Source organism: Scyliorhinus torazame, chromosome 14 (genome assembly GCF_047496885.1).
Source record: "Scyliorhinus torazame isolate Kashiwa2021f chromosome 14, sScyTor2.1, whole genome shotgun sequence".
Lineage (NCBI taxonomy): Eukaryota > Metazoa > Chordata > Chondrichthyes > Carcharhiniformes > Scyliorhinidae > Scyliorhinus > Scyliorhinus torazame.
Window position 1 is genome coordinate 209,236,405 of NC_092720.1, and position 144,179 is coordinate 209,380,583.

General features: G+C 47.3%; 2 protein-coding genes across 2 annotated transcripts; both read left to right on the forward strand.

Annotated features, from left to right (window-relative positions):
• Nucleotides 1-1,190: 1,190 nt before the first annotated feature.
• On the forward strand, nt 1,191-53,183 carry LOC140389148 (uncharacterized). Its single transcript, XM_072473306.1, has 13 exons — nt 1,191-1,856; nt 1,948-2,043; nt 2,137-2,370; nt 3,331-3,353; nt 4,410-4,525; nt 11,850-12,383; nt 29,574-29,708; nt 31,844-32,292; nt 32,383-32,478; nt 32,572-32,805; nt 33,733-33,755; nt 43,044-43,159; nt 50,071-53,183. The coding sequence occupies exons 1-13, from the start codon at nt 1,401-1,403 to the stop codon at nt 50,616-50,618; spliced, it is 3,060 nt and encodes a 1,019-aa protein (XP_072329407.1). The 5' UTR covers nt 1,191-1,400; the 3' UTR covers nt 50,619-53,183.
• Nucleotides 53,184-86,951: 33,768 nt separating this feature from the next.
• Nucleotides 86,952-116,946, forward strand: LOC140390433 (zinc-binding protein A33-like). The gene is made up of 6 exons (XM_072475578.1): nt 86,952-87,448; nt 87,539-87,634; nt 87,728-87,961; nt 90,214-90,236; nt 91,699-91,814; nt 115,317-116,946. Exons 1-6 carry the CDS (start codon nt 87,038-87,040, stop codon nt 115,865-115,867), a joined length of 1,431 nt encoding a protein of 476 aa, XP_072331679.1. The 5' UTR covers nt 86,952-87,037; the 3' UTR covers nt 115,868-116,946.
• The last annotated feature ends 27,233 nt before the right edge of the window (nt 116,947-144,179 follow it).

Here is a 144,179-nt window from a genome sequence, read left to right on the forward strand (position 1 = left end):
TTACAAACACATTTAAATAGGTTCAGTGCGTGGACCAAAATTTGGCATATGGAGCTTAACGTCGATAATAATAATCTTTACTGTCACAAGTAGGCTTACATTAACACTGCAATGAAGTTACTGTGAAAAGCCCCGAGTTGACACATTCCGGCGCCTGTTGGTGTACATGGAGAGAGAATTCAGAATGTCCAAATTACCTAACAGCATGTCTTTCGGGACTTGTGGGCGGAAATCGGAGCACACGGAGGAAACCAATGCAGACATGGAAAGAACATGAAGACTCCGCACAGACAGTGGCCCAAGCCGGGAATCAAATCTGGGACTCTGGTGCTTTGAAGCCACAGTGCTACTGTGCTGCTAAGTGAGATGTTATCCATTTTGGATGGAAAAATGGAAAGGCAACTTGTTATCAATATGGAGAGAAACTTCGGAGTGCTTCGGAGCAGAAGGATCTGGTGTCCTCGTGCATGAATCATAGAAAACTAGCAGTTACAGGGGCAATATGGAAGGCAAGCTGAATTTTGGCCTTTATAGCTAAGGGAATCGAGTATAAAAGTAGGGAAGTGTTGCTGCAACTTTCCAAGGCATTGGTGGGAGCGTTTCTGAAGTATTGTGTCCAGTTTTGGTCCTCTTATTTGAGGAGGGATATAGTTGCATTCGAGGCAGTTCAGAGGAGGTTTACTAGATTGATTCCATAGAGGGGTTTGTCTTATGAAGAGAGATTGAGGAGTTTCGGCCTATACTCTCTCGAGTTTAGAATAATGAGAGATCTAATTGAGCTACATAAGATGATAAAAGGTATTGGCAAAGTAGACATTGGGCAGATGCTCCATCTTGTGGGACAATCTAGAATGAGGGGTCATAGTTTAAGAATAAGGGTGTTAAAATAGAGATGAGGAAAATATGCTTCTCTCAAAGAGCCGTGAATCTGTGGAATTCACTGCCCCAGAGTGCGGTGGATGCCCGGACATTGAGTAAATTTAAGGAGAATATAGACAGATTTTTAATCAGTAATGGGGTGAAGGGTTCTGGAGAATGGGCAGGGGAGTGGAGCTGAGGCCGAGTTGAGATCTGCCATGATCCTGTCGAATGGCGGAGCAGGTTCTCGGGGCTGAATTGCCGACTCCTCCTATTTTTTATCAAGGTATCTTGTCTCATCGATCCCGCCCAACTCCTCCTCTTTCTCTCTCCCTCGACTGACAACATTTTCTAGAGACCAACATGCCCAAACTGGGTTCACTTATTCCCCTCTGTACTCGAAAGCTGTTCATCCTTCATTCTGAGCAAGTTTTTATCAAACCGTCTGAAGGTTGAGCGGACATAGCTTAGTTTATATTCATGCTTCTCGGAGTATTGCAGTGAACCTCACCAGGAAATAAATTGAAGATTAACGCAGTAAAATGCAGAGTGAAACCGTGTTGAATCAGGAAGTGCTGAGGGTGAACATGGTTTCCAGACAGCAGCTTCAGAGTTTGAGCGAAGAGGCAATTTGTCCAATTTGTCTTGATTTCTTCATCGAGCCGGTAACACTGGATTGTGGACACAACTTCTGCCGCTCCTGTATCACCCAGTGTTGGGGAAAGAAGGAGATAAACTCCTGCCCGGAATGTAGAGGGGAGTTTCCGGAAAGAAACCTCAGGATAAATCGGGCCTTAGCGAATCTGGCCGAGAAAGCTCGAGAATTAAAGTTGAATCCGAAGGAGAAGGGAAGTAAACTTTACTGTGAGAAACATCAGGAAGAACTAAAGCTGTTTTGTGAAACTGACAGGAGATTGATCTGTTTCTCTTGTAGAGATTCGCGGGAACACAAATCTCACAACTTTCTGCCGATTACAGAAGCTTTTGAAATCTACAAGGTAAAGGGGAAAATATTAAAATGCTGATATACTTACCACATTTTTACGGCACAAAGCTAACTTATTCTGTGATTTTCTCTCCTAATATCAGCAACAACTAGAATGTTCCTTAAAATCTCTCACAAAGAAGCAATCTGTCATGATACAAAAAGAATTGAAACAGAAAGTGAACATGTCCGAAGTTAAGGTGAGGTCTCCCTGTGCTGATTTTCTGGGATCTCGGTTCGTTTTGTTCCCTTTATCGCGGGACATTAATAATGTTTCACATTTCATTTGGTAGGAACAGTCGAGCAGTCTGCAGACCCACATCACATCCGAGTTCAGTAAAATGCACCAGATTCTCACTGAGAAAGAGCAGCGTTTACTCAGAGATCTCAGAGAAGAAGAGGAGAGGATTCTAGAAACAATGGAGAAAAACCTTCGAGAGATTCAGGAGAATTTAAATTCTATTGAGGAGAAGATGTCAAAGGTGCAGGAAGCGATGGAGCAAAAAGACGAGCTGATATTTCTGAAGGTGAGGGAATATATTGCAGGTCAGTTGAGTGAAACCTCGGAAATGATAACTTTGAAATACGTTCAGGGTTTGCAAAAGTGACACAAATTGAATTAAATCAATTATGTTGTTTGTTTTGTGAGGTTTTTGGGGTGTTTTTTAGTTCTCTTGTTCTGTCTGCAGAATCCCGGGATTAAAAGCCAGCATTCTCCTGTCATGGAGTTTTAATCTTGTTACAAAACTTGTAAATGTATATGTGTTGCAGAAGTTTAATATTTTCGCGGAAATTGATTCCAAATCACATTGCTAATATGTGATTGGAATATGTGGGTCTGTTTGATACACTGGGTGTGAGGGGTAAATCTCACGGGGAAATGGGAGGATCCCAGAACCAATGGGAAAAAACATTCGTGAGATTCAGGAGAATTTAAATTCCATTGAGGAGAAACTCTCAACGTTGCACAGATAGAGAAAAAAGACGAGTTAACATTTCTGAAGGTGAGGGAATATCTTTGAGAGAATCTTTCATAGAATCATCAAATCCCCTCAGTGCAGAACGAGGCTATTCGGCCGATGATGTCTGCGCCGACCCTCCAATAGATTGCGGGTGTGTGAGAGTCACTGTGTTTGTGAGCGGGGCTGATGCTCAGTTCCAGTTCCATGTTGTGAGTGTGTGTGTGTGTCTGGTACGGTGTGTGAGAGTCACTGTGTCTGTGAGCGGGACTGATGCTCAGTTCCAGTTCCATGTTGTGAGTGTGTGGGTGTGTCTGGTACGGTGTGTGAGAGTCACTGTGTCTGTGAGCGGGGCAGACGCTCAGTTCCACTTTATTTGACTCTCCACAATCTTCCTTCCAAAATCCATCACTTTACACCTCCGTGTGAAATCTCATCTGCTCTGAGTCTGCTCATTTCACCAGCCTGTCTAACTCCTCCTGAAATCTGTTACTGACATCCTCACTGTTCCTCATTCATTTCTTTCAGGAGGAAGCTTGTCGGAAGAGAAGGTAGGACACGTTCTTTACTGAAACACTGCAGAGTTAGATTTTTCAAATTGTGTTCTTGTTATTGTCAGCCGATTTCTCTGCTGCTGACATTTCCAGAATTATATTTTAAAAGCATTATTAGTTGCGTGACGATAATTGCGCCAATGATTCCCACACGAGTGTTTTCTTCATAATAACATGTTTTAACACAATGATTAATAACTGTTCTCTAATATAGCATTAATTGACACGGCGACATGAAAATATCAGGACTATGTTCCAGGATTCGCAGTGATGATTTACAAGCTGCAGTCTGCCTGTGAGGTAGTGACCTCCGGCTGACCCTGAGAGAGACGCACCGTCCATGTTCCCAGCTGTGGGTCATTCAAACACCTGCACAGCACCTGGTGAACCCGAGAGAACCTCACCTTAAAGGAGAACAGGGTTCTATTTTTATACTATAACCTTACTCTGTCCCGGTAACAACCACCACAACAATTTGTAATTAATCTATTATCAGACTTTGCGCCTTTTTCCTTGACACGTTGTTTTAATTCTCTGCCCTTGAATTTCCAAGGTATATTTTCTCAGTCGTAGAAAGAAGATTAACATTTTACTTACTTTTTAAAAAATTGAGTATACCCAATTCATTTTTTTCTAATTAAGGGGCAATTTGGCGTGGCTAATCCACCTACCCTGCACATCTTTGGGTTGTGGGGGCAAAACCCACGCAAACACGGGGAGAATGTGCAAACATTTCACTTACGATCTCTCGAATAGAAAACGTTCTGGAAGTTGTGAATATTGGGATAGCTTCAACGGTGTTGGGCGGCACAGTGGTTAGCACTGCTGCCTCGCGGCCCGGCTCACTATCGGTGTGCAGTTTGCACACTCTGTGTCGTCTCAGCCCCATGACCCAAAGGTGTGCAGAGTAGGTGGATTTGGCCACGTTAAATTGCCCCTTCATTGGAAAGAATTGTGAATTGAGTACTTTAAATTTATTTTTTTTAATGCATGAGCGTTTCTTATCTATTCAAAAAAGACCGAGCCATAACATCAGCTGTTCATTATTTACAGGATTAGTGATGATGCTTCAATGCTCTCAGTATCTGCTGTCGCCCTGTCTATCGGAAAGTTCAAAGGCCCTTTACAGTACACAGCGTGGAGAGAAATGATAAACTCCATTAACCCCGGTAAAAATCTTCTCTTCATTGATGACTCGAAATCCAATTGTGAAAGGATTAATTTAGCTCCAGGACCCCAGGTTAAATACTAACGTTGCCCGGTTGTTAATATCTAGAGACTTCTCATTCTCATATTTGACTCTCTGTGGGTTCTTCTGCGTGAGTGTCTGAAGCCATCAGCACCGTGTGTCAAAGCAGTGAAGGGGGAGGAATTTGAGCACGAGTCCCGCAATGTGATCGCTGATTTGAGAAGAAGCTGGTCTGGCACCGTGTGAGTTCTGCTGAACATTTTATTGACATTTTATTTGGAAGGTGGAGGCAGTGGAGAGATTGTGTGAAATATAACTCATTTGATGGATGGAATTAGAGTTCGGTCAAGAGAATGAGTTGCAAACACTGCGGCTCCGTAATTTCAGGGCAGATTATGCGGTAATCTTATTATTGAGCAAGGTTCAAAATACCGCAGACAAGATGACCATGCGCAAGTTTAACACGAGTCTAGAAAAAAGTGGCGATGGTGGTAAACGTGTGCGTGTGTTTGTGGGATGGAGGTGTGTGTTTGGGGGATGAGGGTGTGTGTTTGGAAGATGAGGGTGTGTGTGTTTGGGGGATGAGGGTGTGTGTTTGGGGAATGAGGTTGAGTGTTGGGGATGAGGGTGTGTGTTTGGGGGATGATGGTGTGTGTTTGGAAGATGAGGCTGAGTGTTGGTGGATTAGGGTGTGTGTTTGGAAGATGAGGCTGAGTGTTGGGGGATGAGGGTATGTGTTTGGGGGATAAGGGTGTGTGTTTGGGAGATGAGGGGGTGTGTTTGGGGGATGAGGGTGTGTATTTGGGGGATGAGGGAGTGTGTTTGGGGAATGTGTTTGAGTGTTGGGGATGAGGGTGTGTGCTTGGGGGATGATGGTGTGTGTTTGGAAGATGAGGCTGAGTGTTGGTGGATGAGGGTGTGTGTTTGGAAGATGAGGCTGAGTGTTGGGGGATGAGGGTATGTGTTTGGGGGATAAGAGTGTGTGTTTGGGAGATGAGGGGTGTGTTTGGTGGATGAGGGTGAGGTTTTGGGGGATTAAGGTGTGTGTTTGGGGAATGAGGGTGAGTGTTGGGGATGAGGGTGTGTGTTTGGGGGATGAGGGTGTGTGTTTGGGGGATGAGGGTGTGTGTTTGGGGGATGAGGGTGTGTGTTTGGTGGATGAGGGTGTGTGTTTGGGGGATGAGGGTGTGTGTTTGATGGACGAGGGTGTGTGTTTTGGGGACGAGGGTGTGTGTTTTGGGGACGAGGGTGTGCGTTTGGGGAATGAGGGAGAGTGTTTGGGGATGGGGGGGTGTTTGGGGGATGAGGGTGTGCATTTGGGGGATGAGGGTGTGTGTTTGGGGGATAAGGGTGTGTGTTTGGGAGATGAGGGGGTGTGTTTGGGGGATGAGGGTGTGTGTTTGGGGGATGAGGGAGTGTGTTTGGGGAATGTGTTTGAGTGTTGGGGATGAGGGTGTGTGCTTGGGGGATGATGGTGTGTGTTTGGAAGATGAGGCTGAGTGTTGGTGGATGAGGGTGTGTGTTTGGAAGATGAGGCTGAGTGTTGGGGGATGAGGGTATGCGTTTGGGGGATAAGAGTGTGTGTTTGGGAGATGAGGGGTGTGTTTGGTGGATGAGGGTGAGGTTTTGGGGGATTAAGGTGTGTGTTTGGGGAATGAGGGTGAGTGTTGGGGATGAGGGTGTGTGTTTGGGGGATGAGGGTGTGTGTTTGGGGGATGAGGGTGTGTGTTTGGTGGATGAGGGTGTGTGTTTGGGGGATGAGGGTGTGTGTTTGATGGACGAGGGTGTGTGTTTTGGGGACGAGGGTGTGTGTTTTGGGGACGAGGGTGTGCGTTTGGGGAATGAGGGAGAGTGTTTGGGGATGGGGGGGTGTTTGGGGGATGAGGGTGTGCATTTGGGGGATGAGGGTGTGTGTTTGTGGGATGAGGGTGTGTGTTTGATGGATGAGGGTGTGTGTTTGGGGGATGAGGGTGTGTGTTTGATGGATGAGGGTGTGTGTTTGGGGGACGAGGGTGTGTGTTTTGGGGACCAGGGTGTGTGTTTGGGGAATGAGGGTGAGTGTTGGGGGATGAGGGTGTGTGTTTGGTGGATGAGGGTGTGTTTGGTGGATGAGGGTGTGTTTGGGGGATGAGGGTGTGTGTTTGGGGGATGAGGGTGTGTTTGGGAGGATGAGGGTGTGTGTTTGGAAGATGAGGGTGTGTGTGTTTGGGGGATGAGGGTGTGTTTGGGGGATGAGAGTGTGTGTTAGGGGGATGAGGGTGTGTGTTTGGGGAATGAGGTTGAGTGTTGAGGATGAGGGGGTGTGTTTGGGGGATGATGGTATGTGTTTGGAAGATGAGGGTGAGTGTTGGTGGATGAGAGTGTGTGTTTGGAAGATGAGGCTGAGTGTTGGGGGATGAGGGTATGTGTTTGGGGGATAAGGATGTGTGTTTGGGAGATGAGGGGGTGTGTTTGGTGGATGAGGGTGAGGTTTTGGGGGAGTAAGGTGTGTTTTTAGGGTTGGCGGTGTGTGTTTAGGGGATGAGGGTGTGTGTTTGGGAGATGAGGGTGTGCGTTTGGGTGATGAGGGTGTATGTTTGGGGATGAGGGTGTGTGTTTGGGGGATGAGGTTGCGTGTTTGGGGGATGAGGGTGTGTGTTTGGGGGATGAGGCTGTGTGTTTGGGAGATGAGGGTGTGTGTTTAGGGGATGAGGGGGTAGTTTGAGGGATGAGGGTGTGTGTTTGGGGGATGAGGGTGTGTGTTTGGGGAGCAGTGTGTGTGTTTGGGGGATGAGGGGGTGTTTGTGGATGAGGGGGTGTGGTTTTGGAATGAGAAGGTGTGTTTGGGGGATGAGGGTGTGTATTTGGAGGATGGTGGTGTGTGTTGGGGATGGCTTCTGTGTTCGGGAGAGGGGTGTGGTGTTGTGGGGTGTGTAATGTGGGTGTTTGGTGTAATTGTATGTGGGTGGTTGTTGTGTTGTTGTGTGTGTTGTGTGTGGGGTGTTGTGTTTGTGTGATGTGTAGGTGTTGTGATGTATTTGTTGGTGGTTGTGTTGTGTGTTGTGTGAATGTGTAATTGTTTTGCTGTGTGTGTGTGGTAGTGTTGTGTGTTGTGTGTGAGTGGTGTATTGGTATTGTGTGTGGTTTGTGGTCGAGTGGGTGTGTATTGTGGTGATGTAGTGTGTGTGGTTTGTGGATGAGGGGGTTGTTTTGGGGATGAGGGTGTGTGTTTGGGGATGAGGGTGTGTTTTGGGGTGATGAGGATGTATATTTGGGGGATGAGGGTGTGTTTTGGGGATGATGGCGTGTTTTGGGGGGATGAGGGGGTGTTTTGGGGGGATGAAGTTGTGTGTTTGAGGTTTGAGGGTGTGTTTTGGGGGGACAAGGGGGTGTTTTGGGGACCAGTGTGTGTGTTTGGGGAATGAGGGTGAGTGTTGGGGGATGGGGGTGTGTGTTTGGTGGATGAGGGTGTGTGTTTGGGGGATGAGGGTGTGTGTTTGGGGGATGAGGGTGTGTTTGGGAGGATGAGGGTGTGTGTTTGGAAGATGAGGGTGTGTGTGTTTGGGGGATGAGGGTGTGTTTGGGGGATGAGAGTGTGTGTTTGGGGGATGAGGGTGTGTGTTTGGGGAATGAGGTTGAGTGTTAGGGATGAGGGGGTGTGTTTGGGGGATGATGGTATGTGTTTGGAAGATGAGGGTGAGTGTTGGTGGATGAGGGTGTGTGTTTGGAAGATGAGGCTGAGTGTTGGGGGATGAGGGTATGTGTTTGGGGGATAAGGGTGTGTGTTTGGGAGATGAGGGGGTGTGTTTGGTGGATGAGGGTGAGGTTTTGGGGGAGTAAGGTGTGTGTTTAGGGTTGGCGGTGTGTGTTTAGGGGATGAGGGTGTGTGTTTGGGAGATGAGGGTGTGCGTTTGGGTGATGAGGGTGTATGTTTGGGGATGAGGCTGTGTGTTTGGGAGATGAGGGTGTGTGTTTAGGGGATGAGGGGGTAGTTTGAGGGATGAGGGTGTGTGTTTGGGGGATGAGGGTGTGTGTTTGGGGAGCAGTGTGTGTGTTTGGGGGATGAGGGGGTGTTTGTGGATGAGGGGGTGTGGTTTTGGAATGAGAAGGTGTGTTTGGTGGATGAGGGTGTGTATTTGGGAGGATGGTGGTGTGTGTTTGGGGATGAGCTTCTGTGTTCGGGAGATGAGGGTGGGTGTTTTGGGGATGAGGGTGTGTGTTTGTGGATGAGGGGGTTGTTTTGGGGATGAGGGTGTGTGTTTTGGGGATGAGGGTGTGTTTTGGGGTGATGAGGATGTATATTTGGGGGATGAGGGTGTGTTTTGGGGATGATGGCGTGTTTTGGGGGGATGAGGGGGTGTTTTGGGGGGATGAAGTTGTGTGTTTGGGGGTTGAGGGTGTGTTTTGGGGGGACGAGGGGGTGTTTTGGGGATGAGGGGGTGTGTTTGGGGGATGAGGGTGTGTGTTAGGGGGATGAGGGGATGTGTTTTGAGGGTGAGGGTGTGTGTTTGGGGGATATGGGGATGTGTTTTGGGGATGAGGGGATGTGTTTTGGGATGGCAGTGTGTGTTTGGGGGATGAGGGTGTGCATTTGGGAGATGAGCTTGTGTGCTTGGTGATGGTGGTGTGAGTTTGGGGGATGGTGGTGTGTGTTTGTGGAGGTGGGAATTGGCAATGGGATAGGGAGGGTGTTTGTGAGTGAGTGGGCAAAGGTGGTGAAAGTAGTTCAGACTGAGCGAGGTTGACTTTGAGTGGGATTCACTGGACCGATGAATTCAGTCAAAGGACACAATCGATTTTGGGGAACGTCAGTATAATCTTACTCACCAGCTCTTCCCTAGTTTGCAGTCTGGGAACGGGCTGGTTGTTGCTTGAGGAGGGCATTGGAGACTGGTGGAGGAGATGGGGGCACATCAACTGGAGAGTGTGAAAGGAAAACAAGATGTGGCGAGCAGCTGTAAGGACGATTTGTGCATCTGATGGCCGGAAAATAATTGTTACAAAACATTTCAAAGGTCCTTGGTGCCCACAGCGGGGTCCAGACACTTCACAGCAAATCAAGTAATTTTGAGGAATATTCACTGTTGGAACGCTGGAAATTAGTCAATAAAATTCACAACAGCAAAGTAGTTAAGACTATATTGTGAAACTTGTGAAGTCACCCATTTGGTGATGGTAGTTGCGAGATGAATATTGACCAGTACATTGAGATCACCAATTCATTATTTCTGATGGGGACCCCTTCAGCCCACCTCACTGGATATTTTAAAGTCTGTTTCATTGGGTGGGATTTACTCAGCTCGTGCATCACTCAATAGAAGGCCAACATTGTATTGAGTCCCCGTGAAAATTAAAGGTATAAATAATAAGTATTTTCCTAAATTTAGCACGGGAACACTGGATATCTATTTAGCAGCTGCGATTCCATTTCTAGCCGGACTTGGCCGGAACCAAATAATAGTTACTGCGTTTGATTTTGATCTCATTACTATTCCAGTTATGGTATAAATTCAAGACGTGGTAAGGATAAATTACTGCCAGTTACGTTTTGCAGAGTGTATGGAGTGTAAGGGAGACAGAGTTCTTACTATCCCAGCTGGTGTTAGGACTGAACGGGAAGATCCCGGAATGGAACCATGGCTCAAAGATCGTAACTTTTAATTTACAAAACATGGAGGGAACGAGTCACAGGACTGCTAATTATTTATTAACAACAACAGAAAAGTTATTAAACATGCAACGTTTAATTGTAATACTATACTCCTTCACACATGTGTACAGTTTTATAAATTAACACCCCACTCTGTACTGATTGGTCGAAGCCACTCAAAAGATCTTCCCTGGATTTTACAATCCCCAGATGATTGCTAAATGAGATTTTCCAAACTCCACTTCCAAAAATACAGGCTTTAAAACCTGCTTTCAACAATGCTTTCCATCAGCTATTTCTGTCAGTAATCCACTGGCGGTTTTTAAACTATCCTTTCAAACCAAGCTTCCTCTCTACTTTTAACAAGAAGTCCAGCACGAGAGTTTCCAGCTCTCCTTTCAGATTTCCTTTATCTTGAATTGCAACACGCAGGAAAATTCGACATGAACTCGGGTTCTCAGTCCCCAACAGAATACTTTTTCTTCAAAAACAGGAAATACAAACACCAAATCTTATGATTGCTTCAGATGTGTGGTTTGTCTGGAGGAAACCGCAAAGCTCTTGTCTTCCCAGCTTCGCCTTTACGGTCCATAAGAAGTATCCTATCCACAGGCAGTTCCTCTTTGATCCTTTTTACTTCAATATTCCTTGGCTTGTGGAACTTTAGATCCACAGAGTTTGCTTTTGTGCTGTACTCCATTATCTGGCTTTTCTACGTCCAGCAGAGCTCAGAGCTGTTCGCCCCCTCGCTCCACAGCCCCAAATGTTATAACTACAGCTAAGAGTGGCACGGCGGTGCAGTGATTAGCACTGCTGCCTCACGGCGCTGAGGTCCCGGGTTCGATCCTGGCCACGGGTTACTGTCCATGTGGAATTTGCACATTCTCCCCACGTCTGCGTTGGTCTCACCCCCACAATCCAAGATGTGCAGGGCAGATGGATTGGCCACACTAAATTGCCCTTTAATTGGAAAACAATAATTGGCCACTCTAAATTTATAAATAAATAAATACAGCTGAAACCAAACTCAAAAAGACATTCTTACCCTAAAGGTTCCCCTGGTTACCAAGTAATGAGTTTATGCTTCACCAAGCTTGTTTATTTTATGTAGTAGCCCCCTCTAAGCACAAAAGGAGCACAATTGGGCTGATCAAACCACCATATATATAAACACCTTTCCATAGCGTGACTCGAACGATAGATTTACCCTCCCTTACACAGAAAAACTAACTTAGCCACAGTTTAATCTATACCTAATTTCTAAAATTCAACAATACAAGTATGAATCCCGTAAAACTAGCTGTGTTTTCCTGACACAGTCAGCTCAAATTATCAACAACTTTAAGAGAGAGTTTGATGGGGATGTCTCATCTTATATACCCAAAATAGTCTGAATAGTTTGGGCTTAGTGAGTGCAATTATGTGAGCTGAGAGGAGAGATCTAAGTTGGAAATCCTCCTCTGTCCGTCACCATTTCTTCAGTAATGGGATGTGGCCACTGCTTGCACGTCCAGAATGTGCTGCTGATAACTAATTGCTCCTCTAAATGTGGCATCTTCAGAAACGCCCTCCAACTGCCTTCTCTCAGTTTCTTTCTCTCTCCCTCCTATGCCTTTGCCTACATTCTCTCCTCTCTGTCTAAATCACTGACTGTGTTATTTTAACTTTACCCCAGCTCCAGCCTCTCTGACTCTGGACCCGAGCACAGCGAATTCCCGGCTCATCCTGTCTGAGGACCGGACCAGTGTGAGACTCGGAGAAGCACGGCAGCAGCTCTCGAACAATCCACATCAGTTTGATACTTGGGTCTCTGTTATGGGATCAGAGGGATTCACATCAGGGAGACATTACTGGGAGGTGGAGGTGGGAAACAAGATTGAGTGGGTTGTGGGCGTAGCCAAAGAATCTGTCAAGAGGAAAGGGGATCTCGACCCGAAACCTGAGACCGGATACTGGGTTTTGTGGCGTGAGCACGGGAAAGACTGTTTTACCTTCACAACCCTCCCCTCGAGTCTGAAAATCCAGAAGGTCGGGGTTTACCTGGACTTCGAGGGTGGACAGGTGTCATTTTACAATGCGGACAACATGTCCCATCTCCACACTTTCACCCACACGTTCACTGAGAGAATCTTTCCTTACTTCGATACGGGACGGTGTCTCAATGGGGAAAATTCAGGATCGCTGACAATCTGCAGGATTAAAGGTCATTAACATATCCATCCATCCCATAATTTCACACCGGTTTCCTGTCTCCTGCCAGCTATAAACTGGGTTTTAGGCTCAGATGGAGAGAGAAACCAGGTTAACATTCCAGGTATAAACCCTGTATGGGAACTGGGAACTGAAGATCAGCAAGGACCTCTGTAGGGCTGGGGGGAAGGAGGAGGGCGAGAGAAGAAATAAATAGAAGCTGAATTGTAGATAGGAATTTACTGGGTAGAATGAGCTGTGAACTGCAGGAAGCCGGTGACCTTCCTGCCTGTAATGTTGCTCCACAGGCGGAATGTGGGGGTCATCGTGTTTGAGATGAATCAGTGAAACACCTCATCTGCCAAAAGCTGTCATTAAACTAGACAAACAAACAATTTATTTGAAAGCATGACAATTATTTTCTTTATTAGATCACAGAAGCTTAAAACCATGTGTGTGTTTCGTTTTCTGTTGCTCCATACTCTGGGTTCTTACAAATCCACCCACAAATTCATCGACCCTGATTATAAAATCCCTTCCAGGTCGTTGCCACCTTGAAATGGCGCGGAAGTTTCCACTGACTCGTCACCCCTCAGCACCGTGGGCACGGGTCTGATTAGGCAGCGGGATCTCCCTCTGGCTTCAGATTGGAAGTCTTGTTGAAGGTCACACTGCTTCTCCTGTCCAGCTGTTCCTGCAATGTTAACCTTCAAATATTATTTCAATTCCCTTTTAAACTTTGCTATTGAAACTACTTACTCCACCCTTCAGACAGATTTATCCAGTTCATATCATGTTCCATAAAACACAGTTCTCGTAACTCCTCTGGTTCTTTTGCCAACACTGAAACCCATCTCTGCACCTCCACTGCCTCTCTCTGCTTCTGATAGTCTGCCTCGGCAGCAACCTAGGCCAGACCTGCCTGGTTTGGATTTCTCAGTCAGCACACCAAGCAGTACTCGGTCATTCTGATTTAGGCACAGCAGCTCGATGAACCAGCCATTTCTGTTTCTGTGTGCAGGGTGTTTGGGTATCAGGAGTCCTCTAATCTGTTCAATCTGGTCGCTTATTGAGGTAGGAGTTTAGTTAGAAAATGCATATCTTCAGATAAAGTTACATTGTAATCCAAGGAGGACCTAGCCACACACATGATTTAACCTATTGTCTTACTTGCAGTTCAGTGACATGTTTTGTTTTATAATCCTCATATGAAGCATTGAGACTTTATATGTTAATTGCACCAGATAATGACTTGTTTTGTTTTACGATGCTACTGTTTTACTTTTGTAATAAGCAAATAGACCACTGTGCCTTTCACATTCCTGTAACCAAAGCAAAGTGGGCGTAGCAGGGGTAGGGGGAGAATTAAAAATAGTCCTGGATAATATACCCAATAAAGTGAAAAGATAGCCCACCTTAGAATATTCAATTTGTTTCTGGTCATGATACTGTAGAAGCATGTTAGCACAGTGGTTAGCACAACTGCCTCAGTGCGCCTTGCTCTTTGTGGAGCTTGCACATTCTCTTCATGATCTGCGTGGGCTTCCTCCGACTGCTCCGGGTTCCTCCCACAGTCCAAAGGTGTGCAGTTTAAGTGGCAAAGATTGTATAAACAGTATAACATAATTCTCATTTGTACAATGTAACTGCTGTTCAAACACTGTAATGTAACACTTATGCTGAATAAAGTTTAAAAGTTGTCAGCATTATCTACCAATGTTGAATCAAAGGTTTATGAAACAGAAAACTTAATAACCAACCAAGAATACATAGATTAGCATATCAAATTTTATTGGGCATTTTAACATTTGGTTAGAAGAATATACTTAATTTCCGATTAAACAACATTTAAAGTAAAACTCTGAATAAAAGTTACATAGACTTAGTTCCCCTGCTCATGTTTAGGACAACAGGCAGCAAGACTCCACAACCAGCTATAGATCATCACAACCTCTTTCATTATCTCCTGCTCTTGCATGTCCTCCTTCAATGCACTTCACCAGGTCTTCCGTGGCTGGGCCCATCTCCCTTTCCAGGCACCAGAAATGACAATGGCACACCCAGCACTGTCGACCCTGCAAAGTCCTCATTCTAACATCTGGGGGTTTGTGCCAAAGTTGGGAGAGATATCTCACAGACTAGCGGCACAGTGGTATACAGTCGGGAGGGAGCCCTGGGAGTCCTCAATATCGACTCTGAACCCCATGAAGTCTCATGGTTTCAGGTTAAACATGGGCAAGGAAGCCTCCTGCAGATTACCAGGTATCAACCACCATCATCTGATGGATATGTACTCTGTGTTGAACATCACTTGGAGGAAGCACCGAGGGTGGCAAGAGTGCAAAATATGCTCTGGGTGGGGGTCTTCAATGTCCATCACCAAGGGTGTCTCGGTATTACCACCACAGACCGAGCTTGCTGGGTCCTAAAGGACATAGCTGCTAGACCTGGACTGCAGCAGGCGGTGAGGAAACCAACAAGAGGGGAAAATATACTTGACCTCATCCTCACCAATCTGTCTGCTGCAGAGGCATCTGTCCATGACAGTATTGGTAGAAGTGACCACCACATAGTTCTTGTGGCGACAAAGTCCAGTCTTTTCATTGAGGATACCCTCCATCGTGTTGTGTGACACTACCACCGTGCTAAATGGGATAGACTTCGAACAGATCTCGCAACTCAAGAGGGGTTGTGGGCCATCAGCTGCAGCAGAATGGTATTCAACCACAAACCACAAAAATTTCCATCCTTAATGATGGAGGAGTCGAGCACATATGTACAAAAGACAAGGCTGAGGCATTCGCAACAACCTTCAGCTCGAAGTGCCGAGTGGATGATCCATCTTAGTCTCCTCCAGAAGTCCCCAGCAACACAGATGTCAGTCTTCAGCCAATACGATTCACTCCATGTGATATCGGGAAACAGCTGGAGGCACTGGACACTGCAAAGGCTATGGGTCCTGATAATATTCCAGTATTAGTACTGAAGACGTGCTCCAGAACTTGCCTCACCCCTAGCCAAGCTGTTCCAGTACAGCTACAACACTGGCAGCTATCCGGCACTGTGGAAAATTGCCCAGGTGTGTCCTGTACAAAAGAAACAGGACTAATCCAACCCACCCTATCAGTCTACTCTCCATCATCAGCAAAGTGATGGAAGGAGTCATCAACAGTGCTATCAAGTGGCACTTACTCGGCAATAACCTACTCACGGACGCTCAGTTTGGGTTTCGCTCAGCTCCTGACCTCATTACAGCCTTGGTTCAAACATGGACGAAGAGCTGAATGCCAGAGGTGAGGTGAGAGTGACTGCCCTTGACATCAAGGCAGCATTTGATCAACAATTTACGCCCACACCCCGTAAATGGATAAAAAAAGTTCTATTTAATCTGGTTAAGACAACTGTTTCAAAGTATTTTTCAATGGAATATGTGTTGATGCTTTGTTAATTTGAAATGTCACATTCGACTGGCCACATTGATCACTTCATGTAGTTTTTCTCTGCCAGGTAGCTGAGCAGGTCTGGAACCTGTTCTTCTACATTGCCAAAGCATTTTCTCATGTTACTTAACACGTAACAGATCAAATCTTCAGACACCCCATTGTCCAAATATCATGCCACACATGCCGTTCAATGAAAACCATGATGGGGCTTTTTGGTAATTTTACTAAAAGGTCACAGGAGTATCTGAATATCTTTGCTTTTATCTCGCTGCATGTTTCAAATTCCTCAGATCATAGCCAGAACATTAACTGCAGTTATATCACAATGTTAATAGGCAAGGATGCATCCATCTCCTGTACGTCGCTATCAATTTACACATCTCATCCACACTTTCCAGATTTCAGTTTAATGGAACTGAACACCAGGTCGATGTATTCATTGAATGACACCAAGGGTGGCTTATTCCAATTTCCATGTCGTGGTGTAACTTTCCTCTCTCTATCTTCTGTTCGAAGTGGGGCTTTCCAATGATTGCTATTCTATTCTTATTCATGAACTCTGAACACTTTTATAGACGGTTCAATATTCTCACAATTCGGCGCTTTAACATCAGCCACAGAAGGGTTTGTAATCAATTCTGAACTTCATGTTGTTCTGCTCACAAGTATTTTGTCTCAAAAGATAACAAATAAAGTCGTATATTTGAACAAACACAGACTTGAGACAAAATCTTTAGCGTGGAAAGCATTAGTTTCACTGTGTTCTTGCAAAAGGGTGGAGCAAGCATGCGCAATTCTGTCAAGTTGACATTTTTTGTCAAATGTTTTTCAATGGAAAAAGGACAGACCCCAGTTTAACCTGTTTCCCCCAGTTAATTTTTTTATTAACGCTGCTCAATTTTTTTTTCTTCCGGTGCCTATACAACTGACTTTTATAAAATTGAAGAAAAGTTAAATGAAAGAAAAAGTAAACTTTCATAATTAGACAAATGGGTGGATTTCCTCCGGGTGCTCCGGTTTCCCCCCACAGTCGAAAGATGTGCAGGTGAGGTGGATTTTGGCCAGGCTAAATTACCCTTAATTTCCAAAATGTTAGATGGGGCTACTGGGTTACGGAGATGAGGTGGACGCGTGGGTTTAAGTGGGATACTCTTTCAAAAAAACAGGATGGTGCAGACTCGATGGGCCAAATGGCCTCCTTCTGCAGTGTAAATTCTACAATTCTATGATTCTAAATTTTTCAAACTTTTTGGACTAAGGGTAATTAATGAAGGTGGAGCGTCCCACAGTTTGTAGCTCCAAAACAGAACTTCAAAGCTTCAACACTGAAGTTTATCTTTTGTGAAGCACATGCTGTCCTGCCTTTAACAATTGTTTCAGTACATTCTCATTCACAGGTGTTGGGTGTCTTAAAAAATATTAAGTTAGATAAGTCCCCAGGGCCTGATGGGATCTACTCCAGAATACTGAAGGAGGCTGGAGAGGAAATTGCTGAGGCCTTGACAGAAATCTTTGGATCCTCGCTGTCTTCAGGGGATGTCCCGGAGGACTGGAGAATAGCCAATGTTGTTCCTCTGTTTAAGAAGGGTAGCAAGGATAATCCCGGGAACTACAGGCCGGTGAGCCTTACTTCAGTGGTAGGGAAATTACTGGAGAGAATTCTTCGAGACAGGATCTACTCCCATTTGGAAGCAAATGGACGTATTAGTGAGAGGCAGCTCGGTTTTGTGAAGGGGAGGTCGTGTCTCACTAACGTGATAGAGATTTTCAAGGAGGTCACTAAGATGATTGATGCAGGTAGGGCAGTAGATGTTGTCTATATGGACTTCAGTAAGGCCTTTGACAAGGTCCCTCATGGTAGACTATTACAAAAGGTGAAGTCACACGGGATCAAGGGTGAGCTGGCAAGGTGGACACAGAACTGGCTAGGCCATAGAAGGCAGAGAGTAGCAATGGAGGGATGCTTTTCTAATTGGAGGACTGTGACCAGTGGTGTTCCACAGGGATCAGTGCTGGGACCTTTGCTCTTTGTAGTATATATAAATGATTTGGAGGAAAATGTAACCGGTCTGATTAGTAAGTTTGCAGACGACACAAAGGTTGGTGGAATTGCGGATAGCGATGAGGACTGTCGGAGGATACAGCAGGATTTAGATTGTCTGGAGACTTGGGCGGAGAGATGGCAGATGGAGTTTAATCCGGACAAATGTGAGGTAATGCATTTTGGAAGGTCTAATGCAGGTAGGGAATATACAGTGAATGGTAGAACCCTCAAGAGTATTGAAAGTCAAAGAGATCTAGGAGTACAGGTCCACAGGTCATTGAAAGGGGCAACACAGGTGCAGAAGGTAGTCAAGAAGGCATACGGCATGCTTGCCTTCATTGGCCGGGGCATTGAGTATAAGAATTGGCAAGTCATGTTGCAGCTGTATAGAACCTTAGTTAGGCCACACTTGGAGTACAGTCTTCAATTCTGGTCGCCACACTACCAGAAGGATGTGTGAGGCTTTAGAGAGGGTGCAGAAGAGATTTACCAGAATGTTGCCTGGTATGGAGGGCATTAGCTATGAGGAGCGGTTGAATAAACTCGGTTTGTTCTCACTGGAATGAAGGAGGTTGAGGGGAGACCTGATAGAGGTATACAAAATTATGAGGGGCATAGACAGATTGGATAGTCAGAGGCTTTTCCCCAGGGTAGAGGGGTCAATTACTAGGGGGCACAGGTTTAAGGTGAGAGGGGCAAGGTTTAGAGTAGATGTACGAGGCAAGTTTTTTACGCAGAGGGTAGTGGGTGCCTGGAACTCGCTACCGGAGGAGGTAGTGGAAGCAGGGACGATAGGGACATTTAAGGGGCATCTTGACAAATATATGAATAGGATGGGAATAGAAGGATACGGACCCAGGAAGTGTAGAAGATTGTAGTTTAGTCGGGCAGCATGGTCGGCACGGGCTTGGAGGGCCGAAGGGCCTGTTCCTGTGCTGTACATTTCTTTGTTCTTTGTTCACACATAAAGGTTTTCTTTCACTCTGCAACTTCAAAGTTTCATTGACTTTTTGAGCACAGGAGGTGTCACCATTTCAGACAACCCAAAGATGTACAGGGTAGGTGACTTGGCCATGCAAAACTGCCCCTTAATTGGAAACAAAATAAAAAGGAGAAAAGATGTTTAAATTAACACAAATGATTAATAAAGCTTCTTCCACTTGCATTTTTTAAATACTCCTGATCTTTGTGAGTGATTTACTTTTTTCACAAAGGTTTGACAGTGCGCCCAAATTTCTCTGAAATGGATAGAGATAATCCTTCATGGGAGCATCGACTGGGCTCCTAATATTTTCAAGTTTGGCCATTTTCCACACTTATTTTTATAGATTGTGAATACACCTGACACAGTCTCAGAAATTGCTTGGTATTTCATGGTCATCAGAGTTGGATGGTTCATACTCCTCTCAAGAGCCAGAAAACAAACTTAGGCACGGTCCGTGATAGGGCCATGACATGGATAATGGTAAGAAGTCTTACAACACCAGGTTAAAGTCCAACAGGTTTGTTTCGATGTCACTAGCTTTCTGAGCGCTGCTCCTTCCTCAGGTGAATGAAGAGGTATGTTCCAGAAACATATATATAGTCAGATTCCAAGATGCCAGACACTGCCTGGAATGCGAGCATTAGCAGGTGATTAAATCTTTACAGATCCAGAGATGGGGTAACCCCAGGTTAAAGAGGTGTGAATTGTGTGTAGCCAGGACAGTTGGTAGATTTCGCAGGCCAGATGGTGGGGGATGAATGAAATGCGACATGAATCACCGGTCCCGGTTGAGGCGACACTCATGTATGCGGAACCTGGCTATAAGCTTCTGCTCGGCGATTCTGCGTTGTCGCGCGTCCTGAAGGCCGCCTTGGAAAACGCTTACCCGGAGATCAGAGGCTGAATGCCCTTGACTGCTGAAGTGTTCCCTGACTGGAAGGGAACATTCCCGCCTGGTGATTGTCGCGCGATGTCCGTTCATTCGTTGTCGCAGCGTCTGCATGGTCTCGCCAACGTACCACGCTTCGGGACATTCTTTCCTGCAGCGTATGAGGTAGACAACATTGGCCCTTGCCCCTCCTGCCCCTTGTCCACTTCTGCCCCATGCCCCCTCCATGAAAGTTGCCCACCCCTCGCCTACCGTTCCTGCGCTCCTGCCCCCACGGCTCCGTCAGGCCCGACAAGTACGTGGCCCTGGAGTGTGAGATGGTGGGCACGGGGCAGGGGGCAGGAGGAGCGAGTTGGTCCGGTGCAGCATCACTGGCTACGATGGAGACCTGCTCTACATCCTCCCGCTGAAGCCGATCGCCAGAGCCGCCAGAGTGGGATTCGCCAGCAGCACATACGAAAGGCCACGCCCTTCAAGCCGGCACAGAAAGAGATATTAAACCAAAGAGAAAATACTGGAAAATCACAGCAGGTCTGGCATTATAGGGAGAGAAAAGAGCTAACGTTTCGAGTCCAGATGTCCCTTTGTCAAGAGATATTAACGGTCCTTTGTGACAAGAGTTTGCTTGGTCACGCAGTGCACAATTATTTCCACCCGCAGTTGATGACCGGGGACACCTCGAGAATCCCATTCTTGAACCGAAAGGCAGGATTTCCCCCAGGATGAAGTAGTCTCACTGAAAAGACTGACAAAGGCCCTGCTTCAGCGAGACATCCAGGTGGGGAAACATGGCCACTCGTCGCTCCAAGACGCCCGGGCCACAATGGAGCTGTCCAACCTGGCTCAGTTGGGGCGTGAGGCCGCCCCACTGCCCAGCCAGAAGAAACCGGCGAGGGAGGGTGGGATGCCGGAGAGGAGAATATGAAAGGACAGTGGCCGGTAAAATAAAGGAAAATCCTTAGTTGCTTTACAAGTCCATTTAAGGGTAAAAGGGTAACTAGGGATGATAAGGGCCCATTAAGGACCAGAATGGTAATTTGTGTGTGGAGCGGGAGGACATAGGTAGGGTTCTAAATTAATACTTTGTGTCAGTGTTCGCTAGTGAGAGGGACGGTGTGGGTACAGAAATCAGATAGAACGACTGTGATAAAATTAGCGAAGTTGACATCGATTTTGAGTGCTCTGGCAGGCTTATAAATTGGCAAATCTCCAGAGGCAGATGAAATGTATCCCAGATTGTTGAGTGGGGCAAGGGAGGGAATAGGGGTGCTGGCAATCATTTTCAATTCCGCTCTGGCAACAGGAGAGGTGCCAGAGGACTGGAGGATAGTCAGTGTGGTACCATGAAGGAATAAACCAGGAAACTACAGACCAGCCAGTCTAACATATTGGATGTAATTCTGAGCGACAGAATTAATCTGTATTTGGAGAGGTAGGAATGAATCAAAAAAGTCAGCATGGTTTTGTAAAGGGGAGGTCATGTCTGACCAACTTGACAGAATTTTTCGAAGGGGGCAATACATCTGACATAATCTACTTGGACTTCAGCAAGGATTTTGATAAGATTCCACATGGGAGACTGATAACGAAGGTAAGAACCCATGGGATCCAAGGAAATTTGGCAAATTTAATCTGGAATTTGCTGAGTGGCAGGAAGCAGAGGATGATGTCTGAGGTGTACTTTTCTGACTTGAAGCCCGTGTCAAGTAGGGTCCCGAAGGGATCAGTGTTGGGGCCCTTGCTGTTTGTGGTTTATATATAGATTTAGACTTGAATGTGGGAGGGTTGATCAGTAAGTTTGCGGATGATACGGAAATTAGTGGGGCGGTAATTAGAGAGGAGGACAGCCTTAGATTACAGGAGGATATAGATGGACTGGGCAGTGGCAAAGGGAGTTCAATCTAGATAAGTGTGAGGTGATGCACTTCGGCAGGACAAACAAGGCAACGGAATACAGGATGAATGGCAGGACCCTGGGACGTACTGAGGATCAGAGGGACCTTGTTGTGCATGTACACCAGTTCCTTAAGGTAGGAGGGCAGGTGTATACAGTGGTTAAGAATGCATATGGTATATTTGCCTTTATTAGCCAAGGCTTAGAGTTTAAGAGCAGGGAGGTTATGCTGGAACTGTATAAAATGTTGATTAGGCCGCAGTTACAGCATTGTGTGCAGTTCTGCAATCCACATTGTAGAAGGGATGCAATAGCCCTGGAAAGGGTGCAGAGGAGATTTACCAGCATGTTGCTTGGACTGGAGAGTTTTAGCTGTAAAGGGACATTGGATAGACTGGGGTTGTTTTCCTTGGAGTACAGGAGACTGAGCAGGAACATGATTGAAATATATAAAATTATGAAGAGGATGGGTGGAGTGGACAAGGAGCAACGTTTTTCCTTGGTTGAGGGATCGATGACCAGGGGGCATCGATTTAAGGTAATTGGCAGAAGGTTTAGAGGGGATGTGAGGAAAACCTTTCCACCTAGAGGGTGGTGCGAGTCTGGAAGTCACTGCCTGAAAACGTTGAAGGCAGAGACCCTCATAACATTGAAAAAGTATTTAGATGTGCAGTTGTGATGCCAACAGCAATGTCGACACAAGGAGAACACTCGGGACCCTATTAACCGTGTTGACGTCAGTGGTGAGCTATTAACGGAGCTTCTTGAAGTTGTAGCTTATAAATTTTATCAGTGGTCGAATATGGGAAAGGACAGGCTATCTTCACTTATCATGCTGTCTGTCGAAAATGATGTGACTCCTTATCTTGGTGAACAATGTTTTATTTTCATCATTATCGTTATTTATTAGTTCAGTGTTTACTGTTTAGATTATTTGCCAGTTAGCTGCAAAGTTATTCTTATGATTCTTTATAATTTAAATAATAAACTTCTGAGATTAGTTTTATTTCTGAAACTTTTACTAAATATTCCTACAAACAACTCAAAGGGCATCAAAATACAAATTTCTCCTGAAAGAGCATAACCCTCAAACCTGTTTAACTCTCAAACCTGTTTAACCCTCAAACCTATTTAACCCTCAAACCTGTTCTGTCTTTCAGTGAGACATTGGCTGAGCTATGATCTAACTCCAGATACTCGCCTTTCCCATTTACCTTTGCTTGACAAACTTCTCCCTATCTCGGATTTGAAACTCCATTCGATCCAGCATCAGTTGCCATCTGGGGAAGGGAGTTGCAGACTTCTATCATCCTCTTTAACTTGAAATATTTCCTCATTTCACTCCTGTAAGGTCTGGCTCTCATTTCCTGAATAATCTTCATCTTTTCTTACTTTGTCATTTACTCCTTCCGGCTCCTCCAGTACCTTTTGTCATTTATCTTCAATGTGCACAGACCTGTCTTCAGGTAACTAACTCCATCATCATTCCCACACTCATCACTACCCACAGGCAGAATCTCCGTGCACCTTCCCAACTCCATCTTTATCCTAACCACGTTCTCTAGGATCTGAACTACCACCTTCTCCATGACTGGGTCTCTGTATTGGGTGTCAGTGCTTGAATTAATGGAATTATGGGACAGGCTCAGGGGGCTGAATGGCCTCCTCCTGTTCCTGTAGTTTCACATTGTTGTGCCTGTCTCACTGTCTTTACAAGTGTTCTTCCTGGTGTCGATACATCCTCTATTATTTTCTGTGTTTGGTTTTCCCCAGCACTTATTCCTGTTTCTTGCTGACCCTGTGCCTATCGGTACAAATTCCTGCCACAGCTCTCCAGTGATTCACCCTCAATATTGAGCACCAGCCCATCCACTTCACTGAACCTTTACTCGATTATTCCTGTATTATTCACTCACCTTTTCGAATTCGTTTTATAATCGCTTCCTTCCATTAATTCACATCCACTCCTGTCCAAGACCCAAAACTTTCCCTTCAGCTTCTTGGCAGCTGAGATCAGCAATTTGCTGAACATTTTACTATTGACTCTCGTCCTCCTTCACGCTGCAAAGTCGAGGATTTTTTACTCTATTTGTGGACGGCCATCAGTTTACTGTGTGTTAACATTTGTGTTTTTGTTTATTTCAGGAGAGTACATCCGACGGCACCGTTTCCAAAAATAACTGAGCAACATTATAAAATAACAGATTGAAGTGTTTGTTTTATTTTCTGTTATTAAATATTTCATATTTACATAATTAGTGAAGCAGACTATCAGCCAATCCCAGCAGAAGGCAGTCTGTCTCTGGGAGCGTTTACAGGATGCACCAAGTATGGAGAATGGAGACGTGTCATAGACCTTCTCAAACCTGGTACCGAGATCTTTTCCTGTTTTCTTATTTACCCCAGAAACTCCTCAAGTGTCCTCATCTACTGAATTTAAGACAAGAATGTAAATATTATTCATACTGACTTAAAATGAGAAATAAATGAAATGGTGGCTTTTATTTCATGGATTTGAATGTAAATAATAATGAAAAATGTTTCAGAAAGAAAAGAGGAAAGAAACATTTTGCTCTCCGATCGAGCAATCAGCACAGTGAAGGTTCACTCGATTGGTTCCTGCTCTGAAACGGTTGTTCTGTGATAATAGGCTGAGTAAATTGGGCCAAAACTCTCTGGAGTTTAGACGAATGAGAGATGATCTCACTGAAACATACAGTATTCGGGGCTGGGAATCTCGATCATTGGGAAACAGTTTCAGGATAAGGGGAAAGTCATTTAGGACTGAGAACATTCAAATTAGGAGTCGGCCATTCAGCCCTGTTCTGTCATTGGATGGGATTGTGACTGATCTGATTGTGACCTTAACTCCACATTCCTGTCTATGTCCGATTATCCTTTCACTCCCTCGTCTATCTATTTCTACCTTTAAAATATTCAATGACTCTGCTTCCACTGCTGTCGGGGAAAGGCGGTTTCAAAGACGAGCGACCCTCTGAGAAAATGTTTCTCCTCGTCTCAGTCCTAAATGGAAGACCCCTTATTTTTAAAATGTGCCCCGAGTGCAAGTCGCTCCCCGGAGTGTAAACATCTTTTCACCATCCTCGTCATGTCCCCTCAGGATCTTATATTATTCAATAGGTTCACCTCTCAATCTTCAAATCTTCAGTGGGTACAGGTCAAAACTCCACAGAATCCCTGTAGTGCACAAGGAGGCCATTTGGCCCAGCGAGCTTGCACCGAACCTCCGAAGGAGTAACTTACCCAGGCCCATTCCCCTGCCCTAGCCCTGTAACCCCACCTAACCTGCACATCGTCAGACACTTAGCATGGCAAATCCACCTAACCTGCACATCTTTGAACTGTGGCAGGAAACTGGAGCACCCGGGGGAAACCCCCGCAGACACAGGGAGAAAGTGCAAGCTCCACACACAGTCACCAAAGGCTGGAATGGAACCTGGGTCCCTGGTGCTGTGAGGCAGCAGTGCTAACCACTATGCCAAGATGCCGCCTTGTTTAACCTTTCCTCCCAAGATATCACAACTACCCCAATCCCACGTAGCCGTCCACTACGACAGATTTGTATTACTAAAGAGGAAAAAATGGATTTGAAGGGTGTGGAACATGAGGAAAATTGAAAACATTAGATAACTAATTGAAGTAAATTAGACAGTAATGATGCACATATGGAATGTGTTCAGAAAACCACCAGGAGTGAGAGATGTGAGGCCAGAATTTCTCCATCAATGTGATGTCAGTGGTTGATTGATACATTTTCACCAAAAGGAAGGATTACGGTGTTGAGTGCTCAGTGGTGGAGTTTCCCCACCGCCTGTCCTTTACCACCGTGCTGCCCTGGTGAGATTTCTGGGATGTAATTACTCATCAAACCCTCTTTTCAGAGTAACTGCTGCTTCTGTTTTATACTTTAATAACAGGGCTCGGCAGTAAAGGTGTTTGCACTGATTCATCTCAAACACTGTGATTATCCACCACCTTCCGACTGTGCAACAACATTACAGGACCCTTTGTACATCAATGTTTCCCAATCTGTCACCATTGCAATAATTATCTGCCATCTGTTTTTCCTACTGAAGTGGTGAGCTTCACACTTATCCACGTTATACTGCAGCTGCCATGTATTTGCCCACTCACTCAACTTGTCCAAATCGCCTTGAAGCCTCTTTTTAAAAAAAAAGTATTTTTATTAAGATTTTGCAGAATTTTTCAAGATAAAACAGGAGTAACAATAATCACAAAACAAACTAGAGTGAACATTAACATAGTGCAAAGAGAGAATAGAGAGAATATACAACAACAATTAAATAGACATTCCCCTACGTGACTCAGTCTTCCCACACCATCCCAATGAATCACTCCCCCCGCCCCCACACACACACAGATTGCTGCTGCTGACATTTTAATTTTCCCTGAGAAAGTCGACGAATGGCTGCCACCTCCGAGAGAACCCTAGCGTAGACCCTCTTAAGGCCAACTTTATTTTCTGGAGGCTGAGAAACCCAGCCATGTTGTTAACCCAAGTCTCTACACTCGGGGGCTTCGAGTCCCTCCACATTAATAAAATCCATCTCCGGGCTTCTGGGGAGGCAAAGGCCAAGACGTTGGCCTCTTTCGCCCCCTGATCTCCCGGGTCTTCAGATACACCAAAGATCGCTGTCTCTGGACTTGGCACCACCTGTGTGTTAGGCACCTTGGACATTGCCCTCGTGAACCCTTGCCAGAACTCTCTAAGCTCCAAACATCCCCAAAACATGTGGACATGGTTTGCAGGGCTGCCCTTGCACCTCACACAACTGTCTTCTACCCCAAAAAACTTGCTCATTCTCACTGCCATCATGTGTGCCCAGTGGACCCTGGTATATTGTAGTCTACACCCCCCCCCCCCCCCCCCGCGGGACTACCCACCCACCCACCGCCGACGAGCCACCGCCCTTTTTTGGCCAACCTCGAGTCCGCGCCCTTCGCTTCATCCATCTGGTGACCTGATCTATTATCACTAAACATGGAACATTCAGTGCAGAAGGAGGCCATTCGGCCCATCAGAGTCTTCACCGACCCACGTAAGCCCTCACTTCCACCCTATCCCCGTAACACAATAACCCCTCCTAATCTTTTTGGTCACTGAGGGCAAATTTTTTATCATGTCCAATCCACCTAACCTGCACGTCTTTGGACTGTGGGAGGAAACCGGAGCACCCGGAGGGAACGCACGCACACACGGGGAGAACTCCGCACAGGCAGCGGCCCAGCGGGGAATCGAACCTGGGACCCTGGCGCTGTGAAGCCACAGTGCTAACCACTGTGCTACCGTGCTGCCCAATCCCTCTTTCACTCTGATGGAGATAATGAACCGGTGAGATCGGTTTGTGTGTGTTCCCAGGGTCCCTAGGACGGGGTTGGTGGTGAATTTTTATTGCCGTTGCTTTTCCAGGGTTATATTGGGCACAGGTAATAACTGGGCTGTGTCCCTTCCTAACCCCTCCCACCACCAGCACCGGCCCATCAGGCCCAACAAGTTATTCCGGCCGTTGTGTTGTTTCCCGTGGGAAACTCCCAGTAACAGTTTCTGATACTTTTCGGGGCAACTACCTTTCCTTCTTCCCTCCAGACCCCATCACTATCTGGGATTGCTCCCCATTCCCCCACTCTGCCTTTGAACTATTGTGTCCATTCAGTATATTCACTTCTGTCAGGCTGGAGACAGCTACACTGTCCTCTCCCTCCGCTTCTTCCTGTGCCGCTGTCTCTGTGGCTGCTCTGTCTGTCTGATCATTTCCTGTCTGTTCAGGGCTTTGCATTCTCCTGTGGCCTTTGATTTTAATAACTGCCGCCTCCTCTGTCTCTTGAATGTTTGGGTAAGTTCTCGATCAGTGTTTCCTGTGGGAGCGGCTGCCCACCAGAGCTGACGTCCCCTCGCCCACTCCGGGCTCCCGCACAGTCATGTCCTGCACCAAAGGCACAGCGGCTCTCGGTGCAGACATTGACTCGCCTGCCCCTGGATAGTCTCAATGCTTCTATCAGGACCGCTAACTCTGCTCCTTGGGCTGATTTATTGGCCGCTAACCGGCCGCTTGCCTTCAGGAACCCACCTTGGGCTACTGCCCATCCTGTTCCCGGGTCCCCGGCTGTTATTTTCCGGGATCCATCCACAAATAACGTTATCTCCGCCCCTTCCAGGAGTCCCTGCCTCACTCTGTCCACTTCCTCATCCCCTGTCTCTGTATCGCAAACATGATCCTCGCCTTCAACATTCAGATATCCTGGGGGTGATTCCCATCATCCCTGACTGTGGTCATCCGGCCATTGGGGGGCAGTAGCAGACTCGCCCATTGAGCTCTTCTGACATCAGACCCGGGCTTCAGCCTCCCCAGATTGACCATTTGCACGATGCCATGTCCCGTGTGTCAGACTATTTCCGCCAGCACCGTGAGCGGTTCCCTCCCTTTCACTGGGCAGGCTGCACAGTCCATTGCTGGAATGGATCTGCTCAGCCCCACAGCGACTGCCGATCGCGGGTTCGAGTAATAAGCTGCAGCTCGCTCCCAGTGTCCGTGTTGCTGCCTCACTACAGCAATGTAGTCATTCCTGTTGTTGGGACAGTATCAATGGAATGGGCCACTCAAATCTGGCAGCACTAACGCTGGAGCTGTTGCCATTCGCTGTTTAAGAGGGTAAATGTCCCCTCACACTCCTCTGTCCATTCTGCCCTTTGTCATTCCTCACTTGAAGCTCGGCACCAAATTGAAGAGGGAAAACATTGACTAGGTATTTGACTGTAGTGTGCTTCATCCTCACTCTCTTGGGAGACCAGACGAAGACTTTTAGAGTTACCAAAACTAGTTTTTTATTTCTCAAGCTATTGCGAGGACTTTCGACATTCCCATTCGGACATTAAAACTCCCGATTTAATGATAATACAGATAGTTATACCTCAATATATGATTGAGAAATTAGCACATACCAATCATTTATGACTAGTTATCTATGTCCAACTATGACTATCGATTGAAGTTACATCATGCATAGTATATAAAAATAATTAACCAATCATATTAAAGGTCCATTAATTAAACTATCCAATCATTACAAATGTTTCTCGAAATTAGAAAATATCGGTAATCCATTATGAAAATGGCTTATTGTCACAAGTCGGCTTCAAATGAAGTTCCTGTGAAAAGCCCCTCGTCACCACCTTCCGGCGCCTGTTCAGGGAGGCTGGTACGGGAATCGAACCGTGCTGCTAGCCTGCCTTGGTGTGCTTTAAAAGCCAGCGATTTAGCCCAGTGTGCTAAACCAGCTGGGGTGTAGCCATCATTCATGTTTTCTCCCTATTGCTCTCAGCAGACATACTGTGCCATCACAATGGTACCTTGTTACACATTGCCGAATAGAGCTTGAATTGTAACTGGCCTCTCAATGCTACATTGTGGGCTGGATTCTCCGTTGGCAGATCCTCCCTTTTGCCGGCAGCGCAATCACGCCCGTGCATTTCCCAACAGCGTGGGGGTGCCCACAATGGGAAACCCCATTGGCTGGCTGCTGGGACTGAGACTCCCACTACCGGCGGGGCGCGCCGCACCAGTAAACGGGTGCCTCAGGACAGAGGATCCCGCCTCTTTGTAATATCTGATACACTTGTTAGAAGAAATCAGCTTCCTCAGTAAAATGGGGAAAGTGTAGGTTTTAAAATGGTTGCAGTATAATAATATCTAAGGATGTCCAAAATGTTGGTTTAGCACAGTGGGCTACAGAGCTGGCATGTAATGCAGAACAAGGCCAGGAGCACGGGTGCAATTCCCGTACTGGCCTCCCCGAATAAGAGCCAGAATGTGGCGACTAGGGGCTTTTCACAGTAACTTCTTTGAAGCCGACTTGTGACAATAAACGATTATTATTACGATTATTAAATTGTCCTCTTCACTCTGAATAACAGCTGCTCTGGTCATGTGTTTCTTTGCTGTGTTCAAATTGACTGATGTTCTTCCCAACAGTAGCTTGTACCAACTTACTGATAATGGTTCTATGTTACCGGTATTAGCTAAGGTGGTTCCATTATTCAAGAAGCGAAGTAGGGATAAACCAGGGGATTGCAGGCCAGTGAGTCTAACATCAGTGATTGGAAAATATTCTGAGGGACAGAATTAATCTCCATTTGGAGAAGCAAGGATTAATCAAGGATAGTCAGCACGGCTTTGTCAGGGGGATCATGTCAAACAAATTTGATTGTATATTTTGCGGAGACGTCTCAGTGTGTAGGTGAGGGCAGTGTAGTTGATGTAATCTACATGGATTTCAGTGAGGCTTTTGACAAGTTCTCACATGAGAGACTGATCAAGAAGATAAGAGCCAATGGGATCCAGAGCAATTTGGTAAAATGAATTTAAAGATTGGGTTATTGGGAAGAAGGTAGAGGGTGATGGTCAAACATTGTTTATGTGACCCAGGCTTCCTGGGTCCACCTGTGTTCCACAGGGATAAATGATGGATCCCTTCCTGCTTGTAGTATAAATGAACGATCTAGATTTGAATGTGGAGGGTTTGATCCGTAAGTTTGAAGCTGACACAAAAAGTGATGGTGTGGTATGTTTCTATGAAGGCCCTATGGTGCTGAAGACTCGGGTTCGATCCGGACCCTGGGTCACTATCTGTGTGAAGTTTGCACATTCTTCCCTTGTCTGCATGGGCCTCACTCCCACAACCCAAAAGATGTGGCGTTTAGGTGGATTGGATACACTAAATTATCCCTTAAATGGAAAAAAAAATAATTGGGTACTCTAAATTTTTTTTAACGTTTCTATGAAGGTGTTAGCAAAGGTCTTGGTGAAGCCAATGTCTGGTGGGTTGTATTCTGGAGGCGGTCTCTAAGGATCAGACTGGCTTTGTTAAGGGGCGGCAGTTGTCGACTAATATTAGGCGACTGTTGAAAGTGGTCAGACCTCACTGAGGGGGAAGGTGTTTAAAGTTATCATTTCTATGGACACAGTGGAGACTTTCAATTGGGTGGAATGGAGATAACTTTTTGAGGACCTTGACGATTTGGGTCTGGGCCAATGCTTATATCCTGGGTGAAGTTGTTATATACTGCCCCCATGGTGAATGTTAGGACTAATGCAGTGAGCTCAGGATATTCCCGGCAGTACAGGGGCATGAGGCAGAGAGGTCCGTTGTCCCCATTGTTGTTTGTGCTTGCTATTGAGCCCCTGGCCATCGTACTTAGGTCATCGAATAAGTGAAAGTGGAGGGGAAGAGCATAGGATGTCCCTTTGTGCGGATGACCTGTTGCTGTACATCTCGGACCGTTCATTTTGTATGGGGAAGATTATGGGGCTGCTAAGAAAGTATGGATCCTTCTCCGGGTACAAACGTAACGTGCCCAAGAGCGAGGTACTTCCGGTAATCTCCCTGTGGAAGAGTGGACTTGGGAAGCTGCCGTTCAAGCTGCCCAGATGAAATTCAGATTCTCGGTATTCAGGTGGCTCATGATTGGGCTTTGACGCACAAACTGAACTTGTCCAGTATGGTGGAGAGGGGTCAAAGGGGACTTGAAGAGGTGGGCTGCTCTCCCGCTCTCCTTGGTGGGTAGAGTACAGATGAACTGGCTGGTGTTACCAAATTTAATGCATTACTGCCGGGCGTCGAATATAGAAAATATGCGGCTCGGATTGGGATGGGGACAAATTGAGGAGGCTTCATCTGTTGGGTCATGTTTAAAGGTATTGGTCACTGCCCCCGGGGGCGGCCGAGCTGCCCAAACGATAGATTTGCACCGTCAGGAATAGATGCAACATACAGAGGGAGGATGTCGAGAGGATTAGGGATTTGTGGAGGGTAGGTTCATGGGATTGGAGAAGTTGAAGGAAAAATGCAAACTCCCGAGGGAGGAGTGAGTTTCGGTGTATGTAGGTGTGGGTCTTTGCTCACAAAGGACCCCCTTCGTTCCCACAGTCTGGAGCAGAGGACAATGCAATATCAGTCCCCGCCCATCTCCGTCTCCTCCCTCCGACGCTGCTAAACACCGTGGAATTGAAACTCGCAGCCAGGGTTCAATCCCCTCTCCGTGTTCTAAACACGTTTGTCTTTCAAAGTATGAACGTTTTATTTCTGTCCGTGAAAAAGTCGACAGGACCGTAACTAGCTTTTAATAATAATTATCGGAGTATTGTAGTAAACCGCATCGAGAAATGCGGAACTGAATGTGTTCAGGAATAACCGGTTTAAATCAGGAAGTGCCGAGTGTGAACATGGCTTCCAAACAGCTGCTCCAGAATTTGTCCGAGGAGACAATTTGTCCCATTTGTCTTGATTTCTTCACTGAGCCAGTTTCACTGGATTGTGGGCACAACTTCTGCCGCTCCTGTATCTCCCAGTGTTGGGAAAAGAAGGAGATAAAATCCTGTCCGGAATGTAGAGAGGAGTTTCCGGAAAGAAACTTCAGGATAAATCGGGCCTTAGCGAATCTTGTCGAGGAAACTCGAAAATTAAAGCTGATTCCGAAAAAGAAGGAAAGTAAACTTCACTGTGAGGAACATCAGGAAGAACTGAAGCTGTTTTGTGAAACTGACAAGAAATTGATCTGTGTGAATTGTAGAGATTCGCGGGAACACAGAGAGCACCGCTTCCTGCCGATTAAAGAAGCTGCTGAAATCTACAAGGTAAAAGGGGAAATATCTTGTAAACTGATAGTTTCATCACATTTTCCGGCTCCAACATTTTCATTCTGTGATTTTCTCTCCCAATCCCAGGAGCAGCTGAAATTTTCCTTAGATTCTCTCACAGTGAAGAAATCGGTGATTCGAGAAACAGAGCTGAAACAGAAAGGGAAGATTTCTGAAGTTAGGGTAAGGTCTCCCTGTGCTGATTTTCTGGGATCTCGGTTAGTTTTGTTCCCTTTATCGCGGGACATTAATTATGCTTCACATTTCATTTGGCAGGAACAGTCGAGCAGTCTGCAGACCCACATCACATCCGAGTTCAGTAAAATGCACCAGATTCTCACTGAGAAAGAGCAGCGTTTACTCAGAGATCTCAGGGAAGAAGAGGAGAGGATTCTAGAACCAATGGAGGAAAACCTTCGAGAGATTCAGCAGAAATTAAATTCTATTGAAGAGAAACTCTCCAAGTTGCAGCAACAGGTGGAGCAAAAAGACAAGCTGATATTTCTGAAGGTGAGGGAATATGTTGTGAGTGTGTGGATGTGTCTTAATACGGTGTGTGAGTCTCTGTCTGTGAGCGGGATTGATGTTGAGTTCCAGTATCTTGACACAAAGATCATCTCCATATTATCATCAATACTACAGCACAGGGGAAACAATTCTCCCCATTTTGTCTGTACCAGGTCAGTGATAGAGATCTCCAATTAGTTCCACTGCCCCAGCTCTTTACCCTGATTGGGGGCAATTGTACCCTTCACAAATATATCTCCAAATCCCTTCTGAAAATTAGCATTCAATCTGGTTTCTCCACCATGTCAGTCAGCTCATTCCAGTGAATCACAATTCATTGGCAAAATACATTTCCTTATCTCTTATTCACAATTATTTTGAAGATTTGTGTATTTGTCCCTGTTATTTTCTCTGTTGCTGTATTCCTTTTAAATTATAATTTGGATTATTTAGGGATGGCATGGTAGCACAGTGGTTAGCACAGCTCAAGGGTCCCAGGTTCAATTCGCGGCTTGGGTCACTGTCTGTGCGGAGTCTGCACGTTCCCCCCCGTGCCTGCATGGGTTTCCTCCGGGTGCTTCCGTTTCCTCCCACAGTTCAAAGATGTGTCGGTTAGGTGGATTGACCATGCTAAATTTCCCTTTGTGTCCAAAAAAGGATACTGGGTTACGGGGATAGGCTGGACCTGTGGGCTTAAGTAGGGTGCTCTTTCCAAGGACCAGTGTAGGCTCAATGGACCAAATGGCTTTCTTCTGCACTGTAAATGCTATGATCCATGATTACCTTTCTTCATTCTTTCTTTCAAAATATTACTTTACATTTCCGTGTTAAATCATATCTGTCCCTGTGTCTGCTCATTTCACCATCCTGTCTATCTCATCCTGAAATCTGTTACTGTCATCCTCACTGTTTGTGATTTATTTATTTCAGGAGGAAGCTTGTCGGGAGAGAAGGTAGGACATGTTCTTCACTGGACGTTTGCACAGTCTGTTTGTAAAACATCTCAATTATGTTGTTCTAATTGTTAGCGGATTTCTTTCCTACTTCGAGTACCAACATTCGGGTTCCAAATTAGATGACAATAACTCAGTTGGTGATAAATGCGCCAGTGTTTTATTTAGGTCAGATAGGCCACCAGTGGTGGCAGCTTGGCTGGGGGACTTGTACCACTTTCTCTGCCTGGAGAAGATTAAGTTCACTCGAAGGGGGTCAGAAGAGGGCTTGGGAGTACCGTAGAAGGCGTTCATGACTTTATTGGATGGGCTGTTCTTTGTGGAGGGTGGGGGGAGGGGAGGCATTAAAAGGGGGAAAATTGTACAAACTGTTACTTGTGTTTTCTTGGACTGGTGTTGTTCATATTGTTATGTTTGGAATAAAATATCTTTTTTTTAAAAAGCTGCCTGGTTTAAATTTCAAACCATTCTTGGCAGTTAACTGTCACGATATTCTTGTGAAATGTCCTGATGAGTACAAGATGAAACATTTCAACAAGAATATAAGAAATAGGAGCAGGAAGAGGCAATACAGTCCCTCAAGCCTGCTCCGTCATTCAATGTTTCTTGAAATTAAATGAAATTTTTGTCCATTTCAAAAGATTTTGTTTTTAAAATATATATTTTTATTCAAATTTTCACATATTTACAACAAATAAACACAACCCCAACACCACCTGCCACAACCCCGCCGAACCCCCCCCCCCCCCCCCTTTATGGCACCCAGAAGCCCAAAGTGTAATACAAACCCCCTATATCTTGTGGAACCTCTCAACGATCCCTCTCAGAGCAAATTTCACCGTTGCTAAATACAGGTACTCTATTAGATCCCCGCCCCCTCCCACCACACTGAGGCACAGGGGGGAGAAGCTGACCTCCCACCCAACAGGACTCATCTGTGAGTGATCAACGAGGTGAATGCAAAGACATCTGAAACTCCGGCAGGTCTGACACCCCGAATATGGCCTCCAGGGGACCCAGCTCCAAATCTATGTGTGGAACCTCTGACACGGTGCTGAATAACAACCCCCAAAAATTTTCCAACTTCGGGCAGGACCAGAACATATAAACATGATTAGCTGTGCCCCTCCCACGCCGCTCACAGCTGTCCTCAACCCCCTCAAACAGCCAGCTCATCCTCGCCTTTGTTAAGTGCATCACCTATAATTGAATCAACCCCAGCCTGGTGCACGAGGTTGAGGAGTTGACCCTTCACAGCACCTCGCACCATAATCCCTCCTCTAATGCCATCCCCGGCTCCTCCGCCCACTTGGCCTTAATCCCTTCCACGGACAGCTTATCCTCCTCCATAATTCTGATGTACATCACTGAAACAAGCCCACCCTCCAAACCCACCACCTAGAACAACACCTCCAGCAATGAATAGGAGGGTGCCACTGGAAAGGTCGGAAACACCTTTCCCGCGAAGTTCCACACCTGCGTATAACTGAAGCCCTCCTCTGCTGGAGCCCAAACTTCATCCCCAACTCCTCCAAGCTTGCGAACCACCCCTCCAAAAACAGATCCTTCATCTCCTTCAACCTCCTCTCCTCCCAGCCCTGGAACCTCGCATCCATCCTCCCTGGCTCAAATCCGTGGTTCCCTCTTATCGGCATCACCCTTGACCCTGCCCTCAACTTAAATGCTGCCGGTATTGCCTCCAAATCTCCAGCGTGTCTGCCACCAGCAGACTACCCGAGTACTTTCCTGAGGCGAACGGTAGTGGTGCCATTCCTAGTGCCCGCAGCCCCGACCCTTTACAGGAACCCGCCTCCATCCCTCCCCCCTCCCCCCATAAAGCCTCTGTCTCCCTACACCAGCCTTGTATAACAACTTCACCCATGTCACAAACCTGGGCCCAATCGCAGATTTCTCCAACACTGCAAACAGATAGCTCCACTCCACTTTGTCAAATGCTTTCTCCACATCCAAAGCCACCACCACCTCAAGCTCCCTTCCCTCTGCCGGAAAAAGCACCACATTTAGCAGCAGCTGCACATTTGACGACAGCTGCCTGCCCTTAACAAATACCATCTGATCATCCTCCTCCACCTTCGGAAGACACTCATCCAACCTCAGCGGCAGCATCCTCGCCAGTATCTTCATATCCATGTTCAGTAGAGACATGGGTCTGTACGATCCACACTCGACTGGATCCTTATCTTTTTCAAGTAATAGTGAGATGGATACCTGCCCCATCGTCTCCGACAATACTCCCCTGACCATCGCATCCTCAAACATTTCTACCATCAGCAGTGCCAGTTTGTCCTTGAATTTCTTTATAAAGTTCAACGTTATAAAGTCCGGCACTAGCGCCTTACCCGACTGCATCTTCCCTATCTCTGCCTGCACCTCTTACACCCCCAAAGGCTCCTCCAGTCCTGACCTCTCCACCTCCCCACCACCGGGCACTCCAGTCGCTCCAGAAATTCCTCATATCTGACTCCTCCTCCACCAGCTCCGACATATACAAGTCCCTATAAAAGTCTTCAAATGTCGAATTCACCTGTTGGTTGTGCAATTACCATCCCACTCACCCCATCCCTAATCCATCCAATCCTCCCTCGCTGTAGCCTGCTGACTGAGTTGGCCTGCCAACAATCGACTGGTACACAACCCCCGTTCTCGCCCCAACTGCCGAACCGTCCTCCCCGTGGATAGAAGATCAAACTTCACCTGCAACTCCTTCCTCTTCACTAAAAGTTCAAAAAAAGTTAAATAAAAGATGTAAAACCAAATTTAAAACTGATTAAATAAAATAGAGATGGAGGGGCAGGTGATGTATTGTTCATGCATGATGTGGGAGCTGGTGAATCCCATTGTGGTTCTCAGTGAGCACGTCTGTAGAAAGTGTTGGTTGCTTGAGGAACTAGGGCTCAGAGTTGATGAGCTGGAATCTGAGCTTCGGATGCTGCAACACATCAGGGAGGGGGAGAGATACCTGGACACTGTGTTCCAGGAAGCAGTCACACCCCTTAGATTAAATACCTTGAATTCGGTCAGGGACAGGAGGGTGTGGCTGCGAGTGAGGCAGGTAGACGGATCCAGGAGGTAGGATTACAGGAGCCTCAGTCCCTGAACTTGTTCAACAGGTTCAAGATCTTGCTCCATGTGTGGACGGGAATGGGGACTGCAGGGAGCATGAGCAAACTGACCACATTCAAGTGGGGAAGATAAAAGAAATGTAGTCGTAATCGAGGAGAGTATAGTTAGGGGCGTTGACACTGTTCTCTGTGACCAGTATCGAGAATCCAGAAAGTTGTGTTGCTTACCTGGTGCTCAGGTTCAAGATCTCTCATCCGTGTTGCAGAGGAACTTCAAGTGGGAGGGTAAAGATTCAGTTGTCATAATCCACTTTGGTACCAACGACATAGATAGAACAAGGACAGAGGTTCTGCTAAGGGAGTATGAACAGTTTAGGAGCTACATTAAAAAGTAGAACCAAAAACATAATAATCTCTGGATTATTACCTGAGCCATGAGCGAATTGGCACAGGGTCAAATAAGATTAAGGAGGAAACTGCGTGGCTCAAAGATTGGTGTGGGAGAAATAGGTTTGAATTCAGGGGACATTGGCACCAGTGCTGGGGAAGAGGGGACCTGTTCTGAACGGATGGTCTTCATCTGAATCATGCTGGGACCAGAATCCTAGCAAATTGGGTAACCTGGGCTGCAGATAGTGCTTTAAATTAAATAGGGATATGGAAGGGTTCAGATGTAGGGAAACTAGAAAACCCAATTTAAAGGAGGAGGTAAGAGTGCAGGTTAGCAATGTGGTGGATGGTTTCCAGAAAATAAAAGTGAGGGACAGAACAGGTTACTGTCTTTTTGCACCAAGGAATTATAGAGGAGTAAGGAAATCTAACATTAAAACAAATTGAAAAGCTTTGTATCAAAATGCAAGAAGCAATCGTAACAAACTTAATGAGCTAACGGCGCAAGTAGAAACAAAAGGTGATGACTTGTTGGGGATAACTGAAACGTGGTTACAGGGAGACCAGGTCTGGGAATTGAATATCCAAGAGCACGCAGTATTTCAGAAAGATAGGGCCAAAGGAAAAGGTGAGGAAAGGGATCAGTGCTGTAATGACAAATGACATGAGCACTGGAGATCAAGATGTCGAATCAGTCTGGTTAGAAATAAGAAGTAACAAAGGGAAGAAATTCTTGGTAGATGTAATCTACAGGTCCCCAAACAGTAGTTCTACAGTGGGGCATAGTATGAACCAGGAAATACTGATGGCTTTCAAGAAAGGTACAGCAAAAATAATGAGTGATATTAATAATGCACATTGACTGGAGGAATCAAATTGGCAAGGGGAGCCTGGAGGCAGAGTTCATTGAATGCATTAGAGATTGTTTCCTGGAACAGTATGTTGGGCAACCGACCAGGGAGGAGGTTATTCTCGATTTGGTATTTTGTAATGAGGAAGGATTAATTAATGACCTTTTATAGTTAAGGATCCACTTGGGAGTAGTGGCGATAGTATGGTAGAACTGAAGATTCAGTTTGGGGCAAGAAAGTGGAGTCCCACACAAGCTTCCTGGAATTAAACAAAGGTAATTACAAAGACATGAGGACAGATTTGGTCCATATAGACTGGGCAGGAAGGCTAATGGGTAGGACAGATGAAAATGAAAATCGCTTATTGTCACAAATAGGCTTCAAACGAAGTTACTGTGAAAAGCCCCTAGTCGCCACATTCCAGCACCTGTTCGGGGAGGCTGGTACGGGAATTGAACCGTGCTGCTGGCCTGTCCCTTGGTCTGCTTTTAAAGCCAACGATTTAGCCCTGTGCTAAACCAGCCCCTATGTGACTGTTGTTTAAGGAGATACTCAATTCCTCATAACTAAAATATATTCCAGTGAGGAAGAAAGAGAGGAAGAGGGGTAAAAAACATCCATGGCTAAATAAAGAGGTCAAGGACAATATAAACACAAAATCTAAGTTATATTATATTGCAAGACTGGAAGATTGGCAAACTTTCAAACATAAACAAAGGGATACTAAAAAGTAATTTAAAAAGCTAAGGTAAATGCGAAAAAAAACGAGCACAGAATATCAAAAAGGATAGCAAAAGCTTCGACAGATGCATAAAAGGGAAACGAGTCGCTCAGGTGAATGTTGGCCCCTTGGAAGATGAAACTGTTGAGTTAATAATGGAGAACACAGAAAAATGGCAGAGATGCAAAATCAATATTTTGCCTCAGTTTTCATGGCAGAGGACACGAGTATCATTCCTATAGGAGTGGGCAATTCAGAGGTAATAGAAAGGGTGGAACTTGGAACAATCAGCATCAATAGGGAATCGGTACTCAACAAATTATTGGGGTTGAGGGCAGACAAGTCCCAGGGTCTGATGGCCATCATCCTAGGGCGTGAAAGGAAGGGGCAGCAGAGACGGTGGATCCATTGGTTATGATATTCCAAAATTCCATGGGCACAGGCAAAGTTAGCACTGCTGCCTCACGGCGCTGAGGTCCCAGGTTCGATCATGGCTCTGGGTCACTGTCCGTGTGGAGTTTGCACATTCCCCCCGTGTCTGCGTGGGTTTCACCCCCACAACCCAAAGATGTGCAGGGTTGGTGGATTGGTCACGCTAAATTGCCCCTTAATTGGAAAAAATGAATTGGGTACTCTAAATTTATTTTTTAAAAAGAGTCCAGATGTTCATGAGTTCAGGATTCTCTTTTAAAAAAAAAAAAATATTCATTAAAGTTTTTTAACACAATTTTTCTCCCTTACAAACAATAACCGCCCCCCCTCGTAACAAAAAAAACGAGAAATCGCGCAGAGCAAGATATATACATGGCAAAATGATATATTTACACAGCTTTGTACACTGGCCCTCACCCATACGTGCCAGTTTCCCCAACCCTTCATGTTATCTCTTGCTCATCCACCCTCTCAGGCAGTCCCCCCTTTCCCCCCCTCCCCCCTCCCAGGACGTCCCCTCCACCCCCCCCCCCCTCCCAAGGTTGCTGCTGCTGCTGGCCGACCTTCCTCTAACACTCCGCGTGATAGTCTAGGAACGGTTGCCACCACCTGTAGAACCCCTGCGCAGACCCTCTCGAGGTGAACTTAATCCTCTCCAACTTTATGAACCCAGCCATATAATTTATCCAGGCCTCCAGGCTGGGGGGCTTCGCCTCCTTCCACATTAGCAAGATCCTTCGCCGGGCTACTAGGGACGCAAAGGCCAGAATGCCAGCTTCTTTCGCCTCCTGCACTCCTGGTTCGTCCACTACTCCAAATATTGCTAGCCCCCAGCTTGGCTTGACCCGGACTTTCACCACCTGAGATATTGCTCCCACCACTCCTCTCCAGAACCCCTCCAGTGCCGGGCATGACCAAAATATATGGACATGGTTCGCCGGGCTCCCTGAGCACCTTCCACATCTGTCCTCTAGCCCAAAGAATCTACTCCACCTCGCCCCCGCCAAGTGCGCTCTGTGGACCACCTTAAATTGTATCAGGCTGCGCCTGGCACACGAGGAGGAGGAATTAACCCTACCTAGGGCATCAGCCCACAGACCTTCCTCGATCTCCACCCCAGCTCCTCCTCCCATTTACCCTTCAACTCTTCTACCAGCGCTTCCCCCTCTTCTTTCAACTCCTGGTGTATTTCCGACACCTTGCCCTCCCCGACCCATACACCCAAGATCACCATATCTTGAACTTCTTGTGCCGGGAGCAACGGGAATTCCCTCACCTGTCGCTCACAAAAGCCCTCACCTGCATATATCTAAAGGCATTTCCCAGGGGTAACTCGAACTTCTCCTCCAGTGCCCCTAGGCTCGCAAACGTCCCGTCGATGAACAGGTCCCCCATTCTTCCAATCCCTGCCTGATGCCAGCTCTGGAACCCCCCCCCCATCTTCCCCGGGACAAACCGGTGGTTACCCCTGATCGGGGACCACACCGATGCTCCCATTGCACCCCGGTGCCATCTCCACTGGCCCCAGATCCTTAGCGTTGCGGCCACCACCGGGCTTGTGTTATACTTTGTCGGCGAGAGAGGCAGCGGTGCCATCACCAACGCCCCCAGGCTCGTTCCTTTACAGGACGCCATCTCCATCCTCTTCCATGCCGCCCCCTCTCCCTCCATAACCCACTTGCGGATCATCACCACATTTGCTGCCCAGAAGTAGCTCCCCAGGTTTGGCAGCGCCAACCCTCCTCGGTCCCTACTGCGTTCCAGGAACCCTCTCCTTACTCTCGGGGTCTTATTCGCCCACACAAACCCCATAATACTCCTGCCTACTCTCTTAAAAAAGGCCTTAGTGATCACGATGGGAAGGCACTGAAACACAAACAGAAACCTCGGAAGGACAACCATTTTGACCGACTGCACTCTACCCGCCAGCGAGAGCGGTAACATGTCCCATCTTTTGAAATCCTCCTCCATTTGCTCCACCAACCTCGTCAGATTCAGTTTATGTAGGGTCCCCCAACTCCTGGCTATCTGGATCCCCAGATACCGAAAGCTCCCCTCCGCCCTCCTCAGCGGTAGGTCCCCTATCCCTCTTTCTTGGTCCCCCGCCTGTATTACAAAGAGCTCACTCTTCCCTACATTGAGCTTATAGCCCAAAAACTCCCCAAACTCCCTTAGAGTCTGCATGACCTCCACCATCCCCTCCATTGGATCCGCCACGTATAGCAACAGGTCATCCGCATGTAGTGACACCCGATGCTCTTCTCCCCCTCGGACCACCCCCTCCATTTATTAGACTCCCTCAATGACATGGCCAATGGTTCGATCGCCAATGAGAACAACAGGGGGGACGGGGCACCCCTGCCTCGTCCCTCGGTACAGTCAAAAGTACTCCGGCCCCCGCCGGTTCGTCACTACACTCGCCATCGGGGCTCTGTAAAGGAGCTTAACCCAATTGATAAACCCTACCCCGAACCCAAACCTACACAGCACCTCCCAGAGGTACTCCCACTCTACACGGTCAAAGGCCTTCTCCGCGTTCATAGCCGTCACTATCTCCGCCTCTCCCTCCTCCGATGGCATCATTATCACGTTTAAGAGCCGCCGCACATTGGTGTTTAGTTGCCTGCCCTTTACAAATCCCGTCTGGTCCTCGTGGATTACCCCCGGGACACAGTCCTCGATCCTCGTGGCCAGCACTTTTGCCAGCACTTTGCATCCACATTGAGGAGCGAGATTGGCCTGTGCGATCCACATTGCAGTGGGTCCTTGTCCCGCTTTAGGATCAAAGAAATTGTCGCTTCCGACATTGTCGGGGGCAGGGTCCCCTCCTCTCTTGCCTCATTAAAGGTCCTCACCAGTAGCGGGGCCAACAGGTCTGCGTACTTCCTGTAGAACTCCACCGGGAATCCGTCCGGTCCTGGGGCCTTCCCCGCCTGCAGAGGCCAGGATTCTCGGAGTGTTTTGGGATCACATGTTACATAATGGACGAATAAGCTGATGCTGAATTTTTTAATGTTTACACAGCTTCTAATATTTCAAGCCTTTGTCTCAGCTTTACAAACTTTGATTATAAAGTAGCAAGTGTGCATATCTTCTCCTGTTATATGTAGCATCTTCTTGAGTTCTCGACACAAAGGCAGATCCAACCCACTGCACCACAGACCCACCAAGGGAAAAGATGCAGGTCCCAAATCCATACCAGCCAGACACGGATCCAGCCCAATGGTGTTGGCACCAGTCAGATACACATCTGCCATGCAGCAAACTGGTTCAACAAGCAGTCCAAGTTGCCATCGCAACATGTACGTTACATTCAAGTTATAGGCAGGAGCTTTCAACAAAGACAGCTGAGGCACAATTTTCTTTTGATCCCCTGGTGGACCAGGAACGTCTCCCAGTCTTGCTGCCTGCCATTGATGTGTATTGGACAGATTGACAGGCAGGATTATGAACACACTTTCCTTGGTCAGAACAACCTCGAGTGGGAGTTGAACCTGGGTTTCCGGCTCAGAGGCAGAGACGCTACTCACTGCACCAGGAAACCTCCCCAATATGTAACATCTTATTAACGACTGTGTTACCAGGCTACGGAATGCTTTATTCACCAGGTGTTTCCATTTTTTGTCATTGAACTTCTAAGTTATCTTTCACTCATTTATAGGAACAAGATTACCATTTCATTTTCATCACTTTCTCTCAAATACAAAAAGTGCTGAAAGATGGGAATGTTGGGATAACGTGACCATTCATAGCATGTTCACAATATTTTAACAAAGTTGAATTTATAACCTAAACTGTTACATGTTTACAGGATCAGTGATGAGATTAACAAACTCTCAGGAACTGATGTCTACCTGTCTATCGGAAAGTTCAAAGGCCCCTTACAGTACACAGCGTGGAGAGAAATGATAAACTCCATTAACCCCGGTAAAACTCTTACGATATGTCCAGTTTTTGAAAAATATTGTTTTTGAAGGCATGTTTCATAGATACAAAATTACAAAAGCCAACCTTGGCAACCGGGTAACCAACAACCCACCCACCACACGTCTCCCCCCCCCCACCCCCCAATCCTCCAAACCTCCACCCACCTGCCAACCCCAGACCTGCCTCCTTTTTTCCACGTACCCCCTCCCCTCCCAGCAAAACACCTTGCCCACATACACAAAAAGAAAGGATCCACACCCTGGCCCAAGACAGAAACAAACCACAGTCCTGAGGAAGAACAACCTACAGGACGGCACTCTGGGGAGGGAGGACCCTCCCCCCACCATGCCCCCCACCCCCCCGATATACAGGAGCTCCCATCCACTCACCAGGACAGCCAGAACTAGCACCATGCCCACCCAGATGAGAAAAGAGAAGAGAGTAAAACCCCCAGGGAGAGAACATCCAACCGGATAAGGGAAACCACCGTCCAACAAAGGACACTGGAGGCTTCCCTCATCCTCAATTCGTCCAATAGCAGAAAAACAGTTGAAGGGATGTCTGGTAGTGGCGCCTAGTGAGTAATCGCACACGCGGTGGCTCCCACCAGGGTACTTTGTTTTTGGCTCTTTTCACCCAGTTTTTGGGGGTGTTTGGGTGAAACTTTAGTAGTTCAACGGGATAATGCGCGCCCCCCCAAAAGTTCTGTCCAAAAAGTATAAAACAAAGCAGCAGATAGGCAAAGGATCGTTGTCAGACTCGGCAGTCCCTCGAGCTTCATCAGTGGAGAAAATGGCGGCGGGTGGCGGCGGCTACTGCTGCGACTCTGGTCACTCTGTGGACGGCCGAGTTGCTTGCAAGCTTCTCGGGAGAGAAATTTAAGAAGCAACGGCAGCAAGTCTCTGAGGATCTCAATAAAGCAGCGGAAGGGGCCCTGGACTCCATTCGTGCAGCCTTGGAGAAGAGAGACTAGACTGTAAAGGCATCGCTTCTTGGCCTTTTGGCTAAGATTGAGCGTGAGGTCAGGTGCAATGCCTGGATCTGGAATGTCTCTCTTGTGGGGCAATGAATTGGATTCAATTTGAATTGTTTTATGGAGCAGGCACAGAGCTAGATTAGGGGTTTGCCCTGTCCACACTGAGCTTTGGCTTTGTAACCCTGATAAAGGAATTTTAAAAAAAGACTGTGAAGGCACAAGGTGTGTTTATACAGGGCATGGAGATGGCTCTGTCAAAGCAGAGTGACCGGATTGCCTCCTTCGATGTGTCGATGGCACTGTTGGCCGGTGATACCAAAGCGCTGAGGGCCAAGGTTGACAATCTGGAAAATCGCTCCAGAAGGCAAAATCTGGAAGGAAAAATAGGGGCTGGTTTAGCACACTGGGCTAAATCACTGGCTTTTAAAGCAGGCCAAGGCAGGCCAGCAGCACGGTTCAATTCCTGTACCAGCCTCCCCGAACAGGCGCTGGAATGTGGCGACTAGGGGCTTTTCACAGTAACTTCATTGAAGCCTACTTGTGACAAGCGATTTTCATTTTAATTTAATTTTTCATCTGCGAACTGTTGGGCTGCTGGAGGGCCTGGAGGACCCAAATCCTACAGGCTATATGTCCAAAATGTTTGGGAGGATCCCGAATTAGATTGGTCCCACTGGTCACTCAAGCAGAAGCCTCATTCTGGGGATATTTTCACTCAGGTTTGGGGGGGGTTGTGGGAAACTATAGTAGTTCCTTTAGGAACGGGCAATTCAGAGGTAATAGAAAGGGTGGAACTTGGAACAATCAGCTTGGAGATGGCTCCCACCCAAAAGTAATGTCCAAAAAGTATAAAACAAAGCAGCAGATGGGCAAAGGATCGTTGTCGGACTCGGAAACCTCTCAAGCTTTGTCTGTCCTTTGTTGGACGGTGGCTTCCCTTATCCGGTTCGATGTTCTCTCCCTGAGGGTTTTACTTTACTTTTCTTCTCTTTTCTCATCTGGGTAGGCGTGGTGCTGCTTCTGGCTGTTCGGGCAATCATTGTCAAGTTCCACAGTTACTAGGAGAAGGAACGAGTCCTGAGGTGGGCAAATTTGTTGCAGTGCATTTGTTGATGGAACACATTGCTGCTACTCTATCATTGAGGGAGGGAGGTACATTGGGTTACGATCAAGCAGTGTACTTTGTCCTGGATAGTGTAGTGTTTTTTGAGTGGAACATAGGAATTAGGAGCAGAAGTAGGCAATTCAGCCCTTCATGTCCGCCCTTCCGTTCAATCCGATCATGGCTGATCTCTTCCTGGTCTCCAATCTACCTCTCTACCTGTTCCCCATATCCCTTTAACCTGTGTTTTATCAGAGTGCTATTCAAGCTGCTCTAATCCAGGCAAGTGGAGTCGATCCCATCGCACTCCTGATTTGTAGACAGGCTTTGGGGAGTCAGGAATTACTCACCACCGAGCTTCCAATCTCTGACCTGCTTTTTAGGTACATTATTTAACGGTTGGTATGGTTAAGTTTCTGGTCAATGGTAAGTCCCAGGTTCTTGATTGAAATGGATTGAGCGATGATGATGCCACTGAATTTTAAGAGAAGGTATTTAGATTCTTTGTTGCTGGAGATGGCCGATGCCTGGTGCTTAAATCGTAGAATTTACAGTGCAGAAGGAGGCCATTCGGCCCATCAAATGCAACTTAATCAGCCCAAATCAGAATGCTGTTGAGATTTTACATACAGCTTACACAAAAAATGTGATTTAGAGTCTCTGGGTTTAGGAATAGTACTGAACATTGTGTGATTGTCAGCAAATGTCCCTAATTCTGTCCTCGTGCAGGAAAGAATGTCATTGATGAACCAGCTGAAGAAAATTGTGCCGAGGATGTCATCCTGAGAAACTCCTGCCATCTTCTATATTTAGTTATGTCTCTAATCAATGAAAAGATTCTCCATGGTTGTCATTGACAACCATTTACTAGTGCTGCTTTGTGGTACATTTTGATCAAAATGTGGCTTTGATGTCAAGGACACTTGAAATGAAATGAAATGAAAATCGCTTATTGTCACAAGTAGGCTTCAATGAAGTTACTGTGAAAAGCCCCTAGTCGCCACATTCCGGCACCTGTTCGGGGAGGCTGTTACGGGAATTGAACCGTGCTGCTGGTCTGCCTTGGTCTGCTTTAAAAGCCAGCGATTTAGCCCAGTGAGTTAAACCAGCCCAGTGAGCTAAACCAGACACCTGACCTCAGAATTCAGAACTTCAGTTAATTTTCAGACCAAGGTTGTAATGAGGACTGACAAATGGCCCTGGAGGAACCCAAATTTAACAACAGTGAACAGATTATTGCTGAAGAAGGTGATGCCTGAGAGAAGACGGGTGGGGTGGTAATTGGCTGGATTGGATATGTCCTGATTTTTGTGGGCAGCACATAGCTGGGCAATTTTCCACATTGTTTGGTAGATGCTATTTCTGTAGTGGAACCACATGGCTATCCATCCAGCTTGTTCTGACCAAACCCACAGGGCTTAATGCCTTTTCCACATCCAATGTGTTTATGTTTATTAATATCCTGTGGAATAAATTAATTTGGTTAAAGACTGGAACCTGTGATTTTCTTTTTCTTTTCACGTGATGAGGGTGTTGATAGCTAGACCAACATTTATTGCCTATCACTAATTCCCCTTGAGAAGGTGGTGGTGAGCAGCCTTCTTGAAGCCTGCAGTCCCTGAGGTGTAGGTGCACCCACAGTGCTGTTAGGGAGGGAGTTCCAGGATTTTCATCCAGTGACAGTGAAGGAACGACAATATATTTCCAAGAGAGGATGGTGAGTGAGGCTTGGAGAGAAACTTCCAGTTGGTGACGTTCCCATCTGTCTGCTGACCTTGTACTAACAGAGGTTGCAGATTTGGAAGTCAAAGGAGGCTTGGTGAGTTTCTGCTTCGCATCTTGTAGATGGTACACACAGCTGCAGTGGTGAAGGGAGTGAATGTTTGAGGAAGGGGAAACAATAAAGTGGGTTGCGTTGTCCTGGGTGGTGTTGAGCTGCTTGAGCATTGTTGGAGCGATATTCATACAGGCAAGTGGAGTCTGTCGACATGTACCTTGTGGATGGCTCCAGCTTCTGACCTGCTCTTATAGTCACAGACCAAGGCCAGCAGCGTGGGTTCAATTCCTGTACCAGCCTCCCCGAACAGGCACTGGAATGTGGCAACTAGGGGTTTTCACAGTAATTTCATTTGAAGCCTACTTGTGACAAGCAATTTTCATTTCACACTATTTATGTGGTTAGACAGTTTTAAATTATTTCGGGACGATGGATGTTGTTACTGGGGGATTTAGCAATGGGAATGCCATTCAATATCATGGGGTGGTGGTTCGATTGTCTCTTCTTGGAGATGGTTATTGCCCCACACGTTTGTGTGGGACGAATATTACTTACCACTTGTCAACCCAAGATTTAATGTTGGTCCAGATCTTGCTGCATATGAATTGGGACTGCTTCAAAATCTGAGGAGTTGTACGTTGTACTAAAAATTGTGTAATATTCAGCAAACATTGCCATTTCTAATCTTATGATGGAAGGAAGGTCATTGACGAGGCAACTGAAGATGGCTGAAGCTAGGACATTACCTTGAGGAGCTCTTCCATATCTGTCCTGGGGCTGAGATGATTGTCTTCCTTTGTTTTCAGCCCGAGTCCGACCAATGGAGAGATTTCCCAAATTTCAATTTACTTCAAATCTATCAGGGCTCCTTGATGCCACACTGGTCAAATTATACCTTGATATAAAAGGCAGTGATTCTCACATCAATTCTTGTTTCCAGCTCTTTTACCCCTCTCTCCTTTCATTTCCCTTCATCCCTCTTCTCCTCCCTTTTTTCTCTCTTTCTCCTCAATAATAGGGGCTGGTTTAGCACACTGGGCTAAATCGCTGGCTTTTAAAGCAGACCAAGGCAGGCCAGCAGCATGGTTCGATTCCTGTACAGCCTCCCCGAACAGGCGCCGGAATGTGGCGACTAGGGGCTTTTCACAGTAACTTCATTTGAAGCCTACTTGTGACAATAAGCGATTTTCATTTCATTTAATGCAGTTCATTCTCTCCCCTCACTATTCTCCACATTCGGTGCTCCTTCCGCTGACTATTTCTCCCTTTCTCACCCTGCACGCGCTTTACCCTCTTCCTCATCCTCCCATTCTCCTGCCCTGTCCTAAGCTCCCTCAACCCCTGACTAGTGCTCCTTCCTTCTCAACCTTCTCAAGATTGTCACTCTCCTCCCATATCTACTCCCTCTCTTCCATCTTTTCCATCTCTTTCCTTGTCCTCTCACTCTCTCCTCCACACCTCCGTTCTCCCGTGCCCTTCCTGCTTCCCCTCTCTCCTCCCCATTCTGCTATTCCCCTCCACTTCCCAAGATGCCCTTTCCACTCTCCTCCTGAATTCTCTCCCTCTTCTCCAAAACCTCACACTCTCCATCCCACTCTCGTGCTGTCTCTCCCCTTCCCAAGATCTGTCACCTCATCCTTCTCTCACGCTCTCCCCGTTCTAACCCGCCCTCTCCTCCCTCCATCGCACTCTTCCCCCATTCAACCTGCACTAGTCCCCCACCTCCTTTCCTCTCTTGCCTCTACCTCCCATGCTCTCTTCCACACTCTTGTTCCCTCTCTCCCCTTCTGCTCTGCCCTTTGCCCTATACTTCCACCTTCCCCCCTCCCATCTTCATACTCCCTCTCACTCCACACTCACACCTTCTATTTTCCCTCTCTCCCACCTCCTACCCTCTCTCCTCTCACCCCACACTCACTCTCTCCCTCCTCAACCTCGCTTTTTCCGTACCCTCTTACTTCTTCCACATTCTGCACACACTGTCCTCTCCATTCCTGCTCCACTTCTTCTATGGTCCACCAAGCTTTCTACATCTGTTTGTCCTCCTACTCTCTCAATATTCTCCTCCTTCGAGTATACTCTCACCTACCTGCATCCCCACACCCCAAACTCTGTCTCCCTTTGACGTCGCTCTTCCCACCCCCCCCCACCCTCCCCCACACCTCCGCCACCCTCTGACCCTGGGTCATTCTAACCCTCTCACCTTCTCACTCTTCCCCCTCCCCTCCTGTCTCTCCCTTCCAGCTCTTTCACATACTCTTCTGCTCTTTCACTCCTTCTCCTCCCATTCTCAAACACTCTCAATATTATTGTCTCTCACTCCTTGTTCCCTTCCTGTGCTCTCTCCCCACTCCGTCGAACCACTTATCCCTCACTAGCTGCTGTCTCCTTCCAGCTCCATCCCTCCACTTGCACTCACACTCATTCTCAATCTCTGTGGCTATTCTTTTCCCTTGTCCAGACTCTAATAATAATAATCTTTATTAGTGTCACAAGTAGGCTTACATTAACACTGCAATGAAGTTATTGTGAAAATCCCCTAGTCGCCACATTCCGGCGCCTGTTCGGGTTCACCGAGGGAGAATTCAGAATGTCCAAATTACCTAACAGCACATCTTTCGGGACTTGTGGGAGGAAACTGGAGCACCCGGAGGAAACCCACGCAGACACAGGGAGAACGTGCAGACACCACACAGACAGTGATACAAGCTGGGAATCGAACCTGGGACCCTGGCGCTCTGAAGCAACGGTGCTAACCACTGTGATAAACATGGGCTGGATTCTCTGCTGTCAGTGCTAACTAGTGCTATTGGTGCTCCTCTGATTCATTCTCCCTCCCCTCCATGATTCCTCTGACCCACTATTGCCCCTGCACCACCCTCTCTCTTTACCCTTCGGGCTCTTTCCTGCTCCACCTCTCCCTCTCATCGCTTCTTCTTCCTCCCTCAATTCTCTCTTCCTCATATTCTTGCTCTCTCTGCCACCCTCTCCCATCAACCCATGCGATTCGCAGCTGTCCCTAAATCACTGACTGTGTTATTTTAACTTCCCTCCAGCTCCAGCCTCTCTGACTCTGGATCCGAACACAGCGAATCCCTGGCTCATCCTGTCTGAGGACCGGACCAGTGTGAGACTCGGAGACAAACAGCAGCCGCTCCCGGACACCCCGGAGAGGTTTGATTACTGGTGCAGTGTCCTGGGATCAGAGGGATTTTCATCAGGGAGACATTACTGGGAGGTGGAGGTGGGGAAAAAGACTGGATGGGAGATCGGAGTGGCCCGAGAGTCTGTGAGGAGAAAGGGGAAAATCAATACCATCCCTGAGAGTGGATACTGGATTTTGTGGATCAGAACTGAAAGTTTATATGTTTCCACCTCCCGCTCTGATATCCTCCACATCTCAAGTGTGAATCCCCGGAAGATCGGAGTTTTCCTGGACTATGAGGGGGGACAGGTGTCATTTTACAATGCGGACAGCATGTCCCATCTCCACACTTTCACCCACACTTTCACTGAGAGAATCTTTCCCTACTTCTGTCCAGGAGTGAACAACAGTGCGAAAAACTGCCCCCCGCTGACAATTTGCGGGATTAAAGGTCACTAACAGACCCATCCCATAATTTCTCCCTGCCTCATGGTGACGGTCTCAGATAATAGAAGCAACTCATTTTTTTGAAATGCAATTCATTCCTTATTCGATCCCTGTCCCAGAAGGCAAAAGTATTTCCTTTAATTTGGCTTTGCTCTCGATTCTGGATTCTTATAAAATCCATTTCCAAATGAATTGACCCTGATTATAAATTTGCATCCAGTGTAACCTTTAAAAACTTATTTACGGGATGTGGGCCTCGCTGGTTAGGCCAGCATTATTGCCCGTACCTAACTGCCCATCAGAAGGTGATGGTGCGCTGCGTTCTTGAACTGCTGCAGTTCCTGAGGTGTAGGTGCACCCACTGTGCTGTTAGGGAGGGAATTCCAGGATTTTGACCCAGCGATATTGAAGGAACGGCGATATATTTCCATGTCAGGATGGTGTGTTAATTGGAGAGGAACCTCCAAGTGGTGGTGTTCCCAGCTATCTGCTGCTCTTGTCCTCCTAGATGGTAGCAGTCATGGTTTTGCAAGGTGCTGTCTCAGGAACCGTGGTGAGTTTCTGCCATGAGTGGTGGAGGGGCTGAATGTTTGTGGAAGGGGTTCCAATCAAGAGTGGTTGCTTTGTCCTGAATGGTGATGAGCTTCTTGAGTGTTGTTGGAGCTGCACTCATCCAGGCAAGTGGAGAGTATTCCATCCTGACTTGTGCCTTGTAGAAGGTGGACAGGCTTTGGGGAGTCAGGAGGTGAGTTACTCGCCACAGGATTCCTCACCTTTGACCTACGATTGTAGCCACAGTATTTATATGGCTCGTCCAGTTCAGTTTCTGGTCAAAGGTGACCCCCAGGATGTTGATAAACTGAGCGGCAGACATTAGAAATGGCGCTAATGTTTACAGCGGCATTGCAGCCATCACCGCATTGGGGGCTGTGGGAAAGGCCCCTCTTTCAGATAGGATGGCTTGCACAACCATCCAATCATCGGTTGGCAATAGCTTTGACCGTAACATTGTTATTCAATTCCCCTTTGAAAGTTACTGTTAAAACTACTTATCCCACCCTTTAGATAGTGTTTTCCAGATAACTTGCTGTGTAAAACACCCTCCTCAATGTAAAACACCCTCCTCAAATGTTCTTTGGTTCCTTTGCCAAAGTGTTCTGCACCTCCCCTGTCCCCCTGCTGCAGATAGTGTGTCTCAGCAACAATCCAGGCCAGGCTGGTCTGTATGTCTCAGTAACCTCACCAAACAGTGCTCGACCATTCTGACACCACCTTTATTTTTCATTCAATTTTGGGGGATTTGGGCTTCGCTGGCTCGGCCAGCATTTGTTACCCATCCCTAATAATTACCCTTGAGAAGGTGGTGGTGAGCTGCCTTCTTGAACCAGCTGCCGTCCCTGAGGTGTAGATACACCCACTGTGCTGCTAGGCAGGGAGTTCCAGGATTTTGACCCAGTGACAGTGAAGGAACGGCCGATATATTTCCAAGTCAGGATGGTGAGACCTGGAGGGGAACCTCCAGGTGGTGGTGTCTGCATGCATCTGCTCTGCTCGTCCTTGCAGGTGGTTCTGATTGTGGGGTTGGAAGATGCAGTGCATCTTGTAAACGGTGCACACGGCTTCTACTGGGCATCAGTGGTGGAGGGAGTGGACGTTTGTTGAAGAGGTTCCTCTTGATGAAGACACAGACAATTCAGACACGTGAACAATACGGCAGGACAGTGGTTAGCACAATTGGTTCACAGCGTCAAGGTCCCAGGTTCGATTCCCAGCTTGGGTCGCTGCCTGTGTGGAGTCTGCACGTTCTCCCCATGTCTGCGTGGGTTTCGTCCGGTTGCTCCGGTGTCCTCCCACAAGTCCCAAAGGATGTGCAGGTTAGGTGGATTGGCCATACGAAGTTGCCCCTTAGTGTCCAAACAAAAAGGTTAGGTGGGGTTACTGGATTGCGGGGATAGGGTGGAGGCATGGGCTTAAGTGGGATGCTCTTTCCAAGAGCCGCTGCAGACACGATGGGCTGAATGGCACTGTAAATTCTATGAATGCATTTTTTTCTGTAGTGTTTCTGGGATTCTTCCCAGATATTCACTGTGGTTGCTTATTGGGATAAACGCTTAATTAGAAAAGTTACCTGTTAAACTAATCCGAAGATTGTCTGAACATATCGATGATTTTTAACCTGAAAGTTCATTATCAATGTCATGTTTTGTTCTATAATGTTCCAGTAAAGCACTTTGGAACATTTTGCTACTTTAACTGTGCTATACAAATATTAGTTGCTGCTGTTTTCCCCAGTTGTATTATTTTTGTTGTATTAACCTAATGGACTTTTATGCTATAAATCAATGAAATTGTTCTGAGTTATAGAAATTGTTCTGAAAAGAGTGCAGACTCCGTCTTGCACCAGGGAAGAAAACCTTAAGAGATTTTTGGAGAATGTGCCGGAGGTTTAGGCCAGAGGTTCAGCCACATGTGAACATGAATTTTAGTCGAAGCATAAATGGTGTAATCTGAATGTAAACGAATTATCAGCTACTGTTTCAAATCTCACTGATACTGAATAAAGTTTCATAATAGTCACCAATATTGTTGAATCATACTTCTTGTTTAAAAAAACTTTATAGCCAACATTTTAAAATGGAAACAGCGGGAGCAATTCAGCGGACTCAAGTTAAAGTCCACTGAACGGGGTGTTTCGCAGGGTGTTTCTCGGCATTGAGGCCATTCTTTAAGTCATTTCCTACGCTGTGCAATCGGGCACCATTTGGAAAGTCAGCCCCAATATTTTGATTCCCCGCCCCCCCCCCCTCCCCCTGCCAACCTCCCCTCACGCCCCCACCGGGGCTTCACGATCCGTCACTTCACCCAACTTACCTTTTCCAGAGTCCTTGAGCCCCCCTCACCCCACCCCTTGTACGCAGGCACCTCCGGGCCTGACCCGTGGAACAGATAACCTGGGCACCATGGCACTGCCAACCTGGCACTCTGGCAGTGCCTCTGCTAGCACCCCCTGGGCACCATGACATTGCTAGGTTTGTACTGCCAGGGTGCCAGACTGGCAATGCCAACTGGCAGTGCCAAGGAGCCCAGGTGCCAGCAGGAGTGCCAACGTGCTACCCTGCCCTTTTGCCAGCCACCCAAGAGCCTCCACTCACTAGCAAACCCCCGACGAGACATCACAACTTTGTGAACCAGTACCAAATGGAACCCGGATGAGGTCTTGCTAGCGAGGCAGGTAAATCCCAGGCCCCTGATGAATTGGGCAAGCCCATATTTAAATGGGCCTAATGGATTGTCCAGCGAGAAACAGATTGTGATGTTGTGAGGTTCTGTTGAATCTTGCAAGACTTTGTCACAAATCCCGATCCTGGCCTCGCTGGAGATTCAACGGCCACGACCTAACACCAAGTCACAGAATCCCTGCAGTGCAGGCGAAGGCCATTTGGCCCATTGAGTCTGCACAGACGCTGATACTAATTGGCAATTTAGCAGGGCCAATTCACCCAACCTGTACATCTTTGGACTGTGGGAGGAAACCCACACAGACACTGGGAGAACGTGCAGGCTCCACACAGACAGTCATCCAAGGCCAGAATTGAACCCAGGTCCCAGATGCTGTGAGGCGGCAGTGCTAACCACTGTGCCACCGTGCAACCCCGGTTGCGGCAAGGCCAATAAATCGCACGCAGCACCTCAAAAGGTTAATCAACAGTTTCAATAGGTGATTACAATGATACACTTTGTTTCCTGTTAAACTGATCACGATTCAACATGTAACCAAACTCTGGAATACAATTACAGCTTTGAAATATGAGGCGTGTAAAGATCCTCCTGTTTCACATCTATCTGTTCCCCTTTCCTCCTTTTAATTTCCATTAACCTGTTCGCTAATACTATATTTTGTCCATGGATGGTTAATGTGTTTATGACCAAGCAGCTTATGTTTAATTTTAAACATGGAACTCCAGAATGTGTTGTTTGGTCTGGCATTAGTGACGACCCGCACTATTGGCCGGTCTGGTGGCCAATGAGCTTTTCCCAAGATCTGGGTTCTTCTCAAAGACAAAGCATGATTGGTTCTGCTGTCACTGGAATCTTCCTGAGGGAGACCAGGCTTTACTTTTGTTTTAGTCAGAAGGTGGAGGGTCACAGCCCTGATCTCTCTCTCTCATCTAATGGATTATTTCTGAAGATCTAAATTAAAGATCTTTCTCTCTATCGACAGCCAGATTGAACTGCAGGGAGATTCAGCCCAGCTGCAGGTAGGGTCAGTTGTTTAAAAACACTTCTAAAAATCTTGTCTGGGGAACTCTGTTCTTATCTCAGTCAGGCTATTGATCATTCTGGTGGAGGTGGAAACAAGTAAGAATTAAACAGGCCTGAGGCGGATCCTCTGAGTGAAGGCCCAGACTTTAAAAAGTTAGTGACTTCCCAGAGGGAATCTGCAGCCTGGGAGTTCTAACTGTAAGCTACTGCCAGAACATCCCCATTAGCAATCCAACCAGTGGTTTCAATCACTCAGCATCTTGGGAGGACTGCCTGCTGCAATGACCTCACCATCAGAAACAAGGACACTCATCTCCCTCATTTCATCTTAATCCCGCTTATTTTACCCCTCTCCCCCCCTCTTTGTTTATCCGTCTTGTGTGTGTTTGGGGGAGGGGGGGGGAGTTAAAAGGGGGTAGAAATATTGCATATTTCACCTTTGTTCCTGTTATAAATAAACAGTTATTGTGTTCAACCTACAAATCTGATGGTTATTACTTATTGAGCAATCAAGGGGCCAAAGATTCTGCAAACTTTATACAAATTATTGGTTAATTCACTTGTGTTGGGACTCCGGGGTCTGTGGGGCTGGAATTGACTGCATACTCACCCAGGGTGTCTTAACAGGCTAATCTGAATCAAAATTAACATAAAAAAGAACAACAAACAAAGAACAGTATGGCACGGGAACAGGCCCTTCGGCCCTCCAAGCATGCGCCGATCACGAGTCCTATCTAAACCAACCACCTGTATCCTTCTCTCTCCTGTCTGTTCATGTGCCTATCCAGATAAGTCTTAAAGGTCGCTAAGGTATCTGCCTCAACCACCTCACTTGGCAGTGCATTCCAGGCCACCATCACCCTCTGTGTAAAAAAACTTCCCCCGCACATTTCCACTGAACCTATCACCCCCTCACCTTGAACATGTGCCCCCTTGTAATTATCATTTCCACCCTGGGAAAAAGCCTCCAACCGTTCACCCTATCCATACCCCTCATAATTATATAAACTTCTGTCAGGTCATCCCTCAGCCTTCGTCTCCTGGGAGAACAATCCCAGTTTATTCAGACTCTCCTCATAGCTAATACCTTCCATACCAGGCAACATCCTGGTAACCTTTTCTGTACTCTCTCCAATGCCTCCACTTCCTTCTGGTAGTGTGGTGAATGAATTGGACACAGTATTCTATGTGTGGCCTAACCAGCGTTCTATATAACTAACATAATTTGCGAGCCTTTGTACTCAATATCCCGTCCAATGAAGGCAAGCATGCCATAGGCTTTCTTTACCACCATTTCCACCTGTGCTGCCACTTTTAACGAACTGTGGACCTGCACGCCCAGAACTTATAATAATATCCAGAATCTTTTACGATCTCCAGAATCTTTAACAACCTCCTGTCCCTCAGGGTTTTACAGCGAATGAAGCACTTTTGAAGTCGAATAATTGTTGAAATGTAGAAAACCGCAATGTGATGATGACCAAATAACATGTTTGAGTGATGCTTATTGAAGGATACATGTTGGCCAGGACTCTGAGGATGCCCAAAGATGACAACAACTAGACCAGATGTTGGTCATTGTTGCACCTGTTTGACCCACAAAGCGGGTAAAATGAAGCACAGATTGTACCCCATTATCCAGAAGGACAATGTTAATGTCCACATTAAACATCCAAAACCCTTTCACTAACTCCACCCTTCAGACAGATTTATCCAGTTCATATCATGTTCCATAAAACACAGTTCTCGTATCTCCTCTGGTTCTTTTGCCAACACTGAAACCCATCTCTGCACCTCCACTGCCTCTCTCTGCTTCTGATAGTCTGCCTCGGCAGCAACCTAGGCCAGACCTGCCTGGTTTGGATTTCTCAGTCAGCACACCAAGCAGTACTCGGTCATTCTGATTTAGGCACAGCAGCTCGATGAACCAGCCATTTCTGTTTCTGTGTGTAGGGTGTTCGGGTATCAGGAGTCCTCTAATCTGTTCAATATGGTCGCTTATTGAGGTAGGAGTTTAATTAGAAAATGCATATCTTCAGATAATTGTAATCCAGGGAGGACCTAGCCACACACATGATTTAACCTATTGTCTTACTTGCAGTTCAGTGACATGTTTTGTTTTATAATCCTCATATGAAGCACGTTAATTGCACCAGATAATGACTTGTTGTTTTGTTTTACGATGCTACTGTTTTACTTTTGTAATAAGCAAATAGACCATTGTGCCTTTCACATTCCTGTAACTAAAGCAAAGTGGGAGTAGCAGGGGTAGGGGGAGAATTAAAAATAGTCCTGGATAATATACCCAATAAAGTGAAAAGATAGCCCACCTTAGAATATTCAATTTGTTTCTGGGCATGATACTGTAGAAGCATGTTAGCACAGTGGTTAGCACAACTGCCTCAGTGCGCCTTGCTCTTTGTGGAGCTTGCACATTCTCTTCTTGATCTGCGTAGGCTTCCTCTGACTGCTCCGGGTTCCTCCCACAGTCCAAAGGTGTGCAGTTTAAATGGCAAAGATTGTACAAACAGTATAACATAATTCTCATTTGTACAATGTAACTGCTGTTCAAACACTGTCATGTAACACTTATGCTGAATAAAGTTTAAAAGTTGTCAGCATTATCTGCCAATGTTGAATCAAAGGTTTATGAAACAGAAAACTTAATAACCAACCAAGAATACATAGATTAGCATATCAAATTTTATTGGGCATTTTAACATTTGGTTACAAGAATATACTTAATTTCCGATTAAACTCTGCAGTATCCAACATTTAAAGTAAAACTCTGAATAAAAGTTACATAGACTTAGTTCCCCTGCTCATGTTTAGGACAACAGGCAGCAAGACTCCACAACCAGCTATAGATCATCACAACCTCTTTCATTATCTCCTGCTCTTGCATGTCCTCCTTCAATGCATTTCACCAGGTCTTCCGTGGCTGGGCCCATCTCCCTTTCCAGGCACCAGAAATGACAATGGCACACCCAGCACTGTCAACCCTGCAAAGTCCTCATTCTAACATCTGGGGGTTTGTGCCAAAGCTGGGAGAGATATCTCACAGACTAGCGGCACAGTGGTATACAGTCGGGAGGGAGCCCTGGGAGTCCTCAATATCGACTCTGAACCCCATGAAGTCTCATGGTTTCAGGTTAAACATGGGCAAGGAAGCCTCCTGCAGATTACCACATATCAACCACCATCATCTGATGGATATGTACTCTGTTGAACATCACTTGGAGGAAGCACCGAGGGTGGCAAGAGTGCAAAATATGCTCTGGGTGGGGGTCTTCAATGTCCATCACCAAGGGTGTCTCGGTATTACCACCACAGACCGAGCTTGCTGGGTCCTAAAGGACATAGCTGCTAGACCTGGACTGCAGCAGGCGGTGAGGAAACGAACAAGAGGGGAAAATATACTTGACCTCATCCTCACCAATCTGTCTGCTGCAGAGGCATCTGTCCATGACAGTATTGGTAGAAGTGACCACCACATAGTTCTTGTGGAGACAAAGTCCAGTCTTTTCATTGAGGATACCCTCCATCGTGTTGTATGACACTACCACCGTGCTAAATGGGATAGACTTCGAACAGATCTCGCAACTCAAGAGGGGTTGTGGGCCATCAGCTGCAGCAGAATTGTATTCAACCACAAACCACAAAAATTCCCATCCTTAATGATGGAGGAGTCGAGCACATATGTACAAAAGACAAGGCTGAGGCATTCGCAACAATCTTCAACTCGAAGTGCCGAGTGGATGATCCATCTTAATCTCCTCCAGAAGTCCCCAGCAACACAGATGTCAGTCTTCAGCCAATACGATTCACTCCATGTGATATCGGGAAACAGCTGAAGGCACTGGACACTGCAAAGGCTATGGGTCCTGATAATATTCCAGTATTAGTTCTGAAGACGTGCTCCAGAACTTGCCTCACCCCTAGCCAAGCTGTTCCAGTACAGCTACAACACTGGCAGCTATCCGGCACTGTGGAAAATTGCCCAGGTGTGTCCTGTACAAAAGAAACAGGACTAATCCAACCCACCCTATCAGTCTACTCTCCATCATCAGCAAAGTGATGGAAGGAGTCATCAACAGTGCTATCAAGTGGCACTTACTCGGCAATAACCTACTCACGGACACTCAGTTTGGGTTTCGCTCAGCTCCTGACCTCATTACAGCCTTGGTTCAAACATGGACGAAGAGCTGAATGCCAGAGGTGAGGTGAGAGTGACTGCCCTTGACATCAAGGCAGCATTTGATCAACAATTTACGCCCACATCCCGTAAATGGATAAAAAAAGTTCTATTTAATCTGGTTAAGACAACTGTTTCAAAGTATTTTTCAATGGAATATGTGTTGATGCTTTGATAATTTGAAATGTCACATTCGACTGGCCACATTGATCACTTCATGTAGTTTTTCTCTGCCAGGTTGCTGAGCAGGTCTGGAACCTGTTCTTCAACATTGCCAAAGCATTTTCTCATGTTACTTAACACGTAACAGATCAAATCTTCACACACCCCATTGTCCAAATATCATGCCACACATGCCGTTCAATGAAAACCATGATGGGGCTTTTTGGTAATTTTACTAAAAGGTCACAGCAGTATCTGAATATCTTTGCTTTTATCTCGCTGCATGTTTCAAATTCCTCAGATCATAGCCAGAACATTAACTGCAGTTATATCACAATGTTAATAGGCAAGGATGCATCCATCTCCTGTACGTCGCTATCAATTTATACATCTCATCCACACTTTCCAGATTTCAGTTTAATGGAACTGAACACCAGGTCGATGTATTCATTGAACGACACCAAGGGTGGCTTATTCCAATTTCCATGTCATGGTGTAACTTTCCTCTCTCTATCTTCTGTTCGAAGTGGGGCTTTCCATTGATTGCTATTCTATTCTTATTCATGAACTCTGAACACTTTTATAGACGGTTCAATATTCTCACAATTCGGCGCTTTAACGTCAGCCACAGAAGGGTTTGTAATCAATTCTGAACTTCATGTTGTTCTGCTCACAAGTATTTTGTCTCAAAAGATAACAAATAAAGTCGTATATTTGAACAAACACAGACTTGAGACAAAATCTTTAGCGTGGAAAGCATTAGTTTCACTGTGTTCTTGCAAAAGGGTGGAGCAAGCATGCGCAATTCTGTCAAGTTGACATTTTTTGTCAAATGTTTTTCAATGGAAAAAGGACAGACCCCAGTTTAACTTGTTTCCCCCAGTTAATTTTTTTATTAACGCTGCTCAATTTTTTTTTCTTCCGGTGCCTATACAACTGACTTTTATAAAATTGAAGAAAAGTTAAATGAAAGGAAAAGTAAACTTTCATAATTAGACAAATGGGTGGATTTCCTCCGGGTGCTCCGGTTTCCCCCCACAGTCGAAAGATGTGCAGGTGAGGTGGATTTTGGCCAGGCTAAATTACCCTTAATTTCCAAAATGTTAGATGGGGCTACTGGGTTACGGAGATGAGGTGGACGCGTGGGTTTAAGTGGGATACTCTTTCAAAAAAACAGGATGGTGCAGACTCGATGGGCCAAATGGCCTCCTTTTGCAGTGTAAATTCTACAATTCTACAATTCTAAATTTTTCAAACTTATTGGACTCAGGGTAATTAATGAAGGTGGAGCGCCCCACAGTTTGTAGGTCCAAAACAGAACTTCAAAGCTTCAACACTGAAGTTTATCTTTTGTGAAGCACATGTTGTCCTGCCTTTAACAATTGTTTCAGTACATTTTCATTCACAGGTGTTGGGTGTCTTAAAAAATATTAAGGTAGATAAGTCCCCAGGGCCTGATGGGATCTACCCCAGAATACTGAAGGAGGCTGGAGAGGAAATTGCTGAGGCCTTGACAGAAATCTTTGGATCCTCGCTGTCTTCAGGGGATGTCCCGGAGGACTGGAGAATAGCCAATGTTGTTCCTCTGTTTAAGAAGGGTAGCAAGGATAATCCCGGGAACTACAGGCCGGTGAGCCTTACTTCAGTGGTAGGGAAATTACTGGAGAGAATTCTTCGAGACAGGATCTACTCCCATTTGGAAGCAAATGGACGTATTAGTGAGAGGCAGCACGGTTTTGTGAAGGGGAGGTCGTGTCTCACTAACTTGATAGAGTTTTTCGAGGAGGTCACTAAGATGATTGATGCAGGTAGGGCAAACAAAGAACAAAGAACAAAGAAATGTACAGCACAGGAACAGGCCCTTCGGCCCTCCAAGGCCGTGCCGACCATACTGCCCGACTAAACTACAATCTTCTACACTTCCTGGGTCCGTATCCTTCTATTCCCATCCTATTCATATATTTGTCAAGATGCCCCTTAAATGTCCCTATCGTCCCTGCTTCCACTACCTCCTCCGGTAGCGAGTTCCAGGCACCCACTACCCTATGCGTAAAAAAACTTGCCTCGTACATCTACTCTAAACCTTGCCCCTCTCACCTTAAACCTATGCCCCCTAGTAATTGACCCCTCTACCCTGGGAAAAGCCTCTGACTATCCACTCTGTCTATGCCCCTCATAATTTTGTATACCTCTATCAGGTCGCCCCTCAACCTCCTTCGTTCCAGTGAGAACAAACCGAGTTTATTCAATCGCTCCTCATAGCTTATGCCCTCCATACGAGGCAACATTCTGGTAAATCTCTTCTGCACCCTCTCTAAAGCCTCCACATCCTTCTGGTAGTGTGGCGACCAGAATTGAACACTATACTCCAAGTGTGGCCTAACTAAGGTTCTATACAGCTGCAACATGACTTGCCAATTCTTATACTCAATGCCCCGGCCAATGAAGGCAAGCATGCCGTATGCCTTCTTGACTACCTTCTCCACCTGTGTTGCCCCTTTCAATGACCTGTGGACCTGTACTGCTAGATCTCTTTGACTTTCAATACTCTTGAGGGTTCTACCATTCACTGTATATTCCCTAACTGCATTAGACCTTCCAAAATGCATTGCCTCACATTTGTCCGGATTAAACGCCATCTGCCATCTCTCCGCCCAAGTCTCCAGACAATCTAATCCTGCTGTATCCTCAGACAGTCCTCATCGCTATCCGCAATTCCACCAACCTTTGTGTCGTCTGCAAACTTACTAATCAGACCGGTTACATTTTCCTCCAAATCATTTATATATACTACAAACAGCAAAGGTCCCAACACTGATCCCTGTGGAACACCACTGGTCACAGCCCTCCAATTAGAAAAGCATCCCTCCATTGCTACCCTCTGCCTTCTATGGCCTAGCCAGTTCTGTATCCACCTTGCCAGTTCACCCCTGATCCCGTGTGACTTCACCTTTTGTACTAGTCTACCATGAGGGACCTTGTCAAAGGCCTTCCTGAAGTCCATATAGACAACATCTACTGCCCTACCTGCATCAATCATCTTAGTGACCTCCTCGAAAAACTCTATCAAGTTAGTGAGACACGACCTCCCCTTCACAAAACCGTGCTGCCTCTCACTAATACGTCCATTTGCTTCCAAATGGGAGTAGATCCTGTCTCGAAGAATTCTCTCCAGTAATTTCCCTACCACTGAAGTAAGGCTCACCGGCCTGTAGTTCCCGGGATTATCCTTGCTACCCTTCTTAAACAGAGGAACAACATTGGCTATTCTCCAGTCCTCCGGGACATCCCCTGAAGACAGCGAGGATCCAAAGATTTCTGTCAAGGCCACAGCAATTTCCTCTCCAGCCTCCTTCAGTATTCTGGGGTAGATCCCATCAGGCCCTGGGGACTTATTTACCTTAATATTTTTTAAGACACCCAACACCTCGTCTTTTTGGATCACAATGTGACCCAGGCTATCTACACCCCCTTCTCCAGACTCAACATCTACCAATTCCTTCTCTTTGGTGAATACTGATGCAAAGTATATGTCATAGATTATCATAGAATTTACAGTGCAGAAGGAGGCTATTCGGCACATCGAGTCTGCACCGGCTCTTGGAAAGAGCACCCTACCCAAGGTCAACACCGCCACCATATCCCCATAACCCAGTAACCCCACCCAACACTGAGGGCAATTTTTGGACACTAAGGGCAATTTATCACGGCCAATCCACCTAACCCGCACATCTTTGGACTGTGGGAGGAAACCGGAGCACCCGGAGGAAACCCACGCACACACGGGGAGGATGTGCAGACTCCGCACAGGCAGTGACCCAAGCCAGAATCGAACCTGGGACCCTGGAGCTGTGAAGCAATTGCGCTATCCACAAGGCTACCGTGCTGCCCATGTTGTCTATATAGACTTCAGTAAGGCCTTTGACAAGGTCCCTCATGGTAGACTATTACAAAAGGTGAAGTCACACGGGATCAGGGGTGAGCTGGCAAGGTGGATACAGAACTGGCTAGGCCATAGAAGGCAGAGAGTAGCAATGGAGGGATGCTTTTCTAATTGGAGGGCTGTGACCAGTGGTGTTCCACAGGGATCAGTGCAGGGACCTTTGCTCTTTGTAGTATATATAAATGATTTGGAGGAAAATGTAACCGGTCTGATTAGTAAGTTTGCAGACGACACAAAGGTTGGTGGAATTGCGGATAGCGATGAGGACTGTCGGAGGATACAGCAGGATTTAGATTGTCTGGAGACTTGGGCGGAGAGATGGCAGATGGAGTTTAATCCGGACAAATGTGAGGTAATGCATTTTGGAAGGTCTAATGCAGGTAGGGAATATACAGTGAATGGTAGAACCCTCAAGAGTATTGAAAGTCAAAGAGATCTAGGAGTACAGGTCTACAGGTCATTGAAAGGGGCAACACAGGTGGAGAAGGTAGTCAAGAAGACATACGGCATGCTTGCCTTCATTGGCCGGGGCATTGAGTATAAGAATTGGCAAGTCATGTTGCAGCTGTATAGAACCTTAGTTAGGCCACACTTGGAGTATAGTGTTCAATTCTGGTCGCCACACTACCAGAAGGATGTGGAGGCTTTAGAGAGGATGCAGAAGAGATTTACCAGAATGTTGCCTCGTATGGAGGGCATTAGCTATGAGGAGCGGTTGAATAAACTCGGTTTGTTCTCACTGGAACGAAGGAGGTTGAGGGGAGACCTGATAGAGGTATACAAAATTATGAGGGGCATAGACAGAGTGGATAGTCAGAGGCTTTTCCCCAGGGTAGAGGGGTCAATTACTCGGGGGCACAGGTTTAAGGTGAGAGGGGCAAGGTTTAGAGTAGATGTACGAGGCAAGTTTTTTACGCAGAGGGTAGTGGGTGCCTGGAACTCGCTACCGCAGGAGGTAGTGGAAGCAGGGACGATAGGGACATTTAAGCGGCATCTTGACAAATATATGAATAGGATGGGAATAGAAAGATACGGACCCAGGAAGTGTAGAAGATTGTAGTTTAGTCGGGCAGCATGGTCGGCACGGGCTTGGAGGGCCGAAGGGCCTGTTCCTGTGCTGTACATTTCTTTGTTCTTTGTTCTTTGTTCACACATAAAGGTTTTCTTTCACTCTGCAACTTCAAAGTTTCATTGACTTTTTGAGCACAGGAGGTGTCACCATTTCAGACAACCCAAAGATGTACAGGGTAGGTGACTTGACCATGCAAAACTGCCCCTTAATTGGAAACAAAATAAAAAGGAGAAAAGATGTTTAAATTAACACAAATGATTAATAAAGCTTCTTCCACTTCCATTTTTTTAATACTCCTGATCTTTGTGAGTGATTTACTTTTTTCACAAAGGTTTGACAGTGCGCCCAAATTACTCTGAAATGGATAGAGATAATCCTTCATTGGAGCATCGACTGGGCTCCTAATATCTTCAGGTTTGGCCATTTTCCACACTTATTTTTATAGATTGTGAATACACCTGACACAGTCTCAGAAATTGCTTGGTATTTCATGGTCATCAGAGTTGGATGGTTCATACTCCTCTGAAGAGCCAGAAAAAAAACTTAGGCACGGTCCGTTATAGGGCCATGACATGGATAATGGTAAGAAGTCTTACAACACCAGGTTAAAGTCCAACAGGTTTGTTTCGATGTCACTAGCTTTCGGAGTGCTGCTCCTTCCTCAGGTGAATGAAGAGGCATGTTCCAGAAACATATATATAGACAGATTCAAAGATGCCAGACAATGCCTGGAATGCGAGCATTAGCAGGTGATTAAATCTTTACAGATCCAGAGATGGGGTAACCCCAGGTTAAAGAGGTGTGAATTGCGTGAAGCCACGACAGTTGGTAGATTTCGCAGGCCAGATGGTGGGGGATGAATGTAATGCGACATGAATCCCAGGTCCCGGTTGAGGCCGCACTCATGTGTGTGGAACTTGGCTATAAGTTTCTGCTCGGCGATTCTGCGTTGTCGCGGGTCCTGAAGGCCGCCTTGGAGAACGCTTACCCGGAGATCAGAGGCTGAATGCCCTTGACTGCTGAAGTGTTCCCCGACTGGAAGGGAACATTCCCGCCTGGTGATTGTCGCGCGATGTCCGTTCATTCGTTGTCGCAGCGTCTGCATGGTCTCACCAACGTACCACGCTTCGGGACATTCTTTCCTGCAGCGTATGAGGTAGACAACGTTGGCCCTTGCCCCTCCTGCCCCTTGTCCACTCCTGCCCCATGCCCCCTCCATGAAAGGTGCCCACCCCTCGCCTACCGGCAGCGCTCCTGCCCCCACGGCTCCGTCAGGCCCGACAAGTACGTGGCCCTGGAGTGTGAGATGGTGGGCACGGGACAGGGGGCTGGAGGAGCGAGTTGGTCCGGTGCACCATCACTGGCTACGACGGAGACCTGCTCTACATCCTCCCGCTGAAGCCGATCGCCAGAGCCGCCAGAGTGGGATTCGCCAGCAGCACATGAGAAAGGCCACGCCCTTCAAGCCGGCACAGAAAGAGATATTAAACCAAAGAGAAAATACTGGAAAATCTCAGCAGGTCTGGCATTATAGGGAGAGAAAAGAGCTACCGTTTCTAGTCCGGATGTCCCTTTGTCAAGAGATATTAACGGTCCTTTGTGACAAGAGTTTGCTTGGTCACACAGTGCACAATTATTTCCACCCACAATTGATGACCGGGGACACCTCGAGAATCCCATTCTTGAACCGAAAGGCAGGATTTCCCCCAGGATGAAGCAGTCTCACTGAAAAGACTGACAAAGGCGCTGCTTCAGCGAGACATCCAGGTGGGGAAACATGGCCACTTGTCGCTCCAAGACGCCCGGGCCACAATGGAGCTGTCCAACCTGGCTCAGTTGGAGCGTGAGGCCGCCCCACTGCCCAGCCAGAAGAAACCGGCGAGGGGAGGGTGGGATGCCAGAGAGGGGCAGAGCTACCCATCCCCCACCCGCCAGCCCGCACCTCCTGGACACCGGTCCGACTGTGAGGAACCAGAATGCGCCCTCCCCTCTGAGACTGGGAACAGGCCAGTATTTCCAGAAGATAGCATCTCAGGGGTGGGATTTATATACACGAAGAATGGCGAAGGATTATAAAATACTGAACTTGTGTTTTTGTATATATATTTTAAAAAAACATTAGTACACACAGAAATGATTTGATCAGAGTGGACTTAGACTGGACACGTTTAGATTAATCTGTGACTGAACAGGGGGACACATTGAAGAAGGAAATAGGGAGAGTGCAGGGCCAACATGTTCCAACAAAGAAAAAAGGATGGAACCAACAAATCCAGTGAATAATTGGACCACATTGACAAACCCAGGAAATTTGGCAAATTTAATCTGGAATTTGCTGAGTGGCAGGAAGCAGAGGATGATGTCTGAGGTGTACTTTTCTGACTTGAAGCCCGTGTCAAGTAGGGTCCCGAAGGGATCAGTGTTGGGGCCCTTGCTGTTTGTGGTTTATATATAGATTTAGACTTGAATGTGGGAGGGTTGATCAGTAAGTTTGCGGATGATACGAAAATTAGTGGGGCGGTAATTAGAGAGGAGGACAGCCTTAGATTACAGGAGGATATAGATGGACTGGGCAGTGGCAAATGGAGTTCAATCTAGATAAGTGTGAGGTGATGCACTTCGGCAGGACAAACAAGGCAACGGAATACAGGATGAATGGCAGGACCCTGGGAAGCATGAGGATCAGAGGGACCTTGTTGTGCATGTACACCAGTTCCTTAAGGTAGGAGGGCAGGTGTATACAGTGGTTAAGAATGCACATGGTATATTTGCCTTTATTAGCCAAGGCTTAGAGTTTAAGAGCAGGGAGGTTATGCTGGAACTGTATAAAATGTTGATTAGGCCGCAGTTACAGTATTGTGTGCAGTTCTGCAATCCACATTGTAGAAGGGATGCAATAGCCCTGGAAAGGGTGCAGAGGAGATTTACCAGCATGTTGCCGGGACTGGAGAGTTTTAGCTGTAAAGAGACATTGGATAGACTGGGGTTGTTTTCCTTGGAGTACAGGAGACTGAGCAGGAACATGATTGAAATATATAAAATTATGAAGAGGATGGGTGGAGTGGACAAGAAGCAACATTTTTCCTTGGTTGAGGGATCGATGACCAGGGGGCATCGATTTAAGGTAATTGGCAGAAGGTTTAGAGGGGATGTGAGGAAAACCTTTCCACCCAGAGGGTGGTGCGAGTCTGGAAGTCACTGCCTGAAAACGTTGAAGGCAGAGACCCTCATAACATTGAAAAAGTATTTAGATGTGCAGTTGTGATGCCAACAGCAATGTCGACACAAAGCGAACACTCGGGACCCTGTTAACCGTGTTGATGTCAGTGGTGAGCTGTTAACGGAGCTTCTTGAAGTTGTAGCTTATAAACTTTATCAGTGGTCGAATATGGGAAAGGACAGGCTATCTTCACTTATCATGCTGTCTGTCGAAAATGGTGACTCCTTATCTTGGTGAACAATGTTTTATTTTCATCATTATCTTTATTTATTAGTTCAGTGTTTACTGTTTAGATTATTTGCCAGTTAGCTGCAAAGTTATTCTTATGATTCTTTATAATTTAAATAATAAACTTCTGAGATTAGTTTTATTTCTGAAACTTTTACTAAATATTCCTACAAACAACTCAAAGGGCATCAAAATACAAATTTCTCCTGAAAGAACATAACCCTCAAACCTATTTAACCCTCAAACCTGTTCTGTCTTTCAGTGAGACATTGGCTGAGCTACGATCGAACTCCAGATACTCGCCTTTCCCATTAACCTTTGCTTGACAAACTTCTCCCTATCTCGGATTTGAAACTCCATTCGATCCAGCATCAGTTGCCATCTGGGGAAGGGAGTTGCAGACTTCTATCATCCTCTTTAACTTGAAATATTTCCTCATTTCACTCCTGTGAGGTCTGGCTCTCATTTCCTGAATAATCTTCATCTTTTCTTACTTTGTCATTTACTCCTTCCGGCTCCTCCAGTACCTTTTGTCATTTATCTTCAATGTGCACAGACCTGTCTTCAGGTAACTAACTGCATCATCATTCCCACACTCATCACTACCCACAGGCAGGATCTCCCTGCACCTTCCCAACTCCATCTTTATCCTAACCACGTTCTCTGGGTTCTGAACTACCACCTTCTCCATGACTGGGTCTCTGTATTGGGCGTCAATGCTTCAATTAATGGAATTATGGGACAGGCTCAGGGGGCTGAATGGCCTCCTCCTGTTCCTGTAGTTTCACATTGTTGTGCCTGTCTCACTGTCTTTACAAGTGTTCTTCCTGGTGTCAGTACATCCTCTATTATTTTCTGTGTTTGGTTTTCCCCAGCACTTATTCCTGTTTCTTGCTGACCCTGTGCCTGTCGGTACAAATTCCTGCCACAGCTCTCCAGTGATTCACCCTCAATATTGAGCACCAGCCCATCCACTTCACTGAACCTTTACTCGATTATTCCTGTATTATTCACTCACCTTTTCTTATTCGTTTTATAATCGCTTCCTTCCATTAATTCACATCCACTCCTGTCCAAGACCCAAACCTTTCCCTGCAGCTTCTTGGCAGCTGAGATCAGCAATTTGCTGAACATTTTACTCTCGTCCTCCTTCACGCTCCTTTAGGACTGAGAACATTCAAATTAGGAGTCGGTCATTCAGCCCTGTTCTGTCATTGGATGAGATTGTGACTGATCTGATTGTGGCCTTAACTCCACATTCCTGTCTATGTCCGATTATCCTTTCACTCCCTCGTCTATCTATTTCTACCTTTAAAATATTCAATGACTCTGCTTCCACTGCTGTCGGGGCAAGGCGGTTTCAAAGACGAGCGACCCTCTGAGAAAATGTTTCTCCTCGTCTCAGTCCTAAATGGAAGACCCCTTATTTTTAAACTGTGCCCCGAGTGCAAGTCGCTCCCAGGAGTGTAAACATCTTTTCACCATCCTCGTCATGTCCCCTCAGGATCTTATATTATTCAATAGGTTCACCTCTCAATCTTCAAATCTTCAGTGGGTACAGGTCAAAACTCCACAGAATCCATGTAGTGCACAAGGAGGCCATTTGGCCCAGCGAGCTTGCACTGAACCTCCGAAGGAGTAACTTACCCAGGCCCATTCCCCTGCCCTAGCCCTGTAACCCCACCTAACCTGCACATCGTCAGACACTTATCATAGCAAATCCACCTAACCTGCACATCTTTGAACTGTGGCAGGAAACTGGAGCACCCGGGGGAAACCCCCGCAGACACAGGGAGAAAGTGCAAGCTCCACACACAGTCACCAAAGGCTGGAATGGAACCTGGGTCCCTGGTGCTGTGAGGCAGCAGTGCTAACCACTATGCCAAGATGCCGCCTTGTTTAACCTTTCCTCCCAAGATATCACAACTACCCCAATCCCACGTAGCCATCCACCACAACAGATTTGTATTACTAAAGAGGAAGAAATGGATTTGAAGGGTGTGGATCATGAGGAAAATTGAAAACATTTGATAACTAATTGAAGTAAATTAGACAATAATGATGCACGTATGGAATGTGTTCAGAAAACCTACAGGTGTGAGAGATGTGAGGCCAGAATGTCTCCATCAATGTGATGTCAGTGGTTGACTGATACATTTTCACCAAAAGGAAGGATTATGGTGTTGAGTGCTCAGTGGTGGAGTTTCCCCACCGCCTGTCCTTTACCACCGTGCTGCCCTGGTGAGACTTCTGGGATGTAATTACTCATCAAACCCTCTTTTCAGAGTAAATGCTGCTTCTGTTTTATACTTTAATAACAGGGCTCGGCAGTAAAGGTGTTTGCACTGATTCATCTCAAACACTGTGATTATCCACCACCTTCCGACTGTGCAACAACATTACAGGACCCTTTGTACATCAATGTTTCCCAATCTGTCACCATTGCAATAATTAGCTGCCATTCTGTTTTTCCTACTGAAGTGGAGAGCTTCACACTGATCCACGTTATACTGCAGCTGCCATGTATTTGCCCACTCACTCAACTTGTCCAAATCGCCTTGAAGCCTCTTTTTTTTTTAAAGTACTTTTATTCAGGTTTTGCAGAATTTTTCAAGATAAAACAGTAGTAACAATAATAACAAAACAAACTAGAGTGAACATTAACATAGTGCAAAGAGAGAATAGAGAGAATATACAACAACAATTAAATAGACATTACCCCAAGTGACTCAGTCTTCCCACACCATCCCAATGAAGCACCCCCCCTCCCCACACACACACACACACACACGCACACAGATTGCTGCTGCTGACATTTTAATTTTCCCAGAGAAAGTCGACGAACGGCTGCCACCTCCGAGAGAACCCTAGCGTAGATCCTCTTAAGGCCAACTTTATTTTCTCGAGGCTGAGAAACCCAGTCATGTCGTTAACCCAGGGCTCTACACTCGGGGGCTTTGAGTCCCTCCACATTAATAAAATCCGTCTCCGGGCTCCAAGACGTTGGCCTCTTTCGCCCCTGATCTCCCGGGTCTTCTGATACACCAAAGATCGCTATCTCTGGACTGCACCACCTGTGTGTTAAGCACCTTGGACATTGCCCTCGTGAACCCTTGCCAGAACTCTGTAAGCTCCAAACATCCCCAAAACATGTGGACATGGTTTGCAGGGCTGCCCTTGCACCTCACACAACTGTCTTCTACCCAAAAAAACTTGCTCATTCTCACTGCCGTCATGTGTACCCAGTGGACCACCTTAAATTAAATTAGACTGAGCCTGGCACATGAGGAGGAATTAATCCTTCCCAGAACCTCTGCCCACAGACCCGCTTCCATCTCCTCCCCTAGCTCCTCCTCCCATTTGCCCTGGAGCTCCTCCACCGGGGTTTCCTCCACCTCCTGTAGTTCCTGGTAGATATCCGACACCTTCCCCTCTCCCACCCAGGTGCCGGAGACCACCCTGTCCTGTATCCTCAGTGGCGGCAGCATTGGAAAGGCCACTACTTGTTTTTTCAGGAAGGCTGGTACTTGCAGATATTTAAAGGCGTTTCCTGGTGGCAGATTCAATTTGTCCTCTAGCGCCTTCAAACTGGGAAAGCTTCCGTCTATGAACAGATCTCCCATCCTTCTGATGCCTGCCCTCTGCCAGCTCTGGAACCCACCATCCTTCCTACCCAGGACAAACCTATGGTTGTTACATATCGTGTCCAGACCGACGCTCCCTCCACCTTCTTATACCTCCTCCACTGTCCCCAGATCCGCAATGTTGGCAGCACCACCGGACTTGTGGAGTAATGGGTCGCCGAGAACGGCAAAGGAACCGTTATCAAAGTACCCAGATTAGTACCTTTACATGACGCCGTCTCCAGCTGCTCCCACGCCCCTGCCCCCCTCCATCGCCCACTTGAAAGTTCAGCAGCGCCAACCCCCCCCCCCCGACTGCGCACCAACAGTGATCTCCTTACTTGCGGGTCTTATTCGCCCACACAAAGCCCGTAATGATCCTACTCACCGGCTTAAAAAAGGCCTTTGGGATGAAAATGCGGAGGCACTGAAAGACGAACAAAAATCTGGGGAGGACAGTCATTTTCACAATCTGCACCCTCCCTGCCAGTGACAGCGGGAGCATGTCCCACCTTTTAATGTCCCTTTCCATTTGCTCCACCAATTGGGTCAGGTTGAGCCTGTACAGGGCATCCCATTTCCTGGCCACCTGTATACCCAGGTAACAAAAACTTTTCTCTACCATCCTGAGCGGCAGCTCTTTCAGTCTCTCTTCCTGCCCCTTGGCCTGGATCACAAACAACTCGCTCTTTCCCATGTTCAGTTTGTACCCTGAATACTACCAAAATCCCTCAGGATCTGCAGAACCTCCCCCATCCCCTCCACAGGGTCCGAAATGTGCAGGAACAAATCATCCGCGTATAGCGAGACCAGATGTTCCCCCCCCGCCGAACCAGTCCCCGCCAGTTCCTTGAGGCTCTCAGTGCCATAGCTAGCGGTTCTATAGCTAAGCCAAATAGTCATGGGGAGAGGGGACACCCCTGCCTCATTCCCCAGTGAAGCTCGAAGTACCCCGATCTCAGCCGGTTTGTACATACACTTGCTACAGGCTCCTGGTACAGCAATTTCACCCAGCCAATAAAGTCCTCACCAAACCCGAACCTCCCCAGCCATTCCCACAGGTACTCCCACTCCACCAGGTCAAAGGCTTTCTCTGCGTCCATCGCTGTTACCACTTCCACCTCCCCTCCCTCTGAGGGCATCATAATATTCAAAAGTCTGCGGACATTGGTATTGAGTTGTCTGCCTTTAACAAACCAAGTCTGGTCTTCCTCTATCACTCCTGGGACGCAATCCTCAATTCTTGTAGCCAGAATCTTAGCTAGCAATTTGGCATTCACGTTTAAAAGTGAAATCGGCCTGTATGACCCGCAATGTTCTGGGTCCTTCCCTCGTTCAAGAATGAGTGAGATCAAGGCCTGTGACATTGTTGGGGGGAGGGCTCCTTTCTCTCTAGCCTCATTGAAGGTCCTCATCAGGAGTGGGCTCAATATTTCTGAACATTTCTTCTAGAATTCTACCTTAACCGTCCAGCCCTGGGGCTTTACCCGATTGCATGCCCTTGACAATCTCCTCCAATTCAATCGGGGCCCCCAGCCCCTCCACCAGGTCCTCTTCCACCTTTGGAAACCTCAACTGGTCCAAAACGTGCCTCATCCCTTCCGCTCCCGTCGGGGGCTCAGACTCGTATAGTTTACTGTAGAACTCCTGAAAGACTTTGTTCACCACCCCCCCCCCCCCCACCCAGATCCAAGACCGTGTTGCCCTCCTTATTCTTTACTCCCCCGATTTCCCTGGCCGCCTGCCTCCCCATCCCTTTATGACTCTCGTGTAATCTGCAAGCTTTAAATGTGTCTCCTGAAGCATTGCTACGTCTGCCTTTAACCCCTTTAGATGCACAAACATTCGCCCTCTTTTGACTGGCCCATCCAACCCCTCACATTCCACGTGATCAGCCTAGACGGGGGACTACCCTCCCCCCCCACCACACTCCACCCCCGCCCACCACCGACGAGCCACCGCCCTGTTTGGCCAACCTCGAGTCCGCGCCCTTCACTTCATCCATCTGGTGACCTGATCTATTATCACTAAACATGGAACATTCAGTGCAGAAGGAGGCCATTCGGCCCATCAGAGTCTTCACCGACCCACGTAAGGCCTCACTTCCACCCTATCCCCGTAACACAATAACCCCTCCTAACCTTTTTGGTCACTGAGGGTAAATTTTTTATCATGGCCAATCCACCTAACCTGCACGTCTTTGGACTGTGGGAGGAAACCGGAGCACACGGTGGAAACCCACGCGCACACGGGGAGAACTCCGCACAGGCAGCGGCCCAGCGGGGAATCGAACCTGGGACCCTGGCGCTGTGAAGCCACAGTGCTAACCACTGTGCTACCGTGCTGCCCAATCCCTCTTTCACTCTGATGGAGATAATGAACCGGTGAGATCGGTTTGTGTTTGTTCCCTGGGTCCCTGGACAGGGTTAGTGGTGAAGTTTTATTCCCGTTGCTTTTCCAGGGTTATATTGGGCACAGTTAATAACTGGGCTGTGTCCCTTCCTAGCCCCTCCCACCACCAGCACCGGCCCATCAGGCCCAACATGTTATTCCGGACGGTGTGTTGTTTCCCGTGGGAAACTCCCAGTAACAGTTTCTGATACTTTTCGGGGCAACTACCTTTCCTTCTTCCCTCCAGACCCCATCACTATCTGGGATTGTTCCCCATTCCCCCCACTCTGCCTTTGAACATAGACTATTGTGTCCATTCAGTATATTCACTTCTGTCAGGCTGGAGACAGCTACACTGTCCTCTCCCTCCGCTTCTTCCTGTGCCGCTGTCTCTGTGGCTGCTCTGTCTGTCTGATCATCTCCTGTCTGTTCAGGGCTTTGCATTCTCCTGTGGCCTTTGATTTTAATAACTGCCGCCTCCTCAGTCTCTTGAATGTTTGGGTAAGTTCTGGATCAGTGTTTCCTGTGGGAGCGGCTGCCCACCAGAGCTGACGTCTCCTCGCCCACTCCGGGCTCCCGCACAGTCATGTCCTGCACCAAAGGCACAGCGGCTCTCGGTGGAGATATTGACTCGCCTGCCCCTGGATAGTCTCAATGCTTCTATCAGGGCCGCTAACTCTGCTCCTTGGGCTGATTTACTGGCCGCTACCCGGCCGCTTGCCTTCAGGAACCCGCCTTGGGCCACTGCCCATCCTGTTCCCGGGTCCCCGGCTGTTATTTTCCGGGATCCATCCACAAATAACGTTATCTCCGCCCCTTCCAGGAGTCCCTGCCTCACTCTGTCCACTTCCTCATCCCCTGTCTCTATATCGCAAACATGATCCTCGCCTTCAACATTCAGATATCCTGGGGGTTATTCCCATCATCCCTGACTGTGGTCATCCAGCCATTGGGGGGCAGTAGCAGACTCGCCCATTGAGCTCTTCTGACATCAGACCCGGGCTTCAGCCTCCCCAGATTGACCATTTGCACGATGCCATGTCCCGTGTGTCAGACTATTTCCCCCAGCACCATGAGCGGTTCCCTCCCTTTCACTGGGCAGGCTGCACAGTCCATTGCTGGAATGGATCTGCTCAGCCCCACAGCGACTGCTGATCGCGGGTTAGAGTAATCAGCTGCAGCTCGCTCCCAGTGTCCGTGTTGCTGCCTCACTACAGCAGTGTAGTCATTGCTGTTGGGACAGTATCAATGGAATGGGCCACTCAAATCTGGCAGCACTAACGCTGGAGCTGTTGCCATTCGCTGTTTAATGGGGTAAATGTCCCCTCACACTCCTCTGTCCATTCTGCCCTTTGTCATTCCTCACTTGAAGCTCGGCCCCCTTTCCCCAGATTGGGAATGGGGCTGACTATTCCCGCACAGTTGTCTATAAAGTTCGGGCAATAGTTAAACATTCCCAGTATCTGCCGGAGCCCTCGGACAGTCCGGGGATTTGAAAGGGCTGAATGGCCTGTTTCCGTTCAGGGGGCAATGTCTTGGATCCCTGAGAAATGAGCTCACCCGGGTAGGTGACTGTTGCTTGTCCCACTTGAGCCTTTGTCGGGTTAGTTTTTAGTCCTGCTTCCTCGCTGACTCGCAGTAATTGTATTAACTCCAGAGTGTGGCTCCTATGGCCATCGGAGGCCTAAAAGAGAATTCAATCTGGAAGATGGGTTTGTTCCAATTGGATGAATGCGGGGGGACGGGGGGGGGGGGGGGGCGGGGGGACGGGGCGGGGGGGGGGAATGACTACATTCAAAATGGTTTAGTCAATGGTCAGTCTGTCCGACACATCAGCATTTTACCCTGGCCAAATAGGTGGGTTGGTGCAGGAGGCTGTTTCTAAACTATTCCCTGTTCCTCTAAATTCTCTATTATATCCCGACAGCCCTGAGGGATTCTGCAGCAATGGGATATTGTCGCTCAGCCTGATGTAAAGGGCCAGGTATCTTTCTGGGTTGTGCCTTTAAATATCCACAGTCTCTTTTAAGCTCAGCCCAGACCTTCGGGAATAAAGCACAAATCAGCCCCAATTTTCCCTTCTGTTCCCAATTCTACTTGGATAACTTTACTGCTCCCACTAAACACCCTGGGAAACTAATATCTTGTGTCAAGGAGTGAGTCCTCTGACTTTCCCCCCAGACCAGAGTGTTGTCTACTGGGTCTATTACTGCCCCCTACAGGCGAAGAGTCTATTACCAGGATGGTGCCCTCGGGGTTTGAATATTCCCAGAATCGAGCGGGAACCTCCACATCCCCGATTTGAAGTGTGACCTATTCACTTCTTTTCGCTTCTCTTTCCCCTCCTACTCCTTGAATCAATCTGGTTTGTTCGGTTGTTATAACATTCTCGTTTGTACGTGAAATGGATGTCCTTGTGTCTATTAACATTCTGCAATGCCGGCCCCTTCACTCCGCGTCAATAACCATCCCGGGGTCCTTACTGCCCCCAGCACCGGGGGCCGATGCTCCTGTACTTGTGAGTAATTCATTGCGAATGCAGTAAGTTTCTGCGATGTGTTGAGACTCTGTGTGAAGTCAAGTCTTTCATTGTTACAAAGAGCATGGCTGCCACCTGCTGACAGAATGTCGGTGCTGCAGGAAATAATTACCCATTAAAAGCAGCCCGAGAAACCCGGAGCTGTGTGGGTCCTGCAGGTCGATATCCCTGTTGAATGTGGACGCCAAACTGCTGGCTAAAATGTTGTCCTCCCGGATTGAGGATTGGGGAGGACCAGACGGTGTTTGTTAAGGGTAGGCAGTTAGTGGCCAATGCAAGAAGGTTGTTAAAAGTGATCATGATGCCCCTGGAAGGTAGGGAGGTTCAGGTAGTGATCGCAATGGATGCAGAAAATGCTTTTGTTCGGGTAGAATGGGATTGTCTGTGGGAAGTACTGGGGTGGTTCAGGTTCGGGCGGGGCTTTCTTGACTGGGTCAGGTTGCTGTATCAGGCTGCTGGCGCGAGCGTACGGACGAATAGGACAACGTCAGACTATTTTAGACTGCACCGGGGGATGGGGGACGGATGCCCCCTCCCCCCACTGTTGCTCGCACTACCTATAGAACCATTGGCAATTGCTCAGAGAGCCTCAAGGGGCTGGTCGGGGGGGGGGGGGGATGGGGGGGGGGGGAGCACAGAGTCTCGCTCTATGCAGATGACCTACTTCTGTATGTATCGGATGCAATAGAGGGGATGGAAGAAATTTTGAGGATTCTAGGGGCATTTGGCCTTTTCCAGGGCATAAACTAAATATGGGGAAAAGTGAGATGTTTGCGGTCCAGGCGAGGGCACAGGAGAGGTGATCGGGAGAGCTGCCGGTTAGATAAGTATGGGGAAGTTTTAGGTACCGAGGCATTCAAGTGGCACCGGAATGGGACCTGCTGCATAAATTAAATCTGGCCGGACTATCATGGCCGATTTTCGGAGATGGGATGTGCTCCCGTTGTCATTAGCTGGGAGGGTGCTGATAGGGAAAATGATGGCCCTCCCGAGATTCCTGTTTGTGTTTCAATATCTTCCCATCTTTATTCCGCGGTCCTTTTCTAAACGGGTCAACAAAGCGGTCACTGGCTTTGTTTGGGCGTGAGTAAGGAAGGTAATGCTTGAGCGGAGTTGGGGAGATGGCGGGTTGGTGCTGCCAAATTTTAGTAACTATTACTGGGCGGCGAATACAGCCATGATCAGGAAGTGGGTGGTGGGGGAGGGGTAGGCATGGGAGCCTATGGAGGCGGCTTCATGCAAGGGCACGAGTTTGGGAGAGTTGGTATCTGCGCCTCTGCTGTCGGCACGGTACTCCACGAACCCCATGGTGGTGATGGCCCTGAGAGCCTGGGGGTAATGGAGGAGACATGTGGGAGCAGAAGGAACATCGGTCTGGTCCCCAATCTGTAATAATTACCTGTTTGACCCGGAAAGTATGGATAGGGGGTTCCGGATATGGCAAAGAGCAGGGATTGAGAGGATGGGGGATATGTTTATAGAGGGGAGCGTTCCGAGTATGAGGGCGCTGGAGGAGAAGTTTGGGTTGGCGAGGGGAAACAAATTCAGGTATCTGCAGGTGCGGGACTTCCTACGTGAACAGGTGCCAACCTTCCCGCTCCTACCACTAAGGGGGGATTCAGGACAGGGTGGTTTCCAGAGGGTTGGTAGGAAAAGGGAGCATCTCTGACATTTACAAGGAACTTGTGGGGCCAGAGGAGGCACAGACCAAGGAGCTGAAGCGCAAGTGGGAGGAGGAGCTGGGAGGAGAGATCGAGGATGGTCTATGGGCCGATGCATTGAGTGGAGTCAATGTGTCCGCAACATGTGCCATGCTCAGCCTGGTACAATTTAAGGTCGTTCACCGGGCTCACATGACAGAGGCCCGGATGACCAGATTTTCTGGGGTGGAAGACAGGTGTGCAAAATGTGAGGGAGGACCAGCGAACCATGTTCACATGTTCTGGGCATGTCCGAAGCTTAGGGGATTTTGACAGGGGTTAGCAAATATCATGTCCATGGTGTTAAAAACAACAGTGGCACTGAATCCAGAGGTGGCGATTTTCAGGCTGTCGGAAGACCCGGGAATCCAAGAGGAGAAAGAGGCAGACGTTCTGGCCTTTGCTTCCCTGGTAGCACGGAGATGGATACTATTGGCTTGGAGGGAATCAAAGCCCCCGAAGTCGGAGACCTAGCTATCGGCCATGGCTAGCTTTCTCTGGTTGGAGAAAAACAAGTTCGCCTTGAGAGGGTCACTGTTAGGGTTCGCCCGGAGGTGGCAACCTTTCATCGATTTCTTCGCCGAAAAGCAATCATCAGCAGAAGGGGGGGGGGGATTTAGGTTAGAGTAGAGGGTTGATAAAGCTGGGACATGTAAGAGAGGGAGACAGCTTTTGCACTATGTGTATAGTTTCATGTACATTGTTTATTTTGTTGTTATAATACCAAAAATACCTCAATAAAATGTTTATTATGAAATGAAAAATGAAATGAAATGAAAATCGCTTATTGCCTCAAGGGGCTGGTCGGGGGGGGGGGGCGTCGACTGTTCCCACAAAATGAAAGGTGAAACATAATTAAACTAATAAAAACATAATTAAACTAATAGAAACAAAACAAACTTCAAATGAAGTTACTGTGAAAAGCCCTTAGTCGCCACATTCTGGCGCCTGTTCGGGGAGACTGGTACCGGAATTGAACCGTGTTGCTGGCCTGCCTTGGTCTGTTTAAAAGCCAGCTCTTTAGCCCTGTGCTAAAACAGCCCGAGAAATGGGGAGTGTCTTTGAAGGTTCACAGACACGATGGGCCGAATGGGCACTTTCCATTGTGACATCATATTGTGATTGGTGCGTCACTGAGATTCCGATCGGATCAAATCCACATTTTCAAAGTTGATTTCAGCTACAGTGAACAGAGCGCGAGGAGCCCAAGACAGGAAGAAGCGCGGCTCTGACTGGAGTATCAGAGAGCGTCAACGGGAGGAGGGGCTGTCCGCAGCACAGCATAATGTGGTGGGAAGCGCGCGCGCGAGTGGGGGAGGGGAGCGCGGGAAAGGCCTCGGAGCCCCGGGCTTTGGAAAGTGACAATGTCCCAAATTCAGCTGATTCAGGTTTCTCACCACATTCTGTCAGCCTGGGTCCCACTGATTCACCAGCTCCGTATCAGGCAGCCTATTTGACATTTGTGTGCCTTTCAATCTGTGATTCGTTCACCAATAGAATCTCAGTTTTATTTAATTTCCACACAGTTTTCTCCATTGTTTCCAGAATCTCTTCCTCTTCGCTGAGATCTCTGAGTAAACGATGCAGTTTCTCGGTCAGATTCTGGTGCTTTATAGAATCACTGATGTGATGTAGAATGTTCATCAAAATACTCGACTGTTCCCACAAAATGAAAGGTGAAACATAATTAAACTAATAGAAACAAAACCGACCGAGATCCCAAAAAATTAACACGTTGAGTCATTATCCGAACTTCGGAAATCTCACCCGCTTAATTAGTTTACAGGTTTTTTAAAGAAAATCATTTCCGGATGTGGCGCCGTTGGCTAGGTCAGAGTTTATTGACCGTCCCCAGTTGGCCTTGAGAAGGTGTGGTGAGCTGCCTTCTTGAACCACCTGAGGTACACTCACAGTTCTGTTAGGGAGGGATTTCCTGGATTTTGACACAGTGACATTGAAAGAAAGTTGATATATTTCCAAGTCAGGATAGTGAGCGACTTGGGGAGAACCCTCCAGGTGTTCCCAGTTATCTTCTGCTATTGTCCTTCTAGGCGATTATGGTCGTGGGTTTGGAAAGTGCTGCCTAAAAGGAGCTGGTGAGTTCCTGCTGCATCTTGTAGATGGTACACACGGCTGCTACTGTTTGTCGGTGGTGGAAGAAGTGAATGTTTGTGGAAGGGGGAGCAGTATGTCCTGGATGGTGTTGAGCTTCTTGAGTGTTGTTGGAGCTGCTCCCATCCAGGCAAGAGGAGAGTATTCCATTACACTCCTGACTTGTGCCTTTTGGATGATGGGCAGGCTTTCAGGGGAGGGGAGGGCGAGGGGCGGGAGGGGGGGTGGGGGGGGTGGGTGGGTGGGGGGTCAGGAGGTGAGTTACTCACAGCAGGAGTCCGAGTCTTTAACCTGCTTGGTAAACAGTTTTTTAATGGCGAGTCCAGTTCAGTTTCTGATCAATGGTAACACCCAGGATGTTGATTGTAGGAGATTCGTGATGGTAATGCCATTGAATGTCGAGGACGATTGTGAGATCCTCGCTAGTTGCAGATGCTCATTCTCTGTCACTTGTGTGATGCAAATGGTTTACTTACTGCAGAATTTCCAGTCTCTGACCTCGTCTCACAGTTTTTACGTGGTTCTCCCAGCTAGGTTTCTGGTCAGTGACAGCACAAATTGTTGATGGTGAGGGATGAAAAGCTGCTGAATATCAAGGTGAGCTGGTTAGTCTCTCTCTTCTTGAAGATGGTCATGACTTTGGCATTTGCATGATGTGAATGTCACTGGTCACTTATCATCCCGAGTCAGAATGTTGTCTAGGTCTTGCTGCTTGCAAACACAGACTGCTTCAGTATCTGAGGAGTTGTGAATGGCACTGACCACTGTGCAATCATCAGTGAACATTCCCACCTCAATCCCAATGTTGGAGAGAAGCTCAATGAAACTCTCCTCCTGGTGTCTGAAAGCCAAGGGGAGTTTCAGCACTTTCTGATTCAAATTGCTGAGGTGACATTTCTGTGGGTGAATCGCTCCCTGGTTCTCTTCAGCTCCCTGCTGTGTTTCAGTATTCACTCTGCAGTGATTGAAACTTTTATATCAGACATTAACAGACCCAACGCTGAATAAAAACATAAAATAAAGGAAGCACTCAACAGATCAGGCGGAATCAATGGAATTACCTTTTCAAGTCGACGGTTTTTCACTAGAACTGGAATATATTACAGAGTGAACAATTTCTCAGCAAGGACAGTGTCATGGAAAAGCGAGGAGAGGAACAACAGGGAGAGGTCGATGAAATGGTGGAAGACAGGAGAGGTTAAATATCTGTACAAAGCATCAGAGAAGGGGAGTAGAGAAGAAATATACGATGGTTCCAGAGCAGGTGTTAATGGTGACAGCAGAATGGGAATGGTGGTGAGAATCTGAAGACCCTCAATTCAATGCTGAGACCGAAAAACTGGAAAGGGCAGAATGTCAATATTCCTAATTCCTGTCAGGAACAACGAACACTACATTCCTAGAGCTGCGCACAAGCGGCTGTCTGAAAGAGAGATGTGTAGATGTCAGTTTAGACACAAAGACATCAGTTAACACTGAGATAAACCGACAAAGCAGGAGTGTAGCAGATTGGAGTTGACTTGTACAAGCCAGAGTCTCAATAACCAGACTGACAGTGATCCTGTTCAGCCCCTGAGTTCACCAATCACTTGTTCTCCACCATTACTGTTGTTAAATCCTCTGTGAGCACAGCACCGCCGCGATGACAATTATATTGGTTTATGGAGCGGTTGTTAAACCCGCTAAACACTGAACATATTAATGCAGAGTCATATTTCAAATATTTCCGGCATAATTGTTGATATTAATGTGACATTTCCAGATAACCTTCCTCACTAATAGTCAGGGAACATCTCACCAAACAATGGGATTGAATGAATCTGGATCTGATCAGATCCGTATCTAAAAATACAGAACAATCCCAGTCTAACACAACACGAGGGAGGTCACTCAGTCCACCGTGTTTGTGAACCCGTTTCTCGGGCCGTTAGCGGGGGGTGGGTTGACGAAAATGGCAGAAACTTCCCATTGTTTCCTTGTGTTGGACGAACGTCCGTAAATTCCGCTGGGCTGTGTGAGGGGTGTCCATGTCCCCCAGGCCAGATTGCCCTTTCTGTGCTCCACACAGGAGTTGTTTAACGCCCAGGCAGTAACAATGAAACCCAATGTTCAATACTGTCAGATATATCAAACATTGGACTTCCGGTGGCGACCATGGAGGGGTAGGTCGCACATTTGGGTTTTATGGGAAAAATCGGTGAAGAGTCAGACAGTGAGGAGAACTCCCTCTCCGGTGTATGGAGAATTGGACCAGAAGTGGCCGTGTGAGAAGACAAAGTCCGATAAGGAAGTCGCGAGCAGAGATGGCAACGCGGGAAAGCATGGCGGAGAAGCACGGCCGCGGAGAGATGGCACAGTGGTCGACAGAGCTGCTGGTGAAGTTTTTCGAAGATGGCTTCACCAAGCTGAAGAAGGACAGGCTGGACCTGAGTAAGGCTTCAATTGATCAAGTTGTGCAGAATCAAGAGACCCACAGGAGAGCGATCTAGGAAGTGGAGAAAAAGGTGTCCGAGCACGAGGAATACATAACCGTGCTGGAGACCAAGGTGGAGTTGATGAATGACCACCAGAAAAGAATGCAGGAGAAGCTGGAGGACCTGGAGAACAGGTCCAGGAGGCAGAATCTTAGAATTGTCAGCCTCCCTGAAGGCAGTGAGGGATCGGATGCGAGGACATATGTGATGGTGTGCTGGAGAAATTGATGGGGGCTGAGGCGTTCCCTCGGTGCCTGGAAGTGGGTAGAGCGCACAGAGCCCTCGCAAAGAAGCCCCGAGCGAACAAGCTGCCGAGGGCTATGGTGGTAAGCTTTCACCGTTTCCTGGACAAGGAACACATTCTGTGGTGGACCAAGAAGGACGGAGCAGCAAATGGGAGAACTGTGAGCTGCGCATTTATCAGGACCTGGGTGCGGATCTGGCCAAGAGGTGAGCTAGGTTTAATCGGGCAAAAATGACCCTCTTTAAGAAGGGGATGAATTTTGGGATGCTGTACCCAGCCCATCTGTGGGTCATACATGAGGAACGGGATTTCTACTTTCAAATACCAGACAAAGTATGGAATTTTATTAAAGAAAAGAGGCTGGAGGCGAATAAAAAGACACTGAAGCCTTGGAGAAGTACTGTGGCGCCGATGTGTTGTGCTGGGCTGTTTGAATATAAGTAGTGCTATATGTAATAAGGGGCTGTTTGGATGGCTAAAGGTAACTTTGGCTTGCGGGGAGCTGGTTAGAGGGGGGATGGGCTTTGCGGTTGGATCTGTTTTTTGGGTGATTATTTTTCTAAAGTGGCTATTTCTTCCCGGTTTCTTCTTTGTTTACTGGGGAATGTGATGCTTTAAAAATGTTTGTCCATGTGGGTGGGGGGGGGGGGGGGGGGGGGGGTAGCGGTGGAACAGTTGAGGAAGGCAAGGGGGGCGATTTATGAGTACAGGGAAAAAGCAAGCAGGATGTTGGTGCACCAACAAAAGGCAGGCGACCAGGGAGATCTGTAAAGTAAAGTGTAGAAGTGTAGAGCTGGGAATACTGTCCTGGACCCAGCGGGGGTGAACGAGGTGTTTAAGGACTTCTATAGTAAATTATATGAGTTGGAACCCCCCTGGCTGGTGTGGAGGGAATGAGGTAGTTTCTGGATCTGTTGAGGTTCCCGAGGGTAGATGAGGATCTGGTGGAAGGGCTGGGAGCCCCAATTGAGATTGAGGTAATAATCAAGGGGCTGGAGGGCATGCAGTCGGGCAAGGCCCCGGGCCTGATGGCTACCCGGCGGAATTCAATAAGAGATATTGAGCCCACTGCTGGTGAGGACATTTAATGAAGCAAGAGAGAAAGGACTCCTCCACCCAACAATGCTGCAGGCCTCGATTTCTTTGATCCTGAAACGGGAGAAGGATCCAGAGAAATGCGGGTCAGACGCCAAACTGCTGGCTAAGATACTGGCCACAAGGATAGAGGACTGTGTCCTGGGGGTGATAGGGGAATGGCAGACGGGATTTGTAAAGGGCAGGCAACTCAAGGCCAATGTTCGAAGGCTTTTAAATGTTATTATGATGCCCTCAGAAGGAGAGGAGGTGGAGGCGGTGGTAGCGATGGATGCAGAGAAGGCTTTTGATCGGGTGGAGTGGAATTACCTGAGGGAGGCGCTGGGAAGATTTGGCTTTGGTGAGGGCTTCATTGACTGGGTGTGGTTGCTCTATCAGGCACCAGTAGCGAGTGTGTGTACAAACTGGCTTAGGTTGGGGTAATTTAAACTACACTGAGGGATGAAGCAAGGGTGCCCCTCTCCCCGTTACTGTTTGCTCTGGCCATAGAGCCATTGGCCTTGGCGTTAAGAGCCTCTAGGAACTGGAAAGGGCTCGTTCGGGAGGTGGGGTGGAGCACCGGATCTCACTTTACGCAGATGACCTGCACTTGTACATTTTGGACCCGTTGGAGGGGATGGGGGAAGTAATGCGAATTCTGGGAGAATTTGGCAATTTGTTGGGGTATAAATTGAACATGGGGAAAAGCGGGATGTTCGTGATCCAGGCAAGAGGACAGGAGAAGAGGCTGGGAGAGCTGCCGCTTAGAATAGTAGGGAAGAGCTTTTGATGTCTGGGAATCCAGGTGGCCCAGGAATGGGAGGCACTGCACAAGTTAAACCTATCCCGGTTGGTAGAACAAATGGAAGGGGACTTTAAGAAATGTGACATGCTCCCGTTATCACTGGCGGGGATGGTACAGACAGTGAAAATGACGGTTCATCCCAGATTTCTGTTTGTCTTTCAGTGCCTCCCCATCTTCATCCCAAAGGCCTTTTTCAAGCAGGTGAATAAGGTTATTTCGGGTTTTGTGTGGGCAGTAAAACCCCGCGAGTGAAGAAAGTGTTGCTGGAGCGCAGTCGGGGGGAGGGTGGGTTGGCGCTGCCAAACGTCTGCAATTACTACTGGGTGGCTAATATAGCCATGATTAGGAAGGGGATATTGGGGGAGGTGTCGGCATGGGAGCGGATCGAGACAGCGTCATGCAAAGACACCAGTTTGAGAGTACTGATAACGGCACCTCTTCCATTCCCGCTGGCCCGATACTCCACAAGCCCGGTGGTGGTGGCGGCTCTGAGAATCTGGGGACAGTAGAGGAGATATAAGAGAGTGGAGGGAGCATCGGTTTGGACCCCGATTTATAATAATCATAGGTTTGAACCAGGTGGGTTCCTGGAGTTGGCAAAGGGCAGGAATTAGAAGGATGAGAGATCGATTTTTTGCGATGGGAGCTTTCCCAGCTTGAAAGCCTTGGAGAATAAATTTGAATTGCCAGCAGGGAACGGATTTAGATATTTGCAGGTGCAAGACCTCCTGAGAAAACAGGTGCCGGCCTTTCCACTGCTGCCACCACGGGGTTACAGGATCGAGTAGTGTCCAGTACCTGGGTGGGAGAGGGGAAGGTTACAGATATTTACCAGGAGCTTTCGGAGACAGAGGAACTCCGGTGGAGGAGCTTAAGGGCAAGTGGGAGGACAGGCTAGGAGGAGAATTAGAGACAGTTCTATGGGTGGATGCCCTAAACAGGGGTAATACATCTTCATCATGTGCCAGGCTTAGCTGATACAATTTAAGTTAGTCCACTGGGCACACATGACAGCGGCTAGGATGAGCAGGTTTTTCGGGGTAGAAGATAGGTGTGCGAGGTGCGCGGGAAGCCCAGCAAATCATGTGCACATGTTTTGGGCATGCCCGAAGCTGAGAGGATTTTGGCAGGGTTTTGCTAAGGCAATGTCCACGGTGCTAAAAACACGGGTGGTGCCGAGTCCGGAGGTAGCGATCTTTGGAGTGTCGGAAGAGCCGGGAGTTCAGGGGGCAAAAGAGGCTAACATCTTGGCATTTGCCTCCCTGTAGCCGGGAGACGGATCTTGTTAATGTGGAGGGACTTGAAGCCCTCGTGTGTAGAGACCTGGGTTAGTGACATGGCTGGGTTTCTCAGTCTCGAGAAAATAAAGTTCGCCTTAAGAGGGTCAATGGTCGGGTTCACCGGAGGTGGCAGCCGTTCGTCGACTTTCTCGGGGAAAATATTAGCAGAAGCAGAATTCCAAGGGGGGAGGGCCGGATTGTTGTTGTATGGTTTACATTTGTTCCCAGTCAACATTGATCTCTCCTCTTCCCGCTGCCGTCTTCAGCCGGAATGTGGCGACTAGGGGCTTCTCACAGAACTTCATTGCAGTGTTAATGTGAGCCTACTTGTGACAATAAAGATGACTATTATTATTATTTTCCCACCTTCGCTAAAATGTGTGTTTATAAATCTGGTCTCAAAATGTCACAGTCTGTGGGCTTCCTTCATGGATTAGCACGAATGAGTTCCACATTCTCACCGCTCTCTGTGTGAAGAACGTCCGCCGAATATTGGAGAGAGATTCCACTTCAAATCTTCCTTCATCAGTTGATGTTTCTCTGGGTCAGGAGCCCTGATAAATATATATAAATCCGCAAGTTTGTATTGATATAAAATAAAATCAAACTTCACAGGCCGAACCTTCTAAATTTCGTCCTGTATATGTTGTATAAAATCTCTCCTTGACATTTATCATACTTTATGTTTTAACGTGAGCGGCTGCTGTCATGAACATAATTCAGTTTCTGCACCTGGATCTCACTCCAAGTTTCCCAGAGGGTTTGTAATCGGCAGCGAGTTCAGGCTGGAGAAAAATGTAATGGAATCTCGATCCCGCCCATCTCCGCCTCCTCCCTCTCATTCATCTCTCCCTGTCAACATTCCCTGGAGCCCCACCCGCCTCCCACGGGGTTCAATTATTCCCCTCCGGCTCCAACCCTGTTTATCCTTCGAACTGAGCGAGGTTTTATCAACCTGTGTGAAAATCGCGAGAACGTCAACTAGTAGATAATAATAATTCCCTCAGTACTGCAGGGAACTTCACCGGGAAATCTCTGAACTGAAGGTGTTCGACAGCAAGATCCAAACTGAAATCGGTTTGAATCAGGAAGTGCTGAATGTGAACATGGCTTCCAGACAGCAAGCAGAGAACTGGGCAGAGGAGGCTATTTGTCCCATTTGTCTTGATTTCTTCACTGAACCGAGTTCACTGGATTGTGGACACAACTTCTGCCGCTCCTGTATCTCCCAGTTTTGGGACAAGAAGGAGATAAACTCCTGTCCGGAATGTAGAGAGGAGTTTCCGGAAAGAAACCTCAGGATAAATCGAGCCTTAGCGAGTCTGGCCGAGAAAGCTCGAAATTTGAAGCTGAATCCGAAAGAGAAGGAAAGTAAACTTCACTGTGAGGAACATCAGGAAGAACTGAAGCTGTTTTGTGAAACTGACAAGAAATTGATCTGTGTGATTTGTAGAGATTCGCGGGAACACAGAGAGCACCGCTTCCTGCCGGTTAAAGAAGCTGCTGAAATCTACAAGGTAAAAGAGAAAATGTCTTATAAACTGATGGTTTTATTAAATCTTCCTACTCCAAAATTTACATTCTGTGATTTTCTGTCCCAATCTCAGGATCAGCTGAAACCTTCCTTAGATTCTCTCACTGTGAAGAAATCGGCGGTTCTACAAACCGAACAGGAACAGACACTGAAGATTTCTGAAGTTATGGTAAGGTCTCCCTGTGCTGATTTTCTGGGATCTCGGTTAGTTTTGTTCCCTTTATGGCAGGACATTAATTATGTTTCACATTTCATTTGGTAGGAACAGTCGAGCAGTCTGCAGACCCACATCACATCCGAGTTCAGTAAAATGCACCAGATTCTCACTGAGATAGAGCAGCGTTTACTCAGAGATCTCAGGGAAGAAGAGGAGAGGATTCTGGAACCAATGGAGAAAAACCTTCGAGAGATTCAGGAGAATTTAAATTCTATTGAGGAGAAACTCTCCAAGTTGCGGAAACAGATGGAGCAAAAAGACGAGCTGATATTTCTGAAGGTGAGGGAATATATTGCCGGTCAGTTCAGTGAAACTTCACAGTCACAAAGTAACTAATGATAATTGTGAAATAAATATAGAATTTACTGATAAATTAGAAACTGAATTAAATTGAAATAGTTCCCCTTCCTGAACTGTTCTGCTGTTGGGAACGAACGGCTCCCAAACTGTTTGCAGAATCCAGGGACCGAAATGAGTTGCTCTGATCTTCACGATGTGGAGATGCCGGCGTTGGACTGGGGTGAGCACAGTACGAAGTCTTACAACACCAGGTTAAAGTCCAACAGGTTTGTTTCGATGTCACTAGCTTTCGGAGCGCTGCTCCTTCCTCAGGTGAATGAAGAGGTCTGTTCCAGAAACACATATATAGACAAATTCAAAGATGCCAGACAATGTTTGGAATGCGAGCATTAGCAGGTGATTAAATCTTTACAGATCCAGAGATGGGGTAACCCCAGGTTAAAGAGGTGTGAATTGTCTCAAGCCAGGACAGTTGGTAGGATTTCGCAGGCCAGATGGTGGGGGATGAATGTAATGTGACATGAATCCCAGGTCCCGGTTGAGGCCGCACTCATGTGTGCGGAACTTGGCTATAAGTTTCTGTTCGGCGATTCTGCGTTGTCGCGGGTCCTGAAGGCCGCCTTGGAGAACGCTTACCCGGAGATCAGAGGCTGAATGCCCTTGACCGCTGAAGTGTTCCCCGACTGGAAGGGAACATTCCTGCCTGGTGATTGTTGCGCGATGTCCGTTCATTCGTTGTCGCAGCGTCTGCATGGTCTCGCCAATGTACCACGCTTCGGGACATCCTTTCCTGCAGCGTATGAGGTAGACAACGTTGGCCGAGTCGCACGAGTATGTACCGCGTACCTGGTGGGTGGTGTTCTCACGTGTAATAGTGGTATCCATGTCAATGATCTGGCACGTCTTGCAGCGATTACCATGACAGGGTTGTGTGGTGTCATGGTCACTGTTCTGAAGACTGGGTAGTTTGCTGCAATAAATGGTTCGTTTCAGGTTGCGCGGTTGTTTGAAGGCAAGTAGTGGGGGTGTGGGGATGACCTTGGCAAGATGTTCATCGTCATCAATGACGTGTTGAAGGCTGTGAAGAAGATGACGTAGTTTCTCCGCTCCGGGGAAGTACTGGACGACGAAGGGTATTCTGTCGGTTCGTCGTTTATCTTCCTACTCCAAAATTTACATTCTGTGATTTTCTGTCCCAATCTCAGGATCAGCTGAAACCTTCCTTAGATTCTCTCACTGTGAAGAAATCGGATACCACTATTACACATGAGAACACCACCCACCAGGTACGCGGTACATACTCGTGCGACTCGGCCAACGTTGTCTACCTCATACGCTGCAGGAAAGGATGTCCCGAAGCGTGGTACATTGGCGAGACCATGCAGACGCTGCGACAACGAATGAATGGACATCGCGCAACAATCACCAGGCAGGAATGTTCCCTTCCAGTCGGGGAACACTTCAGCAGTCAAGGGCATTCAGCCTCTGATCTCCGGGTAAGCGTTCTCCAAGGCGGCCTTCAGGACCCGCGACAACGCAGAATCGCCGAGCAGAAACTTATAGCCAAGTTCCGCACACATGAGTGTGGCCTCAACCGGGACCTGGGATTCATGTCACATTACATTCATCCCCCACCATCTGGCCTGCGAAATCCTACCAACTGTCCTGGCTTGAGACAATTCACACCTCTTTAACCTGGGGTTACCCCATCTCTGGATCTGTAAAGGTTTAATCACCTGCTAATGCTCGCATTCCTAGCATTGTTTGGCATCTTTGAATTTGTCTATATATGTGTTTCTGGAACAGACCTCTTCATTCACCTGAGGAAGGAGCAGTGCTCCGAAAGCTAGTGACATCGAAACAAACCTGTTGGACTTTAACCTGGTGTTGTAAGACTTCGTACTGATCTTCACAGTCGCTTTGTGATTATTTCCGTGTGTATTTCCAAATGTAATTTTCTCCTGGAACTCCCATTGTAATCCAGTTCCAGTTGCATGTTGTGAGTGTGTGGGTGTGTCTGGTACGGTGTGTGAGAGTCACTGTGTCTGTGAGCGGGACTGATGCTCAGTTCCACTTTATTTGACTCTCCACAATCTTCTTTCCAAAATCCATCACTTTACACCTCCGTGTGAAATCTCATCTGCTCTGAGTCTGCTCATTTCACCAGCCTGCCTAACTCCTCCTGAAATCTGTTACTGACATCCTCACTGTTCCTCATTCATTTCTTTCAGGAGGAAGCTTGTCGAAAGAGAAGGTAGGACATGTTCTTTACTGAAACTCTGCAGTTTGATAAAAGAACTCAGTAAAGTGTTCTTATGGATTGATTTCTCGGTTGTCACAACTTTAAAGGATTGTTCTTCGGGCGCCAACATTTCGTTTATACTTCACACACAGCTGCTTTATAATAACTGTTTTTATGGCCGTGATTAAACGGTATTAGATTTTCTATACCTGTTTTACAATATTGTATAAATGACAATATGTCAGGTAAATAATACAACCAGGTTCCCAGGCTGGAAGTGATCACTTGCCTGATGTTGGCTGTTAGTGTCTGTGACCTTCCGACTGACCCTGAGAGAGCCGTACGGTCCATGTATCCAAGGGGTGGGTCATCCATGTCCCTGCATGGAGCCTGAGCAACCCGAGAAAGTCAGACGTTAAAGGGGAAACGGGTTCTATTTTTATTCTATGATACAAACTGGCTCTGTGTCCTTAATAACCACAACAGCAAAGACATATATTTATACAGCGCCTTGAATGTAATATAAAATCTAAAGGAGTTTCACAGGAGCGTTAAAAATCACAAATTGACACAGAGACACAAAAGGAAATATTAATCCGGATGGCGGAGGTAGAGTTTAGAGAGAGTGATTGAGGAAGACAGAGAAACGGAGAGGACCAGGGAGGGAATTCCAGAGCTCAGGACATCGGCAGCTGAAGGTCCAGCTCCCAATGGGGCAGTGACTAAAATCAGAGATATTCAAGATGCAAGTAGAGGAGAGCATGATTCTCGGTGGGTTGTGGGATCAGTCATTACAGAGTTGAACTTTGGGTGGCACAGTAGCACAGTTGACGCTGTGCCAACACAGCACTGTTGCTTCGCAGTTCCAGGGTCCCAGGCTTTTTACACAAGAGGGTAGTGGGTGCCTGGAGCTCGCTACCAGAGGAGGTGGTGAAAGCAGGGACAATAATGACATTTAAGGGGCATCTTGACAATTACATGACTAGGATGGGATTAGAGGGATACGGACCCAGGAAGTGTAGAAGAGTGTAGTATAGTCGGGCAGCATGGTGGCGTGGGCTTGGAGGGCCGAAGGGCCTGTTCCTGTGCTGTACTTTTCTTTGTTCGATTCGCAGCTTGGGTCACTGTCTGTGCGGAGTCTGTACATCCTCCCCGTGTCTGCTCCGGTTTCCTCTCAAATCCCGAAATCCATGCTGTTAGGTGGAGTGTTTGTAAAACAGCAAGTGGACAGACTAAATGTTTATCTTCTCCTGTGACTTGTGATATCCCGGTAACTAATCTGTTATCAGACTGTGAACCTTTTTCAGGATATGGGGGTTTCCATTCTCTGCCTTTGAATTTCTAAGTTATCCCTTTCTCAGTTATAGAAACGTGATTAATATTTCACTTTGTACATTTTCATTATCATCAAAAACTTGACTATTTACGCACGTTCTAACATAGACAAATTCATTGCATCTTTTTTAACACACAGGATTAGTGAGGACTATCACCAACTCTCAATATCTGCTGCCGGCCTGTCTATCGGAAAGTTCAAAGGCCCTTTACAGTACACAGCGTGGAGAGAAATGATAAACTCCATTAACCCCGGTAAAACTCTTCTATTCATTTTCCTGATTTTAAATCCAGTTGTGAAGGGACTAAAGGGTCTCCAAGGTCCCAGATTAAATATTCACTTTGCCGGTTGTTAATCCTCGGGAGCCTTTCCATTCTCATTTTTACTTTCTGTGGGTTCCTCTGGGTGAGTGTCTGAAGCCCTCAGCACCGTGTGTCAAAGCAGTGAAGGGATCTGTATAACCAGAGGAATAGAGCACCAATCTCAGGATGGGAAACCCAATTTGTAGAGTTGACTGGACTGGTCCCATCTGTCATTCTGGGGAACATTTTTTATCATCGTTTATCGGGAAGACATTCAGACATTAGAGAGCAAGTGTTAAACGGCAGATAATCTGGTTGGTGGAATTGGACACCTTCATCAAGAGGAGGGGCTGCAGAAACTGCGAGTCTGCACTGGATAAGGGACGGAGTGTGGTGATCTTATTGAAATGTTCAAGGTTCAAAACAGAAGGGGGAATGTAAAAATCCACAGGTTTAACACAGTCACAGAGTCCAGATCAAAGTGGGTATAGTTTTAAATCTAGAATAGGGAGTTTGGATTGAGTGACGTTGATGTTTTGAGTGTGTAGAAGGGTGTGTAGATAGCCTGGGTCACATTGAGATCCAAAAAGACGAGGTGTTGGGTGTCTTAAAAAATATTAAGGTAGATAAGTCCCCAGGGCCTGATGGGATCTACCCCAGAATACTGAAGGAGGCTGGAGAGGAAATTGCTGAGGCCTTGACAGAAACCTTTGGATCCTCACTGTCTTCAGGGGATGTCCCGGAGGACTGGAGAATAGCCAATGTTTTTCCTCTGTTTAAGAAGGGTAGCAAGGATAATCCCGGGAACTACAGGCCCGTGAGCCTTACTTCAGTGGTAGGGAAATTACTGGAGAGAATTCTTCGAGACAGGATCTACTCCCATTTGGAAGCAAATGGACGTATTAGTGAGAGGCAGCACGGTTTTGTGAAGGGAAGGTCGTGTCTCACTAACTTGATAGAGTTTTTCGAGGAGGTCACTAAGATGATTGATGCAGGTAGGGCAGTGGATGTTGTCTGTATGGACTTCAGTAAGGCCTTTGACAAGGTCCCTCATGGTAGACTAGTACAAAAGGTGAAGTCACACGGGATCAGGGGTGAGCTGGCAAGGTGGATACAGAACTGGCTAGGTCATAGAAGGCAGAGAGTAACAATGGAAGGATGCTTTTCTAATTGGAGGGCTGTGACCAGTGGTGTTCCACAGGGATCAGTGCTGGGACCTTTGCTCTTTGTAGTATATATAAATGATTTGGAGGAAAATGTAACTGGTCTGATTAGTAAGTTTGCAGACGACACAAAGGTTGGTGGAATTGCGGATAGCGATGGGGACTGTCAGAGGATACAGCAGGATTTAGATTGTTTGGAGACTTGGGCGGAGAGATGGCAGATGGAGTTTAATCCGGACAAATATGAGGTAATGCATTTTGGAAGGTCTAATGCAGGTAGGGAATATACAGTGAATGGTAGAACCTTCAAGAGTATTGAAAGTCAAAGAGATCTAGGAGTACAGGTCCACAGGTCATTGAAAGGGGCAACACAGGTGGAGAAGGTAGTCAAGAAGGCGTACAGCATGCTTGCCTTCATTGGCCAGGGCATTGAGTATAAGAATTGGCAAGTCATGTTGCAGCTGTATAGAATCTTAGTTAGGCCACACTTGGAGTATAGTGTTCAATTCTGGTCGCCACACTACCAGAAGGATGTGGAGGCTTTAGAGAGGGTGCAGAAGAGATTTACCAGAATGTTGCCTGGTATGGAGGGCATTAGCTATGAGGAGCGGTTGAATAAACTCGGTTTGTTCTCACTGGAACGAAGGAGGTTGAGGGGAGACCTGATAGAGGTCTACAAAATTATGAGGGGCATAGACAGAGTGGATAGTCAGAGGCTTTTCCCCAGGGTAGAGGGGTCAATTACTACGGGGCATAGGTTTAAGGTGAGAGGGGCAAGGTTTAGAGTAGATGTACGAGGCAAGTTTTTTACGCAGAGTGTAGTGTGTGCCTGGAAATCGCTACCGGAGGAGGTGGTGGAAGCAGGGACGATAGTGACATTTAAGGGGCACCTTGACAAATACATGAATAGGATGGGAATAGAGGGATACGGACCCAGGAAGTGTAGAAGATTGTAGTTTAGTCGGGCAGCATGGTCGGCACGGGCTTGGAGGGCCGAAGGGCCTGTTCCTGTGCTGTACATTTCTTTGTTCTTTGTTTGTTTGAGTGACTCCATTGATGGAGCAGGTAGTGAACCAGTGAAGCCACTGCTCACTCTGTGAATTTGCTCAGAGGCCCAGTCCATTCTGAGGGCTGATCTTCAGAACAATATCACTGTCCACTTTCCCACGGGTTTGCAGTGTAGGAAGATGTTCTGTGGTTCCTGAGGAGGGGACAGGAGACAGGAAATCCTCCGCTGACTCCGGTGAGGGGGGTGGGGGTGACATGAATATACAGCGGGGGTGAGAGAGGGAAAAGAGTGGCGAGCAGCAGTAAGAAAAATCTCACCTCCTGGTCACAGAGAAATCATTACACAATGCGGAGAAAATAGATATTGAACTGAAAAACTGCCCTCATTCCGGCACTGTGACCCCAAACGCTTCATAACCAGTGGAATATTGTTGAGGAACAGTCACTGTTGTAATGTAGGAAACGAGAAAACCAAGTTGTGAACAGCAAGATCCCAGAAACAGCATTGTGAGAATGATGAAGTTTTCTGTTTGGATGATGTTTGTGATGTAAATATTGAGCAGGAAAGAAAGGGAACAAAATCCTTACATCATTTCCGATGAGGTTTCCAGTGGTCCCTCTTAGACCAGTGATTAGACCATTCCACAGACTGTTCCTCTGGGTGGGGCATCACCATCCAGTGGAAGATTAAGATTGTATTGCGTCTCCAGGTATAGCAAATGTCTTCAGTTTGTGTAGAGAATGAGACTTCTCCTTTTGTTTGTGGGAACACTGGATAGCGATTTTGTTGCTGCTACTTAATTGCAGGGCTCTTGGAAATTCTTCTCTTTCTGTTTCAAAAATATTTTTATACAAACGTTTTCATTATGAACAGAGTAACTTATTCAAGTAAAAAGTTTCATTGTAACAAACAAGCCCCAACAATAAAACCAAATCCTTTGCACTCACCCCATTGCTCCCAAACACCCCCCCTCCCCTTCCCCATACAGAAAACAAAACCTGAATGGCCCTTCACCCAACTAAAAGACAAACCACCCCCTTAACAGCTGACGGTGACCAATTCCCTGAAAAAGATGAACTGCTGCCACCTCCAGTAGAATCCACCCAACAACCCCTTCATAGTCTATTTGATCTTCTCTCAGTGCAGAAATTCCATCAGGTCCCACAACCAAGCCGAGGACTTGGGCAATACCGAGGACCTCCACCCTAACAGAACTCACCTCCGGGCTATCAGTGAGGTGAAGACTTCTGCCTTCATCCCCACATGCAACACCAGCGAGTCCGATACTCCAAAAATGGCCACCAACGGACACGGCTCCAACTGAACACCAAAAATCCCTGACATCGTGACAATCAAGGAATCCCAGAAACTAACCAGCTTGGGGCAAGACCAAAACATGTGCGTCTATTCGCCGGATCCCTGGAGTACCACTCACCCGTATCCTCCACCCCGGGAAGAACCCACTCATACACGCTGTAGTCAGGTACACCTTGTGCACAACCTTGAACTGGATCAGGCTTAACCCCGCACCTGAGGATGTGAAGTTGACCCTATGAAGAGCCTCACTCCTTATTCCCCTTCTCAAAGACCTACCCAGTTCAGCCTGCCACTTCCTCTTTACCTCCTCCAGCGATGCCTGTTTCATCATCAACATCGGCCCATCAACCTCTGAAATGTTACCCTCACCCAACTTAGCTACGGACAGGACCCTGTCCGTTATCAAAGGTGTTGGAACTGTGGAAATTAAGGTAGTTCCGTATGTAACAAATCACAAACCTGAAAGTATCTAAATACATTCCCTCTTGGGAGCTGGAACTTCTCTAACACCTCATCTAGGCCCATGAAGGGGCCCTCCAGAAACACATCTCAAACCGCTCCAACCCTTCCCTCTCCTGTGTCCTGAACAATAGATCTAAGCCAGACAGCACCAACCTCTAGTTTCTGCAAATCAGAGCCGACAGAGACATGAAGCCCAGTTTGAAATGCTGCCTAAACTGATTCCTAATCCTCAAAGTGGCTCTCACCAACGGACTAGGAGAAAATCTAGCAGGGAAGAAGAGGAGTGCTGCTTTAACCAGGGCCCGCAGATCGACCCTATCCACAAAACCTGCTGCATCCATCCCAATATAGAGTCCGGATCCTCGAACCACCCCCAAGCCTTATCAATATTTGCCGCCCAGTAATATGAGAACATAAGAACTAGGAGCAGGAGTAGGTCATCTGGCCCCTCGAGCCTACTCCACCATTCAATTAGATCATGGCTGATCTTTTGTGGACTCAGCTCCACTTTCCCGCCCGAACACCATTACCCTTTTTTCCTTTATTCTATCTATCTTCACCTTGAAAACATTTAATGAAGGAGCCTCAACTGCTTCACTGGGCAGGGAATTCCATAGATTCACAACCATTTGGGTCAGGCAGTTCCGCCTAAACTCAGTCCCAAATCGACTTCCCCTTATTTTGAGGCTATGCCCCCTAGTTTTCCTTTCACCCGGCAGTGGAAACAACCTGCCCGCATCTATCCTATGTATTCCCTTCATAATTTTATATGTTTCTATAAGATCTCCCTCCATCCTTCTAAATTCCATTGAGTACAGTCCCTGTCTACTCAACCTCTCCTCGTAATCCAACCCCCTCAACTCTGGGATTAACCTTGTGAATCTCCTCTGCACGCCCTCCAGCGCCAGTATGTCCTTTCTCAGGTAAGGAGAACAAAACTGAACACAATACTCCAGGTGTGGCCTCACTAACACCTTATACAATTGCAGCATCATCTCTCTCATCTTAAACTTCATCCCTCTAGCAATGAAGCACAAAAGTCTATTTGCCTTCTTAATCACCTGTTGCACCTGTAAACCAACGTTTTGCGACTCATGCACAAGGACACCTAGGTCGGTCAGCACAGGATCATGTTTCAATATTTTATCATTTAAATAATAATCCCTTTTGCTGTTATTCCTATCAAAATGGATAACCTAACAGTTGTGAACATTTTATTCCATATGCCAGACTCTAGCCCATTCACCCAAACTATCCAAATCCCTCTGCAGACTTCCAGTATCCTCTGCACTTTTTTGCTTTACCACTCATCTTAGTGAAGCCTGCAAACTTGGACAAATTGCACTTTGTCCCCAACTCCAAATCATCTATGTAAATTATGAACAATTGTGGGCTTAACACTGATCCCTGAGGGACACCACTAGCTACTGATTGCCAGCCAGAGAAACACCCATTAATCCCCACTCTTTGCTTTCTATTAATTAACCAATCCTCAATACTTGCTACCACTTTACCCTGAACGCCATGCATCATTATATTATGCAGCAACCTCTTGCGTGGCACCTTGTCAAAAGCTTCCTGGAAATCCAGACATACCACACCCATTGGCTCCCCATTGTCTATCGCACTGGTAATGTCCTCAAAAAATTCCACTAAATTAGTTAGGCACGACCTGCCCTTTATGAATCCATGCTGCATCTGTCCAATGTGACAATTTCCATCCAGATGCCTCGCTATTTCTTCCAAGCTGGTAGATTCCAGAATCTTTCCTACTAACAAAGTTAAGCTAAGTGACCTATAATTACCCGCTGTCTGTCTATCTCCTTTTTTTAAACAGTGGTGTCACATTTGCTAATTTCTAATCCGCCGGGATCACCCCAGAGTCTCGTGAATTTTGGTAAATTATCACGAGTGCATTTGTAATTTCCCTAGCCATCTCTTTTCGTACCCTGGGATGCATTCCATCAGGGCCAGGAGACTTATCTACCTTTATCCCCATTAGCTTGCCCATCACTACCTCTTTAGTGACAACAATCGTCTCAAGGTCCTCACCTGTCATAGCCTCATTTCCATCAGTCACTGGCATTTTATTTGTGTCTTCCATTGTGACGACCCACCCAAAAAACCTTTTCAGTTCCTCAGCCATTTCCTCATTTCCCATGATTAAATCTCCCTGCTCATCCTCTAAAGGACCAATATTTACCTTTCGCCACTCTTGTGTGTTTTATACATTTGTAGAAACGTTTACTATCTGTTTTTATATTCTGAGCAAGTTTACTCCCATAATCAATCTTACTCTTCTTTATACCTTTTTTAGTAGCTTTCTATTGCCCCCTAAAGATTTCCCAATCCTCTAGTCTCCCACTAATCCTTGCCACTTTGTATGCTTTTTCTTTCAATTTGATACTCTCGCTTATTTCCTTAGATATCCACGGTCGATTTTCCCAGAACCTGTTCCAATGCCCCAGGAATTTGAATCCCTCCGTCTTTCACCATCTCTCGAGCCACTTATTCATCCTACCTATCCTGACATTCCTACTCTGACTAGCTCGTGGCATTCGTAGAAATCCTGAGATTCCTACCTTTGAGGTTCTACTTTTTAGTTAAAAGGATAAAATGACAGCCTCCCAGATCAACTCCCCTCCCGGGAGGTTCACATACAGAGCTGCTCTTATGCAGATTTTGCTTGTACCCCAAAAATGAGCCAAACTTCTTGAGCAGCTCTATTATCTCCCCCACATTGGAGAGTGGGTCCCCATACACATAGACTTACCCCCTGGAGTGACACAGCTGGGTCACCATCTTACCCGTTGTCAACAACTCAAACTTCACCTGGAACTTCTTTCTGTCGGCCAGTAGCTCCGACATCGGGGCAATCGAGTATTGGCGGTCCACCTCAAGACTGGAGTCCAGCAGTCTCTGCCTCCCCACCTTCCCAGTTTTATCCCTATACTCCTTAATCAAGATTATCTCCCTCCTGACCAGCATCTTCAGGGCCTCCCAGAGTGTGGAACCTCCTCACTTCTATGAGCTCTACATACTCCCGATGGCAGAGGAAATCCACTCACAAAAACTCTTATCCGTGAGCAACGCCATGTCCAGTCTCCACGGGGGGTCTCTGAGAGCATCCCTGCTCTAACATCAGGTCTACAAAATGTGGAGCACGATCCAATATAATGGTAGCCGAGAAACCTCCAACCACCACCCCCCCCCCCCCCCCCTTCACTCTGGGAGAGGAGACCTATGCACCTGTTTGGGAGTAGACTCAGTGGACATGAGATAAAAAGGAAAGCTCTTTCTCCCTCGGAAATTTAAATTCCCACAGGTCTGCACCACCACCCCCCCACCCCCCACCCCCATCTGTTCCATGAACACCAGTTACTCCTCAACACCCCAGATGGATTCGAAACTTGGGACTCGGCCTATCCAAAACACAATTAAAGCCCCCATGCCCCATAATTAGCTGATGAGAATTAAGATCTGGAATAGATGCCAGCACCTTATTAATAAAAGCTGTGTCACCGCAATTTGGTGCATACACATTGACCAGCACCACTGACGTGCCAGCTAATGATCCACTTTCACATACCTCCCTCCTGAGTCAGCCAATATGTTGCCCACAGAAAAAGCCACGCCCCTATTAAGGACCACCCCCCCGCGCCCTGCAATCAAAACCCGAATGGTTTACCTGTCCCACCCAACCCTTCCGCAGCCACCTTTGATCCTTAATTCTCAGATGGGTCTCCTGTAAAGACCACATCTACCGTCAAACTTTTCAAGTGCTCAAAGACCCTCATGCCATTTAACCCCTCACAATCCAGTTACCAATCGGATCGGGGACCTCCAGCACCACCCCCAACCCGGTGAGGCAATCCAGCATTGCCACAACCTGGACCAACTCCAGACCCATTCAAGGTGGGCGCAATGGTTTGCGAATTTGGAGGAGTTGAATGAGAGGTTTGGTCTGGCGCAGGAGCAGAGTATTCGGCACATGCAGGTGCAGGACTTTGTGAAGAAGGTTTTTCCGATCTTTCGGATAGTGCCCACCTCCTCATTGTTGGAACAGGTGCTGTCAGTGGTGGGGCTGGGGAGGGGAGTCATCTCGGGGATTTGTGGGAAGATTCTGGAGGAGGATAAAGTTTCCACGGAGGGGATTAAGGCTAAGTGGGAGGAGGAGTTTGGGGTGGCATTAGAGGAGACATTGGGGTGTGAGGTGCTGCCGAAGGTGAATGCCTCAACCTCATGAGTGAGGCTGGAGCTGATACAGTCGAAAGTGGTGCACAGGGTACACCAGACAAAGCCAAGGATGAGCCGGTTGTTTGAGGGAGTTGGGGATATCTGTGAGTGGTATGGGAGGGGCCCTGCTAATCATGTACATACATTCTGGTCTTGCCTGAATCTGGAAGGGTTCTGAAGGTCAGTTCTTTGCACCAGTCTAGTGGATTTGGACATTGATGTGGAGCCCTGTGCCCTGGAGGCCATATTTGGGGTAGCGGAGTTGCAGGCGGGAGTGGGGGCAGATGTTTTAGCCTTCGCCTGGCTGATTGCTCACAGGCAGATTGTGTTGGAGTGGAGGTCAGCTACCCCCCCCCCCCCCCGGTGCCTCAGTGTGGCGGGGGGGTGGGGGGGCGCGAATGGAGTTCATAACCATGCGAATGGTGAAATTTCCACAAGTGGGGGGGGGGGGGGTGCAAGAGCTAGGTTCCACAAGAGTTGGGGTTCGTGCATTTTACATTTTGGAGTGCTGGTTACTGTGGAATGTTAAGGTGGGATGGGGCGGAGTTTTCTTTTTTGGGGAGGTTAATATGTTGATTGTGTTTTGTGTTATTATGAAATGTAAAATGGTGAAAATTCGAATCAAAATTCTTTTAAATACAAATGGTGCCGCATCCCCAAAACGCCAGTCCCAGAGCTGTGCAATCATCAGTTTTAGCAGTCTCCCCTCGCCCTCCTCAGCTCCCTCCCAGCCCCACCCCACCCTGAACACCATCCAAACGACTAACAGAAAAACAAAATCCAAGCGCCCCATCCTCATCCCCGAGCCCCAAAAAAACAGAAACAAAAGGTCGGAACTCATTACCTTAAAAACAAAAACAACAATCCCATGGTATCAAGCTGCAGACATCCCCCCTTCTCCGCTCCCAGTAACTGGCTATACCATTAGCAGGGCGACCCCCGCACAGGGTAAAGATCAAAATCAACACACAATATCTCAACGATCAGCTCCCGCCCCCCCCCCCACCCCCGCCCAAACTAAACTTTAATACAGAACCCCAGAGGAAAACAAAAAAGACACCCAATTCCCCTGCCCCCAAAATACAACTCAACAGTGCAATATACAAACCTCCGAACATACACTGCACTTAACGTTGGCGACGAGGGTCCAACTTGTGAAAATGAATATTCCGCCGAGGTTCTTGTTTATCTTTCAAACTCTCCCGATCTTGATACCAAAGTCCTTCTTTCGGAAAGTGGACATGAACTTTGTATGGGCGGGAAAGGTACCAAGGGTGGAGAGGACCCTGCTATACAGGCAGAGACAGCGGCGGGGGGGGGTTGGCATTGCGGAACTTGCTTCATTATTACTGGGCGGTGAATGTGGACAAGGTGTAGGAGTGGTGAGAAGGAGAAGTGGTAGAGTGGGTTAGGATGAAGGGGGAATCTTGTGAGGGGTCTAGTTTGAGGGCTATGATGACATCAGAGTTGCCAATGGCCCCGCGTAGGTAGTCAGGGAGCCTGGTGGTGCAGTCCACGGTGAATATATGGAGCTGGACGGAAATGGGGCTGGTCAAGGTGAGGGATCTGTATTTGGAGGAAGCATTTGCCAGTCTGGAGGAGCTAAGGGTAGAGCTGCAGAGGAGGAGTGAGTTCAGGTATCTTTAGGTTAGGGACTTTGCGCGAAAGGTCTGGAGGGGTTCCCGAGATTGCCGGGATACACCCTTCTATAGCAACTGCTGCTTCCGGATGTGGAAGGGGCGGAAGAATTCGGAATATGTACAAGTGGCTGGGGGAAGCGAGTGGGTGGTGAAGATCAAGGAGAAATGGGAAGTGGAGTTGTGAGGGGAGATCAATTGGGGAGTATGGAGTGAGGCACTGCGTAGGGTAAAGGCGACCTCCTCTTGCGCAAGGATGAGCCCGATACAGTTTAAGGTGGTGTACATAGTGCATATGACTCAGGCGAGAATGAGTGGGTTCTGTCAGGGGGTAGCAGATTAGTGTGAGAGGTGTGGGTGGGAGCAAGCGAATCACGCGCACATGTTTTGGGGTTGTGAAAAATTGGGAAGATTCTGGGCGGGAGTGTTCGCGGTCTTAGCCAGGATAGTGGAGGAGGAGGTGGACCCAGATCCTTTGGTGGCGATATTTGGGGTTTCAGAGAAGCCGGAGCTCATGGAGAGGAGGAAGGCTAATGTTGTGGCCTTCGCCCGTCTGATTGCACGGCGACAAATTTTACTGGAGTGGCGGTCGGCATCGCCACCGCGGGTAGTGGCTTGGTTGCGTGACCTGCACCACTTCCTGTGATTAGAGAAGGTAAAGTATGAGTTAAGGGGCTCTTCAGGGGGGATGTTTGTGACCATGTTTGAGGAGCTGTTTGTCGCATGGGGGTGGGGGAGGTGATGGTGAAAAAGGGGAAAAATCTGTACAGACTGAATAGTTGATTCTTGGGAAGTATGTTTCCCGGGGTGTTTATTTGCTGTAACTTGTTTTGATACACTAAAATACATTTTTTAAAAATATACAAACCCCAACTTCACCCATAACAAACACACACCAACAAGCCCAAACACAACCCGAAATCCACCCCCACATGTTGACTGTCCCCCATAAGGTACAGATGAACTCAACAATAATCAAATAACAAACCCCATAGTCCTCAAGCACTTTAGTTCATCCCCAATCCATTCTTCCTGGCAAACACATTCCCATTCTCTGGCCCATCAAAATAATAGCCTCAGTCCTCGAAAGTTACACGAAGACGAGCCGGGTAGACAACATCGGGTACATAGGTGACTGTTAAATAAGGTAAGATCCCATGGTGTTAAAGTTAAGATCTGGCATGGATAGAGGATTGGCTGACTGGCAGAAAGCAGAGAGGGGATAAAGGGGTCTTTTTCAGGATGGCAGCCGATGACTAGTCGTGTGCCCCAGGGGTCGGTGCTGGGACCACAACTTTTCACAATATACATTAATAATCTGGAAGAAGATATGTGGAGGGAAAGGGACAGATCGCATTGAGGAAGCAGGGGGGCTGCAGAAGGACTTGGACAGGCTAGGAGAATGGGCAAAGAAGTGATAGATTGAATACAATGTGGAAAAGTGTGAGGTTATGCATTTTGGAAGGAGAAATGGAGGCATAAACTATTTTCTAAATTAGGAAATCAGAAGCATAAAGGGAATTGGGTATCCGTGTTCAATATTCACTTAAGGTTACCATGCAGGTTAAGTTGGCAGTTAGGAAGGCAAATGCAATGTTATAGAATTGTGGAATTTACAGTGCAGAAGGAGGTCATTCAGCCCATCAAGCCTGCACCAGCTCTTGTAAAGAGCACACACCTTGTTGATCTCCAAATTTCTTTCTCTGTCAGTCTGGCCTCAATAAAAGTTGAGACGGATTCGCACGTAAACAGAAGTTATTTATTTAGCTTGCAAGCTTAATCATCTTACAGAAATGTAAGAGACATCCAGCCTCTTTCATTCCAGAAAACGACTGAACTAACAGACAAAGGGATCTCTGCAAAATCAGTTCAAATGGTATCAAGTTTCACATACTCGACGGACATAGGTCAGCCTATGTCCCTCCTGACCTGTTCGATCTATTCTGATTGGCTCACTTCCAATCCCTTTCTCTGGCCCCTATCAATGAAGCATCACCCTCATAGACACACCTCTTCCTGCTTTTTCCATGCGGTCTCGAATTCCTTTGTCCCTAACTGCAAAAATCAAAGTGGCTTATTTCTACATTACATTAACTAGTAACTCTAAAGTAACTATTTTATATCACATTCGTCATTCCCTCCTTTTATCATTCCATGATAACCGAACTATCCAATCTATAGCTACGGTCCCTCATCTAAAAAGATTTGTCGCTGCATTTCCAATTCCTGTCTTAGCCCCCCTTCATCTGCTTCACCCTCATGGATTTTAACAGTTAAATTTTTTTTCTCGGTGATTGGGGCGGTGATCTGATCCAGTGCACCCAGCATTCTACCCATCACACATTTAAGGATGGCCAGGCCCACAAAGATGCAGCCGATAGCTACCACTAGATACATGGCCATATTTATCAACCAGTCCTTCCATCCTCCAAATCCCCAGTTACCCCAAGAGCCAGGATCCTGCATCCCGTCCAAGTGATCCCGTATGCGATCCATAAATTTAGTGATGTTAGCGGTCAAGTCTTGAACACCCATAATACACTTGCCCTGTACTATGGCGCATACCCCACCCTCACGGGCCAGAAGATAGTCAAGAGCATACCGGTTCTGCATTGCAAACAACCGTAGCTGAGACAACTCCTTAGTTATTGCCCCGAGGGCTCCCAAGGTTTCATTTCCCAAAATGGTAAGGCCGCAAATAAAATAATTCCGATCACTAACAGCCAAGGAACCCCCCACACCTCCCAGTGTCAATACGCTCAGAATGCCCCACCCGGCTGAGTGGCCCCGGTTGGGTGCAAGAACCTGAGGTTTTTTCCAGTTCTCGCAAAATTCAGCAGAGACTGCCCGGCGTGCTAACTGATTATGCAGGTTCCACGCCGAAGGGCAGGGGACTGCGGTAGGGACTAGAGTCCCTATAGCAATTCGGCGGGGAAATGGGGTGACAAAACGTTGGTCGCCGTACCATTAAATAAAAAGTAGTATCCTTGTTCCGTGTGGAGACTAGCATCACAATCAGTATATCGGTTGCGTAAGGACCTCCCAGTAGCCCAGTTTATCCAATTTTGAAATGCCCATTCGGGCCGCCCAGCAATGCGGAAAGCCCTATTCCCGACAGTGATATGAGAGACATTCGCCCAGCCACAAAGGAGCTGGAGTCCAGCGTTCAATGGAACGCAAGTGGTGCTATAACAAACGCATTGGCCAGACGCCTGGGTGATACGACACCTCCTGTCCGTACAGGTGGGAAACAGACATGTTATATTTGTGTCCACCTCTACCAGCAAACAGCCGTACCCTTCACTGCTGAAGCAATTCTCGTACGACCGGGAATCCCTATTGGGAGTGAAGTGGCTAGGTATGTACGCCCTCCACCGTCGCAGCCTATCGTACTGTGAATGGGAATTATCCCGAGGGAGGGGAAGGCAAATAGCCGGTGGTGCTGAATCCGGATCGTAAGGAAGAGTGACTTGCTCGGGCAATGGCTCGGAACGCTGACAATGAACCACCGTTTGGGGAGTGCCCCAAAGCGGTGAAACAGAAAATAACCTAGACACCGCTGCGGGGTTTGGTAGCAGACAACCCGTCCCTGGCCATACAGACGGTGGTAAATCTGGTAGAAGAGATTCATACTACCCGGGTTGTCCTCAGTTTGGCCTTTAATTAACTTAAGTGTATCTCCCGGTAACCTACGTTCTAGCTGTACTTCCCTTCTCACATGCCCCGTCCTCTCTCTAGTCCCTTTCTCTTTCTCATGGTCTCTTCCTACACTCTTCTGACAGCCTGATGTTACCTTTATTGTACCACTTTTAACACATCCAAAATCAAATTTACATGTATACCAAAAACAAGGCAATGTCCATATAATGTTCCCTTCCCATCGCCGGGACCGGTGCAGCTGCTTCATGACTCCCGCATTCTCCTTAACTTTGATGACCTTCCATGAGTCGATACCATGTCCACGTATATGGGGCAGTGAAGAACATCACCTGTGCATAGGTGATGTATCCTTGTAGATTGGTTGGGGCTACACAGATACATAATATTCCCCTTTTCCATGTCCATCGCCAATAACACGCCAAGCGAAGTGAGGCCAAATATCAGACAGACGATGCGTAGCCACTCCATCATGCTCCACACCTGTAAAATAGCACTGGAGAAGGGAGGCAGGTTAGTATCCGACCTTTTACAGTAGTGGAGATGGGCTCAATTTACAGTGATGTAGGTGGACCCAAGCACTTCGCCCCTCCACTTTAACTGCTGTGGGGGTGGTAAGGAGAACTTGGAAGGGCCCGTCCCATCGCGGCTCCGACCCCTTCCTAGTCCAATTTTTGACCATTACATAACTACCGGGCTGGACTGAAAGTGAGCTAGGTACTGGGGCAATGGCTGGTGAGCCGCACGGACTTGGCCATGGAGTTCCTTGAGCACTTGCGTAAGGGCCAGAACATAGGTGGTCATTTCCTCAGTCATCTGATGAAACTGAACCCGTCTGGGAACCTGCAGGCTCCAGGGAGTTCTAAGAGGCCTGCCATAGAGAATCTCGGCGGGAGAGAGCCGGGCTGGTCCCGCAGGTGTAACCCGCTGCTGGAAGAGGGCAACGGGGAGCAACTTAAGCCATGTCAGTCCCGTGTCTGCTCTTAAGTTAGCCAATTTAATTTTGAGGGTCTGATTGTGTCTCTCAACCACCCCGGCTGCCTGCGGTCTGTAAGCACAGTGTAACTGCTGGCGTATGCCCAACTGGGAGCAAAACTCCTTGTTAATTTGTCCAATAAAATGAGGCCCATTATCAGAACTTAACTGAGCTGGTATACCGTACCGGGGAATGATTTCCCTCATCAAGACTTTAACCACAGTAGCAGCTTTACTATAGATAGTCGGATACGCCTCAACCCATCTGCTGAACACATCCACAATGACCAAAACATATTTATAACATTGACACCTTTCCAACTCAATGTAATCCATTTGGAGCGTCTCAAAGGGACCACTGGGCAACGGGGTTTGCCCCTTCCCACAAGGGATACCTTTTCCGGTGTTATATTGCTGACAAATCAAACACCGATTACTGATACTTTGGGCCAACCCCTGCATTTTAGGGTGCCACCAAGTGTCCAGCAACAAATCACTAGTCCCCCGAGCCCCACAATGAGTTGCAAAGTGTACACATTCGATGACCCATAAAGCCAGTACATCAGACATACAAGTCTGATGTGCAGGCGTGGTCCATAAAGAGGAAACAGAATCATATGTACAACCTAACCGTTTCCACATTTGTTTATCACTCTCAGGAGCGTCCTCCTGTAACCTTATGACGTCTTGGATGGTTGGCATTGGCTTGTCAGAAGCAGACACATTCATAGTAGATCGTTTAGTCTGACTTAACATTTTAGGCACCATCACTTGCTGAATTTGTGCGGCTGTGCGCACTGCACAATCTGCTCGTTCATTACCAACGTCAACTGGGGTTGTACCATTCGTGTGGGCAGCGCATTTAATAACGGAAATCTGCGCTGGCAGAAGGAGGGCCTGCAGTAGGTCATTAACTAAACCCCGGTGGGATATTTGACCACACATAATCATGTCAGGTTGTTCTGACGAATGTCACTCAAATCGCCCCTTATTGTGGTAGTTTCCTGAATCAAGGCTAAACAGTCGTGGCCAGGTGCGTCTTCATGGACAGGGGGACCACTAAGAAAACAGGCTGGATTGATAGTGGTACAGTATTTAAATGTCAGACGTGGATTGTTCAAAAGGTATATCTCATACCTATTCTGACGAGCTGCGGTAAGATGCTGACCATTCGCCCCATATCCCTGGCATGGTACTGGTCATGGACCTGACGTGTAATATGAGGGCTTACCGAAACTGACTGTGGCCATAAATGTGGTGATATTGTAACAAAATCGGCTGTACCTTCTTTTCCCGTGACTGTGGCTGTAACCTTGACTGGCCATTCGGTCTCAAGTAATGGCCAGTATTTGTCCTCCAACTCCCTGTTTCGTCCAGTTCTGTCATAGGCCAGGGTAACGTGATGCAGTGATAGTGGCTGTTCAATGTCTAACGTCCACCACTGGGGGGTGATAGAAATATAGCACTGTTGTCTCATCCTCCTCTTCGCTGATCCACCCACCCAAAGTCACTATATTGGAGCTCCTGCTGGTAAACTACCATTTCTGCCGCTTGTTGGGATCGCAGATCATCCTTTTTCATTACATACTCAGTCTTAACCTTTGTAACTGAGCCTCCTTCTTGGCCTACACCCTCCTTCCAGTAAAATCTGACTGCCCTTGCCATCTGGGAAGGGTCGTTCTCTGTCCAATTCATGTTATTACATTTCACAGCAGTAACCACAGAAGGTGGTAGGCAATGAATTAACATAGCACAGTATTGAGGGGAATTCTGACCATTTTGATACAGCAAATCGCCTGACTGCCCCCGGTAGATTTCATTAAAACGCCCCAGACATTCCTATGGCTCATCAATCTTCCTAGGTTTTAGGTCTAAGATAACAGAAAGATTTATGGGCCTTTGAAATGTGCTATTCAACGCATTCAAGATCTGTGTCCTTCTTTTCTCTATTTGCTCTCTTTTTTTTTTTAAACTTAAAAATGTTTGAAAATTCAAATTGAATTACTGCAACTTGCAAGCTTAGCTCTGATCTCAACTCAGAACTAAATTTACAATTTGCTTAACACAAACTTGTATAACATTTACAACTTAATTATTTCTTTATCTTAACAATTTTTCTTTTAACAAGTTTTTTTTTCTGTTACATACACATAAGTATTAGCAAAATCAACTATCATAAGTATTAGCAAAATCAATTATCATCTTCAGATTGACACTTTTTAAAATGGTGTCCATGATCTTCTTTAAGTTTCTATTAATCTCCAGATAAAATGAGATAAACCTTATTTCAAGTTAGTAAAATTTAAGATTCTGGCAATTTCAATCAATTGCTTTCGAAAATAATAACTTTTATCAAAGAGGAGGAGAAACCCACTGGTTTCCTTTAATTAATTCAAAACGTAACTTTGCTGGTGTTCACTGACTCAAAGGAAAGGTATCCGATTACACTGCAGACTGTTATCTCAAGGCCTGAGTGAGAAGCACTGTCTGTTTTCAACTCCGCCTGCTGCTGTTAACCCTTTGAGAGACTTCTGCTTCAACCTCACAATCTCAACTAGACCTCGGAACTTTACAGTCCAAGGAGACAATTTTAGCTTAATCAACTATATATTTAAAACACTCACACATAGAGTTGAACCATCTTCAGATTTAAAAACAGTTATACTGGACTGAACCCCCATCTATTGAAGTCCCATCAGCCCCTGAACCCATATAATAGACTGAACCTTTATTATTTAAAGTCCCATCAGCCTCTTAACCCTAATAATAGACTGAACCTTTATTATTTAAGTCACATCAGCCTCTGAACCCCGATAATAGACTGAACCTTTATTATTTAAAGTCACATCAGCCTCTGAACCCCGATAATAGACTGAACCTTTATTATTTAAAGTCCCATCAGCCCAAAACCCTAACCCAAGCCGAAACAACAATATGAAATCCCATCAATTAAAGTGCTAATCCCCAGACTGACCTGTGATTTCGTCGAGGCGGTCTTTCTGTGCCAACCGCGAGTGACCAGACTAATCAGACGATAAGAAGAGGGGAACAATCAATGCTGGTCGTTTTCCATTTCTACATTGAGGGCCCTTTGTTCCCGTCCTCCTGTTCATAATCAGTCTAATTCTGATTTCGCAGTTGGAACAGGATCGCCCAGAGAAATCCCGGGTTTCGGCACCAAATGTTGATCTCCAAATTTCTTTCTCTGTCAGTCTGGCCTCAATAAAAGTTGAGACGGATTCGCACGTAAACAGAAGTTATTTATTTAGCTTGCAAGCTTAATCATCTTACAGAAATGTAAGAGACATCCAGCCTCTTTCATTCCAGAAAACGACTGAACTAACAGACAAAGGGATCTCTGCAAAATCAGTTCAAATGGTATCAAGTTTCACATACTCGACGGACATAGGTCAGCCTATGTCCCTCCTGACCTGTTCGATCTATTCTGATTGGCTCACTTCCAATCCCTTTCTCTGGCCCCTATCAATGAAGCATCACCCTCATAGACACACCTCTTCCTGCTTTTTCCATGCGGTCTCGAATTCCTTTGTCCCTAACTGCAAAAATCAAAGTGGCTTATTTCTACATTACATTAACTAGTAACTCTAAAGTAACTATTTTATATCACATTCGTCAACCTCCCCACTGTTTCACTCACTGAGTAACCCCACCGTACCTTTTTGGACACGAAGGGCAATTTAGCATGGCCAATCCACCTAACCTGCACATCTTTGGACTGCGGGAGGAAACTGAAGCACCCAGAGGAAACACATGCAGACACGAGTAAAATGTGCAGACTCCAAACAGACAGTGACCAAAGCCGTGAATCGAACCTGGGTCCCTGGCGATTTGAAGCAACTGGGCTAACCACTGTGCTCCTGTTCCGCCCGTCAGCATTCATGTCAAGAGAGCTAGAATACAAGTTCAGGGATGTAGTTCTGAGGCTGTATAAGGCTCTGTTCAGACCCCATTTGCAATATTGTGAGCGATTTTGGGCCCCATAACTAAGGAAGGATGTGCTGGCCTTGGAAAGGGTCCCGAGGTGTTTCACAAGAGTGATCCATGGAATCTTATGAGGACGGTTGAGGACTCTGGGTCTGTACTCGTTGGAATTTTGAAGGATGAGGGGGGTTCTTATCGAAATTTACAGGATACTGCGAGGCCTGAATAGAGTGGAAGTGGAGAAGATATTTCCACTACTCGGAAAAACTAGAACCAGAGGGCACAATCTCAGACTAAAGGGACGATCCTTCAAAACAGAGATGAGGAGGAATTTCTTCAGCCAGAGGTTGGAGAATCTGTGGCACACTTTGCCGAAGAAGGCTGTGGATGCCAAATCACTGAGTGTCTAAGACATTGAGAGATGGGTTCTTGATTAATAAGGGGATCAGGGGTTATGGGGAAAAGTCAGAAGAGTGGGGATGAGAAAAATAGCAGCCATAATTGAATGGCGGAGCAGACCCGATGGGCCAAGTGGCCTAATTCTGTTGCTATGTCTTTTGGAAGGTGCTGCGTAAGGAACTTTGGTGAGTTACTGCAGTACATTTTATAGATCATGCACATGGCTGGCACTGGTCTTTGGTGATGGAAGGTTTGAATGTTGGTGGAATGGGGAGCAACAAAGCTTGCTTCTTTATCCTGGAGGATGTCAATCTTCTTGAGTGCTGTTGGAGCTGCACTCATCCAGGCAAGTGGAGAATAGTCCATTACATTCCTGCCTTGTGCCTTGTCGATGGCGGACAGGTTTGTGAGTTACTCGCTGTAGAACTCTTTGTCTTTTTACCTCCTGTCGTAGGCACAGTATTAATATGGCTAGTCCAGTTCAGTTTCTGACCAATGGTAACCCCCAATATGTTGATTGTTGTGGATTCAGTGATGGAATGCCATTGAATGACAGGGGTGGTGGTTAGACCCTCATTTGTAGGAGAGGTGATTGCCTGTCACCGTGTGGCACGAATGTAAGTTGTCTCTTGTCAACGAAGCCTGGATATTGTCCAGGTATTGTTGCATTTGGACATGGACTGAATCATCTTCTGAGGATTTGCGAATGGTGCTGAGCATTGTGCAGTCACCCGCAAACGTCCTCACTTCTGACCTTATGATGGAAGGAAGCTCATTGAAGAAGCAGCTGAAGATGGTTGGTCCGAGGACACGACCCTGAGGAACTTTTACAGTGATGTCCTAAAGTTGAGATGATTGACCTCCAACCACCACAACCATCTTGTTTTGTGTCAAGTATGACTCCAACCGGGCAACACGGTGGCGCAGTGGTTAGCATTGCTGCCTCATGGCGCCAAGGTCCCAGGTTCAATTCCGGCTCTGTCACTGTCCGTATGGAGTTTGCACATTCTCCCAGTGTTTGCATGGGTTTTGTCCCCCACAACCCAAAGATGTGCAGGGTAGGTGGATTGGTCACGCTAAATTGTCCCTTAATTAGACAAAATGAATTGGGTACTCTAAATTTTTAAAAAATAATTTTTTTTAAAGTATGACTCCAACCACCGGAGAGATTTCCCCCTAATTCCCATTGACTCCAGTTTAGCTAGGGCCCCTTGATGCCATACTCAGTCAAATGTTGCCTTGATGCCAAGGGCAGTCACTCTCACCTCACCACTGATGCCCTGAACCCTGACACCGGGAAGGCAACCAAATTAAGGTTTGGTTTTCAACATCATTTTCAGTCTGTGAAGGATAGAAACTGGGATAATAAAATATCACAGGCGATCGAGGCAAAGGAGATACGTTGGGGATATTAAAGAGAATTCACCTCAGGTTAAAAGGGAAACATATGAGAGTGAAAGAGAGATAAGAATACTTGGATGTTTTCATTGCAATAATGTTGGACACACAAAGTTGCAGTGTTGGTGGCTTAAGAAAGTACTGGAAGAAAGATTCTTTAAAATAGGATAGGTCAGTGGGGTTCAATAAATTGGCAAAAGAAACCATGGTTACAGCTGGAAAGGTGCAAAAGTGTGAACAGCCTGATTAGACATTAGTTGATAAACAGGTATCAGGTCTTTTTAAAGATATTATCTGTGAGGGTAAGGTTTAGTCATGTGTACAAGGTGGAGTAGGTAAGGAGGTTAAAATCATAAGGGAAACAGGAGCAAGTCAATCTTTAATGGTGAGAGCTAAGGAGGTATGTAATTCTGAAGGAGTAGTGCCAGAAAAGGTGATAATATGTGGGATTAATGGTGGTGAGTAGTGTGCAATTATGTAAAATAAGGTCAGATGTCCAGTGAAAAGTGGTGAAGTGGTGGTAAGAGTCATCCAGAAATTATATTTTCCTGGCTAGTTATTTTGGGTAATGCTGGATCACAGTTAGCAGTGATGCCAACTGCATTTGAAAAGCCTGTGGAATGTCAAACAACTGAGGTGTTGCAAGAAGCATTTCCTGGGGTGCTGCCAGATTGTGTGGCAACAATATGACAAAGCCACAGGTTGAGGCAGAAGGAGGAGAAATCAAGGAGTAAAAATAGGGAGGCTGATATTCAGTTATCAGGAACAATCCTTGACCAGATTGTTGATAAAGAAAACAAGAGTAGGTGAGAGGGGGTGGGTGAAGCTAATATATTTTTAAGTTCAGAAATGTTGGTAAAGTTACAACAGAAGAATTCTGAGATAAAGCAGTTTTATGAGGAAGTCCATACACAACTGGAAGCTGAGAGTATACCGGAATATTATTACATTAGAAACAATGTATTAATGAGAAACTGGAGACAATTACATATTCAGGCAGATGACATTTGAGCAGCAGGTTTTTCAGTTTTGGCCACGAAAGTAAGCAAGTAAAACCTGCTTGTTAACTTCATAGCTAAGTGGTCTTTGAAATAGTTGTGTTTGCTTAATTGGAATGTGGAGGCAAGATTCAGGAAACAAGTTAAATATTGTAACTATTAACTGTAAAGCAATTTCTTTGTTGCGAATCTGGCTCATGTGATTAATTGTTTGTTTAAAATAAAGTTTGTTTTAATGTAAAAGCTGTATACTGGTCAGTGTTATCCCTCAATGTGGTGCAGGTCCTCACAGTTTTACCAGACATAAATAGTTGGGTTCTCGTCTGGGATCTTAACCAAAATTGTGGTCCTGGTCCTGTCCCATAACAATTATTTATGTTATGAGTATAAGATAGATAGTATTAACTGTTTGCGTTGTCGACTCTTGCATTGTTCAATTCTCCTGTTTCTTCCCATGGAGTTTTATGGTGTTTGTCTCTGAGTAAGTAACTGGGATTTCAAATTTTGTCTACTAACAAAAAACGTTGATGGTGACTGATTGGAACATGATCAAATATGGGAATCTCATCCAACATCATAACAAATTTGGGGATCTGGTCTGGTGTCGTACTCAGATAAACTACAGAACTCTACATTGGAGAGGAAACTGGGTGTCCTGGTACACAAATCACAAAACGTCAGTCGGCAGGTACAGGAAGTGATTGGGAAGGTAAATGGAATGTTGTGAGTCAACTATAAATACATGTTGCTGCAGCTGTACAGGGCCTTAGTGAGGCCACATTGGGAGTACTGTGTACATTTTGATCTCCTTATTTAAGAAATGAGCATTACATTAGAAACAGTTCAGAGAAGGATCATATTGAAACATATAGAACACTGAGGTGAGTTGAGAGGGTGGATGCTGAGAGGATGTTTCCCTTGTGGAGGAGTCGAGCACGAAGGGACAGTTTAAAAATGAGGGATCTGACATTTGAGACTGAGATGAGGAGAATTTGTTTGCTGTCACAGGGTTGTTAGTGTTTGGGATTCTCTTCCCCAGTGAGCAGTGGTGACTGGGTCAGGAAATATGTTCAATCAGATCAGCCATGATCTTACTGAATGGTGGAGCAGGCTCGAGGGGCCGAATGGCCTCCTCCTGCTCCTAATTCTTGTGTTCTTGTAATGTAATTAATATCTGGTATCTTACAGGTTTGGATTGTGTACAACCTGTGCCATGACATTGAAACACTGCTTAGCGGAAATATCACTTCCCACCCGCTCTCTCTTCAGCTCTTTCTGTCCTGCACCTCTGTCCCCTTCCTCCCTCTCCAACATTGACCTCCCCTCCAGACATGGGGTGACCATCACCGAAGGCAAGAATTGATTCCGGGCCCCAAATGACGTGAGGCAGCATTGCTAACCACTGTGCCACCCTCCACCCACATGTTTTCCCTCCCTTTCCCCCCTCTCATTCCCCGCCCACTGTCCCTTTCTCTCTCCCACTTTAGCTTTGTCTCTCCTCCTTCCCCCAGTCTTTCGCACAATTTCTCTTCCCTTCCCCACAATCACTTCCTCTCTCTCCCATGTACTGATCTGTCCCTCCTGCTCTGTATTCCCGTTTTCCACTAACTCTCCCTCTTACCCCTGACCATGCTCTTTTCCCCTACACATACTCTCTCCATTCCCTTCCCTCATCATTCTGCTGTACATTTCCCCCTCTACTGTCCACTTTCTTCCCTGCCCCTCCCACTTTTTTCCCCATCCTGTCTTGAACATTCTCTCTTCTCTATCACTCTCACTAATCACCCCCTCTCTCTTTCGCACACTCCCCTACTTTTATATTCCTCCTCCTGCTCTCTCACACACACTCTTCCTTCCAGAACACTTTACACCTCCACCTTGTTCTCTCAAAGCCTCCCACACAATCCTGCTCTCTGTACACTACCATCTTTCTCAACCTCTCCCAATCTCTTTCATCTGCTCTCTCTCATCTTCCTCGTCCCTCTCTTTCTCCCTCTTTACACTCTTGCTTCCTCCACTCCCTCTCACAGCTGTCCAGTTTTCTGTCTTCTAAACAGCTCTGCTCCCCTCCTTTTTCTTTGTTATTCCCTCCTTCCCCTCTTCCTCCTTATCCCTCCATGTTCCCATCCCATTCATGCTCCCCCTCCTCTACCACTCATTCTCCTCACCCTTCACAAACCTCTCCTCTGCTCCTCACACTCTCTCCTCTCCCCACCCCATCTCTGTAAATCACTGACTGTGTTATTTTAACTTTCGCCCAGCTCCAGCCTCTCTGACTCTGGATCTGAACACAGCGAATTCGCGGCTCATCCTGTCTGAGGACCGGACCAGTGTGAGACTCGGAGACAAATGGCAGCGGCTCCCTGACACCCCAGAGAGATTTAATCCCTGGGAATTTGTCCTGGGATCAGAGGGATTCACATCAGGGAGACATTACTGGGAGGTGGAGGTGGTAAATAAGACTCGGTGGGAGCTAGGAGTGTCCCGAGAATTTGTGAACAGGAGGGAGACAAACTACCCGAGCCCTGAGTCTGGATTCTGGTTTGTGGGGCTGATTCCTGGATGTGGTTATTCTGCCTCCACCTCCCCCTCACGGACCCCCCTCAACCTGAATGTGAATCCCCGGAAGATCGGGGTTTTCCTGGACTATGAGGGGGGACAGGTGTCATTTTACAATGCGGATAACATGTCCCATCTCCACACTTTCACCCACACTTTCACTGAGAGAATCTTTCCCATCTTCAGTCCGGGATCGAATAACGACGGGAAAAACTCGGCCTCGCTGACAATCTGCGGGATTAAAGGTCACTAACAGATCAAAGAACAAAGAACAAAGAAATGTACAGCACAGGAACAGGCCCTTCGGCCATCCAAGCCCGTGCCGATCATGCTGCCCGACTAAACTGCAATCTTCTACACTTCCTGGGTCCATATCCCTCTATTCCTATCCTATTCATGTATTTGTCAAGATGCCCCTTAAATGTCACTATCGTCCCTGCTTCCACCACCTCCTCCAGTAGCGAGTTCCAGGCACCCACTACCCTCTGCGTAAAAAACTTGCCTCGTACATCTACTCTAAACCTTGCCCCTCTCACCTTAAACCTATGCCCCCTAGTAATTGACCCCTCTACCCCGGGGAAAAGCCTCTGACTATCCAATCCGATCCATCCCATAATTTCACACCATCTCCCTGCCTCCTGCCAGCTGGAAACTAATGGAACCTGTTCATAGTCTGGTTATTATAGAGAATTATAATTTACACTGAGGGCTCCATGATTACATTTGTAAAATGATTTTGCCAACAAAACAATCTGACAATCACTGGAATAGAAACAGTTTTTCTCAAAGTTTACACAGTTCATCATTAAATCCAAGAAGCAGAAACTCAACATTTGGTTGTTGTCACCATGTTGTCACTGAGTGGGTGGGGGAGGCCGGTTTCCGGGGAATGGGGAAGCGGATTGGTCAGAGTACCTGTCACTCACAATGTGGGAGGCGGATTTCCGGTGAATTGGGGAATCGGATTGGTCAGAGCACCTGTCACTCAGAGCGCGGGAGGCGGGTTTCTAGGCAATGCCGAACTGGATTGACAGGCGTGACGATCATTCAGAGTGTGGGAGGCGGGTTTCCGAGAAATGGGGAAGCTGATTGGTCAAGACGCCAGTCAATCAATGTCAGGTGGGCGGGTTTCCAGGAATGGGAAATCGGATTGGTTGCCACCCCTCTCACTCAGAGGTTCACTGATGAATGAGCAGCGATGGGGAAGTATGTGATTTCAAAAAAACCTGCTGGACTTTAGCCTGGTTTTGTGAGACTTCTTACTGTGCTCACCCTAGTCCAGTGCCGATGATGATGAGTGCACCTTTTTTCTTGTTTCATTGTTGTTTGTGTTCTGGAGGTATGTGAGTGGGGTGGAGGGGAATCAGTGGGGGTAGGAGACTCAGGCGCCTTGGACAAGGTTTGCCAGGCTGGCTGGGTGCGCTTGATAATGCGAGCACAATGTGGTACGTTCCTCAATTTTGCCGAAGTTATTAAAATATGAGCACAGTACGAAGTCTTACAACACCAGGTTAAAGTCCAACAGGTTTGTTTCGATGTCACTAGCTTTCGGAGCGCTGCTCCTTCCTCAGGTGAATGAAGAGGTCTGTTCCAGAAACACATATATAGACTAATTCAAAGATGCCAAACAATGCTTGGAATGCGAGCATTAGCAGGTGATTAAATCTTTACAGATCCAGAGATGGGGTAACCCCAGGTTAAAGAGGTGTGAATTGTCTCAAGCCAGGACAGTTGGTAGGACGCCGAGCAGAAACCTGTTGGACTTTAACCTGGTGTTGTCACTTAGAGGTTGGCAGGCTGGTTTCCTTAAACGGAGAAGCGGATTGGTTCGCACTCTTGTCACCCTGAGATAGGGGAAGATAGGGGACGGGAGGGGTGGGAGGACAGGAGGGCGACTAAAGTTATGTAATTGCTCAAATGGGAGGAAGAGATGGTCACTTGGGTTAAATTCAGTGCTGGGCGATTTATTGGCAGAAATTCTGAGACAATGTCAATGTTGAGACAGGAAGACACATGGACAAATCAGCAGGGACTTGTTCAGAGATGGTTGTGTTTTTTGAAAAACTCATTTATTGGCTGAGGCACAGAATATAGGGGCAGAGAGGTTAGACTGGGACTGTATGAAACACTAATGTGGCTGCAAATAGCTCACTGTGTTCAGTTCTGATCAACACATTCAGAAAGGGTGCAATGATATCAGAAAGATTCACAAAGATGGGGCCAGGACTGGAGAATTTTAGCTCAGAGGGAAGATTGAACAAGCTGGGGTTTGGAATGCAGGGGATCAAGGGGAGAATTGAGATGTGTAAATTTGAGACACCGAGATCAAGACAATGGGAAGGACTGGTTTTCATTTGCTAGGTCAATAACCAGGGGCATTAACCAGATTTTAATTATAAAGAAAAGATTCGAGAGAGTGGCTAATTTCTTTCATCTCGCAGGTGGTAGGGAATCTGTAACTCACTGCCTGAGAGAGGTAGAAACCGTCTTCATATTTTAATGATGTGGAGATGCCGGCGTTGGACTGGGGTGAGCACAGTACGAAGTCTTACAACACCAGGTTAAAGTCCAACAGGTTTGTTTCGATGTCACTAGCTTTCGGAGCGCTGCTCCTTCCTCAGGTGAATGAAGAGGTCTGTTCCAGAAACACATATATAGACAAATTCAAAGATGCCAAACAATGCTTGGAATGCGAGCATTAGCAGGTGATTAAATCTTTACAGATCCAGAGATGGGGTAACCCCAGGTTAAAGAGGTGTGAATTGTCTCAAGCCAGGACAGTTGGTAGGATTTCGCAGGCCAGATGGTGGGGGATGAATGTAATGTGACATGAATCCCAGGTCCCGGTTGAGGCCGCACTCATGTGTGTGGAACTTGGCTATAAGTTTCTGCTCGGCGTCCTACCAACTGTCCTGGCTTGAGACAATTCACACCTCTTTAACCTGGGGTTACCCCATCTCTGGATCTGTAAAGATTTAATCACCTGCTAATGCTCGCATTCCAAGCATTGTTTGGCATCTTTGAATTAGTCTATATATGTGTTTCTGGAACAGACCTCTTCATTCACCTGAGGAAGGAGCAGCGCTCCGAAAGCTAGTGACATCGAAACAAACCTGTTGGACTTTAACCTGGTGTTGTAAGACTTCGTACTGTGCTCATATTTTAATAACTTCGGCAAAATTGAGGAACGTACCACATTGTGCTCGCATTATCAAGCGCACCCAGCCAGCCTGGCAAACCTTGTCCAAGGCGCCTGAGTCTCCTACCCCCACTGATTCCCCTCCACCCCACTCACATACCTCCAGAACACAAACAACAATGAAACAAGAAAAAAGGTGCACTCATCATCGACGCTCCCCAAACATCCTGCCACCAAACCCAACATAACATCTCAAAGGAGAGAAGTACTCCAACAAACAAAAAGAAAAAAGATAGAAAAAGCAAACATCGCCTCACACCTCTTCCACAGTTCAATGTCGTCCTTCTCCTGCCAGTCCATTGTCTCTTAAAAACTCCATCGCCTCCTCTGGTGGTCCAAAATAATGCTGTCGCCCATTAAAAGTCACCCAGAGGCGGACCAGGTACAACATCACAAACTTCACCACCTTTTTGAAGAGGGCAGCCTTCACCCAATTAAACCCAGCTCTCCTCTTCGCCAGGTCCACGCCTGGTATACCCCAGTTTGTCCCCCTCCCAGGTGCAGCTCCTTGTCTGCCTCGCCCACCTCAATATTTTCTCCATATCCAGGAATCGTTGGGTCCCCCCCCCCCCCCCCCCCCACCATCGTCCTAAGAGGCTCTTTTGCCTGCGACTTCCTTTTCAGCACCCTGTGAGCTCGGCCGACCTCCAGCGGCCGGTCGAAGGCCCCCTCCCCCATCAGCTTCACCAGCATTTTGCCGACATAGGAGCCAGTGTCCGCTTCTTCGATGCTTTCAGGCATCCCCACAATTCTTAGATTCTCCAGATACTTCACCTTATCCTTTAACAGCTTCCGGATCTCCCGCATCATTCCAATCTCGGCCGCCGATGAGGCAATCTGCTCCTTGTGCTCCCCACCTTCCAAATAGCCTGGCTCTAGGACTCCAGCCTCTGTTCCGCATGGCCAATTCCCACTTTTAATGGTTCCACTGCCTTGGCAAGTTCTCCTGGGCTTCCCTCCACTGCCAGCTGAACTCATCAGCTACTCCGTTGACCACTGGGTGGGCAGGACTGACCATTTACCCTCAGCCATCTTGACTTGTGGTGCAAGAAGATTCTCTTGCTCCAACTTCTCCCGACTCCTCAACCCACCTTTGGTCCGTGGAGCCAACCACCAGCCCCACCAGTGGAGTTCAACTTTCTTCAGGAGGGGCACGATGGCCCAGTGGTTATCACTATTACCTCACGGCAGCAAGGACCTGGGTTTGATCCTGGCCCCGGTCACTGTCCGGGTGGAGTTTGCACATTCTTCCCTTGTCACCCCCACAACCCAAAAGATGTGCAGTGTAGGTGGATTGGCCACGCTAAATTGCCCCTTTCTTGGAAAAATATTGGATACTCTAAATTTAAAAAACCTTTGTGATTCCTCAACTCTATGCATACAGATTCTATGCCTTCTGATCCTATATCACTTATTGTTATCGATTTAATTTAGTTCCTTACTAACAATGCAACCCTGCCCACTTCGCCCATCAGCCTATCCTTTCGATAGGACACATATCCTTGGATATTTAGATCTCAGCCCTGATCCCCTCGCAGCCACGTCTCTGTGATGCTCACAATATCGTACCAGCCAATTTCAATGTGCGCAACAAGCTCAGTTACCTTTTTCCGTATACTGCACGCATTTAGGTACAATACCCTCAGCCCTGCATTGACCACCTCCCTTCTCATACTTGTCACCTTTTTTACTCTGTCTGAGGTTAGATTCCTGCCACCTTTGATACTCTCTGTTCTATTACATGGTCTGGAAAATTTACTAACCTCTCCTGAGTCCTCGGCCCCTTTAACCAGTTTAAAGTCCTCATCATTAACCTGCACTTCAACCCGCTCCTTTAATTTTGATTTTCTGATTCTCCATAAAACTGAACCCTCCTCCACCCACTATTAAGTTTAAAGCCCTATCTACAGCCCATCATTATCATCATTGTCTGCTGCACCCTGCACAACCCTGTGCTACAAAAGGAGGGATATATTTCCTGAGGGCGCTGATGTCTTAGGGCAGCATGGTAGCACAAGTGGATAGCACTGTGGCTTCACAGCGCCAGGGTCCCAGGTTCGATTCCCCGCTGGGTCACTGTCTGTGCGTAGTCTGCACGTTCTCCCGGTGTCTACATGGGTTTCCTCCGGGTGCTCTGGTTTCCTCCTACAGTCCAAAGACGTGCAGGTTAGGTGGATTGGCCATGATAAATTGCCCTTAGTGACCAAAAAGGTTAGGAGGGGTTATTGGGTTATGTGGATAGGATGGTAGTGAGTGCTTAAGTGGGTTGGTGCAGACTCGATGGGCCAAATGGCCTCCTTCTGCACTGTATGTTCTATGTTCTATGTCTCCTCTGGTGACGATAATGAAGGCGATGATCTACCAGGGGCTAGGCTGTCATTGAGCCACATGGAGAGGCTACAGCAGTGATATGATGCCAATCTGATAGCTACCAGATTCCAGACAGAGTTGTTTTCTTCTGTATCCTTTGCTGGTTGGAAGGCCCCAGCTTTTTTTTTTCTATTTATGAACATTATTTTTCTTGATAGTATCTTGATTTATGAGAGAATAATTAAATTTCAGTCATTACCGCTTTTCCTGCTGTGAGTTTGATTCTTTGTACAAACCAAACTGTGTTTTTTTTTTCAATTAAGGAGCAATTTAGCACGGGCAATCCACCCACCCTGCTCATCTTTGGGATGTGGAGGTGAGACCTACGCAGACACAGGGAGAATGTGCAAACTCCACACAGACAGTGACCCGGCTCTGGGATCAAACCTGGGTCCACAGAGGCCTGAGGCAGCAGCACAACCACTGTGCCACCAACCAAACGAGATTAAAGTGCAGGCCCTGATGTTAAATGTGGGCACTAGGATCTGCACAGCTCTCTGTTCCCCACAATCTCAGGAACCTGTCAGTAGCATTAGGATGTCACCCATGTGTCACAAAGTTCATGTTCACAACAGCTTGGAAACAAAATCAAATCGAAACTCACCTGGGATACACTCCTGTCACCCTGACTCACCAGGGATACACTCCTGTCACACTGACTCACCAGGGATATACTCGTGTCCCCCTGATATCTGCTCCCAATGAGGGACTGAACTGGAGAGCTCTTTCAGGCAGAACCAGATAGATGGGCGCACAGGGAGGAGCATTGTGAGACCACCATTCGGGCCTTTGAGATCGCTCCTCCATGTGGATTGATGAGAGATATTCATGTTCCTGCCCCGATTGCCAATCGTACATCACAAACCGATATCCATTGACATCTTTATCACACCAATCAGTTGCAAGGTGACTTTGTTATCCACTCACTGAGAGCACCTCACCTGCACGGTGCATCGCTGAGGTGCAGCCACTCCAGACCCTCCAATCGCAGAGACCCCTACACGTCTGTCCTTAGCTTAATATGGGATTGTGATCTGCCATTGTGGCTCCCACAGTCAAGGTAAACCTATTCCTGCCTCGACACAGGCGAGGTATCACTGAGTTATTTGTAAAATTGAAAAAAACGATATAAAGAATGAATTGGTCCTTCCCAATATTTAGTTGACTCAATGTCTGCTGATCCACTGCTGGTTGTTAGATAAATGTGACAATTCGGAGCCAGTGAGGAGAGTTGAGGGAGGGGTTAGTGAGATAAAGAGGCTGTTGTCAGCGTTCATGTGAAATCTGACCTTGTGTTTAAAAGATGTTGCGGGAGTCAGCATCCGGATGGGAAATAGGAGAGTTCGAGGATCGACCCATTTGGAGTGGAGCCATGGGAAATGATTCTCTGTCCATAACCCGGGGGCCAGAACATGGGTAGGAAGTAGCAGAGCTCAATGAGAGACCCATTTGGAGAGAAGCTGCGGGAAATGATACTCTATCTACAGCCGAATAGAAAGAATATAATCTGGTAAGGACTGTTCCACCGAGCTGGAGCGACCAGATGTTCCATTAGAGGGAATAGTGTGGTCAGCAGGTCTAGCTCTGAGCAGCGGGTACAGCCCGATCAGAAATTCTGGGTAACATTTTGATCAACATGTCACCAGGGAAACACCGGGCATTGGAGAGTATGTGTTAAAGAGTAACCAATCTAACAGGGGATGAGGCAGCTCGGTCAAGAGGAGAGGCTGCAGACACTGGGAGTATTTAAACTGGGGGAGAGAGGTTTTAGGAAGAACTTAATGAAGATGCAAAATTCCACAGGCAAGATAAATCTCCACAGATTGAGTGTAGTCTCATTCTCTAAAATAAACGATGTATAACCCAGAGTTTAGAGACGGCAGGATGATGATGTGGTTTAGATTTAGGAGGGTGAGTTATTTCAGTGACCGCAATGATCTCAACCTCCCACCATCTCCCCCTGCCTTCCACCATCTCTCCCTGCCCTCCAGCATTTCCCCGCCATCAATCATCTCCCCCTGCCTTCCACCATCTTCTCCTGCCTTACACCATCTTCCCCTGCCTTCCACAATCTCTTCCTGCCTTCCAGCATCTCCCCCTGCCTTGCACCATCTTCCCCTGCATTCCATCATCTCCCCCTGCTTTCCACCATCTTCCCCGCCTTCCACCATCTCCCCCTGCCTTCCACCATCTCCCCCTGCCTTCCACCATCTCCCCCTGCCTTCTGCCATCTCCCGCTGCCTTCCACCTTCACCCCCTGCCTTCCACCATCTCCTCCTGCCTTTCACCATCTCCCCCTGCCTTTCACCATCTCCCCCTGCCTTCCACCATCTCCCCCTGCCTTCCACCGTCTCTCCCTGCCTTTCACCATCTCCCCCTGCCTTCCACCATCTCCCCCTTCTTTCCACCATCTCTGCCTGCCTTCTACCGTCTCCCCCTGCCTTCCACCATCTCCCCCTGCCTTCCACCGTCTCCCCTTGCCTTCCACCATCTCGCCCTGCCTTCCACCATCTCCCCCTGGCTTCACCATCTCCCCCTGCCTTCTGCTATCTTCTCCTTACTTCCACCATCTCCCCCTGCCTTCCACTATCTCCTTCTGCCTTCCAACATCTCCACCTGCCTTCCACCATCTCCCCCTACCTTGCACCCTCAGTACCCTCACCCCAGTCTCTCCGGACACGGATTGAGCTGTGAGGCTGAATCGGCTCAGAGAGATTTACCCGAGCATTCAAACCTTGGAGTGGTTGCAGATTCCTGAAAACAACAGAGACTCCGAGTGGACACCTCAAAATAAAACTTTAAATTGTTGTCCATTCCTTAAAGTTACAAAGCTAATGCGCAGAGCGGACAGGGCAAATCCCCTATTCCATCCCATTGCTGAAGCCTATTGGTTTCCACAAGAGACACGTACAAGATCGAAGCTGCCAAGAAGTCACTGCCCCTCATCTCGGGCTCGATCTGGCGCTTGATCTTAGCCGATCTGATTGAATGGCGGAGCAGACTGGAGGGGCAGAGTGGCTCGTAATTTGTATGCTTCAAAAATCGCATCAAGTAACTGAATCGGTGACTCTGTTACTGAACCTCAGCCTCTCTGACTCTGGATCTGAACACAGCGAATCCCCGGCTTATCCTGTCTGAGGACCGGACCAGTGTGAGACTCGGAGACAAACGGCAGCCGCTCCCTAAATCCCCGGTGAGGTTTGATCCTGGCTCTGTGATGTGACCGGTTTAAACCAAGTACAGAGGAAGAAAAGGGAGGATATGAAGGCTAGAACACAAGAGAAGGTCAGGGTGGAAGACAGGAGTGAGTAAATGGCAAAGGGATGATGGTGAGAGGTAAAAGGGGTTGGATATGGGAGAAGTAAAGAAACAAAAGGTGTGGAGATGATGCAAATGGAGAGATCAGAATCCTCATCAACAGCTGCCGCCTGAAACCCCCCAAAACACAAAACAAAATGCAGGCGATGATTCTGATCTGAAATTGATGTATCCAGAAGCTGTAAAATGTCCAATGGGAATATCAGAGACTGTTTTTCCAGCTGAGGTTGAGCTTCATTGGAACAGTTCAGGAGGCTGAGGACAGAGAGGTCAGAGTGAGAGTGGGACAGAGAGGGAGTAGGACAGAGAGGTGGGAGTGGGAGTGGGACAGAGAGGTCAGAGTGAGAGTGGGACAGAGAGGGAGTAGGACAGAGAGGTCAGAGTGGGAGTGGGACAGAGAGGGAGTGGGGCAGAGAGGTCAGAGTGAGAGTGGGACAGAGAGGGAGTGGGACAGAGAGGTGGGAGTGGGGCAGAGAGATCAGAGTGGGAGTGGGACAGAGAGGGAGTGGGGCAGAGAGGTCAGAGTGAGAGTGGGACAGAGAGGGAGTGGGACAGAGAGGTGGGAGTGGGGCAGAGAGATCAGAGTGGGAGTGGGACAGAGAGGTCAGAGTGGGACAGAGAGTTCAGAGTGGGAGTGGGACAGAGAGGTTAGAGTGGGACAGAGAGGGAGTGGGACAGAGAGGTCAGAGTGGGAGTGGGACAGCGAGGGAGTGGGACAGAGAGGTCAGAGTGAGAGTGGGACAGAGAGGTCAGAGTGGGAGTGGGACAGGGAGGTCAGAGTGAGAGTGGGACAGAGAGGTCAGAGTGGGACAGAGAGGTCAGAGTGAGAGTGGGACAGAGAGGTCAGAGTGAGAGTGGGACAGAGAGGTCAGAGTGGGACAGAGAGGTCAGAGTGAGAGTGGGACAGAGAGGTCAGAGTGAGAGTGGGACAGAGAGGTCAGAGTGGGACAGAGAGGTCAGAGTGGGAGTGGGACAGAGAGGTCAGAGTGGGACAGAGAGGTCAGAGTGTGAGTGGGACAGAGAGGTCAGAGTGGGACAGAGAGTTCAGAGTGGGAGTGGGACAGAGAGGTTAGAGTGGGACAGAGAGGGAGTGGGACAGAGAGGTCAGAGTGGGAGTGGGACAGCGAGGGAGTGGGACAAAGAGGTCAGAGTGAGAGTGGGACAGAGAGGTCAGAGTGGGAGTGGGACAGGGAGGTCAGAGTGAGAGTGGGACAGAGAGGTCAGAGTGGGACAGAGAGGTCAGAGTGAGAGTGGGACAGAGAGGTCAGAGTGAGAGTGGGACAGAGAGGTCAGAGTGGGACAGAGAGGTCAGAGTGAGAGTGGGACAGAGAGGTCAGAGTGAGAGTGGGACAGAGAGGTCAGAGTGGGACAGAGAGGTCAGAGTGGGAGTGGGACAGAGAGGTCAGAGTGGGACAGAGAGGTCAGAGTGTGAGTGGGACAGAGAGGTCAGAGTGGGACAGAGAGGTCAGAGTGGGACACAGAGGTCAGAGTGAGAGTGGGACAGAGAGGTCAGAGTGGGAGTGGGACAGAGAGGTCAGAGTGGGACAGAGAGGTCAGAGTGAGAGTGGGACAGAGAGGTCAGAGTGGGACAGAGAGGTCAGAGTGGGAGTGGGACAGAGAGGTCAGAGTGAGAGTGGGACAGAGAGGTCAGAGTGGGAGTGGGACAGAGAGGTCAGAGTGGGACAGAGAGGTCAGAGTGGGAGTGGGACAGAGAGGTCAGAGTGAGAGTGGGACAGAGAGGTCAGAGTGGGAGTGGGACAGAGAGGTCAGAGTGAGAGTGGGACAGAGAGGTCAGAGTGAGAGTGGGACAGAGAGGTCAGAGTGGGACAGAGAGGTCAGAGTGGGAGTGGGACAGAGAGGTCAGAGTGGGAGTGGGACAGAGAGGTCAGAGTGGGAGTGGGACAGAGAGGTCAGAGTGGGACAGAGAGGTCAGAGTGAGAGTGGGACAGAGAGGTCAGAGTGGGACAGAGAGGTCAGAGTGGGAGTGGGCCAGAGAGGTCAGAGTGAGAGTGGGACAGAGAGGTCAGAGTGAGAGTGGGACAGAGAGGTCAGAGTGAGAGTGGGACAGAGAGGTCAGAGTGGGACAGAGAGGTCAGAGTGAGAGTGGGACAGAGAGGTCAGAGTGGAAATGGGACAGAGAGGTCAGAGTGGGAGTGGGACAGAGAGGTCAGAGTGGGACAGAGAGGTCAGAGTGAGAGTGGGACAGAGAGGTCAGAGTGGAAATGGGACAGAGAGGTCAGAGTGGGACAGAGAGGTCAGAGTGAGAGTGGGACAGAGAGGTCAGAGTGGGAGTGGGACAGAGAGGTCAGAGTGAGAGTGGGACAGAGAGGTCAGAGTGAGAGTGGGACAGAGAGGTCAGAGTGGGACAGAGAGGTCAGAGTCAGAGTGGGCCAGAGAGGTCAGAGTGGGACAGAGAGGTCAGAGTGGGAGTGGGACAGAGAGGTCAGAGTGGGAGTGGGACAGGGAGGTCAGACTTGGACAGAGAGGTCAGAGTGAGACAGAGAGGTCAGAGTGGGAGTGGGACAGAGAGGTCAGATTGGGACAGAGAGGTCAGAGTGAGAGTGGGACAGAGAGGTCAGAGTGGGACAGAGAGGTCAGAGTGGGAGTGGGACAGAGAGGTCAGAGTGAGAGTGGGACAGAGAGGTCAGAGTGGGAGTGGGACAGAGAGGTCAGATTGGGACAGAGAGGTCAGAGTGAGAGTGGGACAGAGAGGTCAGAGTGGGACAGAGAGGTCAGAGTGGGAGTGGGACAGAGAGGTCAGAGTGGGAGTGGGACAGAGAGGTCAGAGTGGGAGTGGGGCAGAGAGGTCAGAGTGGGACAGAGAGGTCAGAGTGAGAGTGGGACAGAGAGGTCAGAGTGGGAGTGGGACAGAGAGGTCATAGTGGGAGTGGGACAGAGAGGTCAGAGTGGGACAGAGAGGTCAGAGTGGGACAGAGAGGTCAGAGTGAGAGTGGGACAGAGAGGTCAGAGTGGGAGTGGGACAGAGAGGTCAGAGTGGGAGTGGGACAGAGAGTTCAGAGTGGGAGTGGGACAGAGAGGTCAGAGTGGGAGTGGGACAGGGAGGTCAGACTTGGACAGAGAGGTCAGAGTGAGAGTGGGACAGAGAGGTCAGAGTGGGACAGAGAGGTCAGAGTGGGAGTGGGACAGAGAGGTCAGAGTGGGAGTGGGACAGAGAGGTCAGAGTGGGACAGAGAGGTCAGAGTGGGACAGAGAGGTCAGAGTGAGAGTGGGACAGAGAGGTCAGAGTGGGAGTGGGACAGAGAGGTCAGAGTGGGAGTGGGACAGAGAGGTCAGAGTGGGAGTGGGACAGAGAGGTCAGAGTGGGAGTGGGACAGAGAGGTCAGAGTGGGACAGAGAGGTCAGAGTGGGAGTGGGACAGAGAGGTCAGAGTGGGAGTGGGACAGAGAGGTCAGAGTGGGAGTGGGACAGAGAGGTCAGAGTGGGAGTGGGCCAGAGAGGTCAGAGTGGGAGTGGGCCAGAGAGGTCAGAGTGAGAGTGGGACAGAGAGGTCAGAGTGGGAGTGGGCCAGAGAGGTCAGAGTGGGACAGGAAGGTCAGAGTGGGAGTGGGTCAGAGAGGTCAGAGTGGGAGTGGGACAGAGAGGTCAGAGTGGGACAGAGAGGTCAGAGTGGGAGTGGGCCAGAGAGGTCAGAGTGAGAGTGGGACAGAGAGGTCAGAGTGGGAGTGGGCCAGAGAGGTCAGAGTGGGAGTGGGACAGGGAGGTCAGAGTGGGACAGAGAGGTCAGAGTGGGAGTGGGCCAGAGAGGTCAGATTGGGACAGAGAGGGAGTAGGACAGAGAGGTCAGATTGGGACAGAGAGGTCAGAGTGAGAGTGGGACAGAGAGGTCAGAGTGGGAGTGGGACAGAGAGGTCAGAGTGGGAGTGGGACAGAGAGGTCAGAGTGGGAGTGGGACAGAGAGGTCAGAGTGGGACAGAGAGGTCAGAGTGAGAGTGGGACAGAGAGGTCAGAGTGGGAGTGGGACAGAGAGGTCAGAGTGAGAGTGGGACAGGGAGGTCAGAGTGGGACAGAGAGGGAGTAGGACAGAGAGGTCAGATTGGGACAGAGAGGTCAGAGTGAGAGTGGGACAGAGAGGTCAGAGTGGGAGTGGGACAGAGAGGTCAGAGTGGGAGTAGGACAGAGAGGTCAGAGTGGGACAGAGAGGTCAGAGTGAGAGTGGGACAGAGAGGTCAGAGTGGGAGTGGGACAGAGAGGTCAGAGTGAGAGTGGGACAGGGAGGTCAGAGTGGGACAGAGAGGTCAGAGTGGGAGTGGGACAGAGAGGTCAGAGTGGGAGTGGGACAGAGAGGTCAGAGTGGGAGTGGGACAGAGAGGTCAGAGTGGGAGTGGGACAGAGAGGTCAGAGTGAGAGTGGGACAGGGAGGTCAGAGTGGGACAGAGAGGTCAGAGTGAGAGTGGGACAGAGAGGTCAGAGTGGAAATGGGACAGAGAGGCCAGAGTGGGACAGAGAGGTCAGAGTGAGAGTGGGACAGAGAGGTCAGAGTGGGAGTGGGACAGAGAGGTCATAGTGGGAGTGGGACAGAGAGGTCAGAGTGGGACAGAGAGGTCAGAGTGAGAGTGGGACAGAGAGGTCAGAGTGAGAGTGGGACAGAGAGGTCATAGTGGGAGTTGGACAGAGAGGTCAGAGTGGGAGTGGGACAGAGAGGTCAGAGTGAGAGTGGGACAGAGAGGTCATAGTGGGAGTGGGACAGAGAGGTCAGAGTGGGACAGAGAGGTCAGAGTGGGAGTGGGACAGAGAGGTCAGAGTGGAAATGGGACAGAGAGGTCAGAGTGGGACAGAGAGGTCATAGTGGGAGTGGGACAGAGAGGTCAGAGTGGGACAGAGAGGTCAGAGTGAGAGTGGGACAGAGAGGTCATAGTGGGAGTGGGACAGAGAGGTCAGAGTGGGACAGAGAGGTCAGAGTGGGAGTGGGACAGAGAGGTCAGAGTGGGAGTTAGACAGAGAGGTCAGAGTGGGACAGAGAGGTCAGAGTGGGAGTGGGACAGAGAGGTCAGAGTGGGAGTTAGACAGAGAGGTCAGAGTGGGAGTTGGACAGAGAATACAAATCACAGTAACTGGAAGCTCGGGGTTACACTTGCGGACTGAGCCGGGGTGTTGTGTAAAGCGGTCACCCAATTTGTGTTTAGTCTCCCCAGTGTCCCCAACCGGAACTGCATCTGCATCACAGTGATTTTGTAAAGATCAATCTTTATTTAAGTGGTCACAGAGACTCGAGAGGATTAATGTCCATCCCCATTCCGAGATTTTCACTGTTAGCTCTGTGTGTTAATCGGCAGCCGGGCTGCCCTTCAGGTGGGATGTGAAACGAGGTCTTGTCTACCTCAGACATTGTTTCAGATACGACGGTAAAGAGAAGCAGGAGAGTTGACCCGGTATCCTCGTCAATATTCCTCCCTCAAACAGTACCGCCAAAGAGAGATTCATTGGCAATTTGTTTTATTTTCCTCTGCGGGAGCTTGCTTTGTGTGAAGTGGCTGCTACATTTCCCAACACCGCGGCTCTACTGTATTTGGGAGCAATTCATTGCGGATGCAGTAAGTTTCTGGCATGTGTTGAGACTCTTGTGTGAACTCAAGTATTTAATTGTTCCAAAGAACACCGCTGCCACCTGATGGCAGAATGTCGGTGCTGCAGGAAAACAATTCCCGAATAAAAAAAGGGTCTAAATCTGAAACGTGATGTCACCGTGATTCCTGCGACTGATTGAAAGCCTTTATTGAATGAGATGCCATCATGGAAAGGGTGTCAGGAGTTGGAAAATGAAGGAAAATCCAAACGTTTGACACATTTGTCTTTTAACAAATGTTATAGTAGAACTAATGAAATCGTTTAAGACTGGACGACGTAAGCAAACCAGAATGATGCTTTGAAGCTCGCTGATATTCGTAATTTTCTTGTTGAATAAGTGTTTACAAAATATAATGAACAAACCTGTTGAACGCTAAAAAGGGCGGTGTTAGGATCGGATACACTCAGCGGGGAGACTATACTTCAACTTGCTTCTCTCTCTCTCACTCACTGTTGCTGGATCAACATCCTGAAACTCCTTCCCTCACAGCACAGTATGTGTACCTACAACACACGGACTGTTGCAGTTCAAGAAGGCAGCTCACCACCTTTCTGGAGGGCACTGGGCGGCACGGTAGCACAGTGGTTAGCACTGTCGCTTCTCAGCGCTATGTTCCCAGGTTCGGTTCCCGGCTTGGGTGCGGAGTCTGTACGTTCTCCGCGGGTTTCCTCCGGGTGCTCCGGTTTCCTCCCACAAGTCCTGAAAGATGTGTCATTAGGTAATTTAGACATTCTTAATTCCCCCTCCGTGTATCCCGTGCCGGAATGTGGCGACTAGGGGCATTTCAAAGTAACTTCATTGCAGCGAAGACAATAAAGATGATTATAATTATGAATTAGTGATGGTCAAAAACTGCCAGCGAAGTCCAGATCGAGTGAGGAAAAACACCATTACAGTCACGATAGAGGGAGATCTTTCAGATACATATGCACAGGAATTCACTCAATATTCCTAGCTGTTCACATTTTAAGTTCAAAGTGCACGATCACTGCATTCTGATTGAACAGGAGGTATTTAAATGTTCTCGTGCGTGAATAGATTCGCTCCTCCATCCCATCTGCTGACACACCAGTGAATTCACATATGACTTTCGGGGTTGGATTTTATTGTTACTGCTCCTGCTTTGGGGACTCTTGATTGTTCAGAAATTCCCATTCCCCTATTTCTGGTGGATAATGGAGGGTCCACACAATTGGGTTTCTGCATATTTGTTCCGAACTTCATTTTTTCATTCAAGGGCCAATATTTCTTGCCCATCCCGAATTACGCTGAGGTCCATGTGGTGTATCTTTACGCATTAGCCTCACTATCGGTGACCGTCACATCAAAATATAATTGTAATCTAATATCTTCAGACTATTCAATGGTGATAACGTTACCCAACACCGCTTGCGGTGGAGAATGTCCTCCATAGACAACACTGCAATGCGGTGCGCAGACGTAGTGTCATACAGCATGTGGAGCATGCGCAGTGAGTGATGGCGACTCAACTGCAGCCGGGAAGTGGCGGAGCTCAAGATCAGAGGGAGCCGGCGGATGGACAGAAAGGTTCCGGAAACACATTGGCGGCCTAAACCCCGACTAATGACCCACAGATGGGGTACTTTACCTGTTCGTATTTTTTCCGTCAAGAGGCTCGTGTTATTGGCCGGCATTCTGATGAAGGATGGAGAGATTCAGTCGCCGCCATCTTGGTGCAGGAACACTGATTGGGCGGGGCTTCAGATCCCGGTTCCCAACTGCTCCAGGCGGCCAGGATGAAGCTGATTGGTTCATTGGATTCACGTGTGTGTGTGACGGGTCGGGTTTTATCTCAGTGGCTCCTCAGTGTCCAGTAGATGAGGGAGGGGGGGAGGGGGGGGGGGGGGTGACGGGAATAGGGGGGGGGGTCGTGGGCCGAGGTAGGGGACTCTCAGTGATTTCAACTTTCTCAACATTAATTGGGATAGTCATGGTGTCATAGGTGCAATGGAGTTCTTAAAATCTATACAGGAGAACCTTTTAGCTCAATACGTAGTGGTGCAGAGAGGGTGCAGTGCTGGACCGAATTCTGAGGAATGAAGCTGGACAGTGGTTGATGTGTTGATGGGGAAGCATTTTAGTGATAGCGACCACAACATGGTACAATTTAAATTGGTTATGGACAAGTTGCAAAAAAAGGTTTTGAATTGGGGAAGTGGATTTTAGTGAAATAAGGCAGGTCTGACAAAGGTAGACCGGAAAGGGTTACTTGTGGGGAAATGTTCAGAAGGAGAGGGGAGGGGGGCGCGTTCAAAAAGGAAATGGGAAGTGTGCAGGCCCAACATGGAGGAGCAAGGGGTAACAAGTTCAGGGAACCATGGATGACCAGAGTTTTCAGGGTACGATGAGAAGAAAAAGAGAGGCATTTAGCTAGTACAAGGGGAACAAATCAATGGACCTAGAACCTTGTCTTTCTCCAGCCAGCCCACTCTCCTTTATTATTCTTCTCCCATTCCTCGCACACTGCAAACTTTTTTTCTGCAAACTGTTACAACACTTGGAGTTTCGCAACTGTTATTGATAAATCCCTCAGGAACTGTGATCAGTCTGGGTATTTGGAGCTTTCGATTTTGCATTTTAAAAATTTGGAGGAAACAGGCTCTTTTGTATTTTCCAAGTGTTCTCTATCCTGTAAAACTAAATAATTTTGTATTGTAAATATTTACTATTCCCGTTTTCCCTCTTTCTGATAAAGATGAGCTGCTTCAATTAATATTTTTTTTGCAGCTACAATATTAAAACTTTGCACCAGATGGGCCATGTCTGAATAACACAAATGCATTTGATCATTCCGATACTTAGCTTTACAGTGCGGCACTTGCTCGATTCCTCACAACACGGTAGTTTCTTTAAAGGGGGTTGCGTTTCCCAGCAACATTTTTACAGAAAATCATGGCTGATAGTTTGTAATTTCTATTCTTTGGTGTTCCATCGTGGTCCATACTGCCCTCACTGTGCGCAATCTGAGTTAAACCATTAGAAACAAATGCTCCGTGGCCCAGAAGACGCCAATGAAGAGGCAGCCCTTTTTCTTTTCAAACAAAATGTATGGCTGGTGGTGGGTTTGAAGGCAGTAATGTGGTCAAGAGGTTTTGATGGCATCCTAAATAATCAGGAGGGTAAAGTGGTTTCAGAGGGTCTTCATAACACCAAGCATGAGTTCCAACCTCTATATAGTTCACAGTTTTTATAAATAGCTTATCAAAGTTTGACTTCATTTGCTGAGTTCAAGTACAGATGAGGAAGAGTGTGGGACCAAAGGCGCTGGTACAACAGTAATTGTTTTTCCAGGAAGGAATGAATCAGAGAGTTAAACCATCCCTGGTATTATGTAATAGGGTTTCTCCTTTTATCTTGTAGCACCAGTGAAACCATTGTTTCAGGGTGGTGGGGGGTCCTCCACCACGCAATCCAGATCGCTGCCATAAATTGATGCAAGAGCTAAATTGTGAAAAAGCAAGGGTGATGGATGTAGAATTTCCCAAATTCGGACTGAATCCCCAGAAGCATGAAATGCATTGGATTATTTGCAGTGAACAAGAGCTGTGTGCACCTCAGAGTAGGGAGTGAATTTGGAATGTACTATACCTGTCCAGAGTCAAATAATTGAGTCGGCTGTTAATCAAGGAATCAGGAGGGGTTTAGAATGGACTTGTGCTGTTACAAATGTGCATCGTAAAATTTTAAATAATGTGATTCGAAACAAACCAGTGTGTATTTGAAGCTTAACTGGAGGGTACAGTGACCTATCAGCTCCACTTACATTTCTGCACATTGGTTACCTGTCAAATTTAGAATTCTGCATCAGGAGACAATCACCAGTTAATAATAACATTCATTATTAGTGCCATAGGTAGGCTTACATTAACACTGCAATGAAGTTACTGTGAAAATACTCTAGTTGCCATATTCCGGCGCCTGTTCACGTACACTGAGAGAGAATTCAGAATGTCCAATTCACCTAACAGCATATCTTTCGTGGAGGAAACCGGAGCACCCGGAGGAAACCGATGCAGACCCGGGGAGAACGTGCAGACTCCGCACAGGCAGTGACCCAGGCCGGGAATTGAACCGGAGTTGTTGCCCCCTTACCCCGCCCCCGCATCAAACACAGGTCTTGTCAGTAAGGCCTTCAGCAGAAAACAGCACATATATTTGATATAGAGAAATATATTTATTTTTTATTATTTCTGCTTTTTTGCTTGTACATAACTGCAGTGACCATTTAATTTGGATAAAAATACTGCCTTTTTTTAAAGAAAGAAACAAAGTTGAGCTTTTTCTGTGAAGGTGCTGTTTCTGCAGAAACAAGTCCCTAGTTGTGGTTATATTTTAATTATTTTCAATTCTCCTTGATCCTGGGACCTACTCCACATTGAATTCTTGCTGTGAGACAGAGGCTGGCCTTGAGTTAGAATAATAGCTGCAGTATTCTTTTGACGGCGTTTTCTATTGACATGAACTTGGGGACTTTTTGTACAGTATATAAAGAGTATATAAAGAGTCGCTCTGTCTGAACATGTAAAGACTTAATTGCCTGCAAAGACTCACAATCAAAGTATCGTCTTGCATCATTGACTTTGTCGATATATATGTTTCTGGAACCCTCCTCTTCATTCGCGTGAGGAAGGAGCTGTGCTCCGAAAGCTAGTGATTCGAAATAAACCTGTTGGACTTTAACCTGGTGTTGTCAGACTTCCTACTTTGTAACAATGAAAGACTTGAGTTCACACAGAATGTCAACACATCCCATAATTTTACTGCAACCGCATTGAATTAGTCACAACTGCAGGAATGGTGGGAGATTGTTAAAAATGACAGAAACCTTCCATATTTTCCTTGTGTTGGAATTAATGTCAGTAAATTCCGCCGGGCTGTGTGAGGGGTGTCCATGACCCCCAGGCCAGATTGTGCTCCACTCAGGAGCTGTTTAACACCGAGGGAGAAACAATAAAACCAATGTTCAATACTGTCAGATACATCAACATTTTACACAAGAATCACAGACAGTATCTCTGCAATAAAACAAGACATTTATTCGCAGTCAACATTGATCTCTCCTCTTGCGCTGCCGCCTTTAGCGGGAATGTGGCGACCAGGGGCTTATCACAGTAACTTCATTGCAGTGTTAATGTGAGACTACTTGTGACAATAAAGATTATTATTATTATTTTCCAACCTTCGCTGAAATGTGAGTTTATAAATCTGGTGTATCTCAACATGTCACAATCAATGGGCTCGCTTCACGGATTAGTACGAGTGGAGAGAGGATTCTTCCAATTCTATCCCAAGAGGATGTCGTTCCACCCCCTCCCATTTCCATTGGCCTGTCCCACAATCCCGCCCCCACACCCTGTGATGTGCTTCCTCTTTATCAGGGACTGGGAGGACTGCGCTGTCTGAGACAGGAACACACAGACCCCAAAATTCCCCAGACGGAGTTTGAATATCTCTGGACATTTCCTGTTTCAGAAAATTAGGTTCATTTTCTCAAACCGATACAAAACCAGCTCCACACACATTCTGTGTGATATAATTCTGCGTGATTCAAGCTTCCCTGTCAATGTATCAACTCTCTCTACCTCGCTCCCCGTCACAGCAGGTTCCACATCCTCACCGCTCTCTGTGTGAAGATAGTCCGCCGAATATTGGAGGAGAGATTCCACTTCATAACTTCCTTCATTAGTTGGTGTTTCTCTGGGTCAGGAGCCCTGATAAATGTATCTTAATCTGCAAGTTTGTATTTACATAAAATAAATTCAAACTTCACAGGTCGAACGTTCTAAATTTCTTCCCTGTATCTGTTGTGTAAAATCTCTCCTTGACATTTATAATACTTTGTGGTTTAATGTGAGCGGCTGCTGTCATGAACACAATTCAGTTTCTGCACCTGGATCTCACACCGAATTTTCCAGACGGTTTGTCATCGGCAGTGAGTTCAGACTGGAGACAAATGTAATGGAATCTCAATACCGCGCATATCCGCCTCCTCCCTCTCATTCCTCTCTCCACTGTCAACATTCCCTGGAGCTCCACCCGCCCTCGACAGGGTTCAATAAATCCCCACCGGCTCCAACCCTGTTTATCCTTCACAATGAGCGAGGTTTTATCAACTCGTTTGGAAGTCGCGAGAAAGTCACAAGTAGATAATAATAATTCCCTCAGTGTTGCAGGGAACTTCACCGCGAAATCGCTGAACTGAAGGTGTTCAACAGGAAGATCCCAAACTGAAATCGGTTTGAATCAGGAAGTGCTGAATGTGAACATGGCTTCCAGACAGCACGCAGAGAACTGGGCAGAGGAGGCTATTTGTCCCATTTGTCTTGATTTCTTCACTGAGCCGGTTTCACTGGATTGTGGACACAACTTCTGCCGCTCCCGTATCTCCCAGTGTTGGGAAAAGGAGATAAACTCTTGTCCGGAATGTAGAGAGGAGTTTCCGGAAAGAAACCTCAGGATAAATCAGGCCTTGGCGAATCTGGCTGAGAAAGCTCGAAATGTAAAGCTGACTTGGAAAGACAAGGAAAATAAACTTCACTGTGAGGAACATCAGGAAGAACTGAAGCTGTTTTGTGAAACTGACAAGAAATTGATCTGTGTGATTTGTAGAGATGCGCGGGAACACAGAGAGCGCCGCTTCCTGCCGATTAAAGAAGCTGCTGAAATCTACAAGGTAAAAGGGAATTTATTTTATAAGCTGCTAGTTTTATCACATTTTCCTGCTCCAAAATTTACATTCTGTGATTTCCTCTCCCAATTCCAGGATCAGCTGAAACCTTCCATAGTCTCTCTCGCTGTGAAGAAATCGGCGGTTCTAGAAACGGAACAGAAACAAGAAACTGAAGATTTCTGAAGTTAAGGCAAGGTCTTCCTGTGCTGATTTTCTGGGATCTCGGTTAGTTTTGTTCCCTTTATCGCGGGATATTAATTAAGTTTCACATTTCATTTGATAGGAACAGTCGAGCAGTCTGCAGACCCACATCACATCCGAGTTCAGTAAAATGCACCAGATTCTCACTGAGAAAGAGCAGTGTTTACTCAGAGATCTCAGGGAAGAAGAGGAGAGGATTCTGGAACCAATGGAGACAAACCTTCGAGAGATTCAGGAGAATTTAAATTCTATTGAGGAGACACTCTCCAAGTTGCAGAAACAGATGGAGCAAAAAGACGAGCTGATATTTCTGAAGGTGAGGGAATATTTTTGCATAGAATTTACAGTACAGAAGGAGGCCATTCGGCCTATCTAGTCTGCACCGGCTCTTGGAAAGAGCATACTACCCAAGACCACACTTCCACCCTATCCCCATAACCCATTAACCCCACCCAACACTGAGAACAATTTTGAACACTAAGGGCAATTTAGCATGGCCAATCCACCTAACCTGCACATCTTTGGACTGTGGGAGGAAACCGTAGCACCCGGAGGAAACCCACGCACACACGGGGAGAACAAAGACTCCGCACAGTGACCCAAGCCAGAAATCGAACCTAGGACCCTGGAGCTGTGAAGCAAATGTGCTAACCACTATGCTACAGTGCTGCGGGTCAGTCCAGTGAAACCTCACAGACACGAAGTGACTGATGATAACTGTGTAATTAATATAGAATTTACTGATAATTTATGAACAGAATTAAACTGAAATTGTCTCCCTCCCTTCCGAAAGCCAGTGATTCGAAACAAACCTGTTGGACTTTAACCTGGAGTTGTAAGGCTTCTTACTGTGCTCACCCCAGTCTAACACCGGTATCTCCACATCATGGCTACCATCGTTCTGCTGTTGTCTCTGAACTGACGGCTCCCAAACTGTCTGCAGAATGCAGGGACTGAAATGTGTTGTCCATATCCTCACACTCGATTTGTGATTATTTTAGTGTTGTCGAAGTTTAATTTTCTCCTGGAACTCCCATTGTAATCCAGTCCCAGTTCCATGTTGTGAGTGTGTGGGTGTGTCTGGTACGGTGTGTGAGAGTCACTGTGTCTGTGAGCGGGGCTGATGCTCAGTTCCAGCATGTTGTGAGTGTGTGGGTGTGTCAGGTCCGGTGTGTGAGAGTCACTGTGTCTGTGAGCGGGACTGATGCTCAGTTCCAGTTTATTTGACTCTCCACAATCTTACTTCCAAAATCCATTACATTCCTTTTCCGTGTGAAATCTCATCTGCTCCGAGTCTGCTCCTTTCACCAGCCTGTCTAACTCCTCCTGAAATCTGTTACTGTCATCCTCACTGTTCCTCATTCATTTCTTTCAGGAGGAAGCTTGTCGGAAGAGAAGGTAAGACATGTTTATTTACTGAAACTCTGCTGTTTGATAAAATAACTCAGTAAAGTGTTCTTATGGGTTGATTTCTCGGTTGTCATAACTTTAAAGGATTGTTCTTTGGACGGCAACAATGCCGTATATAATTCACACGCAACTGTATTATAATAACTATCTTTATGGCCATGATTAAACAGTATTAGATTTTATATAACAATACTGTATAAATGACAAGATGGGAGGTAAATAATACAACCTGGTTCCCTGGCTGGAGGTGATCAATTGCCTGATGTTGGCTCAGTAAGAAGTCTTACAACACCATGTTAAAGTCCAACAGGTTTATTTCGATGTCACTAGCTTTCGGAGCGCTGCTCCTTCACCCGAGGAAGGAGCAGCGCTCCGAAAGCTAGTGACATCGAAACAAACCTGTTGGGCTTTAACCTGGTGTTGTAAGACTTCGTACTGTGCTCACCCCAGTCCAACACCGGCATCTCCACATCTGATGTTGGCTGTTAGTGTCTGTGAGCTTCCGACTGACCCTGAGAGAGCCGCACGGTCCATGTATCCAAGGAGTGGGTCATCCATCTCCTGCATGGACCCTCAACAACTCGAGAAAGTCAGGCGTTAAGGAGGGAACGGGTCAATGTTTATTCTATAATATCAACTGGCTCTGTGGCCTTAACAACAACGTCAAAGACTTGTATTTATCTCGTGCCTTTGATCTAATATAAAGTCTAAAGGAGGTTCACAGGAGCGTTGAAAAGCACAAATTGACAAAGAGACACGTGAGGAAATAGTAATATCGATGACGGAGGTGGATTTTAGAGACTGAATAAGGAAGAAAGAGAGACTGAGAGACAGAGAGGATCAAGGAGGGAATCCCAGAGCTCAGGACCTCGGCAGCTGAAGGTCCAGCTCCCAATGGGGGAGTGACTAAAATCGGAGATATTTAAGATGCCAGTAGAGGAGAGCAGGATTCTCGGCAGGTTGTGGGGATCAGTTATTACAGAGTTGAACATTAAGTTCCAGATGTTTTCAGCATCGTCTTTGTTATACGTACAGGCTAAATGTTTCTCATCTCCTGTGATTTGTGATATCCCGGTAACTAATCTGTTATCAGACTGTGAACCTTTTTCAGGACATGGGGGTTTCCATTCTCTGCCTTTGAATTTGCAAGTTTTCCCTTTCTCAGTTATAGAAACGTGATTAAAGTTTCACTTTGTGCATTTTCTCTATCATCAAAAATGCTGAAAACGTGACCATTTACACACGTTCTAAAATCTTCTAACAAAAACAAATTTATTGCATTTTTTTAACATACAGGATTACATAGAGCATTACATAGAATTTACAGTGCAGAAGGAGGCCATTCAGCCCATCGAGTCTGCACCGACTCTTGGAAAGAGCACCCTACCCAAGGTCAACACCTCCACCCTATCCCCATAACCCAGTAACCCCTCCAACACTAAGGGAAATTTTGGACACTAAGGGCAATTTATCATGGCCAATCCACCTAACCTGCACATCTTTGGACTGTGGGAGGAAACCGGAGCACCCGGAGGAAACCCACGCACACACGGGGAGGATGTGCAGACTCCGCACAGACAGTGACCCAAGCCGGAATCGAACCTGGGACCCTGGAGCTGTGAAGCAATTGTGCTATCCACAATGCTATCGTGCTGCCCTGTCTATCGGCTATGGCCAACTCTCAGTATTTCCTGCCGCCCTGTCTATCGGAAAGTTCAAAGGCCCTTTACAGTACACAGCGTGGAGAGAAATGATAAACTCCATTAACCCCGGTAAAATTCTTCTATTCATTTTCCTGATTTTAAATCCAGTTGTGAAGGGACTAAAGGGTCTCCAAGGTCCCAGATTAAATATTCACTTTGCCGGTTGTTAATCGTCGGGAGCCTCTCCATTCTCATATTTTACTCTCTGTGGGTTCCTCTGGGTGAGTGTCTGAAGCCATCAGCACCGTGTGTCAAAGCAGCGAAGGGATCAGTCTAACCAGAGGAATAGAGCACCAATCTCAGGATGGGAAACCCAATTTGTAGAGGAGACTGGACTGGTCCCGTCTGTCATTCTGGGAACATTTTTTATCATCGTTTATCGGGAAGACATTCAGACATTAGAGAGCAAGTGTTAAACGGCAGATAATCCGGTTGGTGGAATTGGACACCTTCATCAAGAGGAGGGGCTGCAGAAACTGCGCATCTGCACTGGGTCAGGGAGGGAGTGTGGTGATCTTATTGAAATGTTCAAGGGTTGCAGTGTGGGAAGATGTTCTGTGGTTCCTGAGGAGACAGGAAATCCTCCCCTGACTCCAGTGAGGGGAGTGGGGATGACATGAATATACAGCGGGGGTGAGAGAGGGAAAAGCGTGGCGAGCAGCAGTAAGAAAAATCCCACCTCCTGGTCACAGAGAAATCATTACAACAGAGAAAAAAAATGGACTTTGAAATTAAAAACGACCTTACGTTCCGCAGTGTGACCCAAAACGCTTCCGAACTAGAGGAATTTTAAAAAAACATTTAACATTTTAACATTTTGTACATATAACCCAACAAAGGAAAACAACAAAAGGCCCAGTTCTCCCCCACCCACCTCCCCAGCAGCTGATCGAACTTACTCTTCAAAGTGTAATATAAACAAAACCCATCTCTTGAGGAACACCTCACTCTCACCCCTCCAAATAAACTGTACTGTCTCCAAATACAGGAACTCCATCAACTCCTCCAGCCATACCAAGGCACAGGTGGAGAGTCTGACCTCGATCCCAACAGGACCTGTCTGTGAGCAATCAGCGAGGCGAAGGCTAAAACATCGGCCCCCGCTCCCGTCTGCAACTCCGCCAAGTCCAACATCCCAAATATAGCCCCTAGGGGATTGCGTTCCAAATCCACATGTAGGATCGCCGACATGGTACTGAAGAATAATGTCCTCAACATTGGGCAGAACCAGAACATCTATACATGATTGGATGGAGTCCTCCCACACCACTCACAAATAACCTCCACCCCCTCAAACAACCGGCTCATCCTTGACTATGTTAGGTGCGCCTTGGGCACCATCTTTAGTCGAATCTGCCCCAGCCTTGGGCATGAGTTTGAGGTGCTCACCCTCTGCAGCACCTCACATCACGACTCCTCCTCTAGCACTACCGCTAGCTCCTCCTCATACTTGGCGTTGACCCTCCTCCAACCACACCCTATCCTCCTCCCAACATTCTCGCATAAATCACCGAGATGACCCACCCTCTCCATCCCCATCACTGACAACACCCCCGCCAACAACGAGGAAGGCAGCGCTGCCGGTAATGTTGGAAAAAACTTCTTCGGAAAATCCCTCACCGACCTAAAGACCTCCCCCCTCAGAATCCCAAACTTCTCCCTCAACTCCTCCAAGCTCGCAAACCGCTCTTCCAGAAATAAGTCCTTCATCTCGATCACCCTCCACTCCTCCCATCCCCGAAACCGAGCATCCAACCTCGCCGGCTCAAACTCGTAATTCCCTCAGATCTGCATTAACAACAAACCCACCCCGAACCTAAAGTACTGCCGAAACTGCCTCTATATCTTCAATGTGGCCACCACCACCGGAATCCGAGAATATTACCCTGGGCGAACTGGAGCGGTGCCGTTCCCAGTGCCCGCAACCCCGATCCTTGACAAGACTCTGCCTCCATCCTCACCCACAAGGCCTCAGGTTCCTTACCCTAACCCGGCACCTTCCAACGTTCACCACCCAATAACAATATAACAGCTTGGGAAGGGCCAGCCCCCCTGACTGCCGCTCTCTCTGAAGCAACATCTTCCTAATCCTTACTCCCTTACCTGCCCAGACAAATGACAAAATCAATTGTTCCAACCCCATAAAAAAGTTTTTGGCAAAAGACTGGTTGGCATTTAAATAAAAATAAAAAACGTGGCAAAATATTTTCTTTATTGCCTGCCAATGATAGGGGAAGGCTGTTCCACACCAGCAAATCCCGCTTCACCCTACCCACCAGGCTTGTGAAATTCAATCACGAAGCCAGGCCCAGTCTCGAGCCACCTGCACTCCCAGATATCTAAAGTGGATGGTTACCTGCCGAAATGTCCCCCCCCCCTCCCACCCCCTCCGAACCGGCTCCCGCCCCTGGAGAAGCCATCAGAAAACACTCACTCTTTTCCAGATTCAAGTTATAACCTGAAAAAGCCCCAAATCGCCCAAACAGCCCCATTATATTCCCCATCGTAGAAGCCTGGTAAAGATGTACAACAACAAATCATTGCAGACAAAGACACCCTCTGCTCCTCCCCAGCCTCACTATCCCCTTCCACTTATCTGAGCAGCTCAGCGCAATGGTGAAGGGCTCTATCACCAGCGCAAACAGGAGGTGGGGACATGGGGCACACCTGCCACGTTCCTCTATTTAACTGAAAACACCCAAATTCTCCTCATTCGTGCGTGCACGCGCCTTCGGTTCCCTGTATAACAATCTGAACCACACAACAAACTTAGGCCCAATCCTAAACCTCTCCAACACTGCAAACAAATAACTCCACTCTACATGGTCAAATGCCTTCCCCACATCCAGCGCCACCGCCACCTCCACTCCCTCCCCTCTGATGGGGAGAGCACCACATTTTTAAAATATTTCAATTAAGTGGCAATTTAGCATCGCCAGTCCACCAACCCTGCACACCTTTGGGTCTATGGGGATGAGACACACATAGACACGGGGAGAATGTCCAAACTCCACACAGACAGTGATCTGGGGCCGGGAGCGAACCCGGGTCTTCAGCCCTGTGGGACAGCAGTGCTAACTACTGAACCACCGTGTCGACCTTGGAAGAGCACCACATTTAACAAACGCCGGACGTTCAAAGACAACTGCCTGTTCTTTACGAACCCAATCTGATCTTCCACAAACACCTGCGGGAGGCACTCCTTCAACTTAAGCGGCAGCATCTTGGCCAGGATCTGTTGCCTTTTCTGTGGCTCTGCTGTGACTACGGCAATCAGTGAGTTTGCCCTCCTTTCTTTTGATATCTATATTCTAATGCTCAGAGTCGCCAGGTATCAAATGATACCACCACAAGGTTCAACCGGCTGTCGATCAAAGATCCAAACACCAGTTAGGTAGTTCAAGGTCAAGGGTACTTTATTTACACGCAATTAGTCATGAAACATAAACGCTACTAGTTGACTACACCCATCGACTAAGACAACCTGTACTTAACTTCAGGCACCCGGCTTAGGTCAGAGGAACAGTGGCCGCTGTCCGATTCTGGATCTATCAAGTCTGGAGAAGTAATTGCTGCTCAGCTAGGCTCATCCGTCTGGTAGCGCGAGCTGAACTTGGACTTGCTTCTGGTGGTGCTGCAATTGGAGATGGTCGTAGCCGGGGTGCCAGATCCAAGAGATGATGAACATATGGCGGACTCTCTTGTGCTTGGAGGTTTTCGCGCTCTTTTGGGCGGTCCTTCAGTTTGGAGTCCACTAATTGGGTGATCCCCAATCACTATGTTCGATTTTGAACCAATAAATGGGCGGGTGCTTGGATGGCTCGGCGTGTCCCAAGCGGTCACTGACCCTGTTGTTTACACTTCCCTAGAAGAGGGAGTGGTGCCAAAATATCTGGGACTGTACCAGTCGCTCAAGTACCAGTCATTTGTCTTGGTGGAGATGGGCCATCAAATGCTAATCAGCCCATCAAAATGCTAATTGGTCGGTGTTTCGATACCGTCTCGACTCCTTGCTTGCAGATATATATTTCAGGCTCTGAGCCTGCCTGAATCTCGCTTTGTCCATTTTACCCGCTATGCTTTGCA

What these genes read in the sequence shown, in the direction of transcription:
- LOC140389148 (XM_072473306.1), top strand. Translation starts at nt 1,401, where the DNA reads ATGCAGAGTGAAACCGTGTTGAATCAGGAAGTGCTGAGGGTGAACATG. An exon ending in ACGAGCTGATATTTCTGAAG is followed by an intron (nt 2,371 to 3,330) that starts GTGAGGGAATAT and finishes CATTTCTTTCAG; the next exon opens with GAGGAAGCTTGTCGGAAGAG. An exon ending in AAGCTGCTGAAATCTACAAG is followed by an intron (nt 32,293 to 32,382) that starts GTAAAAGGGGAA and finishes TCCCAATCCCAG; the next exon opens with GAGCAGCTGAAATTTTCCTT.
- LOC140390433 (XM_072475578.1), top strand. Translation starts at nt 87,038, where the DNA reads ATGGCTTCCAGACAGCAAGCAGAGAACTGGGCAGAGGAGGCTATTTGT. An exon ending in AAGCTGCTGAAATCTACAAG is followed by an intron (nt 87,449 to 87,538) that starts GTAAAAGAGAAA and finishes TCCCAATCTCAG; the next exon opens with GATCAGCTGAAACCTTCCTT. An exon ending in GAAGCTTGTCGAAAGAGAAG is followed by an intron (nt 90,237 to 91,698) that starts GTAGGACATGTT and finishes TTTAACACACAG; the next exon opens with GATTAGTGAGGACTATCACC.